Genomic DNA, 118,514 nt, shown 5'->3' on the forward strand with positions numbered 1-118,514 from the left:
CCCATTTTAAACCAACTTCTAACCACAGTGACCACAGACATCAAGGATGAGGGTGATCAGTTTTCCAAGAAGAGACTGAGGGGGGAAACCTCCCTCTATGCAGAGGCCCCAGTTATCTTGAAGTTCCTGGAGGGGAAGAAGAGCTAAAGAGAGGGTGAGTGTTCTGTCGTCTTGAGCAGACCAAGAAAGCTGGGAGTGGGAGGGAGGCGTGACTTCAGGGGCTAGAAGCAGAGAACCAGTGTTCTAAAAATAATTCTGTCCCTCTTGCTCAGACCCTGAGCAAAGCCCTGGATGTCACCTCCTGGCTCACAGCATCCTTATTAGTAAGTTAGAGAGAAAATATTTGCCTCCTCCCTAAGGGAACAAAAAAAAAAACCAAAAAACCCTACAGTGGTACTGAGTAATTCAGCCCCATTTGGGAAGGAAACAGTTTGCTCTGCAAGAGATGGAGCTGCCCTGAAAAGCCTCCAGGCTTCTCCCCTGCTTTGCCATAGCTTGGGGACCCTTTCTCTATTCTTTCTTTCTCCTCTCTGTTTCTTTCTTTTTAAAATTATTTTATTGTTCTTATCGTTATTTTGTTCATTTTTATTTTTTGGCCACATGGTGCGGCATGTGGGATCTTAGTTCCCCAACCAGGAATTGAATCTGTGCCCCTTGCATTGAAAGCACAATCTTAACCACTGGACCACCAGGGAAGTCCTTTCCTCTTTTTTTTTTTTTTTTTAACTTTTACAAATTTTTTAAAACGAAGCTTTTCTGGAAAAGTTGTAGAAAAATATTACCTACATGACAAATATTTAAGTAGTATGAAAGGGAATACAGTGAAAAAGCGGGGTTCCCTCCTACCCTTAATGTCCTTTCCCTCCAAAGCACTTAGGATTCCCAGTTTCTTCTACATGCTTACAGCGATTTCAATACACAGAGAAAACCGCCTCACTCCTTTCACTGCTGGGCAGTTCTCCAGTGTCAGATTTTCCATGATTCACTCACCAGTCCCAAAAGTGCTGCTTCTTACACACTTTATGTCGGCTAAGAGTAGAAGGCATCTCCCTAGCCATCCACTGCCAACACCTGTGTGTGGAGCGTGCTGTGTGCCGACACAGGGATGGGTGTTAAGATCTGGAGAGAGGCAGAGCCCATTCCCTGGGGAACCCAGAGCCCAGTGGAGGAGGTGGGCACTTGGGAAAGATCTGAGGGCTCCCACAGGTCTGTGTGTGGCTGGGGTTGGGGAGGGGAGTCCTGGTACTAGTGCTTCTACTGGCTTCAACTTCTCTGCCAAAATGGAAGGTAAACACAGCTGCCTTCCAAACCGCGGCACTGGCGAAAGTGTTTATAATCAGGGGAGGGGATCCCGCAGGAAGGAAGTAAAACCAGAAACCTTGACCCAAAAATATCATGGAGCATACGGTAGTCATGACCCCTGTCAAATCTGGGGGAACAGGGTCTTGTCTAGCAGGGATAGTAGGCTCATAAGGAATGGGAGACCCAGGGCCAGAAAAAAGTGACCAAGGACACACATCACCTGCTTTCAAACGCTGTCTGCCTTGCTCGGGGCATTCCTCTCCCACGCCCCCTGCACACCCCACTGCTGGCACTCCTGAAGGGCTTTCCCACCCCTCCCCTTGGCCTTGCTTCACCTGGATCAGAGACAGCCTCCCCCCGGGGGGCTTCTAGGTAGAACCCTGTGGGGACGAGCCCAGGGCTCACAGTGGCAGCAAATCCCGCCCTGGAGGTGCTGTCCCCACGCATGGCTGACCATGGACCCTGTCACCTAAACTACACCACGTCCCAGGAAAAATAAGCGGGGGTGCTGGGAGGGGGTCCGGACACTGGAGAAAAACAGGGCAGGTGTGGCATGAGCATGGGGAGCAAGACAGGGAAGGCTGTGCGTTAGGAAAGCGAGAGTCTGGATTTGTTGAGGCGAAAGTGGGGCAGCGGAGGCCGCCTGGCGCCTGTGGGACGACACCCACGGGGAGGAGAAGAGGAAGCACCTGTGTAGAGAGTAGATGGCCCATCTGCAACAACTTTTCATGGACTCTTCCAGGGAGGCTGTGAGGAACAAGGGAGAGGTCGCGTCTGTGTAATCCCAGCGGCTTTTTCTGATCGTGCTCCCCGGCCACAGACTAAGAGGGGAGAAGTCTGGCCCGGGCGGTCCAGCGGAGGAGAGAGGGTGGGGGGGCAGTGTCCCTCAGGCGGAGAGGCACTGGTGTTACGGCACACGTCAGCCCCTTCCCGCCCGGCACCCGGGGGTGCCCACCGCCCTCGCGATCCCTGTTTTACACACGAGGGAGCCAAAGGCCATAACAGCGGAGAAAAAGGAACTTCTTCGTGTGGGAATAAGCTGGTGCAAACAGTACAGGGTCAGAGCTGGGGTTTCATCCAGGTCCCCTGGTCTAGGTCAGCACCACACCCAAGAAAACAATTCTGAGGTGCTGGGTGGGCGGGACTGGGCAAGAATGGGTATTATGGTCTGGTCTCGAAAGAAGGTCATGAGTGGTCAACAGGTTCCTGAGACTCTGGCATGGTGTTAAAAGGCCACCCTGAGCCGACGTGGAGGACAGACTGGGTGGAGACAAGAGTCTTAGCCGAGGCCTGGGGTCCCAGTCCCCTCCCAGGCCCTCCTCAGAACCACACCTTACACTTGTTACACTCGTTCACACAGTGGCCACACGCAGTGTCCATCTGAAGGGAGGGGCTGCCTGACGTGGGCCTCTCATCCCAGGATTTGACCCAGGGATGAAACTCCCAAATTTACCCGGGAGTCGCCAGCCCCGCTCTGCTTGCAATCCCCACCCTGACGTCTAGGTGGCGCCAGAATCTCACACTGATTCCTCCCAGGTTGGGGCGCCGCCCACGCCCAGGGAAGGTTGTTTCAGCTCGTTCCCTGCAGACTCCAGGTCCACTCAGCCGGATTCTCCCTCCGTTTTTTGGGTTCTGTTCAGTCCAAGTACCGGGTGGGGGGAGCGGGGAGGAAGGGGTTGCACACCTGTAACTGCAGTTTCTTTTCTGCCTTCTACTTGGCTGGGACCCTGGCCTCTGGAAGAAGTAGGCGGGTCAGCCCTTGCCCGCCCATCTCAGCCTCAGGGACATCCCGGAGCAAGTACTGCATCTGTTCTTTTCAACTGTAAAAAATAATTTTACTGAGAAGATAATTTAACATTAAGTTTATTTTTAAGCTTAAGTTTTTTACATTATCAAAGTAATATATTGACATGATTCAACACAATAGGCTCCTGTCGGTTTTCTTCAGATAATTAAAATATTGTTACCAATTCATCCCCTCGCCCAACACCACAGGCACACACGTTTACCAGATCGCCACCCACACGCTCTGTTCTCATGGTGCTTTCCGCTGTAGCTGGTTAACAATGTGGGAAAGTGCTTCATTCATTCATTCATTTCTTCTGCTAGTATTTACCTCGAGCCACTAGGCTGGGCTGTATTGGAGGAACCGGGGACAGCGAGGAATTAATTCCTTCTGGCCCTTTTGGACCGGCGTTCAGCTGAGCTATTCCTGGCTGGGCTCACGTCCCAGCGGTGAAGCCGGACGGAGAGCCAGGGGCTAAGTCCCAGGAAGAAAAATAGGGATGGGGGTGAGGGGAGGTGTCCGTGGTCCAGAGAGATGATTCTGAGAAAGTGATATCGAGCTGAAACCTACACATAAAATTTCGGGAGCTATTGGTTGGGGGAGGAACTACACCTGTGGGTTATGGAGCAGCTCCTCCCCCCGCGAGTTTAAAGAACACGAGGGGTTAGGACTTCTGGCTCCTCAGCCTGCTGCCCACCCCTCCCCGCCCCAGGCTCCCTCTCTACTCAGAGCGCTGGTCCTCTAGGGGGGCGCGTGTGTGAGTGTGTGTGCGTGTGTAGTGGGAGTGGGGGGTCCTTCACTTTCCCCCTCTCCGGCTCCCGGTCCACGCCTCCCCGCTCCCCGCCGCCACTCTCCGGAGCGCCCGCCCACCCAGCCCCCCAGCCCTCCCCATCCCCAGGAGAAAGGCAGAGCGGCGGCAGCGGGGAAATGTGAAGTTTCTGCTGCTCAAAGTGACGCAAAAATTCTTAAAGAGCTCTTTGGCGGCGGATATCTAGAGATCAGACCATGTGAGGGGCCGAGAGTACAAATAACTGCCGCGCCGGCGCCGGAACAGGCAGCGGCGCCCGGGTGCCTCGACGGCGCGAGGGTCGCCCGCTCCGAAGCCCCGGACCAGCCTCCGCGGACTCCCGGCAGGTGGGTCCGCTTTCCTCCTGGCTTTTCAGGCCCACTTCTCTCCAGAACTTCATCCCGCGAGGCGCCCCCACTCCCGGGGGCGGCGCGGGGGGTTTGGGCAGGGCGGGTGCGCGCGGAGTCGGACCAGGGGACTCGGGCGTTCGATACGCTCGGAGCGCTCCTTCCTCCCCGGAGGCCTGGGGGGCGGCCCCAGTTGCCCAGGAGGGTCCTGAGCTTGGAGGTAAAAGCTTGCTTTACTTTCAACCCAGGGCTTCTGTTTGCTCTTCGCTGACCGCCATCGCGTGCAGGGGGCTGTGTGCAGGCATCTCCGCGGGGAGAGCCCTACTGGACACAATGCCCAAATATCTAGAGAAATCTCCGAATGACACTTAAGTGGGACGAGTCTCCGTACGCTTGGGTGGTTTTCGCTCGCAGAGCCGATGCACGCTCAGTCATTCGGAATTCACGTGAAACCCAGAACTCCAGCGAGCTGTACTACACGGTTGAAATGTGTGCCCATCAGTTGCTTGAAAAATGTGTACGTTCAAATTTGTTTTCTCAAAGGCTCTCTGGAGCTAAAGAACACTAAGAAGCACATTTCTTTTTGCCCTGGGTCTTCTGTGTAATGAATTTTTTTTTTTCCCCAGTTGGGGTTCTAAAGATTTCAGAGGGATGGGATTTCTAAGAGTCAGACCTTAAAAAGGCTTCTTCTGTGTTAGTATTTTTATGATCAATTTTGTCCAGAAAAATAAACCAGGTTAATGGATTATTTATGAGCCTGCTAGCTCTCATCATAGGAAGAGGAGATCAAATATTTAATGTGTGTTGCCTTAACACACATTAGACATGGGGAAAATGTCTAAGAAAGCAACATTGGGATTTGTTGCTTAATGAAGTGGAGGGGGCACCATGGGCTCATGGATGTTTGGGTTTGGGGAGCAGAGAAAAACACACAGCTTTTACTTTGTCCGTTAATCGCTTTCCTGTGAAGCCACCGGTGCTTAAAGGTTGAAGTTTTCCTGTCTGCAGACTGCGGTGGGGGTGGCTGCTTCTAGCATGGAGGAGACGGCAGGTTCTTAAGAGGTTTGTGCAAGCTGTTTGGGGCCCAGGTTTTCGTTTTTTTCCCCTGAACCTGAATAGGAGCGAGTTGAAACTGCTTCACAATTAATCAAAAGTCCCCTCAACACCCAAGTAATCCATCTAGGACATTTCAGACCCCGGCACAGATATTCAAACCCATTGCTTTCAGTCTCCTTGCTTAAAAATATTTATACTAGGGGTGAGTGGTGGGGTGGGGGTTTTAAGTTTCAAACTCAAAACATTGAAGTTTTAATGCAATCAACAAAACCTCAGAAATTTCTCTCTGGGGAATTTTTAAAGTTTTCTGAGCATTTTGATGACACTCGGAGAGGCATGTCAAAGGGTCACAAATGGTTGAGGTGACCGTGGAAGGAGGTGCTTGGCTGTGAGTGTTGTCTCTCACAGCGGACTTGCAGAAACATTCTAGATACCCCCCTCCAAAGAGAATCGCAAGTGATGCCAGACAATCAGCCCTTGAGTTACCGTTCTTCTTCATACACTGCAAATGCTATCATTTGGGAGAACAAAGGCAGGGCTGCCTGAAGCAGTTTAATTTGTCCTAATGAATCAACAGGATATGATCATGAGTTGACTTTTTAAGTAAAGATGACTGGGCGGCCAAAGGGAAAACTATACAGTCCTGTTTTGTCAGTTTAAGAAGTTACCTCAGACCTTAATTATTCCCCGTCACAGGTCAACTCCTCTGGGTCTCGAGGCTTTAGCTCTAAGCGAGGGGTGGGGGGCCGTGCATAACCGATGTCCATGTCTCCTCCAGTCACCTCTGCTCACTCTGTGACTGTGACCCTCGCTTCTCTGCGTTAAGCAAACGAGTCTAAATGATGGTGCAAAATGCTTGAGGGCCCGGACAATCTGCCCGGATGTTTCCGTCAGATTAGGGTCCTCTGGGGACCCACAGCTTTCACTCTAAGGCCAAGGCTTTGCACACAGACATGCACAAGTCAAGTCCTGCAGTTCAGCCATGTCCAGCCAACAAGGGCCTGAGTTCCCTGACTCCTCGAATCCCGTTTGCAACTCCTCCAGCTAGGGTGTGGGGCAGGAGAAACAACACGCCCGCCCCTCCCCACACACACCCACGAGCTTGGTGATGTTCCACAGAACAGGCTTGGGAGCGGAACCCAAGGTCTCATAAAGCGCCCTGTTCCTCTCTTCTTGGGTAAGTGATGTGGGGTCCCCTGTTGCTGTGGGGAATCCCACTTCTGGGCTTAACCAGGCAAAGTAGAACCCTAAGGAAAGAAAACTGCCATCCTTCTAGGAAGGAAAGGTGGAAAATAGATGAAACTAGCATTTTAAAGAACTCTGGCATAAATGCCTTCCCCTGGTCAGAGGGTGACCAGCTTTTCTAGGGTGGGCACAAGACCCACCGTTGGCCAGCACAGGTCCCCACCTCCCCGCTCCACCATTTACTAGCAGAGCTCATCAAACTGACCTGGGCCCACGTGCAGAAATGATCTGAGTCAAGTCTCGGTAGAGGAGGCATTCCCTCCTGCCTGATCTTTGTCAGCTGTCAGCGCCTGGGAAGTTGAAGGCTTATTTACTGAACATCAGCAGCATCTTTGTAAGCCCGGTGTTTCCCACCCTGTGTCTAATGGGGTAACAAACCCAGTGGAGGTAAGACCTGTGCGAAGTAGTCTGGCTGCCTTATTTTCTTCTTCTCTTTGGCTCTGCTGGAGCTTGGTAGCTGCTCCCTCACTGCCCCAACCCTGGACCAGGTGCATTCAACTGTGGGTATTTAAGCCATTGTGCTCAGCTGTGTACGACTCTTTGCCACCCCACCCACTGTAGCCCATCAGGCTCCTCTGTCCATGCGGTTTCCCGGGAAAGAATACACTAGAGTAGGTTGCCGTTTCCTACTGCAGGGGATCTTCCCGACTCAGAGGTCAAACCCAGGTCTCCTGCATTGCAGGCAGATTCTTTACCGTCTGAGCCACCAGGGAAGCTTATCTTTCTCTTGAAAGTGAAAGTGTTACTTGCCAGTTATGCCACACTCTTTGCTACCCCGTGGACTGTAGCCCACCAGGCTTCTCTGTTCATGGGATACCTCCAGGCAAGCATACTAGAGTGGGTAACCATTCCCTTCTCCAGGGATCTTCCCAACTCAGGGATCGAACCCAGGTATCCCACATTGTAGGTGGATTTTTTTTTTTTTTTTTTTTACCGTCTGAGCCACCAGGGAAGCCCCAGCGGTGCCCGGGATAGCTGAGTGTAGTATTTAAGCCATAGAATTTTCTAAAAGCCAGGACAGGATAGCTCTCCATTAACTCCCCAGACAGAGTGAGAGAGAAACCCCAGCGACATGGAGACAGGAAGATGTTGTCCCAGGGCCAGCTTGATGGCCAGCGTCCCCAGGCACTGACATGGGGCAAGTGGCATGGGGAAGGTCTCCAGGGATCCTGAGGTCCAGGTCTTTGTGTCATTATCTGCAGTTGGAAGGGAAGGGGTGGGGATGTGACAAGGCCAGCGGCAGACCTGGAGAGCTGCTCGTGTGCTCTGGGCGAATCCCGAGCTGGAGGCTGGTGGGTGGGCTCAGGGAGAGGGAGCCCGTCACTGGGCCTTTGCCTCCTTGTGCTGTGTGGTCTTTCTGGGCATATTCAAGGAAAAAGAAGATTGTACTTTGCTAGGGAAGCTGCTGCAAGAAAATAAACATTTTTCCCCCCTCTAAGGGATTCCCTAGAATCAGGGAAGGGCAGAGTTGGAAGGGGACTTGTTGACAATCTGCTCCAAGTCCTCTGTGGCTTGTTCAAGTTCACCATAGCCTGAGGACCTAGCCAGGCCTTAAACTTGAGTCTCCTGCACTTTTCTCTCCACTGGGTGTGTTGTTAACGGCTAATTGAGTTAGCTGGCTCTTTTCCTTGTTTCAGAGGAGAGGAGCTGGGGCAGGAAGGAAAGAGAGAGGGGGGAGAGAGAGGAGATTCGCTATTCCAGGCCGCGGTGAGCTTTGACCGACTGGAGGTTTCTCAGCCCGTCCCAGGTCTAGAATTCTTTTTCTCCCCTCAGTGTTTTATACTGAAAAATTTCAACTGAAAAGTTGGAGGAATGGTCCCCTGAAGCTTCACCCAGATTCACCACATTTTGCCACTTTTGTGCCTGTACTTTCTTTCTAATTAGACACATATCCAAGTTTTACATATTTAACACATATAATTTGATACTTTCTGTATAAAATGTAATTAATGAAATGATTATACTACATATATAATTTTATTGTTGAACCTGTGAAAATTTGCAGACATCCAAATATTTCACCCCAAGTGCCTTTTTTTTTTTTTTGAGATATTCTGCACTTTATTATAAAATAAGCCTTGTGTAAGATCATTTTGCCCAACTGTAGGCTAATGTAGGTATTCTGAGTGCATTTTAGGCCAGCTAGGCTAAGCTGTAATGGTTGGTCACTTAGGTGTATTAAATGCATTTTTTTTCACCCCTGAATTCTTCAGCTTGTGTTTCCTAAGCACAAGGACATTCTCATACATAACCAGAGCCCCGTTGTTATCACATCTGGAAAACTTAACATTGATAAAATATTTTTATATAATGTACAGTCCATATTCAAATTTCCTCCACCATCTCGGTGATGTATGTTTTAGCTTAGAGCATTACTTTTTGAGACCATCAACTCCTAGGGATGAGGAGCAACCTCTTGCCCTGGTCTCAGTGCATCTGAGAATCAGATCGATTCTGTGTCACGATGAACTGATTCTTTGTGAATATCCCCGAACCATGTGTGTGACACATTGTAAAACACATTTCAGAACTTGTAGGAGCTCAGGCACCTTCAGGCAACATTACCCAAATCACGAACCACTTGTGGCTCTAGGGCACCCCTGTGCCCTGCTCCACTCTGTTGCCAGACCCCATCTGTCCCCTCACTTAGGTCTCCCCCGCCCCCCACCCAGAGAAATGGCCCCAGTTCCGCCTTCCTCTCATATTCACTCACATTGTATTTAATTCCCCTTCCAATCCCTTTCTCCTCCCCTTCTCTCTTCCACCGGCTGCCACAGGTAAATCCGCCCTTGTTTCATAACACCCTGTCCCTGGGGCTGGTTTTCTCTTGCTCTCTCCCTTGAATTCCTTTGTGGGTCTAATCCTGTCTGTTTCACACAAAAATAGTTTAGTAATACACCTGTCTTAAGGAAAAGAAAACTCTTGTGTTTGGAAATGCTCCCATGTGTTTTTGAAAGCTTGATTTCTACTTATGGCATAAATTGCATTGTAACAATAAGAGGATTTAGAAGGTATAAGTGATACTCCTCATTGTGCCTAATCGAACACGTCACCTGTTGGAGTTCCCCAAGTCTCTTTCCTGGCCTTGTCCACACCAAAACAGATGGCAGCCCCAGAATGAAAGCTTTCTGCAAAAAGTTGCAAGTTGTGTAGTTAAATGTATTAAATGATCTGTGACCTCAACCTGTAAAGGCACTTCCACAGATTCTATACACGAGTCTCTCTACCTCCTTATACTTCTCTCCTTAAATTTAGTTTTCCTTAGGAACCAGAAAGAATGTTAAACAACTTCTAATGAGTTTGTCATCTCCCATCTCCTTTTGTAGTACTGAACAATGCTGTATTTTATAGCTTACATTTTAGGTGTTTTAGTATCTTTTGGTTAAACTAGGGTTTTGTAAACTAGCTTAGGAGGTTAACCACCATTTGCAACATTTCTTTCCGTGGGTTGAAAATACACTGCAAGTTCCAAACCAGCAATTGATAAATGAGGGTTTGGAACACAAACCTTTGATGGGCATGCCTGCTGGTACTTGTTCAAGGTCTAAAAGCACAACCTGGTCTCCTCTTTAATCCTAGACATGCCAGTCTTTTCCAGTCCAGAGTTCACTACAGTTGTTGTTGTGATGGTCCTTTCTCCACCCCAGAGATGCTCAGCAGATCTTCCTGATGGGTGAGGAGTGAGGAAGGGCAAACCACCCTGAGGATAGGACCCAGGAAGAAAGAGGAGAGGCTCACTTGAGCCTCACACCTGCCAGCATGGCCGGAGCCCAGGAAACCCGAAATAGATCCATAGACCCTCTAGGCTGGGAGTGTGCACACACCTGGTCAGCAGGTATTTGAGGCCAAAATGTATAAGCCATGGCCCCTGCTTTCTAGGGGATGCAAAGCAACTGGACACACAAGGATAATAAATGATGCTTGATAATCAGTGAGGAATGACAGATGAGATCATCTTGGGCTAGGGTGGTAAGAGAAAGCTACATGGAGGAAGTGGATAGAAACTTAAGCCAGGCCTGGAGAACACAGGATAATTAGAGGCAGCGAAAGGGCGGGGTCGGGGATGTACTGGGCATGCTCAGTGGCCCATCTGCCGTAATAACCTGGGTACTTGCTAACGATGCAGCACCCACATGGATCTCTCTATTAGGATCTCTGAGCAAGTAGCCCAGGAATCTCCTGTTACAAGTTTCCTAATGACTCCAAGCCACTGATGGAGAAGGAGCAGGAACAGGTGAGGGCCTGTGGAAGGGGATGGAGTCCACAGCTTCTGGCTCAGGGCGCCCGCCTGTGCTGCAGGCAGCGAATCACTGAAGCATGTGGGCTCCAGGTTCCTTCCCTGGGGTGAGAAGTAGAAAAGCAGAATGGGTTGTGTATTTGTGATGGCAGAGTGGTTGTCAGCTCACTGTCATGTACTGATGTGCTAGATGCTGAGTTAAGCATTTGTCATACTTTTATTCAATTCCCACAATAGCCTTTAGGGAGCAGGAATTTTAATGGTCTGTTTTCACACATGAGCAAAGGGAAGATCAGAGAGGTTAAGTAACCCACCCAAAGTCACACAGCCGGTCAATGCTAGGTCTGGGACTCCAGTACAGGTCTGTGCGACAGGAGAGCCCTGGGTTGTGGACACACAGATGTTAAATGATACCTCAGGAAGGTGGTTAGTCTAGCTTTCCTGTTCATGTTCACTGCAGGAGGGCTATTTCTCCCTATGCATGCCAGATCCATTTCGTTTTTATTAAACGATTAATTATACTTTTGCCCAGCCTCTGGAGTGATCTCAACCCCAACACAAATGGCTAATCCTCTCAATTTTATCCTCTGTGTGGAGGGAAGCTTGAAGCTATCCTTCCCCAAGGAAAGTTCTGGGCGGAGACCCTTTTTCCTTTCTCATGGTATCTGGCCCAGACGGCCCTGAGGATTGTAGCCTATTTAATTCCTCTCCAAAAAATTAAACTGTTTCTTATAAGGCAGTCTTTGGGTAAGGAGATGACTGTGATAGTCATTTCTATCCCTTACATCCAAACCACAAGAAGATTTTCTCTACTCGGTCTGTTCAGACCATGAAGTCTTTCTACATTGTTCGAAAGGTGAGCTGGAGTCCCAGTGGCTTATGACCTAAGACACCGCACCCCTCAGAGAACTCCGCAGCCTCTTCAACAGATACGAAAACAAGCCTGCATCTTGCACTGTGGAGACATAAACCAGAAGCAGCAAAAACCCAGGGTCCCGTGACAGAAGCAGCGCGTGCAATAGCAACAAAAGGAAGACCATTAAAACCCAAGGACAACCTGAAGCTAAAAACGCAAGGTATCTGAACGTGCTGCATCCAGTCAGCAGAAACCTCGGTTTAAGCAGGTCGGATGGCAGCACTTGAAAACAGCACTGGCCTCTCCCTCGTTCCACATGCTGATCAGATTTGGCCTTCTCCCATGGCCTCCATGAAGGCAAGACCAGGCCTGCCTTGTCTGAAGGAGCCTTAGGTATAGTAGGCGGGCCGTATGTGTCTACTGAATTAGGGCCAGGCCGTGGCAGCGGGCCAGGCTCAATCTTGACTGAACATATATAGGCATATATGTTTGCTGTGTTTAGTAAATATATATGTTTAGTGTTTACTACGTTATAGGCAGAGTATAACCCTATACTGTGTTACAGGCCTCTGCAACTTCTATCATCCTTGGTGTCTTGGGAACTTCAACTCCCTCTGAATAGAGAGTACAAATTACAAAGGTTATAGAGCCTATAATTAATCTTATCTCAGCGGTAAACCCATAATTCATGCTGGTTTTGGTGGGGGGCTAGGGGGGCATTGTTTTCATGTATTTGGTGTTTTTTTTTGGAAAATGAAAGTGAGTGTCCCAAGAAATGAATTCACTTTGATCTGGACACGTGAAGTCAAAATACAAAATTTCTGTAGTGTTTCTGCTTAGAATGCGCTGAGGGGGGGGTCAAACAGACAAGTAGGGTCATGGGCATCTCCAGAGGGCTGGGTGGTTTCATGACTCATTTGTAATTATCTGCTTGTTCAGTTGCTGGTTCCCCTGGCTACAGAGACCGAGCTTGTGGAAAGAGGAATGAGATGTGATGGGGAGAAGTTGAAATAGAAACAGTTCTTTTTACTAAGGGCGGGGAGGTGGGGTGAGTTAGCCCACCCCCTGGGCTGGGAGGAAGCGCAGCTGTAAACAGAAGGTCTTGGCCTCCTGTCACCTGCCCCCCCATGTGGCCCCTCGTGTACACGGTCGCGGGGCAGCAGGGGTGGGTCCTGGGCATCAGGCCTTGTCCCACCGTGGAGCTGGGTGACCCACCCACAGCCCATCACCTGCTCAGCCTGGGAAACGGTACACATCCCAGATGTACATGAAGGCTTCTGGGGCTGTTTCTGGCCGCAGGGAATCTCATGTCTGCCAGGAGGAGGTCACAGCTGTAACAGTGACCTCCTTTGCAGTCTCTCTACCCCGCAGGATAAAAATACCTTTAAAAAAAAAAAGAAAAGAAAGCTTTCAAGAGAGCGTTCTTAGAAACCAACCTTCTTAACATCTTTTCCTTCTATGTTCCTGGGCTGGCTCACTCTCAACCACTGCTATCTGCTGGTCTCAGGGGGAGAAGCTGGTCAGTGCTCTGCAGAACCAGGCAAGTGGGAAAGGAGTCTGGTTTCACAGGCAGCATCCTGGAGGCAGAAGGGGGCCCAGGTCCCACCATCTCTCTGCTCCTGGCCGACAGATTAGTCCCTGGGAGGGGGTTCCTTCTGAAAGGTAGAGGAGTGAGTTGAAGAGGAGATGAGCGTCACCTTCCTGTTTGGTGACTTCGTGTGGCTGTAACTTATCTTCTTGCACCCCGGGGTCTTTGATTGGGGTGGGAGAACCCCGGAAAGCAGAGCTGGGTAGGGAGACACCACCCTCAGGGGAGAGGCAACTTCAAGTCATGACTGGGCTACAGGACCTTCTGAATAGGTTTTCTTACATGGGCCATTTCAGCTGTTAATAAAACTTTTTTTTTTTTTTTAATGCTGAGGGATATTTCAGGAAAATAAGACATTGTAATGCACAGCGACAATAGTCTGGTGTATTACTCTTTTAGGAGTTGCTCATAACGGTTGCCAAGAAATCAGGATCCTTGGGGGCTGGACCCCAGAGCACCCTGAAGAACATACATTGCCACCCTCTGCCCCCAAGGTTCACCAGCCCATGCACATTCTCCAACTTCCTGCAGAGGGCCCCAAGGGAGGAAGTAAATAAAGTCTAGAACAACACAGGACTCCTGAGCAGGAGGGTGACAGAACCACTGGATGACTAAACGGTTATTCCCCCGCTAACGTGTTCCTCCCAGATGGGTGACGTTTTCCTCCTAGAGAGCGTGGTGGACATGCTGGAGGAAGGCTGGGTGATGCAGTTGATCTTTGAGCTTCAATTTTAAATGAGAGGAAAGTTGCAGCCTTACAGGCTGGGAAGACATCCCTACAGAAAATTTTGGGTAAAATTTTGAAGATGGAGAAAGGAAGACCTGGGTCATGGGCAAGATCTGTCAGCTGGGTGCCGTCTGACCATCCGCACCTGGCAAAGCTCTTTATCTCTGCCATCTGGTCTGCAGGTTCTTCAGTGTTTAATGTAGAAAACATGTCATTGAGAGAGGCCAGAGGCAAGTACAGAGGCCTTCTCCAAATAACACAACCAGAGACTGCCACGTTCAACTGTGTATTTAAATATATTGACATCTTATCATCTCTCTCCAAAAAAAAAACCCAAGAAACTTAAAAATCCCTTAGCCTGGTGAATGCTTCCTTATGGTGGATGAGAGGATGTATGCTTATTTTAGAAGTCCATCTAGTCTAGTTGAGGTCCTGGGGAAGGTGGGGTGGGTGGGGGTGATGGGGAAGGCTGGACAGAGGCATCAAGGTAAGCAGAATGGGTTTTTATCTAGATCACTCTTTGTCAGAAATTCATTTCCTCCTATAGGTCACGTTTGCCTCCTTGAGCTGAGGATAGAGTTGGGGGTGGGAGCCAGTTAGATCGAGTAGAGCCCAGGACACCTACACCCCACACCTCCTATATACCCACACCCTCGCTATATAGAGCTGGTTTCTCTCTTGTTGCTCTAATATTTTTGGCATCAGTAAGTCAATGCCTTTAACATTTTTGTTTTCTACTTTACAGAAGGAAACTACACAGTCAGCAAGGAACTCTAATTACTTGCAGCCCCTGTGTTCATTTCTAATCCTTACCAATATCCATGTGCATAGTCATCAGTGTGAAGCGGCTACTCTGTGTTCTAATTTTTCACTTTTGTTTGTCTCTACATGTCCACATGTAGATAGTTATAGTCACTGAAAGCCCCACCAGGGTAAGAGACATTCACTGCCATTTTTACAAAATCCCAGTTCCTAGTCAATCTCCGACTGTTGAATTGAAAAGATTCGTATCAGACCTTTGCAGTTACGAACAGCGGTAGCAGTCATCCCTAGACACCTTTTCCTAGAAAGGTATAATGTGATTTGAATTAAGCCGAAACATGTTTCAACTGCAAACTGTTTCAGAGTTTGAAAAGTTCAAGCCTGGAAGGTCAAAGTTAGCTGGAAGGTCCTGGCTTCTTACTACTTTATAACCGGCATAGGTTTAAAGTCCAAAAGGGCTCAGATTTCTACCCCAAGTAGAAATCTCAGGGAGTTGAGCTGACTTCCCTGCACCCTGGCCCACAGCAGTGACATAAAGGCGTGGCAGCCCCGAGGCACATGGGGACAGACACTGGCCACACTGGCATCCGTAACCTCCGTGCTCCTCTCTCTGGCTCTTCTGGCGTGAAGGAGAGGTGACCCTGCCTGCCCACTGTCACAAAATAACAAGTGGATTAGCCCCAAGAGGTGCTGGGAGTGGCAAGAAGAATGAATGGTGAGCAGCAGTGCCATTTAAGACTCAGTCAGACTTGCAGAGGCATGATGGGAATGCAGAAAGGTGAGGCACAGATGGACTGGACGCAGCGAGAGGCAGCTCAGACCTGCCCAGAGGTTTCTGAGAGCTGGGCTCCTGGAAGAGTGAAGAAGTCTGCACTAAGGAGCTAGAGGTGCCTAACAAAGGGTGGCCTTTTTACCTCTCTCCTATGCTCCAAATCACACCTGTAGTTGACATATGAAATATACTTTCAAGTGTTCAGTTTAAATGATGGAGAGGGCTATCCTTATCTATTTGCTGCCAGAAACTGCTTCTTTGTTACTTTTTTCCCAGCACAGCATCCAAGACAAAGTTAAGTGTTCTGTGAAGCTTTGTGGGAGCTTTGTTTTTGAGTCCCCAGTAAACTCTGGGGTGGGGTTCCAGTCCCTCAGTTGAAGTCAACACTTTGTTCTTAATAGAGCTTACGAAAAACCTGGGTTATTTGCTATCTACTTTTGTTTGCCTTATTTTTTTTTCTTTTTTAAATTACTCAGTTGTGATTTGATACCTAGCATGGGTTGAAAAATGTTGATTTTATTGACTCTTATGTAGCAAATAGGATATCTCTCGTTTAACAGATGGCTTTGTAATCTCATTACCTGATATAGTTCAAGATGTATGATGAGTTACCAAAGACAAGTAAAACACCCAATTCTGTTCTCCTTTTGCTTTTCCAACAGAGCTCTCAGTCCCACTGATATAAAGTTCTGAGGAGATCCACAGATCTGAGCACCAAGAATTCAGGTCGGTCCTTGGCACATGGGCGTCAGCATCACCTCCTAGCCAGCAGGATGGAGACCACCCCGTTAAATTCCCAGAAGGAGCTGTCAGCGTATAAGGATGGAGAAGATTGTCAGGAAAATGGGGTTCTACAGAAGGGTGTCCCTGCCCCTGGGGATAGGGCAGAGTCCGGCCAGATCTCCAATGGGTACTCAGCAGTTCCGAACCCTGGCGCGGAAGACGACACTCAGCACTCCATCCCGGCTGCCACCACCACCCTGGTGGCTGAGGTTCATTCCGCAGGGCGGGAGACCTGGAGCAAGAAGGTGGATTTCCTCCTTTCTGTCATTGGCTATGCTGTGGACCTGGGCAACGTCTGGCGCTTTCCCTACATTTGTTACCAGAACGGAGGGGGTCAGTATCGTGGGCTGTGGGCAGAGGCTCTGACCCAGGGGTGGTCTGTAGGTCCTCTTGGGAGGCCAGAAGATAGATCATGTCTTTCCTAATTTGTTTAACTGATATGAGTCTGGAAACATGGTTACTTAGACTTTCAAGCTAGTCTGTGTGGGCCTGTGTGTGTGCTAAGTTGCTTTAGTTGTGTCCAACTCTTTGCAACCCCATGGACTGGAGCCAAGCAGGCCCCTCTGTGTGTGGGATTCTGCAGGCAAGAATACTGGCCTGGTTGCCATGCCCTCCTCCAGGGGATCTTCCTGACCCAGGGATCAAACCCACATCTCTTGGCATCTCCTGCATTGGCAGGTGGGTTCTTTACCACTAGTGCCACCTGGGAAGCCCCCAGGCTAGTCTAAGAGAAAACAAATCTCCAGTAAACCAAAACTGTAAATCTAGGCATGTCTGCGGCTCCCTGGGTCATGAAGTTGAATGAAAGCTCCCCTGAAGCTGACCTCACCAGATTTTCAGCATCGTTAGCGCTCCATCTGTGAAGAGCCCCTCCTCTCATGCCTGCGTTACATAAGTCGTGCTCTCCGCCAAGCAGACGTGAGGGAATGAGCACCAGCCCTGTGCTGAGTTCCTTCATTCCTGCTGACTGGTTTTGCTCACAAGAGTCAAGAGCTGTTAGATCTGTGAAGGAAGTTGGGAAGTGGCTCCAGGGTCCCACACCCTCCTGGACCTTTGAACCTGTGTGAGCTCAGGGCATAGGCTCAGGTCCAGAGTCTAAAGTCACAGTCTGGGTGAGATCTGTAGCTGAACCCAGCCACATTAATGCCAACCCCAACCCATATATGGACATGCCTTATATCTCCTACAAGAGTGTTAGATTTTTCAGGAGAGATGATTTCTTGTTCCTCCTTCTATTCCTGATGCCTCCAGAGCAGTTTATAGATTATCAAAACTAGCAGCTGACTGTAGGCATGGATGTGGGAGCCCCAGAGAGCAGAGCAGGGTGATGGAATTAGTAGGTATGGGGCCTCTGTTTTGACAGTGGACTTGCTATCAGAACAGAAAAAGGACCAGAAATGAGAATCAGATCAGTCAATGTTTGACAGGGACTCTGGTAACAGATTTAGGAGGGCAATTAAAATGAGGTTGGAGGGGTAGTTCTTTTGGGTCCTCTCATTTCCTCTATGACCAGACACAGAGTTGCCTGGATTTGCTGCATCTTTTAAGGACCTGGGTCCATTACCTGCAATGGCCATTCCAGCACGGGGGGGCTTTGGGAAGCCCAGTCCTCCTAGCCTGGGAGGAGTGGAAGTTGGAATCATCTTATCTCCAGCTTGGGAGGACTCACCTTTAGCCTGAGGATTATATAAGGGGCTGGGTCACCGTTGATGTTTCCCCTACACTCAGTCCCTATGTGAAACCAGTCAAGCAAACCCTTTGGACAGATGCCACCGTGAGAGCACAACGTGGTTCTTGTTCTCAGGCCAGGTTTACCCAGTGTGACTGTAAGGCGAGTGAGACCTTTCTGAGTTGCATAGATTTCAGGTTTCTGGGTTCAGAATATTTCACGGGAGGGAAAGTTCTCAGGGAAAATCACAGCCAGCCCACCCTTTGGGCTGAAACTCAGGCTGCAGGTGAGCAATCCCCAGTGTGGTGTTTCCAGGTCTCGTGTCAGCCACGAGAGCTGGCAGACACCAGCATCTCCAGCGAGGTGCAGTTCTGCACTTTTTCATCCTGTAGTGACCTACCTGCCTGTTCCAGCCACACCCACCAATCTGGCTCAAGAGGGAGCATTCTGGCTCCATGGAACGATGGAAATATAACCAAACATCAATAATCAAGAGTCTGTGGAGAAGGAAATGGCAACCCACTCCAGTATTCTTGCCTGGAGAATCCCATGGACGGAGGAGCCTGGTGGGCTACAGTCCATGGGGGTCCCAAAGAGTCTGATACGACTGAGCGACTTCACTTTCACTTTCAACCCTCAGCTGAGAAGACTTTCAGCTCTTGTGTTTGCTATTGATTTCTTGAGTTCTCAAAGACCTGTGACCATATTTTTTTTTAAGTTGTCTGTTTTCTAATTGCATCACTTTACACACTGTTGTCTAATAATATGTGGTATTTAGAATGCCTTCTGAATTATTTTGAGCAGCCATTGCCTGTATTTTCTTAGCACCTCCTTGGTTTTCTTACGTGAACTCATCTGACAGGGAAATGCAGCTTTTTTGTTTGCCCTCTCTGCATACTGGACCGTCTGAGTCAGTGTTCTAACTAATTCCTGATGGTCTCTGAGCTACTGTTCTGCCAGACTCAGTAGTTATGTGCTTCAAGAATTTTGGGGTAGAATTGGTCCTATTAGGAGACTCTTGGTGTCACCTTTGTTATCTTAAAAGCTGGTCCCTTTGCTGAGGCTCTTAATTTTTCGAAAACTTGATGCTATTTCAGCTGAAAAAAATTGGCAAGGCTATATAAAAAATTGAGGGAAGCCACTTAAGAAATTGAAAAGTAATCGAAACAACACTGGGTAGTTGTGACTTTCAGTTCTGTATCAGTTGAATTTTTGTGCTCTTTTCCCTGTGTACGTGGTGGTTCTATTTTTCTCCAATAAAACTTTAATTTAAAAAAAAAAAGTCTGGAGCCAGGATACAGATGAACAAAAAGAGCAATTCAGTGATCGTGGACTATGACAGCTGTTGAACAGTTTGTCACAGGAGATCTGTTCCAGGGTCCCAAGCACTGGTCCATGTACTGGCTGCTTCAGAATCACCTGGGGAGCTTAAAAGAAAACTCTGTCATACCCATACCTGAAGCTTTTGCTGTAGGAGGTCAGGGTGGGTGTCCGCTTTTAAGCTTACCCGTGAGTCTGATGTGTAGGCTGGGTTTGGGAATCTCAGTTCTCAACCCTCATCTTCTAGTAGAGGAAATAGAGGCCCAGAGAAGGGTCCTTCTGACAGTTAGCCGTGGAGCTGGTCCCAGTTGCCTGTTCTGTTGACTCCTAGACCCAGCTTCCTTCCCACGTACTCTCTGCCGCCACCCAAACCTCACTTCTCTGTGGAGGTCTGTCCATGACTTCCGGCAAAGCCCTGAGACGGGAGCAGTGTGTGGGCCCCTCGGGACAGGGTGGCTTCTTGGCTCTGGAGCATCAGATGGCTCTGCACGTCCAGGTCACCTGGGCTGTCCTGGACACTTGTGGGCAGGGAGTGAAACTGTCTTTCCTCTGCCTCAGGGGCGTTCCTTCTCCCCTACACTATCATGGCCATTTTTGGGGGGATCCCGCTCTTCTACATGGAACTCGCACTGGGGCAGTACCACCGAAATGGATGCATTTCCATATGGACGAAAATCTGCCCAATTTTCAAAGGTAAGAGAAAGGCTTGGGTGGTTGGGTGGGTGAGTGGGTCCACCAAGGAAGTGATGATTTCCATCACTGGGTGGGAGCCGGGGACCTCCTGGAATCAGACCTCAGGTATCCCTAGGAGATAACCTGAGCAGTTAAGGTTTTGACAGCTTAATTTGTATGAGACTACTAAAGCAAAATAGAATAATTGGCAATGAAAAGTAAACTAAACAGGGCAGCCTGGATGGGAGGTGAGTTTGGGGGAGAATGGATGCAGGTATCCATGTGGTTAAGTCCCTTTGCTCACTGAGTCCCTCTGCTCTCCACCCGAAACTGTCACGTCGTTTATTGGCTATATTCTGGTATAATATAAAAAGTTTAAAAAATAATAATTCCAATTTAAAAAGCAAATAGGAAAAAACCATTAATAGCACACATACACATTTTCTATAACATGTGATCTTGTAAGTACAAATTAGGAATTTACCACATGGCCACTTTGCCACCGTGTCCCAGTGTTCGGGGGATGAAATGAATGGCAGCCCCACCTTTCCCATGCCCGGGCTGCCGTGCCTCACTGCCAGCTGCCCTTGAACCTGGGCCTCCCTCGCCCTCTCGCCCAGGGATAGGTTACGCCATCTGCCTCATCGCCTTCTACATCGCCTCCTACTACAACACCATCATGGCCTGGGCCCTCTACTACCTCATCTCCTCCTTCACGGAGCAGCTGCCCTGGACCAGCTGCAAGAACTCCTGGAACACTGGCAACTGCACCAACTACTTCTCTGAGGATAACATCACCTGGATGCTCCACTCAACATCCCCTGCAGAAGAATTTTACACGTAAGTGCATGTAAGTGAGGGGGTGGCCTGTTAGGGGCAGGCCACACCCCTGGGCCTTGGCTTCTCGGGAGGCCCGTGGGGACCAGGGGCTCTTCACCTCTTGGCTGATGGTTTATTTTTTAATTGGAGGAAAACTGCTTCGCAGTGTTCTGTCGGTTTCTGTTGTACAATGCAAAGCAGCCATCATTATACGGACGCCACCTACCCCTTGAGCCTCCCTCCCCTCCCTACTGATGGATTTCAGAGAGACGCTGTCGGGGAAGGGGAGTACATGTGGGTGAGGGGGTTGGAAGAGACTACCTTGAGTATTCCACAGTCTGGTCTGTGCTGTACCCCTCTTTTCTGTTGTGCCCAGGCTGGTCCCTACCTTCACATTCCAAAATTACTCCCCTGCATCAAAACTGCTCTTCTTCCTGGGCCCTCCTCTCAGCCAGCTGTCATGGAAGCAAAACCTCCCATGACCTCTGTAGTTTGAAACTACTCAGGAGTTTCTGGTTTCATGTGTTCACGTGGATCTACCCTTTGGGAGAAGATGCCTGGAATAGGGAGTTTGCTTTAGTGCTGGAATTTCAGGCATGGGGAAGGGGCCCCCTGCCCACACATACAAATCCTCGTGCACCAAAAAGCCAGTCGTGTTAGTCACTGGTTGGGTCCCTGCCCAGGAGGGAGAGGCCTGATGTCTGCCTCTGGGCCGAGTGCTCCTCCCAGGGTCGGTTGGCTTGAGTGCCCTGTTCTCTCCTTCAGGATGGCCAGAGCCCCTCCCAGCTCTCCCTGAAGCTTGGTGGCCACTTGGTCCTTGCAGTGCGGTTTCTGTCTTTCCTCTTGGCCACCACCTAGGTATCACATACTGTGTGTGTACTCAGGTTGCGGCTCAGACCCCATCACAGGCCCTCCTTTTTCTCCTGCAGGCGGCACGTCCTGCAGATCCACCAGTCGAAGGGGCTCCAGGACCTGGGGGGCCTCAGTTGGCAACTTGTCCTGTGCATCATGTTCATCTTCACCATTATCTACTTTAGCATCTGGAAAGGTGTTAAAACATCTGGCAAGGTGAGGAGGACCCTGGCTGCAGATCCAGAGTCTGCCAAGGGCCCCTGGAGGATCTCAAACTCAGAACTCAGTAGCCTGGACAGCCACAGACAGGGGGACGTCGTTTCCTTTACACAGAACCCATTCCGTGATTCTCAATTTCTCAACCAAATCTTTTAGAAACTTCTAGAAATGGGTCAATCCCAAGAACTAGTTATATGACTTTTTTTAAATTCCTTTAATCCACTGGTAGTGTCATAACTCGTGGCAATACACTGGTGTACAACCAGTACATACACTGGTTCCTTTATTGTCTCCTGCTGGGCGTTTTCCCCACTTTACAGACGGGAAATGGGTTTAGAGGCGGTACCCGCAAACAGGAAATCAGATCCCTGTCTCATTCTAAAGGCTGTGATCTTTCTGCCACACCACCGTGCCTCCTACAATTACAGAAAAAACAAGGTAGATCTCCTTTCTTGAAGGTTTTTAAGAATAAGACACCAGCATTCATGTGGTGATAACCTGTGTTTCCTTCCTTACAGGTGGTTTGGGTGACAGCCACCTTCCCTTACATCATTCTTTTGATCCTGCTGGTGAGGGGGGCCACCCTCCCTGGAGCCTGGAGGGGAGTTCTCTTCTATTTGAAACCCAACTGGCAGAAACTCCTAGAGACAGGGGTAAGATAATGAGGAAAGTAGTGTGCACTTGTCTTTCTTTATACTAACTGAAGCTAGTCCTAGGACCATAGGAACAACTAAAATTTGGGTTCAGTGGTTAAGTCTGCAGTGATGTTTGAAAGCGGAAAAAAGCATGAAAAGTACAGTTGAGGCCACGGCATTGGTTTATGCCTAAATGACAGGCAATCATATTGGTCTGCACTTGGTATGTGGCCATCCTACCAGGAACTCTGAGAGCCTGTTTTCTGTCTCAGCACATAGCCACGTGGAGGCACAAGGGCGCTGGCCCAGCGATGGCCTGGGTCTCGGCCCCGACCTTTGCCTCTGCTCTATTCCAGGTGTGGGTGGATGCGGCCGCCCAGATCTTCTTCTCTCTCGGCCCTGGCTTTGGGGTCCTACTGGCTTTTGCGAGCTACAACAAATTCCACAACAACTGTTACCAGTGAGTATCTGGGGCTGCCCCAAGCAAGGCGTGGAAGCAGAATGAGCATAAGTAGCCTGGAGGAAGGGGATCAAACTGATGGCCTCACACCTGGCCAGGCTCAGGCCATGTTGACTCTCTGACCCTCAGGGGTACTACAGGTGCCTGGCCAATCCACTCATGGCCAGAGCACCCACCCAGAACACAACCTCACCCAGGCCACTCAGGAGATGAGAGAGGCCCCAGACTTTTGTTTTGTGAGATTCTGTCTTTTTCAAGAAAATTAAATTCTGAAGCAGGTTTACAAAAATTGCAACATACGTTAATTGTTTAGATTTGACCTGTTAATATTTAGCAACAAAAATTGTGATGTGATAATTTATACACACACACACACACACACACACGAAAACAGTAACAATTGTGCTATTCTGACCAACACAGAATGCTATGATTTATGTGAAAATCTCATTTCAGAAATTTAACAAAACAGGTAATATTGCACCAATTATGATTTAAATATCACTTATCATCTTTAGAGTTAATTTTGTCTTAACAGCCTATCACCGATGATAATATTCAGTAATCTGTGCAATTCATAAGACAATTACAGAATTTTTTTAAAGGAGTTTACATGCACCCTAAGCAATGTGACCTTGCATTGGGACATCAGCCTGAAGTTATATTATGATGAGGTCCTCTTTTAAAAGTATCAGGATGTCTTTGTGGCACTCTTACAACCTCATTTACAAATAATGTCAAAAGTCTAAATCTGAGGTCTTCTCAAGTGTGAGGCCAAGGCCCCCACTCTAGCTCAGGCCGTTTCAGAATAAGGCTTGTTTGAAGTCCAGCAGTCTGTGCTCTGCTGCTTTATAGGACCATCTCTTGAAACCACTCCTGACCTGCTGCTCTCCCCATGCCGTGCATGGTGATAACAGCAGCTTGTGCTTCGAGGTGATGCAACCTGGCTAAGAGGCTGCACCCTGGGAGGAGACAGGCTTGAAGTCCCTGTGAGCTCAGCCCATTCATCCTTGTCATCCTGGAGACAGATTCTCCTCAGACTCCAGACTTAGAAATGTCTCAGTCCGTTGGGTTTTCTGCTCCAGAGACGCCCTGGTGACCAGTGCGGTGAATTGCATGACGAGCTTCGTTTCAGGATTTGTCATCTTCACGGTGCTGGGGTATATGGCTGAGATGAGGAAAGAAGATGTGTCTGAGGTGGCCAAAGATGCAGGTAGGGACCTTGGATTCTGTTTGGGTTACTTGCTCCCACTGAACTGCTTTGCTGCTCTTTGGATCTTTACAAATACCTTAACTTTTGCATTATTTGTAACAGTTCCTCTTAAATTTTTCAAAGGTTTTAGAGATCTAAACCCTTTCCATGTGTTCAGGCCATAGTGGGGAATGGGACAGCTCCCTTGGGGCCTAGCACTAAGGCCTTGATACACTGTGGGCTTGAGAATATGACTTGGATGATGGCTGTTAAAACTAGTGGGTCTGGGTCCTGTGATGGGCCCAAGTCTAGTAAGCAAATGATTACCAGTCCTTAGAATTTCCTTTTGCAGAAAAAGAAATGTAGATGATGCAGTCACTGTACTCTACTGTGAGTTATTATGGAAAAAGAGAAACAGACATTAAAAGAGAGGTGATGGAATCTTGTGGACGGAGTCCCAGGGCTTCTTGCCAACATACGTCTGTCTACCTTTGGCCTGATGTGGTGCTCTGATCCTGTCAGCCTCATGCCCCAAACTAATGTGCCTGATTTGGACCATGGGAGGTTGAGGACATGCTCCTCATACTATCAAGAAAGTCAAAATAGCTGGAAGGCTTTATTCTAAGACCTCTATTATTCTAAAATCAATTTAACATTTTCTACTGTTCTGGAGCTAGAGAGCTAAATGCTGTGAAAATTTTGGAGATCTTGGTGGGGGGGTGGGGAAAGCACAGATTTATTATATAGTGGAAATTCTTCTTCGTGTGCACAGATTTGCTAGTCTTAGGGTCTCATGTTTGTTTCCTTTCTCCACGTTGGTTGAGAACACACACTCCCCAAGGCAGCTACTATTCCCTTTCTGCCTCCCAGGATGTCAGGATAGCCAGGTAGGGTGGTGTGGGTGTGAGGAGGCATTTGGTACATGTCCAAGCCTGCTTCACATGTAAGGTCTTCTGACAGGAGTCGTAATTGTTGGTGTGGTCATTTCCCCCCCAAGACAGGTCTGTAGGGCAGGTCTCAGTGACCACCTCCTCCTTTCTCCCTGTCTCAGGCCCCAGCCTCCTGTTCATCACATATGCAGAAGCCATAGCCAACATGCCGGCATCCACATTCTTTGCCATCGTCTTCTTCCTGATGTTAATCACCCTGGGCTTGGACAGCACGGCAAGTGAATGGGGAGGTGGGAGGAGGAGAAAGGGGAGGAAGAGGAAGAGGCAGCTGTACCCATTCCTTCCTGTCCTGGCCACCCCAGGCCATGTTGTCTGCTGCCTCCTGGTGCTTCACCAGCCCCTGTTCACTTGGGCGCTTACCACCCTGTAGTACATTAGTCATTAATGGCAGCAGACCCCAACCTTTTTGGCACTAAGGGACCAGTTTAATGGAAGACAACTACTCACCTCTTGCTGTGGGGCCCAGTTCCTAACAGGCCAAACGCTGGTACCAGTGTGTGGCCTGGGGGTTGAGGACCCCTAATTCATGGGATAATGAGGGTAAAGTGCCAGGCAAGGTCAAGAGCTCAGCACATGTGAACTGCTGTGATTGTGCTCTGTCCCTTGACCAGACTGGCAGCACCTCAAGGCCAGGGCAAGGTCCCGCCTATGTCTCAGTCCTTTGTGGCCCAGCATTCATATCATTAATGTAGAACAAGTCTCAGCTTTGAGTTGGCATTTCTGGAAAAACCAAAGTCTCCCCAAGAGACCTCATGTGAAGAAGTCCTGTCCATGTGCTATACTTTCTTTCCTTGATGGGATCTAAATGATGGGGTAACATGGAGATAGGGCCAGTGAGGAGGGGGAACTGGTCATGATCAGCTTGACAGGCCACGTGGCAATCTTAACCCCTCCCTCTTTCCTCTGTCCTGGAAGTAGCAGATTTGTCCCCAAGTCTCCATGACGACTGTCTGTGTGCCCCACTCAGTTTGCAGGTTTGGAGGGGGTGATCACAGCCATGCTGGATGAGTTTCCACACATCTGGGCCAAGCGCCGGGAGTGGTTTGTGCTTGGCGTGGTCATTACCTGCTTCTTTGGCTCCCTGGTCACCTTGACTTTCGTGAGTACAACAACCCCCAACCAAGAGTCAGCTTTTCATTGGGCAACGGGACACTGCACAAAGCTCTTTCTTTCCAGCCCACAGGGAGCCCTGGCTTTGGGGCCAAAGGGGGAGAGGTTGTCACTGCTGTTAAGAAGTTAGTCATCACAGAGGAGGAGAAAAGTTGTTTCTGGCGGCATCTGTCTGTAGAATTTGGGCATGGAGCTGGGGGTTCAGCATTTTACAGCAAGTCCAACTAGATTTCTATCTGGAGAAAAATTAAGACTTACCTTTTCAGTCTATTTCCAGTCCTTACGGCTGTTCTCATGGGAATACTGCCCAGAATATCTGGAGGCTGGCACCTTGGGTTTGTCACTTTGTCTCCTCCAGAGAAGTTGCAATGAAGTTAGACCTTCTCCAGTGATTTCTTTTTGAAGGGGAGGGGAGCTGAGGTAAACACTATAAAACTGTACATCAGACACTACCCATAGGCATGGCAGGCTTGTATATTCCTGACTCAAGGCGGACTTTGTAAATCAACTTATCTTCAGGCCATGACCCAAATGGCTCTGGAGCTTCAGCAGGGTTTTGGGGACCTGCATAGGACCCATGGGATTTGTGAGTTAGGACAAAGGCAAAACCATGACCACTGGGCCCAGTGTGTCTGGTGTTGTAGGTTCTCCCAGACTCAGTCTTTAGGGACCAGGATTCTCCAGGGTAGAGGACACAGTAGGTGTTCAGTAAACTGAAGAAAGTAGATCAAAAGGTGCTTTTAGTTTGTTTTTAAGGCTTTGAGGGGAGAGGAAACGAGAGAGTGACCGGTGGGGCTGGAAGAGGAGTCTAATAGGATGAGATCTTGCCTACCCTGCCAAAGCGTCTAAGAGGCAGGCTCTGGGATATTTGTATTAGATCCAAGGTGAGAACTTTGCAGGATTATCCTAAGAAATTCTTTTTGTCTCTGTTGAAAAGAGGAGGCAGTGCCTCAGTGGGCCTTGAACCAAGTTGGTGGTCTCATTTCCAGGGTGGGGCCTACGTGGTGAAGCTGCTGGAGGAGTTTGCCACGGGACCTGCAGTGCTCACCGTGGCCCTGATCGAAGCAGTTGCTGTGTTTTGGTTCTACGGTAAGATGCTTCCTTCCACCACATCCTTCCTACACCAGCCTATGTAGGCACCAGAATACACAAGGGCTGGATTCGTCAGAGAAAGGCAGGCCAGTGTACAAGACGTCACCTCCTGTGTGCCTTCTTCAGAAACAGGTCATTATTTCCTCCAGACTCTGTACAACAGATTGGCTAAGCTCCCTGGAAGATGTTTTTTCCTTCTGAGTTTAAATGTTTACCCAGTGGACAGGCTGAAGCGGTTCCCTACAGCTTATCCACAGTGGTTGTTTAAGATCTGACAGGCTCTAAGAGTGGGACAGACAGCTAAGAACTAGTGCACAGTGATTGCATCTGTAGAGTGTACAATCTTCTCCTGTTACACACAGTGGCCCCAATTTAAATTTCACAAGCAGGTTCTCCCTCCAGAGCCCTGAGACACGGTTTAGGAGCTTATCTTCCAGGCAAGAGGCCAGAGTGTTTCTGTTTGGATTATGTGTCTTGGTAAAACCTCCAGTTTACTCCCCTTCCCCCAACTGTGGCATGGAATCTGATAAGGCTGAAACCACCAGGAGTGCAGAGTAAGCTGACATGGGTCCCTGGGCGGGGATCCCAAGAGCCCATGGGCAAGGATCCGGAGGGCACAGACAGTGGAAATGAAGAAAACCAAGTTCAGAGATCTTTAAAATAAAAAAGTGATTATTTCATTCTGAATATATTTATTTTCCCAGTTTCTATGATAGCAGAACAGCTTTAGCATGTAGATCATTACACATAACATGAAGAAGGGGGGATCCCATGTTTTGAGTTATACGTGGGCCCGGTTTTGGGACTTTTTTGTGTGTTTGAAAGAAGTCCTCCCCACCCCCTCAGCACTTCAGAGAACCAAGTTCAAAGTCTGTGATGCTACAGACCTGTGGGCATTTTCAGGGAAGCAACCACAGAGTGCTCTTCCTTCCCCTTCTCCATCTCTCCCCAGTCGGAGTTCCCACTTCTCACTTCCCTGCCGGTTACTTTGTAGAGAAGAACCTTGATCTTGATCTGACAACATGAATGAGCAATAGTGTGGTTAGAATTTTCTCTTGAAAGTTTCTAGCATATGGTCAGAGTCAGTCTCTATCAAGTGGGTTCAACATTTTTAGACAAAGTTCAACTTCCTTTTCTACAGTAAGGATAAAATCAGATACATGGTGAAATCCTAGAAGGGTGCTGTGGGGCACCAAGACAAGGCTTTAGGTCCCCAGTGTCTACCAGTCCTCCCACTCTCTGTAGAAAGAGCTTTGCTTGCTATAACAAGTATTTTTGTGACATGTTCCCCGTCCCACTTTCAGACCAGATTGGTGTCCCTGAACCCCTCCCACGGAGAAATTCCAGAGTTGCTACTCTCTCTGAGACTCAAGGGCTAGGAGGACAGTCTGTTTCCTCTCTTAATCAATCTCCTTCTCTTTTGGATGACTGTAGGCATCAATCAGTTCTGCAGTGATGTGAAGGAAATGCTTGGTTTCAGCCCTGGATGGTTTTGGAAGATCTGCTGGGTAGCCATCAGTCCTCTGTTTCTCCTGGTGAGTTGTCATCTCCCTTCTCCTCCTGGCCCTAGAGAAAAGATTCACCCTCACACACACACCACCACCCTCAAAGTTAACCACTCTTCTGGCTTCTGTCACATTATTTCATTGCTTCCCTGCTCCATGATAATAACACATAATGTTCATTGAGCAAGAAATGCCAGGCCAGACTTTATGCTAAACTTATATTCACTGCTGTTTTTTTTTTTTTAATGAAAATGGGTGAATTTATTATGAATATGAAATCATTATAAATTACACACACCAAACAGCAGAGTCCCCAAGATATATGAAGCAAACACAGAACTGAAGGGAGAACCAGACATTTCTATGATTATACTTGAAAGCTTCAATTCCTGGTTTTCAATATTGGATCAAACTTCTACACAGGCAGTCAATGAGGAAAGGGAAGATAAAGTCAGGTCTCAGTTCAATTTTAGGTCTAAAGTTTTATACCCAGGGTGAGGGCCTTGTTTGCCTTTCCTGAGTGTCAGCCCCAAGCATCATTCCTTCCCTGCGTGGAGAACATGAAAGTGAACTAACAGACATGGCTTCTTTCCTCAGGGCACTAATCCAGTGTCTCTCCCTTTGAAAAACAAATGAAAGGATTTAAGTAGATTATCTAGAAGCACTGGTAATAATATAAATTAATAACCCATTTATGTCAAGACTTCTGCTTCTAGTAATGGCAGACTAGTGATCCAGACCAACCCTCTCACTGAAAACAGCTAAAATTTCTGGATTTAAAAATACATTGTGTTTTAAGTTTACCAAAAAGCAATAGCAAGATGACAGGGTAATAAGCAACTACGAGGCCAAGATCTAGAGGAGCACTGGCGCCCACAGCACATACCAGAGCCCCGGGCCCTGAGAGTTTCTGCTGCTTGGGGCAGAGTTGGCTTTGGTTTTGGAAATCTCCAGCGTCCAGGGAATGGAAGTCAAGGAGGGCTTCTGTGGTAGAGAGAGAGACGCATGTAGCATAACAGAAGCAAGAATGAGCACGCTGCCCATCTTACAGGTGAATATCGAGACATGCAGGTACACAAAGCACAAAACATAAAGGGCTGCCCTGGGAAAGTCAAAAAGAATGCAGAAGAGTTGTTCTGAAAGAAGGCACACCTATACCCATGTCCTCTGAGGAAAGGGATGGCCCAGATATCCTAATAAGCTGGACTGAAGGAACAGGCTCTGGCTCTAGAAGATCAAAAAGCTCCTTCCACCCTAAATTGAGTTACAGATAAATGAAAGAAGTGAGAGTAATCCCTGCTGATGAGCACGGATTCACTTTACCCCAGGCTACCTCGGAGCACACTTGGGATGTTAGCAGGGCGCTTATCCATCTTTGGGCAAACAGGCAACCCTTGGAGCTGAGCACTCTCATTTGACAATAAATGAATTCTATGTCTGACTCAAGATTTATGCCTAAAGAACTTTGGCGGGGGTCATCTTTAAGAAAATGAATACAGAATTACTAGGACACCTGTCAGGTCCTTCATGAGCTGCACAGTAAGTCCTAGTAGCCACGATAAATATTACTATTATTTTTTTGACCACACCAAGCAGCATGCGGGATCATAGTTCCCTGAAAAAAGGATTGAACCCAGGTGCCCTGCAGTGGAAGCACAGTCTTAACCACTGGACAGCCAGGGAAGTCCCAATAAATACTGTTTTTATGCAGTATTTTTAAAAAATCAAAATTAATGCAAAAAAAATTTACTGATGAGCAAATTCTAGTATTTTAAACACACACAAGATCTGACCACATACTTGGCATGTCTCACCTCACTCACCCTAATCTGGTCCTATCAAGAGTTTGTCTTTTTAAAGTATTGCACTAAAATATTATTTCTTGATTACTGAACTTTGGCACCCCCTTAAATGCTGTATCCAAGGTGGAATACCTCATATGCCTTACTCTAGTCCTGGCCCCAGGCTTTTGGTATTTTCACTTCTGTGGCTGTCTGGCAGACTGGGTGAACACTTGGGCTACAATCAATGAGTTTCTGTGCCCAGTAAAATCCAGGTACAGATCTGGGTTCAGGCATGTGACTTATAATTTCTGTGATGTTCACTATACTCACTTCTTCTAAAGGTGCTTCAGGGTACAATTAAGAGGAGGCAAATCTGTCCTCCACTTCTGGGTTTACTTAACAGATCCCTTGCTCTGGGCTTTTTAAGGCTGCTTTAGGTAAACAATGAGTATGAGTAGCTTACTTAAAATATTCTTTTTCATTGAAGCCAAGTTATGAAAAAGAAAATATTGTATATGAGCAAAGGAGGTGGGGGTGTCTGGAGCAATACTTAGTGGCTACAGTGAGAGCTTGCAGCCTCCCTGAACTGCATGAGGTTCCACACACCGACACCAAGATGAGACGAGTTACAGCAGACATGGCTCCTGACCAGACCCTACCTTTCCCTGTCCCAAAATCACCTTCCTTAGTAGCCGGGGCTGGCTGAGGAGAGTCTGTCTGGAGAAAGGTTTGCAAATGGCCAGGCTCGTTTTGAAAGCTTCTTCCTGGACTTAGGATAGTGCTGTGCTGAAGATGGATGTGTGCTTAACAGTTTCCCATTTTTATTACCTGAGGACAAAGAAAAAAGATAAAAATAGACATTTAACCACACAAATAATTTACATTACTGTCTTCTTTATGACTATGAAATAATAAGATAAAATTAAATCAAGAGCAATAACGATTTCGGCACAGCAGTCACTAGGCAAAAACTGGCATTTACGCTCTCTCTGGAAAACAAACTGAAATAAGAAAACTCATAAACTGAGTGTTGGGAGTGCGGCGTGAAATTTTTCTTGGTTGAAATCTTCACTGAATTTTCAAGTAAAAAGTGTATTAAGCTGCTGTTTCCTTCCATTATTCCTTTCATTACACGGGCCAGTGGCAGGCAGGCATTTGTTGTCAAGATGCCTCGTGGCAGAGCCATCCTTGCTGAAACCCTAGTCCTTAGCTTGGGGTTAATAATAAAGAGAGGGGAGAGAAGAAACAGGTACTCAGGAGTCTGCATCCTCTCCGGGTCTTGAGAACCTTATTATGTCTCCTGGACATAGGTGCCTTCCATGTTACCAAAAACAATCAGCAGAGAAATGCAGGGGGAGATAAATAAAAACAAAGCAGAGAGAGAGAGAGAGATGAAGCCCTAGAACTGGCAGGAGCCATGGAGGAGAGGTTGCCCAGTTTATTCCTCCACCATCTGACAAACTGGGGCCTGAACTATGCCTGATGGATGCCAGTCTCTTCTCCTTTGTATCTCCCCTCAGTAACTCTCTGAGGCCTTGGCATCCCTACTGTAGGGGTTGAGATGGGGGTTGGGGACGAAAATCAAGATAAGCCCTTCTTTGTTTGCAGCTGAGGCACAGAAATTAGTGACTTCTTTGTGTCAGAGATCAATCTAGGATATCTCACCCTTAGGCAATTTCCTGAAATTATCTTCCCTTTAGCATTGTTGGCTTCCCCAGTGGCTCAGCAGGTAAAGAATCTGCCTGCAATGCGGGAGACCTGGGTTCGATCCCTGAGTTGGGAAGATCCCCTGGAGAAGGGAAAGGCTACCCACTGCAGTATTCTGGCCTGGAGAATTCCATGGACTGTAGAGTCCATGGGGTAGCCAAGAGTCAGACACGACTGAGCAACTTTCACTTCACTTCACTTTCTGCAGTATTAGGACTGTCTCTGTGTGGGTGTTGTGAATATTTTTCACTGTTTCTTGAAATTTCTGTTTTAGTTCATCATCTGCAGTTTTTTGATGAGCCCACCACAGCTACGACTTTTCCAGTATGATTATCCTCAGTGGAGCATCATCCTGGGTTACTGCATAGGAACCTCATCTTTCATCTGCATCCCCACATATATAACTTACCGGCTGATTGTTACTCCAGGGACACTTAAGGAGGTATGTGCTAGTTTGTGTGTAGTGCTTTTGTGTGTAGATTGGTGATTGTTTGGGAAGAAAAGGGTTCTTTTCTTGTGCTCTATTCAAAGGAGAGAAGTCCACCACAAGGATTCACCAAGAGGCTCTCAGCCTTATATAATCATATACCGACATCATTATGTAGCCTCTGATAGCTGCCACTGTCATCTTAAGGCATCTCCCATAAGCCTCAAGTATGAAGGGGAATGAGTGAGCTGTTTGGATGCTCCACAGCGCACAGCCTGGTATATAGCATTCTAAACATATTAGAAAACTACTTTGCCTCCTGCATTCCACTGAGCACAGACATCAGATCAATGGTGTCTGCAGCAATAACACAAATTTGACTTAAGTGGATTTAAAGTAAATCCACTTAAGTAGAGAGTATGGTGGAAAATGTCTGTGGTCACTTTTCTAACAGCAATGTGATAAGGGCTGTTTCAAAAATCATCACTAAATAAGGACGTTACAACAATATTATGTGTCTGTGTTAGTCGCTCAGTCGTGTCCGAGTTTTTGAGACCCCATGGACTGTAGCCCACCAGGCTCTTCTGTCCATGGAGTTCTCCAGGCAGGAATACTGGAGTGGGTTGCCGTTTCCTTCTCCAGGGGATCTTCCCAACCCAGGGATCAAATCCAGGTCTCCTGCGTTGCAAGTGGATGCTTTAGCATCTGAGCTACTAGGGAAGTCCAATAATATCATAGTTTTAGCTTAAGTTACTGGAGTAGGGGGAAAAAAAGCTGCCATTATAGCAGGATTTGTGTCAGTAAATGAATAGTGTGCTGTAAAAATTTCAATAACAACCTTATAATTTGTATAAGATTGTATATATTTTAAAGTATCTTCATGTAGATTATCTTACTTTGTTATCAAAGTACTCTGTGAGGTAGATGGGCAGGTATCCTTAGCGAAGATACTGAATCTGGGAATGCTGCCACTCACAGTTTCCTTATTTCAGTGACTTGTATAGGGACACAGTTTAGGGAGGCTCAGAATCCAGGACTTCTGGTTTTTGGTCCAATGCTCTTTCACCTTTAGGTGCAGCTTCTCTTTTGTGTCCTCAGGGTACTAATGGTTTGCGGATGTAGAAACTGGCTCTAGAGGTTAGAAAGACGAGTTGTCACTTTTCATCCTGTGCTGTCATAGTAGTTCAGGCCACCAGGATTCCCAGCGATGTTAGCAAAATTGAAAATGCTGGGTCGTTACTTGCTTGGTTGTGTTTCATGCCACAGCGAGGTTACTGTGGCAGGAGAGCCTGAAGAAGTAGCTGCTTACAGAAGTCTGTGGGTAGGTGCTTTTGTCAGAGGTGAGCTCAAAGGTGAAAAGTGGTATTTGGGAGAAAGCTAGAGGGACTGTGCTCTCCAACAACCTGAAATCAGAGCTGGGCTAGTCTGTGGGCTCTTAGAAGCAAAACTCATATTTGAGTTTATCACACTCATCTTCCTAAAACATTTCACAAGAAACATGAAGCCAGACAGCCTGAGGCAATTAAACAGCACCTCTTTTCTGAGAACTGAGATTGCTTCTTTTTCCAAATAGAAAAACTGAATTCTAGGTGAACAGAACTCTGCAAGGAGTTACTAATTTCCTACACGCAGAACAGCCCTATTACAACCTCATTTCTCCCAAAGCGTCATGGATTCTGGTGTTGTCTGAAATACATGCTCAGGCAAGAGTCATTGTGTTTGCTCCTTCTGGCTGTTCTTTATGGTAGTTATGATAGCCCGCTGACCCCACTGACTCAAACCCAGAGGCCAAGGTCAAGGTTGGGAATTCAGGTCAATAAATTTCAGTATTCTTTGGTCACAGACTGTACTTCAAGTTTTGGTTATCTTTCTTGCAAATTCCCGTTGGCCACAAGGAAATGCTACCCAAAGGTGTACAATTAAGAGAGCTCAGATCCATTAGTAGTAGAGGTTAAGGTTGATTGCAGGGCCATGTTTGGCACAGGCCACCAGATGGGAAACAGTGGGTTAGGAAGCATCACGATACAGCCAGTCATGGGGGCCTGGGAGGGAAAAGACTATGGCAAGTCACTTACCTTCTCTGGGCCTTAGTTTCTTCATCTTTAAAATGTGCTCACTGAACTGGATTAACATTTCCAAAGTGTGTTGTAAGGAGCTGTAGTTCCATGGGATATCAGTTAAGTGTTATTGCTGGGGAAATGTTACATGGTCAAATAATTTTGCAGAATGCTGGATTAAGGCAAAGTTAAATAGGTCTCTTTACGACAGGACTTCTGAAAAGCCTTAACATGCCTATAAGCATGCTTAGTTTCTAAGAGGAATAAAGCATGTTTTTGCCAAGCATCCCAAGGGACTATTAATTTTTTGTGAATACCAGACTTTATGGTCTGTAACATTCTATGTATGAGGGACAGAGAACTCATATGACATTTTGGTATGGTTTAAAAAAAAAAAAATAAGAGAAAAGTAAATTTCTTAACTCTTCTGGGCCCTAGCTATATACAAGGCTGGAGTTTGTGGAGTAAGTCACCACCTGCTCATCTGTAATTTAGAGCCTTGTCACGAGCATCTGCAACCTGGAAGTCTCAAGGTTGGAGTCATCAGCTGGATTAGGTGACTGTCAAAGAAGTCCTTAGTGACCTGCAGAAAGACACTGGGAATGTGGTCCCTAATAAGTAAGCAATCATGAAGATGGTAACAGTGACCCACTGCTTGCATGATCACCTTGCAGAAGGCCAGGGACTGGCAAATTTTGAGAGCAATAGTAGTCTGGCAACTGGAATGCTGCCCAAATATGGGAAATAAGTGGACCTGGCCTTTGGGGAGATGAGCAGTCAGGAGGGCAGCAGAATGGGCAAGTAGAGATTAGAGCAGAAAACCTTTTGTGCTTTTCACTGTGGGTCTTGCCTCTGCCATACACCTGACTGCTCTTCTCTCTCTGCACAGCATAGCTTCACTGAAGACTAGTTAGAGTGATGTGTCCAGTTCTCAAATAGCAAGGCCTAATTCTTCTTTATCAGTTATGGGTTACAGATTCATCTTTGGGAAAGAATGGTTTGTGAAAATTTGATTTCTATGACTAGACATGTCTGGGTTGCTGATGAGCACTGTCGTAACCCCTTTTTAAATGGATTCCCAGGGTGAGGTTTCGTTAAGGTCATCAGGAACACATGTACAATTTTGTGAATTTCATAACCTATGAGAATGGGAACTTTTTAGAACTCCATAGGCCCTTCTCCTTAAGAATTAACTCCCAGAACCAAGAAATAAAAAAGATCAAAGAGGACTACATACTTTTTCAATCTATTTTCAGATCCAATTTTGCTTTGCTCACCATGGGTTCAGACTTTTGGCCATCAAAGATTTTACTGAGCAACTGCATATTTTCTTTCCTAAACCTCTGCAGTGCTCCCCACATCTCTGAGCTGCTTCATGTCACCCTCATGCTAAGTTTTACAAGGCAGGCTGTATATTTCATACCCAAATCCAAGCATATTTCAGATCTGTCCCAAAGCTTCTGTGTACCTCAGCTGTTTCTACAGTAAAAATTCTCAGTCTTTTTCCTGTAATGAGTACTATGTCAAAATGAGATTGCTTTAGGGATGATGATTTGAATGGGCACATCTTTTAAAACTATGTAATAATTTGCACCCTTGTATGAACTAACTACAGGTGACTTCATTGAGGCAGTAATAACATCTTGGCTGTCACAGTGACTGGTGGCACCATGCACTGTGCCTGTAATATATATGCAGGGCACAGGAGCCTGGCTGAGGTGGGGGGAACCAGAATCCAGTGCTCACTCTGCTCCCCAAGCCCTCTGGGCCACATGCAGCCTCCTCTGCCCAGAGAAATGGATGTCCTTTCCCAGACCATCAAAGGCATGTTATGGGCCAGCATTGGTTCTATTGAAGGGTCATCATTTTCTCCTATTAGAAGGAGAGTGACTTTTTTACAGATGCTTTTATATAGTTCCTTTATATGGCATTTCTACCCATATTTGAGAACAAACAGGGGTTCCTTTCTTTTTAAAATTTCTTTATTTGGCTGCACCTCATGGCATGCAGAACTTCCCTGACCAGGGATCAAACCTGCACCCCCTGCAGTGAAAGCGTAGAATCTTCACCACTGGACCTCCAGGGAATTGAATCCCCGGGGTTCCTTTCTTAACAAAAGTCAATAAAACTATTCCAATTTACTATTAACCACCATTTAAATGCTATTTAACCTTTAATATCAATGTTGAAAAAAAACTTTGTTAAATTATAAGAATATTTATAACACCTTATCTTCTTCCTAACAGCGTATTATTAAAGGTGTCACCCCAGAAACACCAACAGAGATTCCCTGTGGGGACATCCGCTTGAATGCTGTGTAAAACATCAACAAAAGGAAGATGGCTTCCCAATAACCTCTTCCTCCAGTCCTGACAAGTCACACCTCGCCTTCTCCCTCTAAGTCCAGCTAAGCCTATCAATGGAAGGGCGTTCTTCATAGAGACACAGTCTCAAAAGACTATGGTGCCCAGATTCTTTCGGCCTCCAGTCACTTCATATGAAATCTCCAGGACATGTTACCACATTAGACTCTCTGATGCAGCTAAAGTGGACTGCTTTGAATGTGTGAGGCTGTGTATGGAGGTGATGAAAACCACCATGTCATCATTAGGACTAGTTTAGGATCAAGTCTGTGAGTCTCCTGTGTCATTCCTTCTTACGATCTTCAGTATCTAATATTGTTGCTTCCAAAGAGTTCGACTGTTCATGACTGCATAAACCATGTAAGAAAAAAACAGGGATACTGTCTTGCTAGCCATATGTTTTCTGAGTAGCAGAGAATCCTATAGCTGGAGTCTATTAGAACCCCGTAACCTGTGTGCTGCTGTGGAGTCAGGAGAGAAAGATGTAAGAAGCTAAATTGAAAAATAATGTGTATGTGTGAGCATGTGTGTCTGTGTGTACAACTGTTCCAGTGTATCCTTACCCGTTACAAACTATATGAATTTCCTCTAGTTTTTTTTTTTTTTACATTAACAAATTCCACCTACTGAAATTTGTATGTATGTTATTTGAAAGGTATAATTACGACAGGCTCTGCCACCTATTCCTTTTCCAAGGACACTGCTTTAGCCCATATGCTTTCCTCTGTGGGCTGGCCTTCAGTATTTGCTGCACTTCACTGCCATCTTCCTGTCTCTCTCTACTAAACATACAGGGTAACAGTCCACAGGCTAATCTGGCCTATTTCATTAGTCACTGTGGCTTGGCTGTGAACTACTTTGAAGATGAATATTGATAAATGCATCTTCAGTGTTCAGTTGGCTATCTGGTTTAAGCTCTGTCTACTTCAAATGACTGAGTTTGACCACTAAGGTTATTTTGCTTTGTGAAGACTAGATAAATCTAATTCTCACAGGGTGTAGAGGTCTGACACCCTGACCTAAACCAAGGTCATCCTCAATCCAAAAGTAATTAAGAGAGTCTGGTAAGTGAACCTCCTCCCAACTCCTTGACTTTTCTTGGGTGGCTATCAGGACAGTGGGCCCTCCAGATTATTTTCCAGATTGAGTCTAAGTAAGGCTGATTGGAAAAGGGACACTTAAGTTAATGACATTCATGCCACATAAAACCCTTAATACAGATCTAGTAAACGTGACTTCAGTGGCTTGGGACACTCAGATGCATAGGTAGAGAAGCAAATTTTACCTTGTAGTGACATTTCCTTAACCAAAACCTTAAAGGCAGTAAAGCCTAGTCAATGATAAAAGGACTCAATCTTCTGGCCCCATATCACATCAGTCCTCTATATGAATCTAATTCAATCCTAACAACCTTACAGAAAGAAGATCCCTATAGTAGAGGCCTAATTTTAACCAATTATAGATCTTTCTCCCTTGGCTTCCTTTCCCCAACAATATTCCCCAGCCATCTTCCTGTATTCCACTACATTCTTCTATTTCTGATGCCCTGCTTTCCCCAGTGGGGTATTTTCTCCATAGATGGTCAGCTGCTGAGAAATTTCCCAAATTATCAGAGGGAAAGAGAAAGGGGATTTAAAATGACTCTTAGTGACCTACCTTATCTTTGCTTTTTCATTCCTTCTTGCTACCTTATGTCCATTCTCTTTGCTTTCTAGAGTGCTGAAAGGAGAGAGGTAATGTAAGTGGCAGTGTATTTGGTGGTAAATAGCTTTGCAAATTTTAAGAACTTTAAATGGATTTATATGGATTTATAAATCCATATATGGATTCTCCCCCTTTCACACACGCTTATGCATTTTCCAAAGATACCATTTTTTAAACAGCACTTTTTCAAACAAAGAGTTTTGTCAAGCCAGGTGTTATACAGGTGTTTTGAAAATTTTCAAATGTCACTAGACTTTAAAAAAATCCAAAATCTCTCTTCAATATAGTCTGCATTTACTTGATTCCTACTTATTAATACTACTCTGAATATTTTTTAAGGAAAACTTAGTTGGTAGACCAACTTTAAAATAATCTTTTAAAGACCTTTTACATCTAATGTAGCATTTACATAAAAGTAAAAAATAAAAATGGAATGAATTGTAAAGTGCTGAAGTTAATTTCTTTTCTGTAATTAGTAAGAAATAACCAAGGAAAAGACAAGACACAACAAAAGAATGGAGGCCAACTCAGTTGACTGAGATTGTTCCTATATGTTGATATGTAATGGAGTCCAAACAATTTATCTCCATTCCAAAAAACTTGAAACCCATTTAAAACTTATTCCATTTGTTGTGTGGAATGAATGACTTGTAACCTAAATTCACTGCCCTGGCTGCCCCATCTGGAGATGGAAGCAAAGACCCCTACAAACCCACCCAGTCAATCAATGTATTAGCTCCAAAATCATATGACAGATCAAATAATGAATCTCAAAGTAAGACAAAGTGATTATGTGAGATTAGTCACTCTTTCACCATCCCCTCTTTTTATGCAGCTTGTTAATTTGGTGCCACCAATGCCAAACTTTTAAGTACAAAGTTCCATTTAACTCATCCACCCCAAATCTGAAAAGGGAGATTATTCTCCTAGAATTAGAACCATGTTCTCTCTGAAAAGTAAGAAAGACTGACCTGGCATGTTCTATCTGTTGTACAGTTGATTTGGAGGTCACCGTCAAAGCAAAGCTTAAAACCACGGAATGCAGCGGCTTACCTGTGCTGTTCTTACATATCTTAAGACAATCCTTAGCTATCCAATGGTACAATCCATACCTGGTTCCTCTTGCAGTACATCTTTTGGCTCATAAATCAACACCTGGTGCTTAAGATATCATTAAAACAAGGCAGTATTCAGAAGGCATTTTCTCCTTTTTTTATTTGGTCAGAGACAGTTGGGAAGAGCAGTAGATCCCTCAGAGAGACTATTACAACCTGTCATCACCATAAAGCAAGAAAACAATAGTCCTACGCAAAGTAGGAAGTTGTATACTTTAGTCATCATGGAGCTCACCCGTTACTTAAAAACACAAGGAGAGTTACACAAAAGGCTCTAAATTAGGAAGGTGAATTTAGAAAGGGCTGGCAAAGTATGCTGGAGACTGAAATTTATAAATTCAAATATTGAAAAAAAATCCCAAAATAAAACATTAAGACAAGGAATATCCCTATACTGTAGAACGCTTTCCTGGTGAAACATTCTGAATTTTTTTCTTCAGTATCACAGATAAATCAATGATATTTACTAAAATGTGTCTTATTTAGTTCCATGGAAGGACTATTTCAAAAGCTCTAAATCTTTTTTTGTTATTTTTATAGTATCACCTTTCCCCTTCATTGCTTAACTGTCTCTAAATTTCAATAATGGAACAATGTTTTAAAGTTCAGATAACTACATTAGAGGACAGAAACAAACCTAGTTACTTTCTCTACTCTTCCTGGAATCTAGAAATTTCTAAAGAAATATTCCCTCTCCTACAATGACATAATACTCCTCTCAATTTTTTAACAGGCATTTACTACAATGGAAAAGATGGAATCTTAAGTATGCCTTTGCTTATGTAACATATAGTTGGAATCCATTCAGTACTGCTTCTACATGGTGTATCAAAACAGAAATTTTTTTTAATGATTCACAATATATTTCAATTGAAATTTAAGCTTGTATTTCTCTTACCAGCACCTCATAATATCCATACCAAACTCCTTTACCACCAATCAAGTTTTTATTTCCTTATCAAAAACAGATTATCTTCACTGGCCAAATCTACTTTGGAACCAGTGTGCACTGGTGGAGCACGTCATCAGAAAAAAGTTTTATGTCTGCTAAACTAAGAACCTTATCATTTAGGAGAGAGAACAGGTGATTTCAGTCCTTCAGTTCTACAACTGAAGACTCCAATTACAGTAATCTATTTTTAACAAATTGTAAACACTAACAGTTCAAAAAACAAATATTTAGGAAATAGGAGCTAGCCCATCGCTAGGCTTAAAATGCCTGAAGTGACATACATCAAAAAAATCTCAGAGAAATGCTGAAAATAAAGAAATGAGTGAAAGTCAAAGTGTTAAACATCAGTTGTGTCCAACTCTTTGCACTCCCATGGGCTGAAGCCTGCCAAGCTCCTCTGCCCATGGGATTCTCCAGGCCAGAATACTGGAGTGGGTAGCTGTTCCCCTCTCCAGGGGATCTTCCCAACCCAGGGATCAAACCCAGGTCTCTTGCACTGCAGACAGATTCTTTACCATCTGAGCCACCAGGGAAGCCCCAAGTACCTAAATTTCCATAAACAAATAATATTTGCTAATTTTTTTAAAAAGCTACTTGATTCTTACTCAAACTCTAGTATTAAAAGTACACCTTATCATAAAACTTGATACATGAAAAATGCAGTTTAAAGGATAAAATTAGGGACTTATGTAAAATAAGAATTTGCAGTTATTTCTCCAGTAGCATTTAAATATGATCTGATTTACAAAAAAACCCAAAAAAATGTTTTCAGGATACTTTGTGTTGAACATATCAATGGTAGTGATTTAGTCGCTAAGTTGTATCTGACTCTTGGGACACCACGGACTGTAGCCTGTCAGGCTCCTCTGTCCTTGGGAATTCTCCAGGAAAGAATACTGGAGTGGGTTGCCATGCCTTCCTCCAGGGAATCTTCCCAACCCAAGGATCAAACCCGGGTTGCCTGCATTGCAGGCAGATTCTTTACCAACTGAGCTATGAGGGAAGGCCCGAATGTATCAATGGGGTGCTTCAAATTCTGGACTATATAGTTAACTGAATTATATAAATGGTACTTCATTTCCCTCATCTTTAGTTTCTTCTTCCACATTATCTATAGCCAAGAATAAATATTTTCTATTATTCACCTCTGTTAACTGTGATTATATGAAATTGTCCAATGTTATTTTTTACATGAAACATTTAAACTTCAGTGACAGAATTAAACCTATTTATACAAAATAAAGAGTCCCCTCTTTAAGATGCATAAAATGCCCATGTACTCATTTAGGCAATTTAGTCATAGATGTTCCAAATTATATTTTAAGACATCAGTAAATGCCTTTTGTTGTTAACTACTACTGTAGTAACTCTTAACATCATGATGAATAGACTGTCTCATTAAAAAGAATAAAAAAGCAGAAACAAAACTCCCTTCCAAACTCTTAAAAGAAAAATCTTAACTGTGTATTGTCAAAACATCCCCCAAAACATCACTGCATGCGATCTGCAAATACTTAGCATCAAAAGTACCTAGAATTAGAGATATTAAATTTCAGTAAAGCAAAATGAATTATTATAATCTGTGTAGAGCTTCAGTTTATAATGTACTTTCACTGGTATCAGGCTTCCCTGGTGGCTCAGATGGTAAAGAATCTACCCACAATGCAGGAGACCCGGGTTCAATCCCTGGGTCGGGAAGATTTCCTGGAAAAGGAAATGGCAACCCACTACAGTATTTTTGCCTGGAGAATTCTGTGGACAGAGGAACCTAGTGTACTAAAGTCATGGGGTCGCAAAGAATCAGACACAACTGAGGTGACTAACACTTTCACAAATATCATCTCACTCGATCATCAGAACTATGTGATAGATGTCATTTCCCCAGTTTTGTAGATAAGGAGCGTGAGGCACAGAGTGATTAACTGATTTGTCCAGGTTCACACAGCTGGAAAGTTCCAGAACAGGCCTTATACCTAGGTGTTTTGATTGCAGGTCAAAGATTATTTGCATGAAAGTCGCTCAGTCATATCGGACTCTGCGACCCCGTGGACTATACAGTCCATGGAATTCTCCAGGCCAGAATACTGGAGTGGGTAGCCATTCCCTTCTCCAGGGAATCTCCCCAACCCAGGGATTGAATCCACGTCTCCTGCATTGCAGATGGATTCTTTACCAGCTGAACCACAAGGGAAGCCCATTATTTGCATGTCTATCTTTAAACACATCATCCACATAAAACTCGTAGAAGAGAGTATAGGCTAAACATTCTCTGACATAAATCATACCAATGTTTTCTTAGGTCAGTCTCCCAAAGCAATAGAAAGAAAAACAAATGGGAATTAATCAGACTTAGAAACTTCTGCATAGCAAAGAAAACCATAAAATGAAAAGACAACCTATGAAATGGGAGAAAATATTTGAAAACAATGCAACTGACAGGGCTTAATGTCCAAAATACATAAACAGCTCATACAACCCAATTGAAAAATGGGCAGAAAACCTAAATAGACATTTTTCCAAAGAAGACATACAGATGGTCACAGGCACATGAAAAGGTTCTCAACATCACTAATTATGAGAGAAATGCAAATCAAAGCTACAATAAGGTACCATTTCATACCAATCAGAATCATGACCATTAAAAAGTCTACAAGTAACAAATGCTGGAGAATGTGTGGAAAAAACAGAATCCTGCTCCAGTGCTGGTGGGAATGTAAGTAGCTGCAGCCACTATGAAAAACAGCATAGAGGTTCCTCAGAAAACTAAAAATAGAATTACCATATGATGCAGCAGTCTCACTCCTGAGCATATATCTGGACAAAACTACAACCCAAAAAGATACATGCACTCCTATGTTCATAGCAACACTATTCACAATAGCCAAAGACAGAGACAATATCCAAGACATGGATACAACCTAAATGTCCACTGACAGATGAATGGATAAAGAAGATGTGGTATGTATGTACACTGGAATACTACTCAGCCATGAAAAAGAACAATGCCATTTGCAACAACATGGGAAAAACAAATACCACATGATACACTTACATGTGGAATCTAAAATATGGCACAAATGAACCTATCTAACAAAACAGAAACAGGCTCACAGACATAGAGAACAGATTCTGGTTTCCAAGGGGTAGGTGGAAGGGAAAGGAATAGACTGAGAGTTTGGGTTAGTAGATGCAAATGTTTACACTTAGAATGGATTAACAGCAAGGTCCTACTGTACAGCACAGGGAACTATATCCAATCTTCTGGGATAAATCATAATGGATAATGTATACACACACACACACACATATATATATAACTGAGTCACTTTGCTGTATAGCAAAAATTAACACCTTAAAAATCAATTAAACAAATATTTAACTAAAAAAAAAAATCATCCACAGAAGCCAAAATAAACAGTACTGGAACAAGAGTAAACAAGTGGAAGAAGGAAAATTAAGATAGTGAATCACAGAACAGTTTACCAATTCACACAATTGAAGTCCATTATTTTAGACGTCAACTATTTAAAAGAACACATATCTAGCAACACATATAAAGAATCCCTTATTTATATTGATCCAAATAACTTATTATCATTATCCAAGAACTGCTCCCCTGTGCTCTAGTATGACAACTCTAATAAAGGAATTCAATTCTTCATCAAAGCTGAAGACTTTCAGCCTGTCATTCATGGTCTTCCATGATCTCACCCGAAATTTTCCAGTTCCACTGTACTACGCCCCTCTGTGTATGCTCAGTCTATGCTTCTGCAGTATCTCTCACTGTCACTGATAAGACTTAGTACAGAACCTCTATATATGGAACTTCTAATAAATTGTGCTGTATTTTTAAGAGTATATTAAACAAGACATGTTCATAAATAGACTACCCTGTCCTTTAGCTAATTTTTTAAATTTAGGGTATCTCCATCTTTTCACCCTTAGCTAAAACTCAGTTATACACATAACTAATTTAATATCTTGCTAAGGTTTCAGAAAAGAGGAATGATGGCATGACACGAGTGACATTTTAAATGTGACACTTTTAAAATATAAGCATCAATTAAATGGTACAAATGTTATCAAAATTTTTATTTTAAGAGAGGTATGTTGTGAGCTTAAAAGCTTAGACAAGATGTATGATCTATATTTTACACTTTAATACAAATTTAAGGACAAAAAGTAAAATGATATTCTCCATTCAAATCCACATTATTTTTATCTGAAACACAGTATTTATAATATAAACAGCTCCTGCAACAAAATCAACAATAAAGAGTTGTTTAAATTATTTTTTAATGGTCATAGTAGAGCTAATTTTCCTCATATTACCTATGAGGATTTAGCATTCTCTTTAGGTTACTTGAATATAACCAAGAAGGTCGTACTAATAATATTACATATTAACTTAGTTAAACATTCAAGATAAAAGGACTGACTTCTGACTTAATCTAAACCCAAAATGAATTTTGAAAATATATTTTAAAATACCCTCCCAACCACTCTTAACACACTCCTTTATGTGTTCACACAGTGTGTTTCAGGAGTTGTAATTTTCTGGGCTTCCATAGGTCTTTCTACTGGAGCAGTCATCAATCATCTTCTTTCTCAATATATGTCTTTGCGTTAATCCTTGCCATTTGCCGGGCCAAGTATCTGTCTCTTGCTGACATTACAGTCTCTTCATTGCTCCGCTTTGCAAACTTGTTCACTGTCTCATGTGGCTTCTCTTGTTCTTTGCCTGTCTCTTGGCATTCCTCTGTGATTCTGTGTTTTGCTCCCAATGACGCTTCAGAACTAGGGGGTTTCTCTGGGTTTCTTTCTTTGTCCTTTTCCATGTCTCTCATTTTACTGGCTCTTTCCTGGTTAAGAAACCTATCCTTTGTCCTAGAATTTGGGCTGCTTTCCTTTCTGTCTCGATTTCTTTCTGAAGATTCAACACTGACTTCTCGTTTTTCTCTATCTCTGTATTTATCACTGTTTTCATATCTTTCTTTTCTTGCTTTCACACGCTCTTCCTTTTCTTTGCTTTTCTCTTCCTTCTCGCATCCTTTCTCATTGTGTCGGTCATAATTATTTCGTTGTCTGTGTCTTTCCTGTTCTCTGGAGGGATATTTCTCCCTGTCTTTCTCCCTTTTCCACTCTCTGTCATTTCTTTCTCTCTCGTCTCTTCCCCTCAGTCTCTCTTGTTCATGCCTCTTCCAGTGTGCATCTCTGTGACTGGACTCTCTGTGCCTATGGGAATCCTTTTTTTCTTTTCGAGAATCACGGTCAGTGTAATAGCTGTCCTGCTCCCTGGATGGTCTCTCTCGGTGTTGACCTTCCCTTTTCTCATGTCCTCTTGACTTGGAACTTTTTGTGTGGCATTTGGTACCATGTTCTCTTTCCTCACTAGATGACGGTGAGTGGGTGGGATTCCTGTGATGCTTGGAGTCATTTTGTAAGGTCTCTGTGCCCTTTTCCCTTCTGCAGTTCACTTTATTTTCCTCCGTTTCATCATTCTCACTGCTCTTAGCATCAAAGTCACTGTCTGCATCTGGGTTTTCCTTTACTTTCACACCAGTTCGGCTAATGCAGTTCTCATGAGGTATTCTGCTCTCTGAACTTACTTCATCAGAATATCCTTTTGATTTCTCTTCTTTTATTCCAGACCTTAAGAAAAATAATGTAACACAAAATGCCACATTATTAATTATAATAAATTCTATAAATAAATTCATAGAACTTTCAGCAGTACCTAAGTCAATACACTTACAACTGTACATGCTTTCTGACTGTCCCGAATTCAGAAAGGTGCTGATGTCTATTTACCTGGTAAACACCTATCATTAGTATATTCTAATCATTCAGATTATTTTCAATATTGGTAGAAATGAAAAAGTAAAAATCAGACCTTCTGTATAGACCACTAGATCCTTCAGGTAGGGGTCTATGGAAGGTCTTCCTTTTTGCCAAACACAGACAACAAATCATTAGGAAAAGGCATATTCTGGAATAAGTACTAGTTTTCAACAAGAAGTTCAAGTTGTGGCTCTTTTTCTTTCTTTCTAAAAAATACTTAAAATAGTCCTGGAAAAAGATGAAGATAAATTTTTTTCACCACAAAATGGTGACAAAATATAATTCTAAATATCACTAAATAATCCTTCTCACGATTGAAAAGGCATCAGCCTCCTGCTATACACCTCAGCATCTATTACAACAAAATGGAAATATGTGAATCCATCCAGCTATTATGATCAGTTACATTAACACTGTTTATACCACCTACATTTTCCCAGCTGATCAGCGTGGTTAATTTATTTACATTACTCACACACTCATTCTCAGTAATCACTTATTCATCACACAAACAAAGCAACAACTATGGTTCTCAAGGAACTGTTTTCCTTAGATACAAATTTAGGACAAATTTTACCTTCAAATATATATTATAGCATGATAATTTCACTATTCCTATATCTTATGGGCTTCCCAGGTGGCGCTAGCAGTAAAGAACCCACCTGCCAATGCAGGAGATATAAGAGACGCAGATTCAAACCCTGGGTGAGGAAGATGCCCTGGAGAAGGGAATGGCAACCCATTCCAGTATTCTTGCCTGCAGAATCCCACTGCCAGGATCCTAGGACAGAGGAGCCTAATGGGCTACGGTCCAAAGGGTCGCAAAGAGTCAGACATGACTGAAGCAACTTAGTGTGCATAATATCTTATAATTTTATTCAGAATTCCGCCAGGCCTTCCTTTCTAGACCAGCGCTAACAGAAATGCCAACAGAAGTGAGGAATTCCCTGGTAGTCCAGGGGTTATGGCTGAGTGCTTTCAGGGCCGAGACCCAGGTTCCAACCCTGGTGGGGAATTAAGATTCCACCAGCCGCACAGCATAGCCAGAAAAAAGTCTACAGAAATGGTAATGTCCATATTTGTGCTGTCTAATATTGTAGGCACTAGCCAAATGTGAGAATGGAGTACTTGAAATGTGACTGATGTGACCAAAATTTCAGATTTAATTTAAACAGCCACATGAAACTAGTGGCTACATATTGGATAAAGCATTTCTAAGGCCCTGACTATGTGAATCTTTATGTTTTACAGAGGCTAGGTCCTATTTATGAAAAGATACGCTTCTCTTTTTATACACTATCTGAACATGCATGCAGAATTACTATGATAAAAATACCTTGAACTAAAGGTTTTTAATTCAGTTCAGTTCAGTTGCTCAGTCGCTTCCGACTTGTTGTGACCCCATGAATCACAGCACACCAGGCCTCCCTGTCCATCACCAACTCCCGGAGTTTACCCAAACTCATGTCCATCAAGTTGGCGATGCCATCCAGCCATCTCATCCTCTGTCGTCCCCTTCTCCTCCTGCCCCCAATCACTCCCAGCATTAGGGTCTTTTCCAATGAGTCAACTCTTCACATGAGGTGGCCCAAGTATTGGAGTTTCAGCTTGAGTCCTTCCAATGAACACCCAGGACTGATCTCCTTTAGGATAGACTGGTTGGATCTCCTTGCAGTCCAAGGGGACTCTCAAGAGTCTTCTCCCAACACCACAGTTCAAAAGCATCAATTCTTCAGCACTCAGCTTTCCTCACAGTCCAACTCTCACATCCATACATGACTACTGGAAAAACCACAGCCTTGACTAGACAGACCTCTGTTGGCAAAGTAATGTCTCTGCTTTTTAATATGCTATCTAGGTTGGTCATCACTTTCCTTTCAAGGAGTAAGGGTCTTTTAATTTCATGGCTGCAATCACCATCTGCAGTGATTTTGGAGCCCCCAAAAATAAAGTCTGACACTGTTTCTACTGTTTCCCCATCTATTTCCCATGAAGTGATGGGACCAGATGCCATGATCTTAGTTTTCTGAATGTTGAGCTTTAGGCCAACTTTTTCACTCTCTTCTTTCACTTTCATCAAGAGGCTTTTTAGTACCTCTTCACTTTCTGCCATATGGGTGGTGTCATCTACACATCTGAGGTTATTGATATTAAAAAGCTGTAAATCTCTAGTTATTCATTCAATTAGGTCAGGTTTGGCTAACAACAAAACATGCAATACTACAGTCCTCTACTTCCAGGGAGTTTAAATGATCGTGGGATCACATCAGAAATCAAGGGCAGTATCCTTCTTCTGGAAGGGCTTCCCTGGTAGCTCAGACGGGAAAGCATCTGCCTACAATGTGGGAGACCTGGGTTCGATCCCTGGGTCGGGAAAACCCCCTGGAGAAGGAAATGGCAGCCCACTCCAGTATTCTTGCCTGGAAAACCCCATGTACTGAGGAGCCTGGTAGGCTATAGTCCATGGGGTTGCAAAGAGTCAGACATGACTGAACGACTTCACCCCTTAATCCTTCTTCTAAATATTCCATATGCCACATCTCACCTGGCTTCACGAAAGCTGCATGTAGGTACTTCCTCTTCACCAACTGCTTGATTTAATAGGTGCCTATAAAATCCACTGAGATCTCTCTGCTTGGTTACATCCAAACGTGCTAAGAGAATGAAAGCACAAGTGAGAATAATATATTCAACGAGCCAAAATGTAGTTCAGTTTTACAGGCACAGATATAACATAGTGTATAAACTGGTCTCTAGATCTATATAGTCTGCAGGCCAAATCTGGCCTGCTGCCTTTTTTATCAATAGATTTTTACTGGGATGTAGCCCTGTTTATTTACTATCTCGTCCTGAGTGGTGCTCTAGATGAACACATAGTACATGCTGAGACCAAGTCTTACACATGTGGTTTTCTTCCATTTAAAGTTGGTAAGCCAGCCCAGGTTGGATGCATGAGACAAGTGCTCGGGCCTGGTGCACTGGGAAGACCCAGAGGGATCGGATAGAGAGGGAGTTGGGAGGGGGGATCAGGATGGGGAATACATGTAAATCCATGGCTGACTCATGTCAATGCATGACAAAAACCACTACAATATTGTAAAGTAATTAGCCTCCAACTAATAAAAATAAATGGGGAAAAAAAAAAAAAGTTGGTAAGCACTTGATAAATAAGCTGTTTATAATTACATATTTTACTTTGATCATGAGAAATGACCATGAGTAGAAAGTACTGCAGTAAAGCATTAAGATATTTTTTGGCCTCTGCACATCTTTGTTCTTTCTTGAATTAATGTTATTCTTTTTGTAAATGCCTGGTTAATGCTCCTTGGGTGATGTTAGTTTTTTCATCCCAGGAAAATATAACTAGGATTTAAATCTCAGTTTATATTCCCTTTGACAAATGCTGTGCTGTTATGCCTTGTAATTGATGTTTTAACATTTGAAATCATTTTCTAAGGCAATGACTTGTGATGATTACAGTTTTAAGCAACAAAATGAGATATGATTAGAAAGCTGAACAGATATAACAGTTACCAAGAATGCAACTGTGTCTTTACCTAAATTCTACTATTTTATAACACTATATAACATCATATACCTTGTACCCTGTATTCACATACATAAATTATGACAACATTATAATCTAAAAGTCCAGTGACAGAGCAAATGGCTACCACAGGGCAGAATTCTCCTATTTCTATTTCCTTTTACCCTTCTCCCTTTCATTTCACCTTCAAGTGCAGCAGCTCTTCTTTCCCTTTCTTCCTCTTCAGCTCTCTCTTGCAGTTTTTTCTTATAAGCAGATGTTACGAATGCCTCTTTATCATCAAATTCTCCCTTTTCCATTTCTCGTTCTCTCTGTATTTTCTTTTCCATTCTTTTTTCTTGTTCCTTTTTTCTAATTTCAACTGCTTTCAGTAAGTTGTGAATGTACTTGGGCTAGGGGGAAAAATAAGGTTATTTCGGAGAGAGTCAAAGATAATGAATTGTTAATATTCTACTGTTATCATGAATTCATTAAGATAGAAAGTCAAATAAATAGGATCAACTTCTCAAAATTCAATACAAATTTACTAGCAAGATTGCAAATAAAATTCGTTTCAATAGAAATTTAAGTATAGATAGAATTATTCAAAACACCATTTTAAAAAAAATCTCAAACTAAATAGGTAATTTTCCCACTGTTTTTCTCACCCTTTTTACAAAATGGTATTTTTTTTACTTCTTCAATTATGTGAACAGGAAAGCGTTCCAACTAGCTTTTCACATTAGTTGAAATACAATTATTTAAAATAGTAGCTTTAATATAGTTTTATACCACTACTTTATTTCAGATACTGTGAGATGTAAAGATCCTTAGAAACCAGTGCATGCTTTGTGAAAGAGAAGAGTGATAGAAAATTTGAACTTATTTCATTCAATCTCCACACCTTTACATTTTCGTCAAACTAAAAATTTGATCGTGATACACGTGGCTGATTCAATTACCAGCTAGGAAGCAACAAAAAAATTATAAAACACAAATAAACACGAACAGGAGGAGCAGTACAAAGACCTTCCTAAGAAAAACTTTCAAAAAATAATTTGAATAGTTTTAAAGCAAAAAACAAAATTTATAAAATTGTTAGATAATTCTCTTGCTCCTGTTAGGATACTTTATATACAGATTCCTAGATTCTAACAAATCCACACTATCTGGAACTAGGGGCTCTTCGCATTTTATATACCTAAAATTTTTTGTCAGATCATTCTCATGGTGAAAAAAGAGTAAGATACAAAATGCCAGTCAAAGTCAAAGAAAGTTTGTATTTTCAGCTACAAACCTTTCGGTCTTTTCCCAAAAGCAATTTGGGGTTACTTTCTTCCTTCTTTTTCTGCATTTCATCATAAATACTGTCATATTCATATACAGTAGAATCTTCTGCAAGAGCCTTCTGAATTTCAAGTTTGGTCTTTAAAAAAAAAATCGAACATATTTCAAAAATATGAGCCAACTAATAGATACCAGAAGAAGTCTAAGTGGTTTTTTGGGGACAGGATCATAAATCAGAAATATATCATAAAAATTGTATCAATCACATTTTAAACTTAAAACACTTAGAACAGAGCCGTACACAGAGTAAGCGTTAATTAAACATTGTGCTGTGCTTAGTCGTTCAGTTTTGTCTGATTCTTTGCGACCCCGTGGCCTACAGACCCGCAGGCTCCTCTGTCCACGGGATGCTCCAGGCAAGAATACCAGAGTGGGTTGCCATGCCCTGCTCCAAGACATTAGACATTATTATCATCCATTCACTTAAGGGTAAATAGTGGTGTGTTCAGTCCCTCAGTTGTGTCCGACTCTCTGCAAGCCTATGGACTGGAACCAGGCTCCTCCGTCCATGAGGTCTTCCAAGAGAATCCTGGAGTGGATTGCCACTTCCTCCTCTAAGGGATCTTCCTGACCCAGGGATCGAACCCGAGGCATTGCAGGCGGATTCTTTACCCAATCAGCCATCAGGGAAGCCCCAAAATAAATAGCTACCCACATCAAAAAGTCAAAAGGACTAGGGTATGACTTAGGAATATCAAACCTTATTTTTGAGATGCCTGTATTATATTACATATTAAACTTTCATATCATTTTTAGTTGTGTTACCAAATAAAATGTTCAGGTTTTAAACAGTAGGAAATACTTTTTTTTGTAATTGAAAAATGCTTTATTTTTAGAGATGTCACCTCTAGAATTTAAGTAGTATATTCACTAAAGAAATTACTTTGCAATACAATTAGTTTAAAGAATTTTTTGTCTGATATATTTTTCATTAAAAATATTTTAATTATAAGGAACTTTTTATTTATTTTCACTGAAGTATAACTGACATAGACTATGATTTGACATTTGTGAAATGATCACCACAGTAAGTCTAGCTACCATCCATCACCATACAAAGCTACCAGAAAAAAAAAAAATTCCTGAGGTGACAAGAACTTTTAAGATTTACTTTCTTAACAATTTCCAAATTTGCATACAATATCTATAGTCACTAGAGACTATAGTTACTATGCTGTATATTACATCACCATGACTTTTTAAAAAAAATAACTTGAATTTTGTACTTCTTGATCCCCTTCATCCATTTCACCAAGTCCCCAATATACTTCCCCTCTGGCAACTATAATTCTCTTCTCTATGAGTTTTGTTTTGTTCCAATGTTTTGTTTTTTAAATTCCATGTATAAGTGAAATCATATGATATTTGTCTTTCTCTGACTTATTTCATTTAGCATGACACCCTCAAGGTCCATCCATGTTATTGCAAATGGCAATATTTCATTTTTTATGGCTAAGAAGTATTCCATATGTGTGTGTGTGTACACTCCACATCTTCATTATCCATACACCCATCAATGGACATTTAGGTAATTTTCATATTCTGGCCATTACAAATAATGCTGTAATGAACACAGGGGTGCATGTACCTTTTCAAATTAGTAATTTCACTTTCTTTGGATACATACACAGAAGTGGAATTGCTGTATCCTGGCAGCTCACAATAGCAGGAATTATTAAACCATGCAACCCACTGTCAGACTAAGTCATCTGAAAGCAGAAATGGGTTTAATCTAGAATAGAGCAATAAGGAACTAATTCTTCAGTGTGTTTTTCTCCCTTAAAATTTATACAAGAAACCTGAAATTTATGCAAATCAAGAAACATATTACACAGTTTCAGAAAACAAGTGTCAAGATAAAATTACTTAATACACACCTACTGTGCAGTCTCAGTTGCACAGATCCCAAAACTGACACTTTAAAATGTGAGCTGAAATAATTACTTCACCAAATACATTTAATTCACCCTTTCCACCTTACCTGTTTCATTGCTTGCTTCTTGGCAGCTTCCCTCTGAAGGCTTTCACTCACGGAGGTCTATAAAACAGGAAAATGTCATTGTTTAAACCAATTTAAAAGTTCTTTTCCAGTATTATGAATTAACATTTTCAAGGTCTATTCCCTTAGGAGACAAATGAATTTTTAATTTAAGTCATCAGGATGTAAGAGAAAATAAATTAGTATGGGACAAGATGAGGTAACATGGATTTTCAGTCCCAGCTTCAACACTGTAATTCAACTTCTATGGATTTCAATTTGCTTTGTGTGCATATATTAATGTGTATGTGCTGAGTCAGGGAGGATTGGTGCCTTCCAATACTAAAATGGTATAATTCCCCCAAACAAAATGACATTATTTTAATATTCAACACTGAATATAGTAAATCACACTCCTAGAACACGCTGACAGATTAGGGACTGCCAGAACTACTTGCTGTTATAATCATTCAATAAATATGTACCAAAAAGCCTACCATGACATTGTTCGAATTTCTGAAGGTAGCAGAAAAACAAGAACAGTCTCTATGCTTGAGATAAATGGTGTGAAAGGAAAGAAAACTAAAGAGATAATTATGAATATGATAAGCAATATAATAAAGGGATTAAAAAAGGGGGCTGTGAGAGACTAAATGTCTGAGGAATCAAGAAAGACTTCCCCAAAGAGATGACATCAGATCTCAATCAAAAGGAATTTCAGAGAAGGCAAGAAGAGTACAGAAAGTACTAACCACAGGGCAAAAGTAAAGACTTGCAGCTAAGAAAAGAAATATAATTAGAATACTTGGGAAAAACTGTTCGCTTAAAAGTTTAAGGCTTTGTAAATATCCTAACCAACACAGAAATGTAACACCAGTAAAGGGGTGCATTTTATGTTGTGCAAATTATATCTTAAAAAAGACTACTCAAGAATTTATTTTTAACTAAAAATATAATCCTCAGCTCTAGAACTATAGGTCTCTAGCCTATTGACATTTGCTGTTTTCAGCTGTATCAATTGGTGCATGCTTGTTTTCCATGGCAACAAACAAAGAAAATCAATGAACTTATTTCTAGTTTTCTATGACCATGCAAGATGAGTAAAACTAATACACAAAAGCCAGAGAGTAATAACAGAACACTTAATAAATTAAAATAAGTGTACAGGCAGAGACCAAGTTTATTTTAGGTGACAGTAAACTGACTCCAACTAGAAGAAGAGACATTGTTAACAAAAATATTAATAGTAACTAAAATCTATAGTGAAAGTGAAACCCACTCTTTGTGACCCCACAGACTGCAGCCCACCAGGCTCCTCTGTCCATGGAATTCTCCAGGCAAGAATACCAGAGTGGATTGTCATTCCCTTCTCCGGGGGATTTTCCCGACCCAGGGATTGAACCTGGGTCTCCTGCACTGCAGGCAGATTTTTCACCATCTGAGCCACCAGGGAAGCCTGACTCTATAGAGTCAGGTGCCAGTACGCTAAGTATATTACTCATGTATTACAAGTATTACTCATCTAAATCAAATGTCCCTGTTATGTGATATGACATATTTTTCACTCATTAGAATATAAATTATAAACATGAAAATATTAAATATTCTAGTAAGCATATCTCATAAAATTCTTTCCAATGCATTCTGTTTGTTGTTTTTCACAGCTTGCAGGGCCTTTGTTCCCAAATCAGGGACGGAGCCTAGACCTGGCCATGAAAGCACCAAGTCCTAACCGTTGGACCAATGTCTCAGTCTAATAAGTGTATACTAAATTTATTTTTCTTAATCATTGAGTCAACAGTGTCCTCAGGGTTGACTAGAAGACTAAATCCCCAGATGCTGGACTTTTGCAATTATTTTTATTATGTTTTCCTACCTCTCTTCCAGTCATCGTTCACCTGCTATTACTTTCACTGGTTGCTTCAATCAGAACTACTGAACTTGAAAAAAAACAAAACACAAGGCTATTACTTTTTAGATGTTTATATAATGTAGAATAAGCAGAAGGGAAAGGCCTCTCCAATCTAAAAAGGCACACAGATTTTGAGACATCTCAAGAGACTTTGTTTTCATGTTTATAGCTATTTGGAAAGATGAAATCTGACCTTTGGAAAAAATCAGTTGTTATTACTTACAGGAGTGATAACATATGGAGAGAGTAATTTCACATATCCTATCCACCAACTTATACCCCCAGATTCCAAGAGCATCAGTGGATAAAGAAGTAACTGAAACTAAGCTGAAAAACTCAGGGAAGACTATCTTCTTTTGAAGTTCATCTCTGTCTTCCAGCTAAAGGAACTTAAAATTATTAATGGTGATGGCTGAAATGCCAACAACTTGTTTAAACACAGATAAAAAACTGAAAAATAGCAGCAATAAAACTTGTTTCAGTAACAGTGATTCTATATAAAAATCAGTGCATGTATTAAATAACATTTTAAAATCTTCTATATAACAAACGTAAGAAACTCTAGTTCAGATTCGTATTAGAGATGGTAAAATTAAATGCAAGATCAATAAGACTTTATATTTTAAAGGTCAAGTCTTTCTAGGTTTTAAGAGATATTCTTAAATTACAATACTAATACAAATGTTAAGACAAATTTAGTCTGGTTTCCATGAAAAAGGATATGCAAGAGAAGATAAAAATGAAAAAGGTTCCCCTGCGTAAGTCAGGGAAGGTTTCATCTTACTGAATTCAGCAAGAAAAGAAACAGATTTCATACATGTGCCCTATGAATAGAACAAAACTAAGATATATAATAACTGCCAACATGTCAGCCTCTAAATTTAAGAGTTCCTAAAGGAGGAAGTGCAGAATAATGGTCACAAGTGTAAGCTCAGGAATCTGACTTTCAAACTGTTCTCTCTTACTAGCTGTGTTATTTCAGGTATGTTACTCATCTATACAGTGGTACCCACCTCACAAGGTGGTTTTGAGGATTAAATGATATCTCATTTAATATCTCATTTAATATGTAAAAAGTTCTTTGCAAGTATCTGGCTTAAAGAAGAGCTCAATAAATATTAGCTATCATTACTACCATTATTATTATTAATACTATGCTAATATTTAAGAATAGTGGGAAAAAGAAATGCTTATATTTAAACAAATGAAAATTTAAGTTATGTGAAAATAGTAGCTATAGGTTTTTTTCCCTTGGAGTATTACAATTAAACCAAAGTGTTCACCAAAAAAGCATGTACACTATGTTCCACTTTATGTTTATCAGTGTGAATAAATATGACATTGGAATTTACATGAAGTCATAGTACAGTATGATTCAATTTGCAACAACTGAAATAGAAAAACATAGTCTGTCAAATATTTAAAAGGTGTACATGTTTTCTTTGTGTGTTAAGATTCCTTAAGGCTTCATAGTCAGGACACCAAAACACAGGGTAATGGTGGATGAATACATTTGAATCCTTCACAAGCCATGGGAGCCGTGGCATAGCTAGAAATGAGCATTCTAGAACTGAGAGTGATTTTACTAGCAACTATAAATGAAAATACATTGCCCCAAAGCATGAGATTAGAAAGAACTCTTCTCTTTTTGAGGGAGTCCTCTGCTGTGATGCTGTAGTCAACATTGGATGATGGGAGATGACAGCAAGGAACTACTAAATGAATGGGCTTCTTTTGCACCTTCAACAAAAGAAGATTGGTTAAGTAACTGTATACTCTTCAACAAAAAGTTCTCTAGCCCATTAAAAATCTGCTTTCAACAATACTTAATGGTATGGGGAAACTTCAAGGCTACACCCATGTTAGTCCTTGTTCACTACTCAAGAAGCCACCCAATAACCACCTCCTCTCATTCGACGGCCACACTGCTTCTTGACTCAAACCTTCCTATTGAGTCCTTTACAAACCCCACATTCTCATCCTCTATGATGAAGTTTTCTTTTACTTCCTTGACTAAAAACTGGCTTTTCTCTAAAGACATCTTTCTTTTGAAGCTGCTCACGGCTCACACACCCTGTACTTCAGATTAGGAAGCTGTGTGTCCTCCTGATTCTAGTTTCATATACTGTAGGTAAAAATCCCTGTTCCTATGAAGTTCATACTACATGACTATGCTACACTTATCCCCCTCTTCTCTCAGTTTATGAACCCTTTATTACTTGAGCTCAGTCTTCCTCTCTACTGAGGAACATCATGCCATCTCTCTGGCATGCCATCATCATCCCAGATAACCCATGCCACAAATACTGACCTGGTTTTCCTCATCTCCAGTTATGTTTTAAAAGGTTTTTAAGTTTCCCTTTAAGTCGTATCATATCTGAGTACAATTTACTGATGGTTTCCTCTCTACTTCAGCCACCCTCTCTCATGGTCACTCTTGTCATCTTCTTCAACTGACTCAGCTCTGAAACTATAAACTTGGGCAACCCACCTGATAACCACTACTACCCTTCTACCAAATTTCACTGAATATAAGATGTGCATTACTTCACGTTTTAACACTGCTGACACTGGACATGGCTTATGATCAGTGGTGCCATCTAATTACTGTTGAACCAGAGGTATTCTTAATTCCTTAGCTGATAATACTGCCTGCGTGTGTAAATATTAAAAGTATCAGCATCAAAACTTGTAGAATGAGCTTCACTGAGTATTCATGCTGCATTTCTTAATATCATGCAATTTTGTAGAGAAATTTACTTTTGATTCCCACTTGGGGTTATTACTTCACCACCTCCAAATACCCTCCTTAAAACCATTGGGTTTAATGCCAGAGAGAATGATATAGTGTGGAAATACAAAATCTGAGTGAAAAAGTGAGTCCAAAAGAGACTCTAGATTTGAAATAGCTTTAGAAATTCCTTAACCAACTAACTTCACTTATATTTTGCTTTTTATGTATGTTTAAGAATAACCCAACTTTAAAAATCTGTACCTAATTAAGACTAAAAGAACTCTTCAATACTGTATCACGTACTAAATACACAATTACAATTCTAAGTGACAAGAGAGACTCATATTTGATACTGTTCTTTTAGTGGTACCTGGTGGCTCAGAAGATAAACAATCTGTCTGCAAAGCAGGAGACTTGGGTTTGACCCCTGGGTCAGGAAGATCCCCTGGAGAAAGGAATGGCTGCCCACTCCAGTATCCTTGCCTGGGAAACCCCAGGACAGAGGAGCCTCTCAGGCTACAGTCCATGGAATCATAAAGAGTTGGGCACGACTGAGCGACTAACACTTTCACATAAAATAACCGTGCAACCTACAATGTTTTAGATTTGAAGAAATACAGTAGTTCTGCTGATCACTTATTTCCACTGTATCTTTTCTTTGATTTTATGGACAAAATAATTTCATTTTCTATTAGAATCTTTATAGTAAATCGTCAACTATTCTTGCCAATAATCTTAACTTCTTTGCTATACTGCCTATCTTCTGCACTCATTTGACAAACCCAGTCCCAAATCAATCCAACCATGTATTGTCTATATTAGGCCTGCTGAGCACTTATTATATAAGAAAATATAATTTCTTATTTTCTAATTGTAATTGGGCCCTAATGCTACCTACCAATTCTTCTTTTTCACTAGTCAAATCTATCTTCTTTCTCTACCAACTATATCCAGGCTCATCTCTTTTTAAACCTCTTAGTCTTTGTCAAGGCCCTGTACACACATTACAAATTACTGCCACCTTTCAAAACTATTATGAAAAGTTTTATGTACAAAAAATAACATCTGTGAATTCATTCCAGCCTAAGAAATCCCTATACATCCTTCCCTAATCTCACCTCCTACTCTTTCTACTCTGAATTTTGTTTAGAGTCTCCTTACTTTAGTTTTGCTACATACTGAAGGTGCTCAGGACATGCTACCTGAAAATACGCTGCTTTGACATTCCAATATTTGAGTTAGAGACACTTGGGAAACAGCAGGTGCAAGGACACTCTGACCTTCCTTTTTCCCCTAAAGCAGGAAAGAAAATTCACATGGGAAAGGTGCCTTCCCTATACTAGGAGTTAGAAACATTCTTATCACCAGAGATAGGGGAGTCAAGGCCAGGAGAAAGCTATACGAATAGATCTTGTTTGTGTAACTCTTTCTTTAGTCTGCTCCAAATTTTACTTCTCCACAATTGCTCCCTTTGTTAACCTACTATATAAGTGCTTAATCTATTCACTTCTTTGGGTTTTTATTTTTTCTTGTGAAGGCTCTCATATACATGTAATAGAATTTCCTATTCTATCCTCCTGCTTATCTATCTTACGTCAGTCCCAGCTGGTCTCTAGTAGGGTAGAGGAACAGTTTACCTCCTCCAGTTTACATCTCTAAACGATGTTGCTTTATTTTGCAGAATATGAACTAGCATCCACTCCTCTGCTGATGAACATCTGGGTTTCCCTTTTCTGCAAAGAAGCTATCAACCTCATTGAGTGTGTCCTGATACACATGTGCAACCATTTAGGAGCAGGACTGCTACACTGTAGGATTATCTTCAATTTCAATAAATATTGACAAATTATTCTCTCAAGTAGTCTAAACAATTCACACTCCCATTTACAGTACATAAATTCCTACTACTCTATCCTTGGGAACATTTTATATTATGGAACATCTTATTCTTTAGGCAATTTTATGGACATAAAATGATTTTATTTTGCATTTACCTTATCATTAACGAAGCTGAACATCTTTTCATGTATTTATTAATCAGCTAAAGTTTCCTTTGCTGTGAAAAACCTATTTGTGTCTTTTGTACATTTTTCTATTTGGGATCTTTTGTTTTTCCTTAATGCTTTGTTGGGAGTTCTTGGTTTAGTCTGGACAACAATCTTTTGTTTTTGTGGTTGCAAACATCTTTCCTCTATGGCTTTATCTTTTCCCTTTTTGAATGATATCTATGATGTTGGTATCTTCAAAGAGAAACATAAAAAAAAAACAAAAAAAAAACAAAAAAACTCCTACAACTCTCTCACAAAACCTAAAAACCCTTAAGTGGGCCAGAACCCAGGCTCAAATCTCTCCTGTAAGAAAACAAAGATCCCTCTCCCCCTGACCCAAACAGGCACCTTAAGAATCCTAGCATCCCTTTAGAGCCAAAAGTCTACCCTTGTTGCCTCTATCCACATTCATTCCTCAACCCCAGCATAACCTGGCCTCTATCCCTACCACTCCAGTGAAATTGCTCTCTATAAAACCTTTGGTGTTAAGCCTAAACAATACTTCGGGCATTTAGCTTATCTGACCTCTCAGAAATATCTGACATAGTTGATCCTGGCCTTGATTTAAACTGTCCAGGGAGTTCCCTGGTGGCCTAGTGGTTAGGATTCTGCGCCTTCATTGGTGTGATCACTTCAATCCTTGGTCGGGGAGAACTGAGATTCTGCAAGCCACAGAGCATGGCCAACAACACCAATGACCAGCTCCCCGCGCCCCCCCCCCCCCCGCCCCCAACCCGGCCACAACAATACAAAAGGATACATACATATTCAAGCATATATATCAAATATCAGAGTATATTTAAAAGGGAACAGGAGAGGGAATGAAGAGGAAAACTGATAAAGTAAAAGAGTCTCTGCAGGCTGATAATGTCAATGTGCCTTGAAATGAGAAGTATGGCTAACAATTCTGCTTCAAAATGAATCTTACTACATGCATGATAGTTCTTTCCTTGTCAGAGATGTCACAGTTCCCAAAAGACAAACACACATGTGCATAAGCATACAGAGATAGAGAAGAAAATGTCATAAAAGTATGCTGTTCTGAAGTAAAAATATTATTTCATATGATAATTTCTTTTTTTATATATGATAATTTCTCTGTGATGAAAAGCAAAAAGTGGGATAAGCATAAAAGGAATATATATAAAAGCATAATTTTGGACTCCTCATAAGGAAAAGAATAGTTCTTTAATATTCATATATAGCATAAAGTAAGGATTAAAGGGAAAAAACAAACTCAAACATGATTCTCAATATCCTATGTTGCATCAGTCAAAAAGAGTGGTAGAAAAACATTTTGTAAGATTTAGTACTAATAAAAATTTATTATAATTAATAACATCTCTTCCAATTATTGCTTAATTTACCAATAAAAGGAAAACTACAATTTATTCCACTTATTTTTCCAAAGGAACACCATTAACCCTGTTGGTAATAACCAGCACATTTATAATCAATAGTTGAAGGTCTTGTAATCCTCCTCCCCACACAGGCCAAATTTTAATGAAATACACTTGGTAATGTATTTTTTTTAAGACAAGCAACAGTCCGGCACCTAATATACGATCATAATGACCGAGGCAGGTGTGCAGTATCCCCAGCACAGCCTTTATTAGAGTTCAGTTATACATACACAATCTCTTGACATTGAAGATGTAGTTCTTACAGATAAAACCCAAAGGCAGGAAATGAATCTCCTCCCAAATGCTGCTTCTTATCTTTAAAGTAGCCTCAAATTATTACTAAACTAATAAAGTAATTTTGTTTCAGAAAGTGATCTGATCTATTTTATTTTCAGTTTTTGATAAATCCAAGAATGAGATGGGGGGTTATTGCTTTTTGTCTGACTACACACACTGAAACACAACAGGAAAATAAAGAAAAAACTTTTTTTTAATGGTTTTTATGGTGAAGCTAGAATAGGCAATATCAAAGCCTGTCGGTGAATGACAAAGATGCATATGGTTTTAGAAAAACAGAAAGCTAATTCTGTTATTTAATAGCAAATTTAGAAGTAAAGCTTTTACCATTTTCTAATCAGAAATTGTCAGTTAAAAATGATGACTAAAAAGGGTGCAATGAGATTGTATAGAAATCAAACAATGTGAAGATATAATTATGGTTATTACTGCCTTTTTTTATAAAAAGTTTTTCTAATATAATGATTCTGAGTTAAAGGCCACAACCCAAAATGAAGATCAAGATTCCATTAAAAAGTCTCGAAAAAGCCAAGCTACCAAATTCAACAGTCTACCACAAAGTGGGATGGAGACAGCACAAGAAACTTTCAGATGACTAGTGATTAATGACGACAGTTATTGCACACAAAGAAGATATTATTTTTATTGTAGCAATACAGCTACCATTTGGGCTTCCCAGGTGGTACTAATCGTAAAGAACCCGCTTGCCAACACAAGACACTCAAGAGACATAGGTTCAATCCCGGAATGTCGGGAAGACCCCCTGGTGCAGGGCATGGCAATCCACTCCAGTACTTTTGCCTGGAGAAGCCCATGGACAGAGAAGCCTAGAGGGCTTCAGTTCACAGTGTCGCAGACTCAAGTAACAACAGGCGACCAGGCACGCACTCACAGCTACTGTTTATGATACTTCTATTCTGTGCATGCAATGTGCTAGGCACTGAAGGTACTTTTGGTCCTTAAAATAAATATTTAGATATTATAGAGATTTTTTTTTTTTAAATATGGAACTAAAACTAAGAGATTAAACAATTTGCTCAAGATGTCAGAGTTAGGAAAGCAATGCAAAGTTTCTGGTTTAAAGTGGCAGATTAACACATGCTGCAGCCTCCTCCTCCTCCAAACCCACAGAATGACAGTAAAGAAATCCATAATCATGCTAGAAAATAAGAAAGGATACTGTCAACGGACTGGAAACTTGAGGAAGACAGAAGACTAGAAACCAAAACTGCCCAGAGGTTGAATGCCAGAAAAGAGGGGCATGGTTCCCAGGGTACTACAGGTTCTGATGTAAAGGGTACAGATAGCACAAGACAAAGACGAATTAACTGGCGCTTCTGAATTAGAAGCAGCAGTGCAGGCGACCCACGTTACATTCTGCCTTTTTTGGAAAAGGCATATTAAAAGATTTCATTTCTGCCTTTAAGTGAACACATGACTGCTCAAAGTTTACAACACCAAGGATAAAGAGAAAAATCCTAACACCACCTGGGAAAGAAGCTGAGCATGATGCTTACTTACAAAGAATCAGACTGATACCAGGGCCCTCCACTTGGAAATAGTGGAGATAAAAGGAAAACATAGTATTATTTTAAACTTTGGAAGGAAAATAATTTTGAATTTGAAATTCTGTACGTAGCCAAACTATCTTTCAAGAGTAAAGGCAAAATAAAGACATCTGTAGATCTGCAAGGATTTAAAGATTATCACCCACAGATACTCTCTAAAAGAATTCCTTGAGAAAATACCACTGAAAGTACAAAGAAGTAGGGTGCAGAAATCAACAATGCATGAATGGTTTAAAAAAAAAAAAAAAAAACCTACTAAAATTTCAGATGCAATCAACCTAGCAGAAAAAGAGAGAATAGAAGGAGGGAAAAACTTGCTAAGGTTTTTGATTGAGAGAGAATGTGAATATTCTAATCACCATTAGAGTAATATACGTTTAATTATTGTGCTGAAACTTAAAAGAATGTGAAACTCTTGGAGGTAAAATGAACAGCCACCATCGCCACAGCAACAAAATCTTAATCCAACAAACAAAAGAAAAAATAAGAAATAAGTAAGACTAATAAGAAAGCATGGTAAACGAGAAATACAAAATGACAAGAATAAGTCCAAACATCACAATCACCTATTTAAAAGACAAGGACAAAACACTGCTATATCCAAGAGATACAAAAAAAAGTAACAAGTAAATGAATGGATGAATTCAGAAAAGCTGAAAATAAAGAGATGATGAGAGACACAGCACAAATAGGCTAAAAAAAGGAAGAACAGAGCAATATTAATTTAAACAAATCTTAAGTCAAGGCAAAAATGGAACAACCCAAAAAGATACTAATGAGTCTTTACAAAATTAACATAGTTTCAAATGTATAAAATTTATTTAGAAAGAGAAACCAGCAATCTGTTACCATCGTGGTAAACTACCATACCATCTTCAGAAAAATGTCGAATAGACAACAAGTGAGAAAGGGTACAGACTTGAACAATACAGTTAAGTTTGGACAGGGAATGGAAACTCACTCTGGAGCCTGAGAGATGCAGCCTATAGTAATCAGTAGGGACTAGCAGAAACCACAGCTAACCAAAGAGTACAAGCCCCACCTAAAGGTAGTCACACTTCAAAAAAATTCAAAAAGATTGTCATGACAGACGGCAACTTGCTTGTGTCTATTAAATAATTGAATGTATGACTATACACATGAACGTGAATATATATTCATATATACGTTTATAAGTATTTATTACAGTACAAGTGTGTGCAGTACTTTAAAGAAAACAAAAATATTTTCACTTGAAATATACCTGGTTCAGTCACAAAACCTGTATTAAGCCATGAAGGAAATGTCAAAACATTACAAAAAGCAGAAGTCTCACATGGACCATTCTCACATGGACATGTTCACAGGCAAAATGCATTGGCATCAATGACAGCAAACGGAAAGGAAAAAACCAGATACCTGGAAGTTACAATTCTAAATGATTCTTGAGTTAAAAAAAAAAAGAATCAAAATAAAAATTATAAGCTCCTTGTTAAAAAATATACAACGAGGGTAAGCAAATAACAAAATCTATGGCAAGCAAAGCAGGACTATGGAAAAAATTATAGCCATTAATAAATGTTTTAGGAAACAAAAAAGATGTTCAACTAAAGAGTGTAAGAAAGAACAGACAAGAACAAAGACTGTATGGAAATAACAGAGAACAAAATAGAACTAAAAGATAATTGAATACCAATAATCAGAAAGCTAATTCTTGTAAAAGGTAATATAATAGGCAAACTTTCCCCAGGTCTGATGAAGGAAAAAAAGAGAAAAATAGCAAATAGGCGGCAGGGGGAGGAGACATAATTCCAAGTTCAGAAAAGATTTTTAGTAAGTATTTTATTATTAAAATCTTCTACAAATATAATTTGAATTCCTAGAAAAATGAATGATTATTTTAGGAAAATACAAATAACCAAAATTGGCTGAAAATGTAGAACCTGAAATAGATCAAAAAAGGAAGAAACTGAAATAAATAGTTAAGGACCAAATGCAAAATATTACTGTGTATTTTAAAATATTTTAAAGGAATATATTTTCTGTTAACTGTTCTAAAGCAGAGGTTATCAGATGTTTTGGTCTCAGGACACATTTTACACTCAAAATTATTGGGGACCCAAAGAATTTGTTTATGTGAGTTATACCTATTAATATTTACCATATTAGAAAGTAAAACAGAAAATTTTAAATATTTATTAATTCATCAAAAAATAACAATAAACCCATTTCATACTCAAAATAGTCTTATGAAAAATAACTAGTTTACAAAAAATTTAGTAAGGAGAGTGGCAGTGCTTTATTATCTTTACAAGTCTATTTAACTGAAGACTGTTGGGTTTTCCCATACTGCTCTGTCTTCAATTTGTTGCAATCCACATGTACTGAATATCTGGGAAACTCCACTGCACATTAAGAGGAAAATGAGAGTAAAAAAGGCAAATTAATGTCTTAGTACTGCTATGAAAATAGTTTTGACTTTGCAGACCTCAAGAAAGGATCTTGAGAACACCCAGGGGTCTCCATATTACAACTGGAGAGCACTGTTATAGAAAAGAAAAAAAAAGATGGAGAGCTACACCAATATCAGATAAGAACAGAATAAGAAAACTACAAGCCAGTGTGACTTAACAGCAAATACTTACCTTATAACATACACAAAAATTAGCTAAAACTGATCAAAAACCTACACCGAAGAGTTAAGACCCTTGGGGAAAAAAACTTGGATTTGGCAATGATTTACTGGATGTGACACCAAAAGCACAGACAATTAAAAGAAAATGTGATAAACTGGGCTTCATCAAAGTTCAAAATTCTGTGCATCAGACAAAATCAACAGAGTGAGAAGGTAACCCAATGAACAGAAGAAAATATTCACAAGTCATATGTCTAATAACCAGAATACATTCCTACAACTTAACAACTTAATAATGGGCAGAAGGACCTCAACAGAGACTTCTCCAAAACAGATCTACACATGAGCAATAAGCACGTGAAAGATGCTCCACAACATCAATTATTAGGGAAATGCAAATCAAAAGCACAATTAGATACCACCTCACTACCATGAGAATGAAATGAAGTGTTAGTCACTCAGTCTGTCTGACTCTTTCCGACCCCATGGACTGTAGCCCAGCAGGCTCCTCAGTCCATGCAATTTTCCAGGCAAGAATACTGGAATGTGTTGCCATTCCCTTTTCCAGGGGACCTTCCCGACCCAGGGATCACACCTGGGTCTCCTGCACTGCAAGTAGATTCTTTACCATCTGAGCCACCAGGGAAGCCCAATCCATGAGAATAGCTATTATAAAAAAAAAAAAAAAAAGTCAATAATAACTATTGAAAGTTTTGGAAAGGATGTGGAGAAACTGGAACCTGCTGTTCATTGCTGGCAGAAATGTAAAATGGTGCAGCCACTGTGGAAAACAATGTGGTGGTTCCTCAAAAATATAATTACCATATGATCCAACAATTTTACTTGGGTATATACACAAAAGAACTGAAAGTGGGGACTCAAAAGACACTTGTACACAAATGTTATAGTGGCATTACTCACAACAGTCAAAAGCTGGAAAAAACCCAAGTGTCCATGACAGATGAATGGATAAACAAAATGTGTTACATACACAAAACGGAATGCTATACAGCCTTAAAAAGAAAGGAAATTCTGACATGTGCAATCCACGTACAACATGGATGAAACTTGAGGACATTACGCTAAGTGAAAAGTGAAGTGCAAGACGCTCAGTCATGTCCGACTCTTTGCAATCCCATGGGTCATAAAGTCCATGGAATTCTCCAGGCCAGAATACTGAAGTGGGTAGCCATTCCCTTCTCCAGGGGATCTTCCCAACTTAGGGAAAGGACCCAGGTCTCCCACATTGCAGGCAGATTCTTTACCAGTTCAGCTACAAAGGAAGCCCAAGAATACTGGAGTGGGTAGCCTATCCCTTCTTCGGGGATCTTCCTGACCCAGGAACCAAACTGGGGTCTCCTGCATTGCAGGCAGATTCTTTACCAACTGAGCTATCAGGGAAGCCCATGCAAAGTGAAGTCGGTCACAAAAAGACAAATACTATATGATTCCACTTATATGAGATAAGAAAAGTAGTCAAGTTCATAAATGGTGGAATGGTGGTTCCCAAGAGCTAGGGAGAAGAGGAAAAGGGGAGTTGTTACTTAATGGGTACAGTTTCAGCTTGGAAAAATGAAGAAGTTCTGAAGATGAAGAGTGGTGATAGTTGCACAGGAATGCATTTAATGCCCCACTTAAAAAAATAACTAAATGGTAAATTTTATGTTATGTATATTTGGCGGCATGCTCAGTCATGTCTGACTCTTTGTGACCTCAAGGACTATAGTCCTTTCAGGCTCCTCTGTTCATGGGATCGTCCTGGCAAGAATACTGGACTGGGTTGCTATTTTTCCTCCACGCATCTCTCCAACTTAGGGATCAAACCCACGTCTCCTGTGGCTCCTAAATTGCAGGCAGATTCTTTACCACTGAGCCACCAGGGAAGCCCTATGTATACTTTACCACAATTTAAAAAAAAAGGGGGGGAGGGGGAAATGAAGTCCAGATGCACATATAAAGTAATAGTATACTAAGATCAAGCAGGATTTCTCCAGTATTTAAACAGTGGATTCACTCTAGAAAAATCTATCACTATAATCATAACAGTAACAGATACTGAAAAAACATGACAAAATTCAATTCAAATGCCTAGTAAAATTTCTAGCAATTCAGAGTTACTGACCAACTTTCACTAATTTATTCTGCATCAACAAACAACATGAAGATCTCATGGCTTACAACACAAAGGTTTATTTCTTGCTCATATTACATTGTCCACTATGAATGGCTATAGGACTGAGACTGAAAGTGCAGTCCCTGTCTGCAACATGCTGTTCCTATGGCAGACAGGAAAAAAAGGAATGACTGAATCAGATGACTCGCAAAAGCTTTTGCTCAGATAGAGCTTATCACTTCAATTCACATTCCACACTGGTCAAAACAGGTCTCATTAACAAGCCAAGGGTCAGGAAGTATACTCTCCCTCAGGGACGGGCATCTGATGCCCCTCTATAGAAATGGACCCCATTAGAGAGGGCTACCCAATAATTGTAAACATGACGTGGGGATGATAAATCTACAGCAAAGGGCAACTCCCTGAAAAAAAGGTATTTACCATGAACCTAGAGCAAAAATAATTATTGTTATATATCAACAAAAATGCTTAGAAAATTAATAAATGTAACAATAAACTTAATCTCAAACATATGAGCTATGAAGCCAATTAACTATGTTATCTTCTATTTTAGGCAAACTCTGCTTGTTTCTTCCACTGTGAAGATAATGAAAACCTATTTCACTGATTCTAAAAACAAATTTTTTCACACTTTAACCTCTCAGAAATTGGTGACTTCTTGAAAGAACAGCTGTTTCCCAGGAAGCAATAATGTACTATATGAAAATTTTTCATTGACACTTTCTGATAACATCAAGAAAGCATCAAAGTATCTTACACTTGATAAAATATGGTAATATGTAGTGTTATTGTGATCACATGAGCTAATTCATATAAAACAGAGCACTAAATATACAGCAAGCTCTCAATAAATATTAGTTTTCTTATTCTTTGTCCTACTATATTTAATCAAATATATATATATCAATCCACGCCAGTATACATTTTGATTATATATAATCAAAACAGATTATAATGCTAGAGCAACTGAAATAAAAAGGCATTGAAGCAGGATTAGAGAAAGAAATAAAATGGAACAGAATAGTCAGGGATACAGACCCACAAATTTATAGGAATTTAATACATAATAAACACATCATTATGTGTTAGAGAGGATAGCACATAATGGTAGTTCTCATCGTATCATACTCAAACCCTCCTTTTATAGTAAGTATTTGTAAATGTCCCTTGTGTGTTTTAGTCGCTCAGTCCTGTCCAACACTTTGCAACCCCATGGACTGTAGTTTGCCAGGCTCCTCTGTCCATGAATTCTCCAGGCAAGAATACTGGAGTGGGTAGCCATGCCCTTCTCCAGGGGAGCTTCCTGACCCAGGGATTAAACCCACGTCTCCTGAATTGCAGGTGGATTCTTTACAGTCTGAGCCGCCAGGGAAACAAATGCCCTTAACCATACTGAAAATGAATAACCTAAACTCTACACACAATTTTTAAAAGCTACACACACACACACTTCTTTCTGACTCAATTTTGGATACATACACACATACATCCTTACAGAACTATAAAGAATAAAGAGAAATTAATTTATAAAATAATAATATGTAAATGTGTAACCACATTAGAAACAGTAATTTGTCAAATGCTTGTACCAGGTAGAATCAATGTAATCACTATTAATGCTACAGATACAAATGCTAACTTGAACTGGTGACTCAAATACCACAAGTGACACTGTGGACAGGGACATGATTTTCTCAAATGATAGACTCTCGGTAAAGTTCTAAACAGACAAGGATACAATCTTCACTCTACCAGATAGTTTAAAGTAGAGGAAGGACTTCCCTGGTGGCGCAGCAGATAGGAATCCATGTGCCAATACAGACGACATGGGTTCTATCCCTGGTCCAGGAAGACCTCGCATGCTGTGGCAAACTAAGCCCATGTGCCACAACTACTGAGCCCACACTCTAGAGAGCCTGTGAGCTGCAACTACGGAGCCCATGTGCTGCAACTAATGTGCCTAGAGTCTGTGCTATGCAACAAGAGAAGCAAGTCAGTGCAAAGAGAAGCCCTTGCACAGCAACACAGAAGAGACCCTACTCCCAGAGTAGACCCTGCTTCCTTGCAACTAGAAGAAACCCCACACAAAGCAGACCCAGCACAGCCAAAAATAAATAAATAAATAAAATTACAAAAAAAGAGTAGGAGAATTTTAGTCTACATTTTGCCACATATAAATAATACTTTTTAAAAACTATTGAAATTTTCATTCTATTAAAAACTATTAATAAAAACAGAATGCACAAAACACATTTTGTGTTTATGTGTAAAAAGAACAAGTCCAAGGCTCACAAAATTATAGTTTTTCATCTGTATACATCTTCAGAGGGATTTCATCTATATGGATGGGGGTAACACAATACAGAATACTTACAATCCCTGGGCCACATCAAAACTTGGTGTGAATAATACACTCAATAACTGTGATAAGTAAAAGTTATAAAAGTCACTTTATAAGTTTCTTAATGCACCTCTTGAAGTGTTGAAAACCCTTGGAATAAGACTGTTCAAAAAAATTGGACAAATGGACACCCATCTTATTGAATAATAGACTCATCTCCCCAAAATATTCCTAAACCACTAGAAACCAAAACTGTATAATTTCACATGATAAAAACTGCTACTCAACGGTAAGCTACTTGTGTTCCTGTTCCAACCAGTAAACAAATTGTCTCTTGAAGTCTCTGAGCTCTGCCAGTTTCCCAACTAACCCCTTTTCCATTGCTTCTCTCAAACTTTTAAAATTCCATTACAAACAAACTGCCTCTCAGAAGGAGTAATCATCATGTTTAAAAGCACAGACTTTGGATAAGGCAGATCACTTTAGTTCAGTCACTCAGTTGTGTCTGACTCTTTGTGACCCCACAGACTGCAGCATGCCATTCTTCCCTGTCCATCACCAACTTCCAGAGCTTGCTCAAACTCATGTCCATCATGACGGTGATGCCATCCAACCATCTCATCCACTGTTGTCTCCTTCTCCTCCTGCCTTCAATCTTTACCAGCATCAGGGTCTTTTCCAATGAGTCAGTTCTTCCCATCAGACGGCCAAAGTATTGGAGCTTCAGCATCAGTCCTTCCAATGAATATTCAGGACTGATTTCCTTTAGGATTGATTGGCTTGATCTCCTTGCTGTCCAAGGGACTCTCAAGAGTCTTCTCCAAACCACAGTTCAAAAGCATTGATTCTTTGGTGCTCAGCTTTATAGTCCCAACTCTCACATCTACACATGACTTCTAGAAAAACCATAGCTTTGACTAGACGAACCTTTGTCAGCCAAGTAATGCCTCTGGGTTTAATATGCTGTCATGGTTGGTCATAGATTTTCTTCCAAGAAGCAAGTGTCTTTTAATTTCATGGCTGCACTCACCACCTGCAGTGATTTTGAAGCCTCAAAAAACAAAGTCTCTCACTGTTTCCATTGTTTCCCCAACTATTTGCCATGAAGTGTTGGAACCGGATGCCATGATCTTAGTTTTCTGAATGTTGAGTTTTTTTTTTCTTTTCAGTTCTACCACTTTATTGCTACCAACCCATCTCCCTCCACCCTCTTGCACACATGCTCAGTCATGTAACCCCATGGACTGCAGCCTGCAGGCTCCTCTGTCCATGGACTTTTCCAGGCAGAATGTTGAGTTTTAAGCCAACTTTTTCACTTTCCTCTTTCACTTCCATCAAAAGGCTCTTCAGTTGTTCTTTGCTTTCTGCCATAAGGGTAGTGTCATCTGCGTATCTAAGGTTACTGATGTTTCTCCTGGCAATTTTGATTCCAGCTTGTGCTTCATCCAGCCCGGCATTTCACATCAGGCAGATCTTCTGAGATCAAAATCCAGCTCTATTACCTATGCACTCTGTGTGTGACACAGGTCAATTTACTTAACTTCTTGACACCTTAGATTCTTTAGCATAAAATCTCCCTTTTCCTTTAGCTTCTTCCCTTTTAAATATGCACAAATCATCTCCATTTAAGACAACAACAAAAAGGAAATTTCCACCAACTCTACCATTATTCCTTCTATCATTTCCATTTCCTTCTTGCTTTTCCCAACCAAACTCTTTCAAAATAAGACCATTAATTAAAGAAGTTAATGATCACATACAGGGAAAAAAGATGCAAATGGAGACTGAAGAAATAAGGAAAAATATGAAGACTAAAACACACCATTAACAACCACTAAAACTAACAATTAAATCAGAAACAAGACAGAAAAGAGGTAACTGAAATACGTGATGCAAAAAAGACAAAGATTGATATTTGTTTAACTCTCTTTAATATCTATTTAACTCTCTCATCTTACCTGACTACACTTTCTCTTGGTCCTCATTATCTTCTACAACTAACAAATAATTTACTAATCTGTTAACCATTTATCAACTCTTCTCTTCCCAGTAGAATGTAAACTCCAAAAGGTCAGTAGCTTTGCTGTGTTTCATTGGGACAGAGCAGGAATCACTAAATATTTGAATGAACTAATGAATGCATGATGATATGGAAAACAGAGATGATCCTTCAAAGAGATAAAAAGGAAATGGATCAGAAAAAGTACTGACGTGATGAAAATAAAGTTCTATGAAAAGAAACAGCTAAATATTTCAGGTAAAAAGTAACAATGTATTCCAGGGAAAGTAATTCAAAATTATTTGTACCAAAACACACAGAACTTAAAGGATATAAAGAAAATAGTCACCAGCTCTCCAAGCCAATAAGAAAGTAATTCACTGGAAGTGGGATAAAATAACTACAGTACTGTACTTTCTAATAAAAACATTCAGTCCCAGCGAAAATGACTAAAGTCTACAAAGTTTTGAAATAAATTGTTATTCGAGAGATAGTACACCCATTCAGATTATTTAGGTGATAAAAACAACAGACAATCATTCCTTAACAATTAAGAATTTAGGAAATAATGCCCCATGAGAACATGTTAAAAAACTACTCCATAAGGAAATTAAGCAAAAGACCTCAGAAATGGAGGTCACTGGTAAAAGAACTAGTAGAGTGCACTGAATCAAATTAAATTAAAAAACCAAGGAATTTCAAAATACAGGAATACAAGAAATGATTTAACTTTAAAACATTATAAATTCATATTGATGCTAAATATGTGTGTGTTAATAAGTTAAAGTTTAATAGTTAAAAAGTTATGTGTGTGTTAAAAAGTTAAAGTTTAATACTCTTAGGATAAAAATTATTAGTCAACTAGAAATAGTATCCAAAACTTAAAGCAAAAATCACATTTGAGAAATTTCATAAGCAATTTCCACTAAAGTCAGGAATGTAACAAAGTTTCTATCATTGCTTCTATTTATCTCTATATTGTAGTTTTCAGGCAATATAATAAAACACTCATAATCACATAGTGAAACAAGAAATACGAGGTAAAAGAACTAAAAAGAGACAAAATTATCCTTGTTTATAGACAATACGATTGTCTACAAAGGAAATATGAAAGAACCATGAGGCAAACTATTAGAACTATATTTACTAAAATTAAATCAACAATAACAAAAAACAGAAGCTTTTATAATTAATAAATTAGAAAAAGTTTCCTTATACAATAACAGGGCTATAAGGTACCTACAAATAAATCTAACAAAAGATGGATGTCATCTTTACGGAAAAAAATGATAAAATTGTACTAAAGGATATATAGAACACCTGAATAAAGAAATATGCCATTTTCATATATGACAACAGTAAAATACTAAAATAGCAATTTTCTTCTAAACTAAACTATATTCAATGCAATTCCAATCAAAATTCCTATAGGTTTTTTTATTATGAAACTGTGGTGTTAGTCGTGTTTGACTCTGTGATCCCATGGACTGTGTAGCCCACCAGGTTCCTCTGCCCATGGGATTCTCCACACAAGAATGCTGGAGTTGCCATTACCTCCTCCAGGGGACCTTCCCAACCCAGGGATCGAACCCAAGTCTCCGACATTGCAGGCAGATACTTTACCATCTGAGCCATCTGGGAAGCCTGCTATAAAACGGAAGGTGACACAAAAATCTACTTAAATGACTGAAGGCAACTTTAAGTAAGGAAAGAGCAATAGAGTGAAGAACAACTGAAGAAAAGAGAATGCAAGACAATGCATGACTTTGTAGGTCAAAAATGAAAATTTTGGTCTCTAAGAGCAATGGGAAGTGAATAGTGATTTTAAAACAAGTAAGATGACTGTGTCTAAAGCGTGCAAAAAATGTATCGGAGAAGCTTAAAAGACAACCTGGAATGTCACTGAAAATGACACAGTATAGACCTAACAAACATTCTCTTCTCCAAAACAGCATAAAAACACTGGCCAAAAAAAGTTAGAATCAGCTTTTTTAGAACTCTGGAAATTAACCAACAGCTTAACAGCAGTCCAGGGAGCATTTATCCAAGAACAGCTGAATCTTGGTAAGAACTCCATGGTGTTTTAACTTATCCTATTTCCATCACCCCCTCCCTAGTACCATGGTAGCCTAAAAACAAGAGACCACAATCATAGTAGAAAAATCAGCAGTCTGGCAGCCACTACAGAGGGCAAATGAGGTTCTTTCAAAACCCTATCCAAGAGAGTTATTGGAACTGTCTGATGGTCCCTGAAGATGCCACTCAAAGGCTGTTTTTATTTGACTTGACAAGAGTTGCTGTTATAAAACGGCCTTTTCCCTAGAGGTTATCTGTCAAAAACAATGAAAGACAACTGTTGAATATCAGGGTAGCCTGAGGCAGTGGGTAACAGTTTTAATAGTCGCGGAAAACAATGTGTTATGGTTAAGCAAAAAGCTTAAAGCAGAACAGAAAGTCCACTGGGACTTTGAAATCTCCAAAATGTTTCTGGGGATCATGAAGACCACATGCATACACAGACCTTTGTGCATGATCAGGAAAGACCTGAGAAGGTCCTACACTCTCAAGACTGATTTTGAGGACTGACATGAGGCTCTGTACAAGCAAAAGCGAAGGCTAAGGCAGAGTTGTAAAATGCCTGGTTATGTACTGAAGGCAGACTGGAGACCTATTAGTTATAGGTATTTAAGGAAGTCTGTCAAGTCATTAGTTGACCACTAACGTAACCAAGCAGACTTTGGTGGCCACATACAACAAACACAGACTCAAGGAATTAGTCTAGACAATCACTACACAAAAAACAAAAACAGCAAAAAATCAACAAACAAACAACAAACCTTGGGAACAGGGGCAGCTTTGATTGCAGAGCTGCCATTTTCTATTATTCTAAATTTTCAATTTTCAACCCAAAATTATGAGACAGACACATAAACAAGAGAGTACGATTCACACACAGAATAAAGCCTTCAATGAACTAAAGGAAACTATGTCTAAAGAACTAACGTGTGAAGAAGTGAAAATGAAAGTCGCTCAGTTGCGTCCAGCTCTTTGTGACCCAATGGACTATGCAGTCCATGGAATTCTCCAGGCCAGAATGTCTCACCAAATAGAGAATACCAATTTAAAAAAAAATTACTTTAAAGCAAAGAAACAAATCAAACCAACCTCAGGAGTTGAAAAATACAACAGTGCTTCTGAATTATATTTCAAACCAAAGAAGATAGAAATAAAACAAAACCCTCAGCCATGTGTCAACATAATTTGGCAAAAAACTCATAGATTTAACCAGAGATTCACAAAATAACTTTAGATCTAAGAGGATTCATGATTAATACTCCATTTCTTTCCTAGAAAAGAACAAAAACTCCTTTACTTCACTCATCTTCTTAACCTGGATTAGCTTAGCCACTTCTGTAACGCTCTTATCTTACTGGAGGATAAAATAAGGAGAATAGAGTTCTCTTGCTGTGGCTCCCACTCCTAACAAAATTATATCATTTAAAGCTGCCCTTTGCTCTCTTCTTGCATTTCCTTATGTTTCTATTTCACTCATGGATAACAGGTTAAAAAATGAATTCTTGGCAAAATGACACATTACTTAACATCTTTGCTTATACTGTTATTACATATTAATATACTCAGTATCATGAATTTCTCAGAATTCAGTTTAGTAGCAAATGATAAAAGTGAAAAAAATTCTTAGCCATCATTAAAATAACTCCAATTTCCTGCCATTTTCACAAATAATATGCTTTGTCATGTCTATATAACTCATTTTATTTGAACTATACTAGACTACCTCCAGAGAAATAGGAAATTTCAAGATTGATAAACAGTGAAAAATGCAATTATAATGTTCAGAGAATAAACTTCCAACATTTTTTACCATCAGCAAGCCAAACAGGCTTCCAACTAAAATAAATTCATTTTTCATTAAGAAAAACAGACCTATGAAGACTACTTATTCAAGAAAGTGTTTTTAAAATATTGAAATTAAAGTGTTCAAAGATAAATAGGCATAACTCTCCCAGACTTCAGAATGTATATATATATTCCACATCTATTCAGACATTTCCCCAAAGAGGACACTCAGATGACTGGTAGGCACATAGAAAGACACTCAACAGTGCTAAATATTAGAGAAATGCAAATCAGAACTACAACGAGGTACCACCTCACACCAACCAGAATGCCCATCATTAAAAAGTCTATAAGTAGCAAATGTTGTAGAAGGAAAAGGAAACCCTTCTCATACTGTTGGTGGGAAAACAGTATGGAGATTCTTCAAAAAACTAAAAGAGTTGCTGTATGATCCAGCAATCCCACCTCTTTGCACATACTCAGACAAAATAATTCAAAAAGATACAAGCACCTCTATGTTCATAGCAGCACTATTTACAATAGGCAAGACATGGAAACAACCACAATGTTCACCAATAGATGAATGGATAAAGAAGATGTGGCACACACATGCGCACACACACACACAGGAATACTACTCACCCATGGAAGAAAATGATGAATGGATAAAGATGTGGCACACACACACTGGAATATTACTCACCCATGGAAGATGTGGAATACACACACACACACCACACCACACACACACACAGAGAAATACTACTCACCCATGGAAGAAAATGAAATAATGCCATTTGCAGCAACGTGAATGGACCTAGAGCTTATCACACTAGGCAAAGTCAGAAAGCCAAATACCACATAACATCACTTATATGTGGAATCTAAAATACAATACAAATCAACATATCTACAACACAAAAACAGACTCACAGATATAAAAAGTGGTTGCCTAGAGGGAGTAGGGGAGGAAAAGAATGGGAGTTTGGAATTAGTAGAGACAAACATATATAGAGTGGATAAACAACAATGTATATAGCACAGTATCCTGTGACAAAGCATAACGGAAAAGAATATGAAAAAGAATATACGTGTGTGTGTGTGTGTGTGTGTGTGTAATTGAGCCACTCTGTTGGACAGAAGCAGTTAACACAGCATTGTAAATCAACTATCAGTTCAGTTCAGTTGCTCAGTCGTGTCCAACTCTTTGCGACCCCATGAATCGCAGCATGCCAGGCCTCCCTGTCCATCACAAACTCCTGGAGTTTACTCAAACCCATGTCCATCCATCCAGCCATCTCATCCTGTGTCATCCCCTTCTCCTCCTGCCCCCAATCCCTCCCAGCATCAGGGTCTTTTCCAATGAGTCAACTCTTCGCGTGAGGTGGCCAAAGTACTGGAGTTTCAACTTCAGCATCAATCCTTCCAATGAACACCCAGGACTGATCTCCTTTAGGATGGACTGGTTGGATTTCCTTGCAGTCCAAGGGACTCTCAAGAGTCTTCTCCAATACCACAGTTCAAAAGCATCAATTTTTCGGCACTCAGGTTTCTTCACAGTCCAACTCTCACATCCATACATGACCATTGGAAAAACCATAGCCTTGACTAGACGGACCTCTGTTGGCAAAGTAATGTCTCTGCTTTTTAATATGCTATCTAGGTTGGTCATAACTTTCCTTCCAAGGAGTAAGCATCTTTTAATTTCATGGCTGCAATCACCATCTGCAGTGATTTTGGAACCCCAAAAAATAAAGTCTGACACTGTTTTCACTCTCTCCCCATCTATTTCCCATAAAGTGATGGGACCAGATGCCATGATCTTAGTGTTCTGAATGCTGAGCTTTAAGCCAACTTTTTCACTCTCTTTCACTTTCATCAAGAGGCTTTTTAGTTCACCTTCACTTTTTGCCATAAGGGTGGTGTCATCTGCATATCTGAGGTTATTGATATTTCTCCTGGCAATCTTGATTCCAGCTTGTGCTTCTTCCAGCCCAGCATTTCTCATGATGTACTCTGCATATAAGTTAAATAAGCAGGATGACAATATATAGCCTTGACATACTCCTTTCCTGATTTGGAACCAGTCTGCTGGTCCATGTCCAGTTCTAACTGTTGCTTCCTGACCTGCATACAGGTTTCTCAAGAGGGGGGTCAGGTGGTCTGGTATTCCCATCTCTTTCAGAATTTTCCACAGTTTATTGTGACCCACACAGTCAAAGGCTTTGGCCTAGTCAATAAAGCAGAAATAGATGTTTTTCTGGAACTCTCTTGCTTTTTCAATGATCCAGCGGATATTGGCAATTTGATCTCTGGTTCCTCTGCCTTTTCTAAAACCAGCTTGAACATCTGGTAGTTCACGGTTCACGTATTGCTGAAGTCTGGCTTGGAGAATTTTGAGCATTACTTTACTAGCGTGTGAGATGAGTGCAGTTGTGCGGTAGTTTGAGCATTCTTTGGCATTGCCTTTCTTTGGGATTGGAATGAAAACTGACCTTTTCCAGTGCTGTGGCCACTGCTGAGTTTTCCAAATTTGCTGGCATATTGAGTGCAGCACTTTCACAGCATCATCTTTCAGGATTTGAAATAGCTCAACTGGAATTCCATCACCTCCACTAGCTTTGTTCGTAGTGATGCTTTCTAAGGACCACCTGACTTCACATTCCAGGATGTCTGGCTCTAGGTGAGTGACCACACCATCGTGATTATCTGGGTTGTGAAGATCTTTTCTGTACAGTTCCTCTGTGTATTCTTGCCACCTCTTCTTGATATCTTCTAGCTTCTGTTAGGTCCATACCATTTCTGTCCTTTATAGAACCCATCTTTGTGTGAAATGCTCCCTTGATATCTCTAATTTTCTTGAAGAGATCTCTAGTCTTTCCCATTCTATTGTTTTCCTCTATTTCTTTGCATTGATAGATGAGGAAGGCTTTCTTATCTCTCCTGGCTATTCTTTGGAACTCTGCATTCAAATGGGAATATCTTTCCTTTTCTCCTTTGCTTTTCACTTCCCTTCTTTTCACAGCTATTTGTAAGGCCTCCTCAGACAACCACTTTGCTTTTTTGCATTTCTTTTCCATGGGGATGGTCTTGATCCCTGTCTCCTGTACAATGTCACAAACCTCCGCCCATAGTTCATCAGGCTCTCTGTCTATCAGATCTAGTCCCTTAAATCTATTTCTCACTTCCACTGTATAGTCATAAGGGATTTGATTTAGGTCATGCCTGAATGGTCTAGTGGTTTTCCCTACGTTCTTCAATTTAAGTCTGAATTTGGCAATAAGGAGTTCATGATCTGAGCCACAGTCAGTTCCCGGTCTTGTTTTTGCTGACTGTACAGAGCTTCTCCATCTTTAGCTGCAAAGAATATAATCAATCTGATTTTAGTGTTGACCATCTGGTGATGTCCATGTGTAGAGTCTTCTCTTGTGTTGTTGGAAGAGGGTGTTTGCTATGATCAGTGCGTTCTCTTGATAAAACTCTTATTAGCCTTTACCCTGCTTCATTCTGTACTCCAAGGCCAAATCTGCCTGTTTCTGGACTGCCTACTATACTTCAACACAATTTTTAAAAAAGGAAGTAGTGAAAGCAATGAAAACATGTCATGTAATCCAGTAAATTGCAAATGTCTCTAACTTTGGGAATATATAACTATGAAAGTGAAAGCATTAGTTGTTTGGTCATGTCTGACTCTTTGCAACTCCATGGCCTTCTCCAGGCAAGAATATTGGAATGGGCTGCCGTTCCCTTCTCTGGGGATCTTTCTGACCCAGGGATCGAACCTGGGTCTCCTGTACTGCAGACAGATTCTCTACCATCTGAGCTACCAAGGAAGCCCATAACCATAGTCACATTTTTTTTTTTAAAGCACTGATTTCCTTCTGTTCTCAAAAATTATAACAATGGAATAAACACAATTTTGAAAAAAAGAAAAAAGCTCATAGTATCACTAAAAAATTCCCTCAGATCAATTTTCACTTATTTTCTACTTATCTATGCATATAGTTTTCTACAACCACATATATTCAATTTTATATTCTACTTATTTCATCTTATTTCATGCTTTTAAATAGTTCCAGTACTCTCTCTTATTATGCCTTCTCAGATTAAATGTGTTATTTCCTTTCATATTTTAATATGATTTGGAAGCTAAGTATCTTACAGGAAATTCTTAAAGTCCACCATAAATTTTTCTTAAAAAATATTTTTCAACAGGAAAATACAGAAAAGCATAAAAAAAATCACTTGTAAGTCCACCAAAGACAACTACTATTAATATTCTGAAATGATTTCTTTACTCTTTTTTCCTTTCATTTTATTTGTAACAATTTTGTACAGACATTGTACCTCACTTTACTTAGCCATGCTTTCACTGTTGGAAGTTGGACTGGTTCTAGGTTTCTAGTATCATAAACAACTCTGAAATAAAGACTTCTGTTTACCTATAAAGCAAGGTATAATACAAATTTCTGACCATGTCCTCAGGAGAGAATTTTAGAAAGGAAAATACTGGCACAGCTTCCACCTTCTGATTGATACAGTGGGTTAAACATACCTGACCCTTAAAGGGCTGATACAAATTGCAAAATTGTTTTCTGAAAGGGGCACTGATTTACATCAACAAAATTCTGAATTTTCAAATTTCCCATTTCATCAAAATTTTGCCATATCATTTTCAAAAGTATTATATTAGTTTTTAAAAGGCAGCCTATTGCTGCTCTTATTTACACTTCTTAGATATAGTTAAGATTAAGTATTTTTATTGCTTATTAGATATTTCTATTTCTTCTATACCTTACGTGTTTTCCAGTTTTCTCTGGGGGTTTTGGTGTTTTTCTTATAGTTTTTATAACTGCTTTATATTTTATGAAAATGAAAGCTTAACCTATAAAAGGACTACCTGGTTTCTGAGTACTCAAAGTGCAATTATTATCATCCACCATTTATCTGACATGTTTGGTAAATATTAAAAAAAAAACTAAATAAACTTTAGTTATTGTTTTAAAGAGATCCAGAAGTTTTGTATCTTTATCCAACAGCAACAATTCTCAGGTGGTATGAATCATATCTCTTCATGGCATTGAGTTGTATTGCAAAACTGGATCTCATGAGAATATCATTATCTAGAAATAAGTATTTCAATTGCCAAGACTAAAAGGAAAATTCATTATATTCTGTGAAATGAGCAAGCATTTACCACAGAAATATCTAAAAGGAAGTTTCATATTTTAACTTGTCATGCAACATCTATTTTAGTCACTAACCACTTTAAAACACTTGTGAAATACTTGTTGTCAGAAGTACTTCGGATAATTGTATACATCGTGGATAGCAAGTACAGCTAAATTTCAGCTATCCCCCCCCCTTTGTAAATAAAGTTTTATTAGAACACATTAGTCAAGCTCATTCATTTACATGTTATCTAACGGCTACTTTCACACTGTGAAAGCAAAGTTGAGCACTTAGCTTGTAAAACCTAAAGTGTCTACTATCCGGCTCTTTACAACACAGCTAAAACATCTGAGTAAATAATTTTACTCATTCTTTGAAGTCAGCACAGATAGATCTTAACTCCTGGAGCTCATACTCTTGCACAGTGTAAAACTTGTATGCAAATAACTTACAATGTAAGGTATAAAAAGCTAAGTGCTCTAAGAATGATAAAGAGTGTCAGAAAAAACGAAGTGTGTTTCCAGTGGGGAAAATCTTGAAGAAGGCAGCTTTTGCACTGGGTTTTAAAAGATGGCTATAATTTGAAATATAGGATGGAAACACTTCCAGTGTGAAGAAAAGTAGAGTTGTAAAAAAAATACAAACATGACAGTGTACTCTGCATGGAGAAACACAGGAGAAAACGCTAATGAGCATTGTGAAGCCAAAGCACAGGGAAGGCTGTCAGTGTCAAGAAGTTTAGATTTTAAATACATTCAGGTTCAAAAGCAAGGAAGTAACAGTGATTAGAACTGTTTTAGGCAGCTCAATCTACCAACAGTATCTGAAATGACTGTGAGGAGAGAGAGGTGATAAGAAACTAATTATAAAGCTATTAAAATAATTCATGACAGAAGTGATATAGGTGGTAGCAATGGGACTGGAATAAAGAATTGGAAAAACAGAAAATAAACACATTAGCACCAGAGCAAAACTACTCAAAGACTTATGACCAGATAACAGCATTTGGGTACACTATAAACCTTACCTATAGGGGCTTCCCAGGTGGCCCAGTGGTAAAGAACCTGCCTGCTAATGCCGGAGACACAAGAGACTCGGGTTCGATCCCTGAGTCGGGAAGATCCCCTGGAGAAGGAAAAGCCAACCAACCCCAGTATTCTTGCCTGGGAAATCCCATGGAAAGAGGAGCCTGGTGGGCTACAGTTCATGGGGTCACAAAGAGTCAGATGCGACTGAGCACCTGAGCACACATACATAAACCTACTTATATGGGGTAAAAACTCTTCATCTCCTCTGCATTTGAACAAAATGATAACTGTCTATTTAGTTCTGCTAACTTCAAAAAGAGGGACTATTTAAGTAATAATTTAAAGTGCTAGACTACCACTTTCTCCCATTTTTAAACTAACTTTGGATTCCAGAACATATTAAAACAGATTTCATTTGGTAGGGCCCCCTCTGCTGGACCACTGAAAGAAAAGTCTGATCTTAAATTTGGGTTCTTAATTGCTTCTGTGGAATTGATGAAAACAAGAATAGTTGGATTTGCTTTGGAAGCTCATCAGGTGTATCAAATGCCCTCTTCAGGAGGGGAACCATAAAATATCTTTCCCTGTCTTTTCCAAAATAGGAATAACCTTATTGTTGCTTAAACTGATTAATTTTTAAAGAAGAAAGTTTTAGATTCACGGACACAGAGAACAGACTTGTGGTTGCCAAGGGGGAGGGGAAGTGGGGGAGAAATGGACAGGGAGTTTGGGATCAGCAGATGCAAACTATTATACAGACAATAAATAAACAACAAGGTCCTATTGTATAGCACAGAGAACTAGATTCAATAGCCTATGATAAACCATAATGGAATATGAAAAAGAATGTGTATATAGATACATATGTAAAACTGAATCACTCTGCCTGAACAGCAGAAATTCACACATTCTCAATCAACTACACGTCAATGAAATAAATTTTTAAAAAAGAGTTTATATTCAAAGCTTACTAACATTTGAATAATATGTGAGGATAAACTGGAATTCAACACATTTTTTTGGCTGCATGGCATGGCTTGTGGGATCTTAGTTCCCTGAAGAGGGGTCGAACCTGGGCCCTCAGCAGTCAAAGAGAAAAGTCCTAACCAGTGGACCACCAAAGAATTCCCCTAGACTGATTTTCTATAGGTAAAGAAATCATGCTAAGGAACAGTTTTATATTCTCTGCTCATTAAGAACTAAACTGCAGCTCCTCCATCAGTAGGCTTCTGACTGGGCTCTATCAAAGAGATACCAAGATAGCATATTGGAGGGTAGAAGAATGGGATACGACTAGTATTTCTCCCTGCCTTTCTCTCTAAGACTGAATCTTCCCTGTGGCTTCAACTCCTTTTAGAAAAGTTCACTTCCCACCAAGTAATCCTAGCCCCCGGCCTCCAGAACCCAACTCCTGCTTGTATCTCTCCATTTATCAACTTCTTGCTTTTTACTACTGCTAATCTTTGGGCTGGGCTTCCCAGGTGGCTCAGTGGTCAAGAATCCACCTGCCAATGCAGGAGACACAGATTCGATCCCTGGGTGGGGAAAGATCCCTTGTAGAAGGAAACAGCAACTCACTTGCCTGGGAAATCTCATGGCCAGAGGAGCCTGGCGGGCTACAGTCCAGGGGGTTGCAGAAGAGTCAGCCACAACTTAGCGACTAAACAACAACAAACTCTGTGTTGCTTCACCATCTCTTGTAGCTTCTCAAGTCTTCAATCACCCACGTAACCAATTCTCTGCATTAAAGTCCCTCTATGCAAAAGGAAGGGGGACAGAAAAGAAGAGAAAAATGGTTCTAGGCCTTTCTTTTCTTACTATACAGTACCCACTGTCCAGCTACCACTAGGCTCATCTCATAATGGCAAAGAAACAGTAATCATACAAGTCAACTTTCTAGATAACTTGTACAAACCCATCCTTCTCAAATTAGAGCAATGCTTCTTTATATTACATGGGTATGCCAGGATAATTTATGTGAAACCTCAAGATAAGCATGTCATATTTTTCTGTTGTGTCCACAGTGATTTTAAAAATTACTTGTACATTACATTTTTTTTTTACATTATTGACTATGCCAAAGCCTTTGACTGTGCGGATCACAACAAACTGAGGAAAATTCTTAAAGAGGTGTGAATATCAGACCACCTTACCTGCCTCCTGAGAAATCTGTATGCAGGTCAAGAAGCAAGTTAGAACCGGACATGGAACAGTAGACTGCTTCCAAATTGGGAAAGGAGTACGTCAAGGCTGTATATTGTCACACTGCTTATTTAACTTACATGCAGAGTACATCATGTGAAATGCTGGGCTGGATGAAGCACAAGCTGAAATCAAGATTGCTGGGAGAAATATCAATAACCTCAGATATGCAGATGACACCACCCTTATGACAGAAAGTGAAGAAGAACTGAAGAGCCTCTTGATGAAAGTAAAGAGGAGAACTTTAAAAATTAAAAAAAAAAAATGTCTAGACAACATATTAAAAAGCAGAGACATTACTTTGCCGACAAAGGTCTGTCTACTCAAAGCTATGGTTTTTCTAGTAGTCATGTGTGGATGTGAGAGTTGGGACTATAAAGCTGAGCACCAAAGAATCAACGCTTTTGAACTGTGGTGTTGGAGAAGACTCTTGAGAGTCCCTTGGACAGCAAGGAGATCAAGCCAATCAATCCTAAAGGAAATCAGTCCTGAATATTCATTGGAAGGACTGATGCTGGAGCTCCAATACTTTGACCACCTGATGTGACCAACTCAATCACTGGAAAAGACCCTGATGCTGGGAAAGATTGTGAAAGCAGGAGGAAAAGAGGACAACAGAGGGTGAGATGGTTTGATGGTGTCACCAACTCAATAGACATGACATTGAGCAAGCTCTGGGAGTTGGTGATGGACAGGGAAGCATGGCATGCTGCAGTCCATGGGGTCACAAAGAATCAGACACCACGGAGCGACTGAACTGACTGAACGTACATTAAAACAAACCACAAGGGTACTGTCAATTCAATGGGGAAGAGCCTTCAATAAATGGTGTTGAGACAAGTGGATATCCTTCCACACGCAAAGAATGAAATGAAACCCCCTATCTCATATCAAATAAAAAATTTATCTCAAAATGAACCACAGATGTAATCTGAAGAACTAAAACTACACAATTCTTAGACAAAAGCATATGCACAAACCTTGACCTTGGATTAAGCAATGGTTTCTTAGGTAATGACACCAAAGCAGTAACAACTGAAGGAAAAAAATATATCTGACTTCCTCAAAATTGAACTTTTGTACTTCAAAGGACATTGTCAAGAAAGTGAAAGGACAATCCACAGAATGGGAGAAAATATTTACAAATTACATCTAATCCTATGGACAGAGGGGCCGGGCAGGCTACAGTCCATGGGGTCACAAGGGTCGGACATGATTTAGCAACTAAACCACCACCACCACCAAGTGATCTGTACCTAGAACATACAAAGGAATCTTACAACTTGTAGCAAAATAACAAATAACCCAATTAAAACCTAGGAAAAAAAAAAAAAACTAGGCAAATTATACCAACAGACATTTCTCTAAAGATGATACATAAATGGCCAAAATCATTGGCCATCATCAAAATGCAAATCAAAACCACAATGAAATAGTTGTCTGGGGCAGAATATGGGAAAGTAAATTAACTGCAAAGAGGTATGAAAGAACTTTCAGGGAAGAGCGAAATGTTTTACATCTTAACTGGTGGCTCAGATGGTAAAGAATCCGCCTGCAACAAAGGAAATCTGGGTTCAATCCCTGAGTCGGGAAGATTCCCTGGAGAAAAGAATGGCAACTCACTCCAGTAATCTTGTCTGGAGAATTCCATGGACAGAGGAGGCTGGTAGGCTACAGTCCATGAGGTTGCAAAGAGCTGGACGTGACTAAGCAACTAACACTTTCACTTTGAAGCATATGTATTTGTCAAAAGTCATCAACCTGTACACTTAAAATCCATGAATTTCATATTTTACACATTTGGAAGGGTGCACTTATTTTGATATGCTTGTTAAGAACCGTGGGCTTCACAGAAAAACACTGTTTTGGCTGCTAAAACATAGAATGTTCATATTAGATGTTATTATTGTAGTATTATCAATGCTAACTTTATATACTACCATAACTACACTGAGTAATTACATTTAGCAAATACTGAATAACTACAAAAGTCGTCTCACAAGAAACTATTTTGCTGATAAAAATTTCTAGGAAATTGGTGACATCTCAATAGCTTATTTCCTAGGATCTTTACACCAACAATTCTGTTCTATCAATATTAGTTGTGTGAAATTACTTTGTCTAACTGCTCAAAAATAGCTGAAATTCATAGCTGTTGAAAGAAAATCTCTTGGATTATTCATGTATCACTTACCAAAAGGGGGGAAAAACCACCAATGGAGCTTTCTTCTTTAAATATTCCTTTGATACTTCTGTAAATTATGCTACAGATACACTGTACTAACAAAACATTTGAAGCAAGCAAAGATATCAAATTCACAAGTTCAATTTAAAAACAAAAACATTTCCAACAATGCAGTAGAAAAAGTTTCCCTTACCTCATCATCATCATCATCAGAATCATTCCCAAACACTGAAGGTTTTTGCAAAACAGGGTGCAACTGCTGTGCTTTCTTTGGCAAAATAAGCCCATACCTGCATATTTTTTGTTTTGAAATAGAAATTACACCATTATATTTAAATGTTAAAACACTAATACATCCACTACCTCTTCTGGAGGAAGCTACCAAGTCAAAACATGTCACAGAGCTTATGATCACATAACCCTGGTTCTGATTTTCAACGATCTAAAAGCTTCAAAATGCACTAAGATTTTTAAACTATTATTCTACGTTAAAGAAGAGAAGTGAATGAAGAGTTCGGAAGTTGTAGATAGTGAAATGATAAGTTAAAAAAAAAAATGTCAGTGGAAAGCTCAGTTGAGGTCCACTAAAAAGAAAAAGACTCTAAATTACCTTGTGACCTAACAAGAGTCAAGAAAACATTCCCCCCGCCCCGCCCTTACTGGGTATATATCATTTTAAAGAAGTTATTAAATAAAGATTAATGTCATCCATTAAAATTTTTTAAAGATTACATTAACTGAGAAACCCAAGTAGTTATGGGGCAAATTCCCATTACATTTTATACAGCTCACGTGCTTTGTCTTGGAGCACCTGAAAGAACCATCCCATCAAACCCAACTCAATTGGTTTCTCACGTTTGGGCCTTTAAGATGCATATATAACGGGAAGCCGCATCACAACTGAGGATTATACATCTAAGGTAAAGCTTCCAAAAACATGTAACATTTCTCTTCTGCGGCAACGTATACCCCAATTCCCTATGTGCCTACCCTTTTTTGTGGCTTCTCAGCACAACATTCCTAAACCGAGAAGGGAGGGCGGGAATCAGAACTTGAGCTGCCAAGGAGAACAAGGCCCTCTAAAGCCAGGAATTGTCTCTCTTCTCATTTCCCCTGAAAGCATCCAACCGGGGAGAAACTCAAGCGCGGGGTAGGAAGCAAGACTGAGGGGCCTCAGACCGAGCTTTTGGAAAATAGAAAAGTCTCGCTCTCTGCCCCTCAGCCTAACTTCCTTTATTTCCTCACAAGTTTCTCCCTCAAACTTCGGGCTTCCATCCTGCAAAATGTGTGGGGGGATGGGAATATATGTTCCTCGGGATTTCTCGCTTTCCCCGCCTCTACCCCTGACGACACAGCCCCTTCACTTCCAGCGCACTTCTACTCCTCGGCCAAAGACACAATCGCCGTAGAATCTCACTCCCCAGTCTGACCCTAACTCCCGGATCACTCACTGCCTGCCCGGAATCGCCATCTTGCTCCCGTCTCCGCTGAACGTGGCCGACGCCGACGTAACGCTGATGCAGACGCTGGCGTCATCACGCGAATTCTCGCGGGGCTTTGGCTGGCCTAGAACTCGCCTAGCTCCTGGGTTTGACTTTGGGTTACTTCCGCATTGCTGGAAATGGGGTCCTTGGCTTTGGGAATTGTTTGAAAACCGACGGATTGCCTCGAAATCAGTGGTAAGAAAGGAATAACAAAAAAAGAGAAAGGGATAACAAAATTTTAGGCCAGTGGTTCCAAGAGTGTGGTCCCGGGAATTGGCATCCCCCGGCAATTTGTTAGAAATGGAAATTTTCTGGCTCTGTTCCGTACCTACGGAATCAGAAACGCTGGGATGGGCCCAGAAATCTGACTTTTAACAAGTCCACCAGATAATCCTGATACTCAAGTTTGAAAACCACTACCCTAGGCTGTCGAGTGTTTTTTGTGGTTTTTTAACCCCTGAGGTGTTCAGCGTAAGTATCCTGGATGGGAAAGATTCCCTGGAGGAGGAAATGGCAACCCACTCCAGTATTCTTGGCTTGGAAAATTCCATGGACAGAGCAGCCTGGTGGGCTACAGTCCAGGGAATCGCAAAGGATCGGACATGACTGAGCACGCACCCATTCCTGGCTTAGGGTAACTTGACAGAGGATGAAAATCCATACGCTAAGTATATTACTATTGGACAGTAATGATGAATGTCAATACTATATAGTGCCACTGGGTATAGAAAGTAAAATCATACATGATATTAAAGAAAAATTTAGTTACCATTTCACGTGTGAACCCACTCTTTGTCGGCCCATGCCAAACGTACGGCAGTCGAAGAGATCTTGTGAACTGCCGACAGGACGTTTAAACCTCCAAGTGTAGTTGTGGATTTGTCTATTTCCCCTTTTACTCAGGTCAGGTTTTGTTTCACCTACTGCATTTTGAAGTTTTGTTATTAGACACTTGGGCTTCCCTGGTGGCTCGAATGGTAAAGAATCTGCCTGCAATGCTGGAGACCCAGTTTCAACCCCTGGGTGGGGAATATCCCTTGGAGAAGGGAATGGCTACCCACTCCAGTATTCTTGCCTGGAGAATTCCATGGACAGAGGAGCCTGGCGGCCTACATCCTCGAGGTAGCCAAGAGTCGAAGGCGACTGAGCGACTAACTTTCCCTACTACACATTTAAACATTTAGAGTTATTGTGTCCTTTTATGTTGACCCCTATACCATTAAGAAATGATCCTCTTTATTTCTTTTTATCTACTTTATCTAATATTAGTATTTATACCAGCATTGGTTTTTAGCATAGTATATGTTTTCCCATCGTTTTAACCTATTTTAATCAATTTGTGTCTTTTCATATAATACATAACTTTTAATATAAAGTGGAACTCTTGTTGCTAGCATATTGTTGGGTGTTGCTTTTTATCCATTATGGCAATTTTTTCCTTTTAAGTTGGTATTTAGAACATTTTCATTAACGCAAGTATTAGTGTAGTTGCAGTTTGTTTTTTCTTTTTCCTGTCTGTTCTTTGTACCCCCCCTCTGCCACCTTCCCCTTGACTTTGGATTAATCAATAAATTGTTATGACTTAGCTTAAGATTTTTATTCAACTTCTTTGTTGGTTTATTGGCCATACTTGGCTTTTTTTTTCTTTTTGCCAAGGTTTTGCTTTAAGGTTTCTAGTATACATCTTTATCACAATCTATCTTCAAGTAACAATGTACCACTCAGAAACTTTAAAAAGTTTACTTCCAATTTCCCTCTCTGAAACTTTGTGCTGTATTTTGTCATGCGTTTTACTTGTAACAATGTTATAAATGCACAATAAATTATTATTTGTCTTTAAACAATTACCCTTTGAAAATATTTTTAAATAAGAAAAATATATTATTCCACGTGTTTACCATGTCTTGTATCTTTGTGTAGTATAATTTTTTTTTTTAAGCAGGAAGGGGTGGAGTAGTGGAAGGACGAATTGGATAAAGATGGTCAAAGGATACAAAGTTCCAGATAAATAAGTATTTGGATGTAATGTAGAACATGATTAATATAATTGACTTGCTGTATGTTATATATGAAAGTTGCTAACAGAGTAAATCCTAAGAGTTCTCATCATAAGGAAAAATAGTTTTTATTTTGTATTTATGAGATGATGGCTGTTCACTAAATTTACTGTAATCTTTTCATAATGTATATGTCAAATTATTATGCTATACACTATAAACTTATACAGGGCTGTATATTAATTGTATCTCAATAAAACTAGAAGAAAAAAGTTAAAAGAATCCACACATGTTCTATTAACTGTCAGAACAATGACATCATCACACATCAAGAAGCCTCTGGAAGGTTTTCTTGCACACTGTTGTGAGGGTGAGAGTGAAAAAGGCAAATAAATAATGTCATAGCATTGTTAGAAATATAGTTTTGACCTGGAAAATCCCAAAAGTGTTTTAGGGACCTGCAGGAGTCCACAAACCACAATTTAAGATCCCTCTTTTAAATGAATTAATGCTGAAACATACTATTATAGGAATTATATAACTTTGCATATAGGAATGTGCTGAATGTCTTTTCTCCCCCCCCAAAGTGATTAGGGTAAGGCCAGACAGAAGCCAGATGTGAAATCTTGGGGCACAGTGTAATAAAAGGAGATATATATATATATACATACATGGACTTCTCTGGTGGTCCAGTGGTTGAGAATCCACCTGTCAGTGTAGGGTACACAGGTTCAATCCCTGGTCTGGGAAGATCCCACATGCCACGGGGCAGCTAAGCAAACGCCACAACTACTGAGCACACACACTGCAACTGCTGCAGCCCCAGGGCCCTGGAGCCTTGCTCCACAGCAAGAGAAGCCACTGTGATGAGAAAACCATGCACTGTAACTAGAAAGTAGTCCCCACTCACCATGCAACTAGAGAAAGCCCATGGACAGTGATGAAGACCCAGCGCAGCCAAAAATAAAAATGAAAAAAGAAAAAATAGAGAAACATATATTGCTTTCTGCCCCTGATTCCTGGTACAGATCTCCTAAAACCCTTGTGATTCCCTGAATAATAAAAGCACGAAGAGCAACTTCTGTTTTGATATTTGATCTTTGACCCTAGTCCCTGGTTCTCTGGGTGATAGGGTTTTTGTTTCAGTGAGGTAACCCTGGATAGCATCGGATGGGAGCTTATCACCAGAGAGACCACACCATAATTAGAAGCTTGGAATTTTCTTTCTCACCGGTATCCTCAGGGAAGGGGAGAGGGCTTTTAAACCAAATTAATGATTGGTCTTGCCTATATAATGAAGTCTCCATTAAGAAAACCCAATATATGGAATTCTGAGAGCTTCTGGGTTGGTGAAAATATCCAACTGCCATGAGGATGGTGCACCCCAACTTGATGAGGACAGAAATACCCTTCCTAACCTCACCTATATATCTCTTTCTGGTTGTTTACATGTATACTTTATCAAACCCTTTATATAATAAATGTGTCAGCATGAAAAAAATAATTATAAGTTACTACATGGCTAAGTCCTAAATAAGCATACATGATCACGATAATGCAAACACTGAATAAGCAACTATTCTGATCTAAATTACAAGGTAGTTGGATAGAACAAAGGAGTAGGAAGTGTGTGTGTGGGGGGGGTGGGATGCACACGCTGAGAAAGGAGCTAAATCTCTATTGCATTCTGGGAGGTTAATAAATCCTGCCAAATTCAGGGAAAAAAAAAAAAAAACATGCCACATGGCATGTTATTTTGTAACATGGAGGTGCATGTCAAAACTACAGCCAAAACAGGTTGGCAAACTTCTTGTGCAAAAGGTCAAATAGGAAATCTTTAGATTTTATGGGTCAGAGGTTTCTGGCAGCTACTCAACTCTGCCCAGGGGTGTGAAAGAAGTCACAGGCAATTTGGGCACGACTTTTCCGATAAAACTGTATCGTGACAGGCAACTGGCTAGATTTAGCTTGTCCTGTTTATTAACTCTTGAGCTAAAAGAATTAAAAATAGTTGACTCAGAAGCAAGGAAAATAGGGGTAAGGTGGAGCTGGGAAATGCTCTGGTTTTGACAGACCTTTTATGACAGAGGATTCCTTAAACTATGAGCATGTGTTACTTTCCTTAAAAACAATCAGAAAAGGGTAAATAATAAAGCCCCCCCCCCCCCCCGGCCTGGGCTATCTGCTTCTTAAAGAGACTGGGTGGAGAATTAGTTACACAAAATTATAGCCTCAATATCCTATATAATTTGAGCTTCTAAATTGGAATGTTGGATTCTGTATTCTCTTATTGCCTACAGGCTGTTGTAATGAAGCACTTGTGAGGTTTTCCGAAAGCTAGAGGGCTGATTTCTCAGTGTTGCAGAGAGTTTGAGTTCTTCAATTATTTGGCCTGGTTTGCAGCAAGGCTGGTAGTTGCTACAGTGGATCAGAGACTTGAAGAAGTCTTCTAATATTTTGAACCTGTATTTGGGATCTTTAATGGGGGAAGTTGTAATGAGAGAAGCAGAGTAAGCCAGTAAAAGGCAGCATCATCACTCCCATACTTCTGTTTTTCTGTCTTAGACTTGCAGAGATAAGATTTCAAGCACAGAACAGTCAACTAGACTTGGATGTGAAACAACTGTAGGACCCTCAGCACCCAAATTTAAGGATCTTGATTTAACTTTTTGACACTCGTATTACTTATCCCTACTCTTTCATTCTCTGCTTCCTTTTGTGCCCACTCTTCCCTAATCGACTACAGTTGACTCTAGAACAGCAGGTTTGAACTTCTTGGTTCTACTCACACATGGATTTTTTTTTTTCAATAAATACATACTAGATAACTACAGATCCATGGTTAGTTGAATCCCCAGAGGCAGAAGGCTGACTAAAGTTGTACATGCATTTTTGACTGCACATTGGGTGGTTCACCCCTAACTCCTGTGTTGTTCAAGAGTCAACTGTACTCACTTTTCTCAACCTACAGGTTCAGCTAACTTGTGGTGTCTGGATGACAGCATGCTTCAATTTGTTGAAGGCCTATCATGACATTTTTGGCCTCTCTAAAAAATACCCTTCTAGCCACTGCTCTATTGTTATTTCCCAGTTTGGTTTGTCAGTGGTTTGGGTGCTTTTTGTATTAGACTGTTTCACAAATTGGTCTCCCTTTGGCAAGTGGTCAACCCCAATTCAAACAGCTGTGGCTACAGAGAGGCAGGGTCATATGGAATAAAACTTGGCCACCTCAAGTGCTTCACCAGTTATGATCTGCGGGCAGGACAGCTTAAGCTCAGGCAGGAGTCTGAGCAGAGGTAAAATAGGGTAATGACTAGGAGATTGAACACCCACCAAGGGGAATTTCAATACCTACAGGAGAAAGAAATAGGCAATATTTAATTAATTGATTTTGTCTGTTGAGAGGTCTTTATAATAAGATCATGTCGGGGAGAGCAGGAACACAGAGTTAAGGATGATGTAGGGTGGGGTTAGGGATTCCCAGTGGTGCTAGTGGTAAAGATCCTGCCTGCCTAATGCAGGAGATGTAAGAGACATGGGTTCGATCCCTGGGTGAGGAAGATATGGAGGCGGGCATGGCAACCCACTCCAGTATTCTTGCCTGGAGAATTCCATAGACAGAGGAGCCTGGAAGGCCACAGTTCATAGTGTAACACAGTCAGACACAACCAAAGCGACTTAGCACGCATGCAGGGTAGGATTAGGTGGGAGTGGCATTGCATAAAAACCTTACAGAAGCATGAAAAGTCTCTAAATTACCTACAAAGGGTCTTCTGAGTCAGTAATTGAGATTGTCTGTAGAATTAAGGGCTACTAGTTGCTTGATCACATTTAGATTAGAAAGGAATGGGAAGTCAGTCTCAAGAGACCACATATAATTCTTTTTTTTCCACATATAATTCTTTTTATATAAAATATCCAGAATAGACAAACCCATAGGAAAAGCAAGATTTGTAGTTGCCTAAGACTGGAGTGGCATCACTCCAGTTAGAAGAAACGGAGTAGCCATCATGGTCAATAAAAGAGTCTGAAATGCAGTACTTGGATGCAATCTCAAAAATGACAAAATGATCTCTGTTCATTTCCAAGGCAAACCATTCAATATCACGGTAATCCAAGCCTATGCCCCAACCAGTAATGCTGAAGAAGCTGAAGTTGAACGGTTCTATGAAGACCTACAAGACCTTTTAGAACTAACACCCAAAACAGATGTCCTTTTCATTATAGGGGACTGGAATGCAAAAGTAGGAAGTCAAGAAACACCTGGAGTAACAGGCAAATTTGGCCTTGGAATACAGAATGAAGCAGGGTAAAGGCTAATAGAGTTTTGTCAAGAGAACGCACTGGTCATAGCAAACACCCTCTTCCAACAACACAAGAGAAGACTCTACACATGGACATCACCAGATGGTCAACGCTAAAATCAGATTGATTATATTCTATATTCTTTGCAGCTAAAGATGGAGAAGCTCTATACAGTCAGCAAAAACAAGACTGGGAACTGACTGTGGCTCAGATCATGAACTCCTTATTGCCAAATTCAGACTTAAATTGAAGGACGTAGGGAAAACCACTAGACCATTCAGGTATGACCTAAATCAAATCCCTTATGACTATACAGTGGAAGTGAGAAATAGATTTAAGGGACTAGATCTGATAGACAGAGAGCCTGATGAACTATGGGCGGAGGTTTGTGACATTGTACAGGAGACAGGGATCAAGACCATCCCCATGGAAAAGAAATGCAAAAAAGCAAAGTGGTTGTCTGAGGAGGCCTTACAAATAGCTGTGAAAAGAAGGGAAGCAAAAAGCAAAGGAGAAAAAGAAAGATATTCCCATTTGAATGCAGAGTTCCAAAGACTAGCCAGGAGAGATAAGAAAGCCTTCCTCAGCTATCAATGCAAAGAAATAGAGGAAAACAATAGAATGGGAAAGACTAGAGATCTCTTCAAGAAAATTAGAGATATCAAGGGAATATTTCACACAAAGATGGGTTCTATAAAGGACAGAAATGGTATGGACCTAACAGAAGCAAGAAGATATCAAGAAGAGGTGGTAAGAATACACAGAAGAACTGCACAAAAAAGATCTTCACGAAGGTCCCAGATAATCACAATGGTGTGATCACTCACCTAGAGCCAGACATCCTGGAATGTGAAGTCAAGTGGGCCTTAGAAAGCATCACTACGAACAAAGCTAGTGGAGGTAATGGAAATCCAGTTGAGCTATTTCAAATCCTGAAAGATGATGCTGTGAAAGTGCTGCACTCAATATGCCAGCAAATTTGGAAAACTCAGCAGTGGCCACAGCACTGGAAAAAGTCAGTTTTCATTCCAATCCCTAAGAAAGGCAATGCCAAAGAATGCTCAAACTACCGCACAATTACACTCATCTCACGTGCTAGTAAAGTAATGCTCAAAATTCTCCAAGCCAGACTTCAGCAATACGTGAACCGTGAACTACCAGATGTTCAAGCTGGTTTTAGAAAAGGCAGAGGAACCAGAGATCAAATTGCCAATATCCGCTGGATCATTGAAAAAGCATGAGAGTTCCAGAAAAACATCTATTTCTGCTTTATTGACTAGGCCAAAGCCTTTGACTGTGTGGGTCACAATAAACTGTGGAAAATCCTGAAAGAGATGGGAATACCTGACCACCTGACCTGCCTCTTGAGAAACCTGTATGCAGGTCAGGAAGCAACAGTTAGAACTGGACATGGAACAACAGACTGGTTCCAAATAGGAAAAGGAGTACATCAAGGCTGTATATTGTCACCCTGCTTATTTAACTTATATGCAGAGTACATCATGAGAAACGCTGGGCTGGAAGAAGCACAAGCTGGAGTCAAGATTGCTGGGAGAAATATCAATAACCTCAGATATGCAGATGACACCACCCTTATGGCAGAAAGTGAAGGTGAACTAAAAAGCCTCTTGATTAAAGTGAAAGAGGAGAGTGAAAAAGTTGGCTTAAAGCTCAGCATTCAGAACACTAAGATCATGGCATCTGGTCCCATCACTTCATGGGAGATAGATGGGGAAATAGTGGAAGCAGTATCAGACTTAATTTTTGGGGGGCTCCAAAATCACTGCAGATGGTGATTGCAGCCATGAAATTAAAAGATGCTTACTTCTTGGAAGGAAAGTTATGACCAACCTAGATAGCATATTAAAAAGCAGAGACATTACTTTGTCAACAGAGGTCCGTCTAGTCAAGGCTATGGTTTTTCCAATGGTCATGTATGGATGTGAGAGTTGGACTGTGAAGAAAGCTGAGCACCGAAAAATTGATGCTTTTGAACTATGGTGTTGGAGAAGACTCTTGAGAGTCCCTTGGACTGCAAGGAGATCCAACCAGTCCATCCTAAAGGAGATCAGTCCTGGGTGTTCATTGGAAGGACTGATGCTGAAGCTGCAACTCCAGTACTTTGGCCACCTCATGCGAAGAGTTGACTCATTAGAAAAGACCCTGATGCTGGGAGGGATTGGGGGCAGGAGGAGAAGGGGACAACAGAGGATGAGATGGTTGGATGGCATCACCAACTCGATGGACATGGGTTTGAGTAAACTCCAGGAGTTGGTGATGGACAGGGAGGCCTCGGTGCTGCGATTCACAGGGTCACAAAGAGTCAGACACGACTGAGCGACTGAACTGAACTGAACTGAAGACTGGAGTGAGAAAAATGGGGAGTATTGTTAAAGATATGGGGTTTTTTATGTGGGGATGAAAATCATCTGAAATTATTGTGAATAATTCCACAATTACGTGAATATACTAAAAACCATTTAGTTGTACACATTAAGTATGTGAATTTTATAGTATATGTGTTATATTTCAATAAAGCTGTTAAAAGGGTCAATAGGCGCTTCCAATTGAATTCCAATATCATTGTCTTGAAACATTTATTTTGTTCCTGGACCATGAAAAGCTGTAATTATTAATATAAAAGAAAGTGATATGGAAGGTCTGCAGTATGCAGTGTCATTGTTACCTGTAAGCTGTAAAGAAAGCTAAAAAATAACCAGTTAACCAAGTCTGAGCTTTTGAAGTATAAGTAAATACAAGTAAATCAGTAAATCTACTGAGTCAAATAAATAGATTTAACCATAAACCAACACCTAAATTTTTGTCAAGTACAGATAACATCCTCTTTAGTAGTTTCCAGGGACTTGCCCGGTGGTCCAGTGGCTAAGACTCCACACTCCCAATACAGGGGACCCAGGTTCAATCCTTGGTCAGGGAACTAGATCCCATGTGCCATAAGTAAGAGTTCACATGTCGCGACTCAAGATCCCTCATGCCAAAACTAAGACCTGGGGCAAGCAAACAAATAAATAGATTAAAAGTAAATAAAGTCATTTCCAAAAGAATGATAGCACAATTGTTAGCCTAGTGAAGTTTGGAAAGTGTTGATGAAATATCTAGCGTATTGCCAAGAGCAATAAAATAGAAATTGACACGTGAAGTTGCTCAGTCCTATGTGACTCTCTGCGATTCCATGGACTGTAGCCTACCAGACTCCTCTGTCCATGGCATTTTCCAGGCAAGAGTACTGGAGTGGGTTACCATTTCCTTCTCCAGGGAATCTTTTCAACCCAGGGATCGAACCCAGCTCTCCCACATTGTGGGCAAGTGCTTTACCCTCTGAGCCACCAGGGAAGCCCAACAGGACACGTGGGTGCCCCTTACTCATTGTAACCTAGCTAACTCATTCTTTGAGCTTATTTCCTCGTTTATAAAATGGGGATAATCATATTGAGTCTGCCAACCCTGAAGGTTGGGGAGGATCAGATGAGCTAGGATGTGAAAATTCTTCAAGTTAAAATATCATGCAGATGTGGGATATTTGTTATCATTAAGCTGCATGCCATTTAGTTATTAATAACCTAATTCCCATCATGATGGATCAACAGGTCACAGTCTGCAAAAATTTTCCCTCCTTGCTGCCTAAAATGCTATATTTGTATTCACAGTGGACCCCTTAAAAGCTTGTTCTGAAGCCATCAGAGTGTGTGGCTATCAGTTTAATATCTTCAAGAACATTGTTCCTAGAAATGTTGCAGCAAATGCCCTGAAAAGCTCACTTCCAAATATGAAACAGGCTTATAGGTTAAAACTGGGCATGGGACCAGCCAAGAGATGAGGGCTGGTAAATAACACTGCCATCTTATCACTGAAGGTTCAAAAGGGATCTTCAATCTCAAATTATAAGATGTTTGGAACGCATTACATTTTGTCAACCAAATAAAGAAAATGAAGTTTAATTTCCCAAATTTTATTAAAAATGGTCTCTGTCATCAGATATCTTACTACAAAGATGAAATCTCACAACAGGGCAGTAAAGTTTGCTGTAATAACAAGATTTAGATAAATATAAATTCTTTCTGCAGTTCTTGAACTCATGAAGATTTTGTTATGAAAAAAAAAAAAAGTTTTTTTCCGTGAGTCACGGGCAAACATTTCCCTAGAATTTCTATTTATTGAAATAACTTTTAAAGTTGTTAGGGTTAGTGGGGGTGAGGGAGTGGAGATGGGAGCAGACAGGATGTGGTGCTCATAAAAGCCTTTGAAAAATTAGGAAAACAATTCCTAGTCCATTTCTTAAAATCATTATTGTATTTTTTTTGATGTAAAAACTGTGCTCTTTTGATGTAAAAACTGCCATTTTCCCCCTAAATACTCAGTCTGTTCTTTACTTTGTACCTTAAAAGAATTACAATAACTCACTCAACCAACCATAATAGGCCCACAGCAGATAAAATGCTAAAATTAAAAAGAAACTTTAAAATATATTCTATAACATACATTTGGTTATGGCTACCTGAACTGGAAATTTTCTTAGATCAAATTTCTCCTTCGGAGGCACTTTTGGTTTTAGAAAGTGCTGAGGTAAAGGTCTAGGAGAAAAATAGGTCTATGTGGCACTCCTTTCCAATTGAAAGTTTTTTTTTTTTTTCCAATCCCGATCCCCCCTCCAATTGAAAATATTTTTATAGTTAACAAGCAAAACTGAACATGACAAAAATACCCTAAATACAGTAGCAATTCCATTATCATTTTCCTGGCAAGCTTCCCTCTGGCATTTTTGCATACACATAGGAGTCAGTCTTGGATGGCAATGGGGGTGAAATAATAGCACCACTTATTTTTTTGTTCAGCTTTATGAGAGCTAAACAGATGTGTGCCCAGTGGTATAAGTATTCGATGGCAGCATTACCAAATTTCCATACTTCGATTCGAGAATGATCTGTACCAAAAAAAAAAAAAAAGTGTTAGTTTTGTACTTTTATTACCAAAATATACTTTAATACTAAGATATAAGAAAAATTATGACAAAAGTTCATTAGATATATTTTGAGTCAAAACTATAGCAGAATCTTGTTTATGTAATTATAGGAAAATGGATACATTAATTTTGGTATATTCATATAATGGTTGAGACCCAGGGCCCAAACCTGGGTCTCCTGCATTCCAAGTAAGTTCTTTACCATCTGAGCCACCAGGGAAGCCCTTATAATGGAAGCCTACAGAGCATTTAACAAAGAACTAGAGCTACATATGTCATTGTGAATATCTCAAAGCCATATTGTTGAGGGAACGTCCCTGGTGGTCCAGTGGCTAAGACTGCTAGCTCCCAATGCAAGGGGCCTGAGTTCCATCCCTGGTCAAGGAATTAGATCCCACATGCCACAACTATGACTCAGCAGTAACTATGTTTTTAAAAACATATTATTGAAAAAATTAAAAAAACATTGTTGAGAACAAAAAGTAAGCTGTATAATAATATGTTCTTTTGGATACATTTAAAAACAATTTTAAAACCTGCAAAATAATATTATATTGTTTATGGATTCATGGGCATGTAGTAAAAGTAGAAATCATGCATGAAACTGATAAACACCAAATTGATAATAGTATTAGCTCTAGGGAGGAGAAGAAGAGAATGAGATATGGGAGGAGCATAGAAATTCTCAACTGTTCCTGTAATGTTTCTTTCTTTAAAAAAAGTCTGGCTCAAAAACATATTAAGAATATGGCTCCATAATGACTGCACAGGTATTAGTCTCTAACCTCTATGCTTGAAGTATTTCCTAATTAAAAATTATTTTTAAAGCTATAATCACTGCACACTAAAATATTTCATTTGTTAAACTGCAAACTATTTTTTAAAAATTCCTTTTGGGACTTCCCTGGTGGTACAGTGGATAGAAATCCACCTGCCATGCAAGGGACATGGTTTCCATCCCTGGTCCAGGAAGATTCCATGAGCCACGGGGCAACTAGAGTCCAGGAGCAACAACTACTGAAGCCCATGTGCCTACAGCCGGTGCTCCAAAACAAGAGAAATCACTGCAGTGAGAAGTCTGTGCACCTCAACAAAGAGTATTCCCCACTCACCACAAGTGGAGAAAGCCCACGCACAGCAAGGAAGACCAGGACAACAAAGAATAAATAAATTTTTTTAAAAAATGACTTTTTCTCAGGAGTCAGTCAGTCAATGATTATTCAAATAGAATGGTCCAATGGAAAGAGAATATACTTAAAGTTAAACAGATCTGGATTCTAATCTTGGCTCTACTCCAACTAGTTTTGTGACCTTGAAAAGTCACTTAATTGCCTTGAGCCTGTTTCTTCTTCCACAAAACAGATACCTCAGAATTGTTATGGGGATTAAAGAGGAAAGACATGCAAAAATCTGTCAAAGAGTAGTTGCTCAAAAAAATATCTTCATTCTTTCAGATCCCTTCTACCCTCAAGTCTGTGTTTTACTTTTTTGTTACTTCTAGTAACTAATACAGTTCCTAACCCAATAAATGTTTATTGATTTGACTTGAATCAAACCATTACATGGTATTTATAACCAAATAAGAGGGCTTCCCAAGTGGTGCAGTGGTAAAGAATCCACCTGCCGATTTCGGAGATGCAAGAGACATGGGTTCGATCCCTGGGTAGGGAAGATCCTCGAGTAGGAAATGGTAACCCCTCCAGTATTCTTGCCTGGAAAATTCCATGGACAGAGGAGCCTGGTGTGCTACAGTCCATGGGGTCGCAAAGAGTCAGACACGACTGAGCACACATGTATACACAGAATTGATTAAGAGATTTTAAATACTGTCTTCTATCCAGTAGCTCATTAATAACGATAATTATGTCACTCATGGTTGTCCATTAGGATGACAAAACAGAACATATTTCCTTGTCGTGAAGGAACAAGTTTCCCTGAATTAGGTTAAGATTTCTATGGTTCTCAAGGTATCACTACCACAAAAGGCACAATGTGGAACAGGAAAGGCACATAAAATATGGAAAACATACTCAAATCTCAATTTTTATTTGATGTTCACTGCATAAAACATGTGAGTACAATTTTATAAAGTTTCCTCTTTTAACACACACACAGAAGCACTGTTTTTTTCCCTCAATTGTAAGTGTTTAATAAATGTTGATTGAAACAACATTAAATTGTGGAATAATTAAGTTGGGCTTTTCAAATATTGAAGTCTTTTCAGATGATAGCTCAGTAACATTAGTGACAATTATGAGTAAAATTGAAAGCAGATGTCAGACGTGAGAGCACCTAAAAAATGCCTGATTCACGTCATGTGAGCAACACTAGACCAATTAACACAACACTGAAAATATTGAGATGCATTTGTTATAATCGATCCCTTTTTGTATTAATTAACTTGCCGGAAGCTTTAAAAGTTAATGCTATAGGCTGAAAAAATTACTTTATCTTTATGTCCCAATGTTACAAATCTAAATTAAAGTACACCCTAGAACACTTCTAAAACCAGTCCTAACTAATTTTTTGAGATATAACAGTTCTGCTGCTCCCCACAGCCTTTATTCTGCCTTTTCCAAATCCCCATTAAGAGCTCTGTTGGCACTGACGCCTACCAGTGTTATCTGACATCCGATTGAACAGACCCCTATCTGCAGCCATTATTAAGCTAGTAGGCCATCTCCATGGTGATTTAAGGATGTGAGGATGGCGAGCGAACTCACTCCATTTCACAAGCCCCTGTTGCTTATTTCCTGTCTTATTGTTACCGGGGACAGAAGCTCCGAACCTGTCTGCGTTCCTGTTTCCCTGCCCTGTTCCACTGAGAGATTTATGCCTTAAAAACTGGCTCTAATGATTCCTCTATTGAAAGAAGCCTCCATCGGTCCGCGGGTTTCCCATTAACAACGGTTGAGTGTTACTGCCCTCTTGTGGTGGATAGATGCCAGCTCTTTGCATTTCTGCAGAGAGCCAGTGTGCACAGATTGAGTAATTCTTCCTTGGTAAAGGTTATAGTAAATTATTTGAATATATCTGAGTTAAAAAAATTGCTGGCTCAACCTTTGAATCTGTTTATGAACCTATTAATTCAGAAACATTTTATTTTTTTTTTAGATTCCAGCTTAATTAAACTTTTAATTATATAGCAAATTCATTCTGCTGAAAATATTGGGTCACTTTAAGATATTTCTAATTAAAATTCCATTTTATGAATCTATGCTTTAACATTAGATTAAGTTAAAAGCTTTGGGAATGACAGACAATTAGAAAGATGTGCGAAGCAAAAAAGAATGAAGTTCTTAAGCTTCAAGTTCAAAGTTAATGTGAAGCTGCTCCTTTCAACTAACAACTAACCCAAGATCAGTGAGCAGTATTTCTTTTTTAAAAAATTTTTCATTTATTTACTTATTTTTTGGCTGTGCTGGGTCTTTGCTGCTGCTTGGGCTTTTCTCTAGTTGCAGTGAGCTGAGGCTACTCTCTAGCTGGGCACGCAGGATTCTCATTGCAGTGGCTTCTCTTGTTGCAGAGCAGTCTCAATAGTTGTGCATGGGCTTAGCTACTCCCTGGCATGTGTAATTTTCCCAGATCAGGGATTGAACCCATGTCTTCTACATTGGCAGGTGGACTCTATACCACTGAGCCACCAGGGAAGCTCTAAGCAGTATTTATTGAATGCTCTTCTCTTCATCATTAGTTCTCTTAATTTTAGTTCTTTTATTTCTACTGTTTGACATACCCTCTACCACCTCTTAACATTACTGCCACATACAATGAGCTGAAGGTCCATGCAACATCATACTTAAAAGGGTATATCTGTGTTAGTTTCTATCAGTTTTTGTGTAGGTAGGAGAATTCTTATTTTCCATGACAGTCAGGGACTTAATATGTCACTAATTTACTGTGGTCCTGAAGGTACTGCAGAGTGCTGCTTCTAGTTTATTGGGTAAGAGTTCGTGTTAAATGAGGAGGTAAAACCAAATTTTTTCCTGAGTTATCAAACCTTGGGTAGAAGTTTGTTCCAGGCCAAACTGAGTTCTTGCAAATATATTAGTCTTATTCCAGTTGAAGCATAATTTCTATACAGTATCACATTGTATTGACTTTTTTTCATGATGTAGTTATAAATCAAATTATGTATGAACTGAAATAAATGCAATGCATCTTTACAAAAATTCATACTTCTGTGCAGTGGCTTCCAAACCCTTTGACTATGTACCTCTGTAAGTTAACAAATGTAAAAGGTTGAGAGAATGTCTCAGAAAGTGAAACAAAGAAGACGGAAAAGAGGAGAGAAACTATAGGGATTTTGGAGGCTGAGTCTAGGATTTCCCATGTCTGAATAATAGGAGTTCCAAAGAAGGAACACAGAAAAGGGACGGCAGGGCCTCCTCTAACCCCTAGGTCATCTTTGTGTGAATGGATGAATGCGCACTCTGAGCACACAGCTTGGTGAACAGAAAAAAGTGTGTGAAGAAGGAGATGCCCCTCTTCCAAGCAGACATAACTGTAAGCTGAAGCACACAGTTTCATGAATGGAACCCTAGTTAGATCTCAGCGCCCCACCCCCTCAGCAGGGTATATCTGTGCAGTACACAAACTGCACAGCAACCTTAATGTCAGGGAGGAAATCATTAGGATGTAGGGACCTGCGTTTCACAACTGAAAAGGCCCAGGGAGTGTTCAGATCAATGGACGAAAATAGACCTACATGGATAAGAAAGTGTGGTATATATACACAATGGAATATTACTGAGCTATAATAAAGAACTCATTTGAGTCAGTTCTAATGAGGTGGATGAAACTGGAGCCTATTATACAGAGTGAATAAGTCAAAAAGAGAAACACCAATACAGTGTATTAACGCATATGTATGGAATTTGGAAACATGGTAACAACGATCCTATATGCCAGACAGTAAAAGAAACACAGATGTAAAGAACAGGCTTTTGGACTATGTGGGAGAAGGCAAGGGTGGGATGACTTGAGAGAAGAGCATTGAAACATATATATTACCATATGTAAAGTAGATGACCAGTGCAAGTTCAATGCGTGAAGCAGGGCATTCAAAGCCAGTGTTCTGGGACGACCCAGAGGGATGGGATGGGGAGGAAGGTGGGAGCAGGGTTCAGGATGGGGAGACACATGTGCACCCATGGGTGATTCATGTCGATGCATGGCAAAAACCACCACAATATTGTAAAGAAATTATCCTCCAATTTAAATAAATATAATAATTTTTAAAAAGATATATCATTTTGAAGTTTCACAGTCAAGGGAATAAAGCAGTGATTCTATAGCTTCTGGAGAGAAACAAAACAAGTCACATGTGCAGAATCAGAAAGGCTTCAGACTTCAACAGCAAGCCTGGAAATTTCCAAATTTCTACTGACAATGGGGCCATTTCCTCAAGAAGTTAGCCAGAGTTCCCATCTGTGAAAGTGTTAGCTGCTCAGTCGTGTCCAGCTCTTTGCAACCCCAGGGACTACACACGGTTCCTCTGTCCATGGAATTCCTAAGGCAAGAATACTGGAGTGGGTTTGCCACTCCCTTCTCCTGGGGAACCTCCTGATCCAGGGATCGAACCCAGGTGTCCTGAATTGCAGGCAGATTCTTTACCGTCTGAGCCACCAGGGAAGCCCCCTGTTTTCCTTAAATGACCGCTTAAAAGCAGCGAGAACTGTAACTCCTGGGAATGCAGAGGTGCCTGTGAATCAGCGACCAGCCATGAGGCTACACAGAAGCCATTCTGGATAGGAATTCTAATCTTCACTCATACCACTCTTGGTCCACATTAACTCGTGTTAACTGTTATGTGAACCTCGTGTCTAGCATTCCCAAACTTCTGGGAGTATCTCTCCTTCCTAAGCCAGAACATCTCTCTCATCCACCCACTGCTTCCTGCTTCCACTGTGCTACATGCTTCCGCTGCCACAGACAACCTGAGGAGTGTGGGCTGTCTTCCTCTGGGTGGCCTTTTCCTATTTCTTGTCCTAGGAATCTGGTTCCAAGCCTCTCTTGTCTACTATATATGTCCCAGAAGTCCAGAAACCCTTTGTCTGGAGGGTCCAAAGAGAATGGGGGAGAGGGAGACAAGGTTTACTGAGGGATTTCTACAGAGCCATTTCCCCAATCAACGATTAGTTTTAAATCCTTTTTTTTTCCCTAAGAAAGAATAAGTTCATTGTTTACTGTTCCATTCACATAAACAGCCTCAGGTGTCTGGTGGGATAACACACTTACATGGAGGAATGTGTGCTTGTGCATGTATATTTATGGCATGTGAGATCTTAGTTCCCTGACCAGTGATGAAACCCATGCCCCCTGCATTGCGAGAGCAGAGTCTTAACCACCTGCTGATGCTCCTCCTTCCAAAAAGTCTATATTACTAGTCTGTCAAGACTCATGCTCTATTGTTTTATTTGGTTCTTCATGGAAACTAAAGATCACAGCTGCCTTTTTGCTTAACAAACTTAGCTTCTAGCCTTACTGCAGCCCCCATTTGCTTTTTTTTTTTTTTGTTTAAAGAATTTTGAATATGGAGTCAGTAAGTGGGAGATAGAGGTGCTTCTGAATTCTCATGTGCATGGCACAGACAGTCACTATGGGGATTGCAATAGATTATAGACAATGCCCTTCCTTTTAGAAGACTATAATCAGAACCTTTTTCCCCTAAAAATTGAATTTTGGGGCTTTGGGGCTTCCAGGTGGCTCAGTGATAAAGAATCTGCATGCCAACGCAGGAACTGTGGGTTCGATCCCTGAGTTGGAAAGATCCCCTGGAGTAGTAAACGGCAATCCACTCCAGTGTTCTTGCCTGGAAAATTCCATGAACAGAGGAACCTGGCGGGCTACAGCCCATGGGGTTGCAAATAGTCTGACATGACTGAGCACACATGCACTGCACCCTGAGCCACTTTATTCTAATAAAAATCTCTGGGTTGCAACTGTATTTTGTTGCTGTTGGTATAGATTTAGACTATAATTAAGAGGAAATTTACCTTCAACGTATTCAACAATGAGCTCTAAATTAACTTCCAGTTCCATAGCAGTTGGATCAAAGTCACAAATATTTTCGACTAACTGTTGGTTTACATACTGTAAACAAAGAACAAAAATCGTGGAATCATCAAGTGGAAGTAGAGTGCCTGATTCCTCAGTTTACAGAGTTCCATTTATACACACTTTGAAACAGGCAAAATCAATCTATGGTGTTAGACATCAGGATTCTGGTTTTACCTTGGGGTGTGAGAGAGAGAGAGAGAGTGAGTGTGTGTGTGTGTGTGTGTGTGTGTGTGTGTGTGTGTATGAGGCTGGTGATGGGGGAGGGTAAAAAGGAAGGCTTGGGGATGCCACTCATGTTCTGTTTCTTGTTCTAGGTGCCTCTTACATTCATTGTGTAAAAATTCTTGCCTTTGTGTATCAAGGATTTGTGCAATTAAGATTTGTATATCTAAGCCCGTGTAAGTTATTCTTCAATAAAGAGTTTTTGTTTTTTTTTTAATGAAACTTACCAGTTTACAGCGATCCCAACTTTCTAAGTCACTTGATTGCAATTTTGGATGAAAGAACACGATAATTGCTTTCAGGATGTCTTGTACTAATTTTATGTTGGCTTTCAGATCCTGGGATTGGCTGTCTGGTGGGGCTTCGTCCTCTGCCAGAGGGTCATAATCATACAGTAACAGCGACACAAAGTCTGAGGATGTAAGTAGCCCGAGGCACTCCTGTAGCTCCCGTAGCATGACTCTGAAGAAGAGAATGCCTGCCCGCTGGACTTCTCCCACATTTTCAATCTCTAGAACAACAGAAAGACATTCCACATGGCTGTTCAGAACAAATACTACTTTTTTTACGGGATTCTGAATGTAATATAGCAAACCTTTGTTTTCTTTTTAGGAAAAAAAGACTATATCCTATAGTGTTAAACAATCTTAGTTTCTCTAGTCATGAAATCAAAAGGCAAAAATGGAATCACACCTGTGGGGTTCACAGGCAGAGGCTCTGAGAGAAGGTAAAACCTTTATTTGGAGCTGGACCTTGGTTTGAAACCTACTTTCACCCTTATTAGTTCAGTTGTCTCTCTGAGCCTCCTTTTCATTTTCTGTGAGAAGAGTTGATCCCTACTTTCCCATTGAGCTGTGGAAATTAACAGGAGATGGTATATGGGAAAGTGCTTAGTCCCAGGTCTTACACATAGTGGATGCTCAAAAGATATGAATTTTCCTTTCTTTTTCCTTTTTATCCCACACTGTGTAATGGCTAGAAGTGTTTCAGCTTTATCCAACAGTGTTACTCTACTAATTCTATTTATTCCAATCTTGATAGTGAAAGGTTTCCATGCTTTCTTCTTCCCTCCCTTCTGCCTACTCTGATTTTGTGGTAAGAGTAGCTGGGTGGAGGTGGAATCGCAAAAACTGGGGTCTGTTCTTGGCTCTGCAGTAGCTTGCTCTTAGACCTTTACTTTGACAGGCCTTAGCTCCTTTCTCTGCAAAATGAGATGTTCCTGTGAGTTAATGCTGTGAGGGCTTCCCAAGTGGCCCAGTGCTAAAGAATCCACTTGCCTTTCAGGAGCCACAGGTTCCCTGGGTTGGGAAGATCCCCTGGAGGAGGAAATGGCAACCCACTCCAGCATTCTTGCCAGCATAATTCCATGGACAGAGCAGGTTGGGATTACAAAAGAGTCAGACACAACTGAGCATGCAAGCACACTGTGGTAGAAAGAGCACCCAAACTGGGGAGCAAATCCAGCCTTTACCACCTGTTAACTGTGTGATTTGGTGCAAGCGGTTTCGTTTCTCTGAACTCTACTTCCCTTGACTGTAAAATGAAATAATCACCATTAACCTCCTAGGTTATGGTAAGGACTAATTGAAATACCATATTTAAAGTGCTTGACACATGATGTGGCATTTAATAAATGCTACTTCTATACTGCCTTTATGAGTCCTTCAGTTCTAAAACCATGACTCTAGGCAAGAAAATGTGATTCCTTACCCTTTGCTCTAACGTATAGGCCAGATTGCATGAAGGAAATCCTTCCATGTGGAAAGATCTGTATTTTGCAACAATTCGTTTTAGAAAATGTATCCTTCATTGTATTGTCTGATTTCCCCTACACTTATTAAATCTATGAATTCAGACAGTTGCCGCATTCACAATACCTAGGATGTAGTTTTTCTTTATTTCTCCAGATAATTCGCCCAGTATTTCACTGCAGGCAAGCTGAATCACCTTCAGCATTTTCTGTAGGTCTTTAAACTCTCGATACAACAACATCTTCCTCTTGCCAATGTTAACATCGAGAACTCCCAAAGCTTCTCCTGTTCTCTCACGAAGTGGAACTACGATGTGGTTTTCTCCACAGACAGAGGCCAAAACAACTTCTGAGCTGTCTGTGCACTTAAAGAGGAAATCTCTGAAACCAAAACCAAATAAACATAAGGAGGGTATAAAATAAAAACCTGTTCACAACATTCCACCCAAACACACTGAATCACCTCCTCTTGTATACTGGAGCCACACCAGCCCTTTTGTGATCTCATCTGCCTGACACATTCCACCCCTTAAGTTCTCATGGCTCAGCTCCCTCAGCTCCTCACAGAGAAGCCCTCCCTGACCCCTGTGATCTAAAGTAGCTGCACCAGAGTCGGACCCCATCCAGTTCAGTTCAGTCGCTCAGTCACGTCCAATTCTTTGCGACCCCATGGACCGCAGCACGCCAGGCTTCCCTGTCCGTCACCAACTCCCAGAGTTGACTCAAACTCATGTCCATTGAGTCAGTGATGCCATCCAACCATCTCATTCTCTGTCATCCCCTTCTCCTCCTGCCTTCAATCTTTGCCAGCATCAGGGTTTTTTCAAATGAGTCAGCTCTTCACATCAGGTGGCCAAAGTATTGGAGTTTCAGCCTCAACATCAGTCCTTCCAATGAACACTAAAGACTGATCTCCTTTAGGATGGACTGGTTGGATCTCCTTGCAGTCCAAGGGACTCTCAAGAGTCTTTTCCAACACCACCGTTCAAAAGCATCAATTCTTCAGTGCTCAACTTTCTTTATAGTCCAACTCTCACCTCCATACATGACTACTGGAAAAACCATAGCCTTGACTAGATGGACCTTTGTTGGCAAAGTAATGTCTCTGCTTTTTAATATGCTCTCTAGGTTGGTCACAGCTTTTCTTCCAAGGAGCAAACGTCTTTTAATTTCATGGCTGCAATCACCATCTGCAGTGATTTTGGAGCCCTCAAAAATAGTCTGCCACTGTTTTCCCATCTATTTGCCATGAATTGATGGGACCAGATGCCATGATCTTAGTGTTCTGAATGTTGAGCTTTAAGCCAACTTTTCCACTTTCCTCTTTCACTTTAATCAAGAGGCTCTTTAGTTCTTCTTCGCTTTCTGCCATAAGGGTGGTGTCATCTGCATATCTGAGGTTATTGATATTTCTCCCGGCAATCTTGTCTCCAGCTTGTGCTTCATCCAGCCCAGCGTTTCTCATGATGCACTCTGCATATAAATTAAATAAGCAGGGTGACAATATACAGCCTTGATGTACTCCTTTTCCTGTTTGGAACCAGTCTGTTGTTCCATGTCCATCCACTTTGCCTTATTTTTAAATTTTTATTTATTTGGCTGTGCCGGGTTTTAGTTGCAGCATGCAGGATCTAGTTCCCTGACCAGGGAACAAACCTGGGCCCCCTGCATTGAGAGTGCTGAGTCTTAGCCACTGGATCTCCAAGGAAGTCCAATTCTGCCTTACTGTGTTTACTATAGACTTGTCCTTCACTGAGGGTGTTGATTTTTTGTTTACGTATTGTCCAATAAGTCTTGGTTGAATGCCCAAAGAAGGATGAATGTGTTAGGTCAGGTTCACTAGAAGCAGAGCCTGAGAAAGGGATGCTCTGTGCGAATTAGTCACTGAGGGAGTGCTTTCGGGAGAAACCTGTGAAGGTCTGAGGCAAACAGGATGGTGAAGCGGGAGATGCTAAGGGATTTCCTTAGTGGTCCAGTGGCCAAGACTGCACTCTCAATGCAGGGGGCCTGGTTCAAGCCCCTGTCACAGAACTAGATCCTGCCTGACAGTGACTAAGAGTTTGCATGCCACAACTAAGACCAGGTACAGCCAGATAAATAAATATTTTTAAAAGTGTGATTTCAGGTGAAGTTTATCCTCAGCCTGATCCCAACAGGAGCTTTGGAAGGCAAATTGCACCCACACTCTGCCCCACCTGGAAGCAGGGAAGAGGTCTTCTGTCATTCATTAGAGCTCTAAGCAGAAACAGATACATCTTGACTTAACAGTTGAGTTACCACTGACTATCTGTGAGTCACTACAGAATGCTAAGAATAGCCAGCTGTCTCCCACCATTAGTAGCTAAAAATACAGACTCATGGATGTAGAAATGAGTCAAGCAGAGTTCCCCATGGACCATAACATAGTCCGTGTTTCTATAAATATTACTCATTAAGAGGCTGCCCAGAAGGCTCAATGGTAAAGAATCTGACTGCCAATACAGGAGATGCAGACAAGCTTTCAAACCCTAGATTGGAAAGATCACCTGGAGAAGGGAATGGCTACCCACTCCAATATTCTTGCCTGGAGAATCCCATAGACAGAGTAGCCTGGTAGGCTAGAGTCCATAGGGCTGCAAAACAGCACCTATTTCAGTGAGGGACCTGAGGTTTTCATAGAAATGTAGCAGCTCCTTCTTTCCCTTGGGAAGTATAAACACCTCCTTTTATCTCTTTCCCCCTTTCCCCATCTACATGATATTGAGATGTCATTCCTTTTAGGTATCTGTAAAAATGCTGGTGCTTAGCACAGCCTCAGAAAAAACACATTTAGGGAATTTCCTAGCGATTCAGTGGCTAGGACTCTGTGCTTCCACTGCAAGGGGCATGGGTTCAATCTCTGGTTGGGAAACTAAGATCCTTCATGCTGTGGGTATGGCCAAAAAAGCACATTTGTAGTTCATAACAACAATCCTGTCATGATAGAAAGGTTATGCCCTTGTTTTGCTGTTCCTACCCCTTGCTGCCGCTGAGCCATGTCTTCATGATAGCCATAGTAGTGAGGCATCATGCTAAGCTTCCTTGGTCAACAGAGTTCCTCAAAAGGCACCAGCTCTAAGTTATAAACAGGAATCCAAGGCTGTAAGTCTGGGTGTTAGAAGGACCCTCGCAAAACTCTTAACCAGCACAAGGAATAACTATATGGAAAGGAGCTTAAAACTGAGTGAACATTCTGGTATGAGGCCAAACTGAAATTGAATTAACATAGGTACTTAAATGTCAGATTGCCTACTAGCCTGAGATAGGTTACTACCCATTCAACTATGCTGACCCTCTAAGAAGCAGTGTATTCTAGTTAAGCAGGTGTATTCTAGTTAAGATCTGTTTTTGCAGTAGTTTAATAGCGTTCTTTGCATTTCACACATGAGAGGCATTTAAGGTCATCTAGAACTGGGTACTTATTAAAGGCAACATTCTCTGCCTCCTCCCCATCTTTGCCCCAGCCTGTCTTCTTTAAGTTCAAAAAAAAAAAAAAAAGTCCACAGGCTAGCTAACATTAAGAGGATAAGCTCTGATTAGTGATGTGGGTATATCTTTCATAACCATGGTGGGTTTTTGTTAATTCCATGTTAATAAGAAAATCATAAAAAATAAAACACTAAATTGAAATCTGTTTTAAAAAGAACTTAAGGGGGAAAGGACCCAGGCAGACAAAGGTCTGCAGTAATTTTCCTTTAAAGCCCAATCAGAATGAGAGCCATTATATTCATAAGAAGCAGAAGCTGGCAGTCAAACAGAACAGGCGGTGAGGTATGTCCCATACCTGAAGATGCATGTCTTCCTAAAGACGACAGGGGGATTCTTGTGGATTTCTGTTAGACCCTGCAGCCCTGTGACCATCATATTTCGTAAAACATAGTCTGAATCCTTGAAAAGAGGTAGAAATTTCATTACAGAGAGGAGCGATTAAACTTCATGCACTCGTTGAGACTTTTGGGGACAAATAAATAGAAAAAAATTAGAAAAGCTTAGGCAATATAAAATGTTTTTCAAGTTATAGGTCAAGATCAATATAATTTTGGGCCACAATGATGCCAAACACTTGGAAGGCTTCTAGGTTTGGGCCCCAGAAATTTTTTTCCCTAGACTAATTCATCCTATTGGTCATCCCAACCAGTCTCATGGCTTATGTTTTGTTTTGGTAAAATATACACAGCATAATATTATTATTTTTGCCATTCATAAGAGTGCAATTCAGTGGGATTAAAGACATTCACAATGTTGTGTAACCGGTCAAATGGTTTTAAATATAATTTACTTACCAGCCTGGATTTCCCCCCAAACACTAAGCTCATATATCCAACTGCCTATTCAATATCTCCACTTAGATATCTAACAGACATTTCAAATTACAGTTTAAAAAATGCTTTTCAATTTAGGAGGTGAGAAATTATCTTTTACTTAAATTTGTATTTCATTATGAGAACAACTGAACATTTTTCCTATGTTTATTGACCATTTGCATGAGGTTTTTTTAAAAATAAAATTGTCTTTTGCTGATTTTTCTTTTGGATTTTCAAAATCCCACTAATTTTTATATAACACTGTTATTTTCTGCCAGATATATGGCAATTAATTGTGTTTATAACTTTGATGCAAGAAAGTTTTACATTTTTATGTTATCAATGTATCAACTTCACTTTAATCACTTCAACCTTTGAGACTCAGCCATCCTTCCCCAGATTACGGTTGTAAATTCCCCCTATCCTTCATTTTCTTAGCTATTCTCATGCATTTATTCTTCCTCCATATGAAGATTAAATCATTTAGCCAATTTAAAAATTGGCAGTCAGGATGGCTGCTATCCAAAAGTCTACAAGCAATAAATGCTGGAGAGGGTGTGGAGAAAAGGGAACCCTCTTACACTGTTGGTGGGAATGCAAACTAGTACAGCCACTATGGAAAACAGTGTGGAGATTCCTTAAAAAACTGGAAATAGACTGCCATATGACCCAGCAATCCCACTTCTGGGCATACACACTGAGGAAACCAGATCTGAAAGAGACACGTGTTTATAATAGCCAGGACATGGAAGCAACCTAGATGCCCATCAGCAGATGAATGGATAAGGAAGCTGTGGTACATATACACCATGGAATATTACTCAGCCATTAAAAAGAATTCATTTGAATCAGTCCTAATGAGATGGATGAAACTGGAGCCCATTATACAGAGTGAAGTAAGCCAGAAAGATAAAGAACATTACAGCATACTAACACATATATATGGAATTTAGAAAGATGGTAACGATAACCCTATATGCAAAACAGAAAAAGAGACACAGAAATACAGAACAGACTTTTGAACTCTGTGGGAGAAGGTGAGGGTGGGATGTTTTGAAAGAACAGCATGTATATTATCTATGATGAAACAGATCACCAGCCCAGGTGGGATGCATGAGACAAGTGCTCGGGCCTGGTGCACTGGGAAGACCCAGAGGAATCGGGTGGAGAGGGAGGTGGGAGGTGGGATCGGGATGGGGAATACGTGTAAATCTATGGCTGATTCATATCAATGTATGACAAAACCCACTGAAATGTTGTGAAGTAATTAGCCTCCAACTAATAAAAAAAAAAATAAATAAATAAATAAATAAAATTTATCCAAGATGAAAAAAAAAATGCTAGAATTTTTCTTGCAATTTTGTTAAACTTGAAAATAACTTTGGTAAAAAATTAGATTTTTTAAAAAGTTATATTTATGGCGAGCTGTTTTTACTCTTAGCCTGAAGGTGGTGATGGTAGTCAGTCACTCAGTCATGTCTGGCTCTTTGCGACCCCGTAGACTGTAGCCCACCAGTCTCCTCTGTTCATGGGATTATCCAGGCAAGAATCCTAGAGTGGCTTGCTATTTCCTTCTCCAGGGACTCTTCCTGACCCAGGGATCAAACCAGCTTCTCCTGCTTGACAGGGAGATTCTTTACCACTGAGCCACCTGGGAAGCCCAAAGAGGTAAGGAGAGGAAGCAATTACCAGAACCTGGAGAAGACAGCCAAGTAGAGAGGACCATGTGACTAAAAGTACAGTGGTCTTTTTTCTTTTTAATTCCCAACTTTTATTTTTGGCCTCCTCATTCTCTAAGTATCAAATTACTTTCTTCTTGAATCAAAGACTGTATACTGAATTTGTTTAAAACACAGCTGAGTGCTGTCTTTCTCTAATAGGTAAATATTTTTAACAGTAAATTTGAAATGTGTGTGGTCCAAAGAAGAAGGATAAAGAAAAAGAACAGATTATGATCTCTTATTTCCCATTAACATAAGATTAACATAAGATTTCATATATCGAGGGCATGGAGCCCTCTTCAAGCAGACATTCTGAGCAGGACTATTGTTCAAAAATGTTAAAAAAAAGAGAATGTATTAGCAGTTTTCATAACCCACAGAGATCACTGGACTTCTTGTCTCTTGAACGGAGACCTGGGGGCCGGGAACTCTTCTTGCCACACCGAGCCCCCCGCATGGCCCTTCATTCTATTTGAACAGTGGCCTTTTGTTGAAGAACACAGCTAACCCAAAGCAACCTAGAGAGGGAGAGCCAAAAGCATAAATACCCCAACCTCACTCTCCTTCTGCCTGCCAGTCTCCTACTGGTGCCTTTCACTGGACAAACCCAAGCTACCTTCAGAAGCTACCTTCTCTGAGTTGGGCTCAACAAAGTACGTAGAGATGGCAGTGATGCTGGGTGTGATGTTGTAGAGCCAGCCGATGCCAGTGATCACAATATGAAGGATGTGCTCCCGGCTGTGGACATAGTGATAGGCAGTACTAAAGACATTGGCAACACCCTGTAGAGACAGAAATTTAAATTGCCTTTTCTTTTAAAAATAGCGAAATAATTAGTAATGCATCAATTGGATTATCTTTTTTTTAATTTTACTTTTGCTTATTTGGTGGCATCAAATCTTAATAGTTGCACACATGGGCTCTTCATTGTGGTGTGTGGGCTTATTTGCCCCCTGGCATGTGCAATCTTAGTTCCCTGACCAGGGATCAAACCTGCATCCCCTGCCTTGGAAGGCAGATTCTTAACCACTGTACCATCCGAGAGAGTCCCCTGAATTATCTTTTTAATTAATGATCATCTGTTGTTACTGTTGTTGTTGTTTCATTGCTCAGTTGTGTCCGACTCTGTAACACCATGGACTGTAGCCCACCAGACTCCTCTGTCCATGGGATTTTCCAGGCAAGAATACTGGAGTGGGATGCCATTTCCTCCTCCAGGAGATCTTCCAGACCCATTGATCAAACCTACAACTCCTGTATTGGCAGGCAGATTCTTTATCACTGAGCCACCAGGGAAGCCCAATAATCATCTACTTCCTAAAAATTATTCATTGGTTCTCAAAAGGCATTGCAAAAGTGTTCTCAAAAGTGTTCTCACAGGTTCCATTATGAAAAAATGAGACCAAAAGAGTAAACAGAGGTCCACCGGAAAATCTGTCTAACTTATTATGTTTCCTGATAATCATCCAGTGAAATCAGTGGTATATACTACCAGAAAGCAGTGTCATAAGAACAAGGTAAACTTTGAAATGAGAAAAAAAAAGTTTAAAAGCCAAGAACTAATGCCAGTCTTGGACAGATGGGTAAGAACTGCCCCAATCTGATGCAAGATTAATGTCTGCGTGTTTACATGGCTACTGTCATCAGATCAGCTGTGCAGGTATGCTGGGTTCCCAGGCCTGCAGTATCCTAGATTACACGGTTTTCTTTGACATATAAAGAGAGCCTGTTCCACAGAGAAAGGATCGGAAACCCTTAGTACCCATCCATGGTCTTGTTGTCAAGAAGCCCTAGGATGGGACTTCCCTGGTGGTCCAGTGGTTGAGACTTCACCTTTCAACGCAGATAGGAAGCAGTGTTATAGCACATTCAATAAAGACTTTAAAAAATGGTCACATCAAGGAAAACTCTAGGAGGAACCACAAATTCTTCAAAAATATCTGCATTTTATATTATGACCCAAGGCATCTAAGGGTAACTCAAAAGCCTTTACCTCCAAGGGCTAGAAGGTCAATTTAGAATTCACTTTGACATGTTCTCTAAAAAGACTATATATAGTTCACTTAATGATAATTTGGAGTATAGTTCACCATACTCTTCCATTTTGCATCTTAATATCTTCACATCATCCTTATGTCAGAAGAGAATGAAACTTATTATTAAAAAGATGTCCAGGGGAAAAGATTCTACCACTTCCTCAGTTATACATCCAGTAAATGAGAGGGAGAAAAATTTAAATAATGTAAATAAACATTAAGAGCATCCAGGGGAACAAATGATAGCAACTTCCTGATTGCTGCTACATCCCAGTCCAATGCCTCCATAGGGTTTTCAATCTTCCTTCACTGAAATTTTTATCCATAAAATTAAATTTAAAAAAATTTTTTTCTTTTTGGCTGCGCTGTGTGGCATGTGGGTTTTTAGTTCCCAAACCAGGGACTAAACCCATGCTCCCTGCTATGGAAGTGTGGAGTCTTAACCACTGGACCACCAAGAAATCCTAAAATTAAATTTAAATGCTTGTACAAATGGTCTAGTTATTTTATAATCTTAAAAGTGCTTTCCAGGGACTTCCGTAATGGTCCAGGGGCTAAGACTGTGCACTCCCCATGCACGGGGCCTGGGTTTGATCTTTGGTCAGGGAACTAGATCCCATGTGCCACAACTAAAGATCCTACATGCTGCAACTAAGACCTGGCACAGCCAAATAAATAATAAAATAAATAAATATATATTTTTTAAAAAGTGCCTTTCCTTTTTTTAGTTTCTTTTGTTTAATTTTATTTTCATTTAGCAGATAGTGTGAGATACTTAAACACCATCTTCAAACAAGGGACCTAATTTCAAAAACCTATTTTATTTATTTAGTTAGTTATCTTAATACTTATTCATTTATTTGACTGCCTCGGGTCTTAGTTGCTGCCCAAGGGATCTTCATTGACGTCATGCAGGATCTTTGGTTGTGGCCTGTGGCTCCCAGGTTTAGTTGTGCCTCAGCAAGTGGGATCTTAGTTCCCCAACTAGATATCAAACCCATGACCCCTGCATTGGCAGGCAGATTCTTTACCACTGGACCACCAGGGAAGTCCCCCTCGAACCTATTTTAATATTTGGGGTTTCCTGGGTGGCTCAGTGGTAAAGAATCCTCCTGCCAATGCAGGAGACACAAGCTCAATCCCTGGGTCAGGAAGAGCCTCTGGAGGAAGAAATGGCAACCCACTCCAGTATTATTCTTGCCTGGAAATCCCATGGACAGAGGAGCCTGGTGGGCTACATTCCATGGGGTTGCAGAGAGTGGAACACGACTGGGCAGTCTTGAAATAAAACTCCACTGAGTGTAAATCTATGGCTGATTCATATCAATGTATGACAAAACCCACTGAAATGTTGTGAAGTAATTAGCCTCCAACTAATAAAAAATTAAAAAAAAAAAAAAGAAAACAAAAAACAAAACTCCACTGATAACCCAGAATAAAACCACACGTTAACCTTGATATAAAGATTCCCACAATAATTTTTTTGCTTTTTTTTTTTTTTTTTTTTTTTTTTATTTTTTTTTCCCAGTGGGTTTTGTCATACATTGATATGAATCAGCCATAGATTTACACGTATTCCCCATCCCGATCCC

General features: G+C 41.1%; 3 protein-coding genes and 1 long non-coding RNA gene across 15 annotated transcripts in view; 1 reads left to right on the plus strand and 3 right to left on the minus strand.

The window, feature by feature from the left end:
• Nucleotides 1-3,505: 3,505 nt before the first annotated feature.
• Nucleotides 3,506-37,709, plus strand: SLC6A4 (solute carrier family 6 member 4). The gene is made up of 14 exons (XM_043478889.1): nt 3,506-4,222; nt 16,128-16,581; nt 19,796-19,930; nt 20,530-20,749; nt 21,658-21,796; nt 22,318-22,452; nt 22,791-22,894; nt 23,980-24,107; nt 25,138-25,250; nt 26,004-26,135; nt 27,136-27,235; nt 28,673-28,773; nt 32,509-32,676; nt 36,965-37,709. The coding sequence occupies exons 2-14, from the start codon at nt 16,239-16,241 to the stop codon at nt 37,037-37,039; spliced, it is 1,893 nt and encodes a 630-aa protein (XP_043334824.1). The 5' UTR covers nt 3,506-4,222; nt 16,128-16,238; the 3' UTR covers nt 37,040-37,709.
• Nucleotides 27,919-43,674, minus strand: LOC122448027. 6 transcript variants are annotated; one of them, XR_006271488.1, is made up of 4 exons: nt 38,738-43,674; nt 35,142-35,314; nt 34,737-34,816; nt 27,919-31,355 (listed from the first exon to the last, which is right to left on the minus strand). It is a non-coding gene; the product is annotated as an uncharacterized LOC122448027 (long non-coding RNA). The 6 variants fall into 6 exon arrangements; XR_006271485.1 differs by having other exon boundaries at nt 27,919-34,816; nt 35,142-35,301; XR_006271487.1 differs by lacking the exon at nt 34,737-34,816.
• Nucleotides 43,675-44,990: 1,316 nt separating this feature from the next.
• On the minus strand, nt 44,991-88,622 carry NSRP1 (nuclear speckle splicing regulatory protein 1). Of its 7 annotated transcripts, none has more exons than XM_043479035.1 (8): nt 88,494-88,622; nt 87,236-87,332; nt 87,052-87,132; nt 53,548-53,604; nt 51,517-51,645; nt 50,425-50,632; nt 49,239-49,347; nt 44,991-46,504 (listed from the first exon to the last, which is right to left on the minus strand). In XM_043479035.1, exons 1-8 carry the CDS (start codon nt 88,511-88,513, stop codon nt 45,445-45,447), a joined length of 1,761 nt encoding a protein of 586 aa, XP_043334970.1. In that variant the 5' UTR covers nt 88,514-88,622; the 3' UTR covers nt 44,991-45,444. The 7 variants fall into 7 exon arrangements, with proteins under 7 accessions (XP_043334970.1, XP_043334998.1, XP_043335026.1 ...); XM_043479063.1 differs by lacking the exons at nt 87,052-87,132; nt 88,494-88,622 and adding exons at nt 55,421-55,484; nt 88,033-88,470; XM_043479091.1 differs by lacking the exon at nt 88,494-88,622 and adding an exon at nt 88,033-88,470 and having other exon boundaries at nt 87,052-87,137.
• Nucleotides 88,623-99,495: 10,873 nt separating this feature from the next.
• EFCAB5 (EF-hand calcium binding domain 5) overlaps nt 99,496-118,514 on the minus strand; it is a 94,769-nt gene continuing 75,750 nt past the window's right edge. Inside the window, exons 19-24 of the mRNA XM_043479185.1 lie at nt 115,516-115,668; nt 112,646-112,749; nt 108,971-109,224; nt 107,321-107,604; nt 106,808-106,904; nt 99,496-99,770 (exon numbers count right to left, since the gene is read on the minus strand). Coding sequence (XP_043335120.1) covers nt 99,577-99,770; nt 106,808-106,904; nt 107,321-107,604; nt 108,971-109,224; nt 112,646-112,749; nt 115,516-115,668 — 1,086 coding nt within the window. The 3' untranslated portion in view covers nt 99,496-99,576. The remainder of the gene's footprint in view (nt 99,771-106,807; nt 106,905-107,320; nt 107,605-108,970; nt 109,225-112,645; nt 112,750-115,515; nt 115,669-118,514) is intronic.

The sequence above is a fragment of the Cervus canadensis genome, chromosome 1 (assembly GCF_019320065.1).
Source record: "Cervus canadensis isolate Bull #8, Minnesota chromosome 1, ASM1932006v1, whole genome shotgun sequence".
Classification (NCBI taxonomy): Eukaryota; Metazoa; Chordata; class Mammalia; order Artiodactyla; family Cervidae; genus Cervus; species Cervus canadensis.

Excerpts from the sequence above, each read along its gene's own strand:
- SLC6A4 (XM_043478889.1), top strand. The coding sequence starts at position 16,239 with ATGGAGACCACCCCGTTAAATTCCCAGAAGGAGCTGTCAGCGTATAAG. Across the intron at positions 16,582-19,795 it reads TTGTTACCAGAACGGAGGGG|GGGCGTTCCTTCTCCCCTAC; the intron begins GTCAGTATCGTG and ends CCTCTGCCTCAG. Across the intron at positions 22,895-23,979 it reads TTCCACAACAACTGTTACCA|AGACGCCCTGGTGACCAGTG; the intron begins GTGAGTATCTGG and ends TTTCTGCTCCAG.
- NSRP1 (XM_043479035.1), bottom strand. The coding sequence starts at position 88,513 with ATGGCGATTCCGGGCAGGCA. Across the intron at positions 87,333-88,493 it reads ATGGCGATTCCGGGCAGGCA|GTATGGGCTTATTTTGCCAA; the intron begins GTGAGTGATCCG and ends AAAAATATGCAG. Across the intron at positions 51,646-53,547 it reads AGAAGCAAGCAATGAAACAG|ACCAAACTTGAAATTCAGAA; the intron begins GTAAGGTGGAAA and ends TTTTTTTTAAAG.